Below are 142,023 nucleotides of genomic sequence, written 5' to 3'. Positions count from 1 at the left end.
CAAGCTACAATGTGGAGTCAGGCAGGAGGCCCCTCACCAGGACAAAAGCCTTGGGATGAGGGAACATACGGAAATCCAGCATCTGCTGAACACAGCAGCGGACATTATGGCCAGGTGAGCGCAACCAGCTCGACCACGTGGACGGAAGTCAAGGGTCACAGGTCTAGAGAGAGGAGGTTTGATCAGCAGCTCAAAGGGAGCCCTAGTCACTGCTCCTCCCTAACTCGCGCCAGATATTTCTGCATCCCCATCCACCTCCCCGCCAATCCCATTCCTCCACAGACCTGCCCACCTTCCCTGACTCTGATACCCCATATATGTGAGACGGTTTGGGGGGATGGGCTGTACCTCCAGAGGTGTGAGCCCCTCTTCATACCTCTCTCTCTCTCCTTGGACTCTGAGTTGTCTTTCCTCCGTCCCGTGCCTCTCCTGGCCCTGCTGCCTGCAAGGTGACAGACACAAAGGGGCCCCCTCCGGCTCCCCTCCATCTCCACCCCATATCTCCAGCTGCCCTGTGGAAGGAGGACTTCGGTCTGGGACCACCCTGGTCCTCACCTTGCTGTAGAATTCTTTCGCGCCCTAAACGCTGCCCTTACAGAAAGCAAAACCCCAACAATTCAGAAGCCGGCTGTGTCTGTCCTCCCAGAGCAGAGGCTCAAGGAGCAGGGCCACCCCAAAGCCCGAAGTCAGTTTTTCTAGAAGACATTCGAGGGCCAGCCCTGGTGGCACAAAGAGTTACGACACAACAACACAACCTGTGAGGCTATCTTCAGCCACTCCAGCGCCAGTTTGATCCCCAGCCAGGGAACTTCCCACGTGAGCAGCAGACCTCTCCTGACTCGCGCCGCTTGCCCCTCAGCAGTGTATTTTGCTCAGTCTGCCTGTTCTGTTCCCCACTTTGTCTCTGGTGAATCCTCTCAGCTCCCAAACCTCCGGCCTGTACCCCCGTTCTTGTATGCATAAATAAATAAATATTAAAAAAAAAATTTGAGGGCCAAAGCAGGCAACGTTCCACCAGCCTGAGCTGTCCATGAGAGGTATATGGTTTCAGCGGGGTCCCTGGGATTCCTCCCAGCACATGTTTTGGGGAACCTGGCTGAGCCAGGGCTTCTTCACCCTGCAATAGGCCCAGTCAGTCCCTCACCAGAAGAGCTTTTGTCTCCACACCACGTGAGGCCATCAGCAATGCCACCCACAAGCATGTCCTCCAGGGTGAGCAGCTCTCCCTGGTGACTATGTGCCAGTTCTTTTGTTTTGCTCTGAGAAAAAGGACCTAAGAAAGAAAGAATAAACACACCGCCCATTTAGAAACATGAGTAAATATTTAAAATATACATTATTAATTATTTTATCTTATTTATATATTTTTACATCACTGTTCTTTTTTGTACAATGTCTGCTTCTCCTCTCAGGTGGAGTCCCTGGAAAAATCCCACCACCAAGTCACCCGTGCATCCTCACATAGTCCCTTGTGCTCCTCCCTCCTGAAAAATACCTGTTTTTTAAATGAAAGAAAAGCATAGAAGTTTTCAGAGTAAATCCTACACGGCACACATGTGTGTGTTCTGGGTCACCATGTGAAATGATTTCATTATTCTGCTCATACTCAGAAAATCTTGTAACAAATCTGAGATGGGAACCATCTGGAGGAGGCATCAGGAGATTCAGAGTTCCTGAAGGATCTGCAAGCCCTTTTGTCTACAGGCTTATTCTGGGAGATGAGCTCCTTGATGCTTAGAGGTCCAGCCTCTCTGTTTCTTTCCCCAGTCTGCCCTCTTCACACACACAAGAAATGAACAAATGCAGCGAGTTTTCCTCAAGGTCCCTGCAAACCCACGGAAAGTCCAATTTCAGAGCAGTCGTCTACTCCAGGGACCTGTGGGTTCAGAAGTGCAGGCAGGGGAGGGGGGCTGGGAAGCCCAGGCCGGAGTCCCACGGCCTTAGGAAGCGTCCCCCACTCACCATCTGCCTGGCCTTGGACACCCAGAGTATCTCTAACCTCACCTTCCCCAAATGGAAATGGGCAACAATGATCAGAACCCCTGGGAGGCCGGGGTTCACAGGGACAATGCAAAGAAATCACAGCCTGGACAGTCACCAAACCCCTCCCCACCAACCCACCCCACAAGCTGTCTTGTGCCTGGGGCACTCTGCAGTAGCTCAGCTTCTAAGGGGGATGGAGCTGAAGATTTGGGGCTCGCTGAATTGCCCCTTAAATGCTAACTTGTCATATGGGTTGATGTAGTGATGGTCCTGCCTGATGTAATAGACATGACATGTGCTGACACTGTAGAGGCCTGACCCATGCAAAGTTGAGAGAGCAACTTTAGGGATCCATGAAAAAGGAACCACTTTTCATGAAGACATTGATAGAGACATGCAAAAATCCAGGCTAGATGAAGTCCTAGCTGTGCAGAGAGGACCCTGCTCAGTCAAAATGACCAGTGGGTCCTGATAACATGTCTCAGAAAAATGGCATAAATATAGGCACTAAGCCTCAGGCAAGATGAGATGCTGTGGACTCCACACACAGGGGCATGAGTCTCCCCGAGGCACTGCTCAGAGACACAGAGACTCTTGCTCTGAGCGTGGCCTTCATCTCCCCATAGGAGGGGGATGCCAGGGGCTCTCTGGACCAGGGACCATCCACTCTGCATCACCTGTCTCCCATCCTCTGTCTGCCAAGAGGTTACTTACTTCCCCCTTTGGCTGCCCATTCAGTGGTACCCTCATCTCATTATAATGCACATTCCCCCAGCAGATTCATACTGCGGTTATGTGCTTTTGACTTGAGAAGAGGAAGCCTTGGCTTCTCCGTCTGGAAGTGAGCGCTCCAGAGACCCCAAACCTGATGAACATGACTTTAGGGGAGATGTGCTCTTTCCAAGTATGGTCAGTGCATGACAGCCTAGAGCTCTCTGGTGCCAGATTGAGCCATTCACATTTCAACTGGCCATTTTTGAGGCCCTCACTAGTCACTTAAACTCACCACATTTTCTCTGGGGTGAAAAGGGAATGTTGGCCTCTGACCTACATGCTCCACAGGGTGACTGTGAAGATCTAGCAGGACAAGGTGGAGAGTCCTTAGTGAAGTAACACAGGCCCCCACACATGCAAACAGACATTGTGGTTGTCATCACCATCACCCTCAGAGGTCAGGGAAGTGCTGTCCTTCCAGAATGTTGCGTATATTGATTTTATTTTCATGGGGTTGAGTTGGATTCCATGGTTGGTTTGTTTTGTCCAATTTCTGGCTTAGTCTCCTCTCTTCTCTCCACGTCCCTATTTCCCTCACTGTCCTCCAGATGTCCTAAGAGCCCCACAAGCCCCCATCCCGCCGAACACCCCTACATTCTTATCTCCAGATTTTTTCCTTTTTCCTCATCATAGTCAAAATGTGTCCTGTGACCTTGTGCTTCTGGCTTTTATCCTCGGTTTTGAAAAAAATGACCCAAGGGAAATTTTGTTGATTCACCAGCATCATTAGTGGTTGATAGTCTCGGTTGTAACGTCGGAAGGGTTCTTAGATGCAACTGATTTCGTGAAAGCCTCCGCTATCTTGTTGCAGTCTGTTTCTCCGCTGTGAGATAAAACACAGGCAAAAAAAAAAACATGAGTAATTAGATTTCAAACAGATTTTTTTAAATTTATTTTAAATGGAGGTGATCTTTGGATGCTCCCACCATAGTGTACCCACCACCAAATCACCCAGAGTCCATTGTGCCTCTTCCCTGTTTGTCTTCTCCTGTCTCTCCCTCTCTGGCTGCTTCAGTTGCAGGGTCAGATTTCAGGGTTAGTTTTAAGCTTGGCTCTTAGTTTAGTTTCTCTCTAGTCCACATACTAGTGACACCACTCAGTATTTATTTTTCTCTTTATGACTTGTTTCATTTAGCATCACCCCTCCTAGCTCTACCCATGCTGCTGCAGATGGCATGAGTTTGTGCTTTTGGATCACTGAGTCATATTCCATTGTGTGAATCTATCACATCTTCTTGATCCACTCCTCTCTTGGGGGCACTTAGCTTTTTTCTATAATTGAGCTGTAGTGAACAGGACCGCCTCAACATGGGAAAGCAAGTCTCCTTTTCAGTTAGTGTTTTTGTATTTTCTGGTAGATGCTGAGGAGAGGAATCACTGGGTTGTACTGCAGGTCCATACTTAGTCTTTGAGACATCTCCATACTGCTTTCCACAAGGGCTGGACTAGATTATGTTCCCACCAGCAGTTTAGGAGGGTTCCTGTTCTCCATATCCTCGCCAGCCAGCGCTTGTTGTCAAGCATATTTTTGGAGCATAGTTACCCGGAAGCATTGACTAGCACCCATGCTTCATATATTTCATCTTCTGTAATCTATGCAACACTTTGATGTGAGGAACATTTCTCTACTGACCCTATAAGGCCTTGTCCCTGTGGAGTTCACTCTCTGTATAAACAGACAGTAAACAAATGAACAAATAAGGGAACAAAATAAGTGCAGACTGTGGTAATAAGCAAGCAGGACATGAATGGAGGGGGAACAAGAGGAGAAGATGGATCAATGACCACTTTAGGGAGAGTGGTCAGGAAAGGTCTCCCAGAGAGGTCTTCCTCGCTGAGACGGTGATGAGGAGGGGGCGGCACACGGCAGGGGAGGCCGTGCAAAGGCCCTGGAACAGAAAAGAACTTGCCAGTTCTGAGAAAACCAAGAGGCAGAAGCTGTAGGAGCAGTTTGGGAAGACTTCACCTACTATATTAAAAGGAATGTTTCATGGAGAGCCGGAGTCTTAGTCCTCTATAGTTTCCCCTTTGTTTCAGTGACAGTTAGTCCAGACTGAGCGCAGATATTAGGGTTCAAGATCAGGCGCACGTCCTTTCTCTTTCTACTACTCTGCTCCTCCCCACAGACTCACCTATTCCCTAGTGAGTCATTCCTGCCTGTTCATTTCTCACCTCTTCTCTCCCCTCTGACCTGCCAGGTAGGTTGTCTCCAGGTGTCCAGAGATTTTGACTTCTCTGATTGCTCTGCTCCAAAGGAGGGAAAAGACAGGAGGTAAACTAGTAATCTTGGTAAGTGCCAGTGGTGATCTGGGCCAAGGTGGCATCATTGCTGAAGGTGAGAAGCGATGGAAGAGGAAGGGACTCTACCAAGGGCTCACTTGTCCTGTTTAAATCTCACACTAGTTTTTAGGGGATGGGGGTAGGGTGAGCGGTGGAACCTGCCATATCCCTGATCTGGAGCTACAGAAGCTCAGGGAGCAACTAGCCCCAAGCCAACATGTGAGTAGCAGAGCAGCCTCACACTGCTCACTGCTGAACAATGCTGCCCCCTGCAGGAGGTGTAGAATCATGGCTGGCTCCCCATAGTTTGACAGTCCCTACCAGCATGAGGTCCTGAGCCCTGCAGAGGGGCTGTCTCTGCCCTAGAAGGTGAAGACCAGATGTAAGGTGAGTGAATGAGTCCAGCTTTCACCCGCTGGCCTCTGTGGCTGTCACCTGAGGCTCTGAATGCAGGAGGCGCTTCAGAGCGTGGGCGTGGGCACGCGTGCCTGATGGTGGACACCTGGAGCACATGTGGGCAGGCGTAAGTGTGCACACCTGGGCATGGAGCCGAGGATATGAGTGGTGTCCTTCAGAGACAGGAGAACGGCTAAGGTAGGGCAGCTACAGCAGAGCAGCTACGAGAGGAAAGACCACGACAGACACCAGAGAAAGTCCACAGGCAAAGAATAAAGATTCCCTGCTCGTGTCCTGGCCCTCCAAACCCCCACCTCTCTGCCTTGCCAGCCTTCAGCCTTGCCCCCAACAATGGGCAAAGAAAGAGCATTAAAGCCTGAAAAGCCACTGAGGGCTCCAGGACCCTCCTTTATCCATGTGCCTAAATCCACAGCGACATGCCCGGGGACTTGCAGGTGCTACCCCCGCAGAGACACCCCTGTTTCCAGTGATGGGTAAGTGACTGGGCTAGAGAAGAGCGGAGAGAAAGGGTCAAAGTCTTGCACGAAGATAGACAAGTAGCCATATTTTGGTGGTTCAATCCCTTTGATACTTGTCAGGCTACTTCAGGCTTCATAAGTCTGTGCTGTCCCCACTCTCTAACCCACACTCGTCCCGCAAATAACACACACACCAGGTCCCCATCGTGCAGCAACATCACCCTCCTAATATGCTGGCCCTCTGCCCCTCCCCCCCAGGAAACTCTCACACTCTATGTCCACACCCCTAAAAGTACTTAGATATGGAGGGGTCACTCATACTTATTCATGAATTTTCTAGCTGTCCAGTCCTGCGGGCAGATTGTCTTGGCTCACAGAAAACACACAGGTTCCTTGAGCCCTTTTTCAAATGCTGCTGCTGGCCTGCACCAAAGGCAGGACTGCCACCTCCTGGAGAGATGCGCAGATGCGAGATTCCTGCAGGTTGCCTAGAAGTGTCTTAAAAGACTCTTCCAGACTCTCAGAGACCATGAATTTATTAATACAGCAAATATCTATTGAGCATCTAGCATAGGCTGGAGATATTCATGGGCATGTGAGATGTAGCAGGGAAGGAAACGAGGCTCTCTGTCCTCTGTGACTCTACATTCTACTGGAACTAGATTGACTACAGACAAGATGAATTAGTGGTTATAGAGAATCCTAAAAATGCACAAATCTGTAGGAAGCAGGAAAATAGAGCAGAATGGGGGAGGGGAGGGAGATCACAGCATTAAACGGGGGTGGAGAGTAGATGACATTTGAGCAACAAATTGAAGGGAACAGGGACTTGGTCATACAGACCTGCTAGGGAACAGCATCCTAAGCAGAGGGAACAGCATCACAAAGGATCTACCTGTGTTACATGTGATATGTGCAAAACCAACATGGAAGTCAGTGTGGGAACCGGGTGAGCAAGAGGAAGGGTAGGGAGTCCCTGGTGCTCAACGGGTTAGGCACAGCGTATTCCAAGAACAAACTGTGAGACAAAGCACTAACCCAAAAAGAAGCAGCATCTTCCTTTCCCCACCCCTCTGACCTCTGCCCTTTCTCCCTCAGCCATCTGATAGGCTCCCAGATCTCCCTCTTTCTAGAAGAGTCTATCCCAGATCTCCATTCTCCCATTCTGTCCTGGTAGCACCAGGATCCCCATGCTGGGTCTCTCTGCACAGATCCCCACTCCATCCTTCCCTCCCCCACAACCCAGTCCTGGGGTCTGACTTGCGATATTCAACCACAGCAGCACCCAGGTCCTCCGTCCTGAGCCCTGGCCAACTATCCCTTCGCCTTCCATGCTGGACCAGATAATTTGAAGCCTGTTTGGCCACCACGCACTGTCTTAGGACCCTAGAATGGTGGTGGAATTGAAGGAAGCCTCGTCCCCTTGGTAGGAAGATACAGGACCCAGCTGAGGCCGAGCGATGCACTAATGAAGATAAAAGTCTAACCCAGAATACAGACGTTGATGGGATTATTCCGTCTCCCCAAAGGGAAAACATGCCAGACCTATTTATATCAGGATTATTCCACCTAACCCTTGCAATTCCCCTAGAATGGGCCTGTCACCAACACTTGTGTTTTACAGTTGAGAATCCTGTGGGGAAAGTAACTTGCCAAAAATGACACTTTGACAGAGCCGAGATTCAAGGTCCAGCACACCAGCCACAGAGAAAGTGAACCTGATTCCGTGGAGGCCTTGGACTCAGCATAACTATTCAGAGCACCCCCTTGTGTGCAGGGATCTCCGACATGGTGGGTACATTGGATGCTGACCCATCTCAGAGCCTACAACAGAGGCTCAGCTGCTAACACTACACATGCAGCTGCGCATCCGCTGACCGCGTGGCAGGGACACAGGTGTTCCCTGTGTTAATTACTGTTTCATCCCAACAGGCATCGTGACACCATCACAGCGCCCCGCGGTTCCTGAGGCGCCCGCGCGCCCCGTGGGTGCTCCCCTCACAGCCCGTGCGAGCTGCCCCAGATGAACGGACAACACCCACTGTGAGCTGCTGACCTAAGGTGAGAGTGGAGGGGCCGCTCCTTGACACGGGGTCTGGTGCATGTGGCTCCATCCACAGCGGGGGCTCTCTCCTGAGAGGGAGGAATCCCTGGGGAGCTCAAGCTGGGGCTCCAGGCTGAGGAGGCCCAGAGGAGGGGAGGGGCTCGTGATGGCATTTTCTAGAAATGACTCCTGGAGAACTGGTCTTCGCAGCCTCTTGAGCATTTTGAACTAGAGGCATTTCTCTCCCGCACACGCTTTGCTCCCCCCACTCCCTTTACTTCACTGTTACATTGGGTGACACGGGATGTAATGGACACTCTGAAGATGACAGGAGGAACACCCCACCCTCCTTCCTCCCTCCATGGAGTCCTCAGTTACCTGCAAGTAAACACCTGTGAGGACTGGACACTCTGGAGGCCCACAGGGGCAGGTAAGACCTCTGGGGTCTGTTGCAACAGAGAAACCCCCCAGGAGCTTTCACTCCCTGCTTGTTCCCTGCCAGCACCACCTCAAAAAGGGGTTCTGGGGGGAGACAAGCCCTGGGAAGGGAAACCAGCCCAGCGGGAGGGTCTCTGGGGGCAGATGAGCAGCTCGCTGAGGGGTCATGAGGAACCCTCTGGAAGGTTTCCTGGAGCCACATGGTGCTGCTCCTTCCCAGGGTCTGTCCAGGTTCTGGGGCTGATGTCTCCAGTGTCCCTGTTTCCGGGTCACAGATTTCGGGGCGCCCACCGTGGGGTGGCTGGTTTGTGTTCCTGAGGAAACCCCCTCCGTGATCCAGCGCCCCTGGCCCCCCCCACCGCACCCCCCGCGCCCCGCCCCGGTCCCCTGCGCCCTCCCTGCGCTTTCAGGCGGGCCCGGGTGGCACCGGGGGCGCTTGCTCACCCCCCTGAGACGCGAGCCCCGCGGCCCCTCCCTGAGACGCGCCCGCAGCGGGGTCGGAGCCCGGGGGTGCGGGGGACCCGCGGGGGCTGCTCCCGGCCGGCCCCGAGGTGGGTCCCGCGGGGGCGGCGGCTGCGCGCGGGGCCGGCGCGGGGCTTCCCGGGGGCGGGGTCCTCAGCCCGGACTCCGCTCTGCCCGCCCGGCCCGGCCCGGCTTCTCCCCGGACACAAAATACTTCCTTTCGGGCCATTCACACCTTGTGCCCACGAGCCAGCCCAGCGCTGCCCAGCGGTGCCACCTACCTCAGCGGGGCATCCGGGGGAGGGGCGTAGCTGGAGCATCTGCACTGGACCTCCTCCGAGAAACTCCGTGGCCAAAAACAACTGGAACCAAAGTACCAAACTAACACGGCCACCACCACGACGACGATCACCCCTGCAGAGACACCCGCACAGACAAGCTTCATAGTGCTGGCCTTGGGGACCCGCGGGGGGGTGTGGGGGGCGCCCAAGCTGCAGGGAGGCGGCAGGAGCGGGGAGCAGACCAGAGAGGAGCCAGCAAGACAGCCCGGGGACTACACTGCCCTTCCAGCCCCTTCCCGGCCTTTTCTAGGTTCACTTCCCCTCTCCGCCCCACCTCCCAGCCCTCTGCTGCCTGACCAGGGACTTAATTGAGTTGACAACACCCGCTGCCTCCAGACTCCAGAGCAGAGGGACCCCGATGCCCCCCAGGGAGAAAGGACCCCCCTCACCTCAGATATTAGCCCCCACACGCCCCCTGCCCGGGTCCCCAGGGCCCTTGTGTTGCCCCCACAGGCTGCGGCTGGACTGCAAGGGCGGCCTCTGCCTCTGCCCCAGCAAAGTCTCCGCCTGCCCAGGAATGGGCTACAGCCCCTGTCAGGGGCCAGTGCCCCTCAGCACCCCAGAAAGACTCCCCCTAACCTTCCCCTCCCCTCAAGTGGCCTCAGACCTAAGACCAGGGTGCAAACCCAGCTGGACCTCCCACTGCCTGGGTGACTGGAGCTAGTTACTTGGCCTCTGGGCTTAGATGTGGAGCAGATGACAGCAGGGCCTCCTGCACCAGGTCACTACGAGGATGTACTGATGTCCTCTACACAGAGGTCTCAGCTCCAGGCCTGGTGCTGGAGAAGCCCCAGGAAGCTTCAGCTATCCTACCTGCTCCCTGATGCTGGGGGTGGGGTGGGATTTTATGACCCACGAGGTGTGCTGGGAACAATGTCAGGTGTGCAGGAAGCACAACAGCAGGGGATCAACAAGCAGTCAGGAGGCTTTGCCCAGACAGCCCCCCCTCTTCTCCCTCAAGGAGCCTGAGCCCAAGGACACATGACATGTCAACAGACACCTCAGGAGAATGACAGGTCAGGCCACAGGGCTTCCTGGGGCCAAAGTTTTGCAAACAGAGGGACTAGTACCCACTTTCTCCTTGTCCCAGAGACAGCAGGAGCCACCAGAGCAGGGAGGCAGGTGGAGGGAGGCAGAAGGGGAGAGAGATGCAGAGGCAGACACAGGGCAGGTCACCCCAGGACCTGCAGGGGGAGGGAGGGCTTGGGGCTGTGGCTGTTACTATTCACCCTTTCAAGGTCACTGCGGGACTCATCTGGCATCACATCTTCAAGGATGACTCTGGCCCCTGCGGTGGAATAAGTTGCAGGAGATGAAGGGAAGCTGGAGACAGGGATGAAGACGCTGACCAGGAACACAGTCACAAAGGAGGCCCCGAGAAAGGGAATGAGGTTCCGGACAGGTTGAAAGGAGAAGCCATGGGATTTGTGGGTGAGTTGGAGACAGGGATGGTGAGAAAGAGAAGAGACAAAACTGAATCGAGAATTTGTGTGGTTTTTTTTTTTTTTTTTGGCATGTGGAAGGTGATTTTAAAACTCTTCTGGAGGTTACCCAGTCCTTTCCATTCTGGAGTTCCCTGTGTTTCATGTCCTTTGAATTTTTGGCCTGAGTAACCGAGCAAAGGAAGCACAATGTTGTCATCAAAGCTGGAGGCCAACAGGGGTTCCAGGGAGAAGAGAAAGTGCTAACAGCCCTCAATGGCAGGACAGGAAGATAGTCTAGTGAGGATGAAGGAGCAGGGGGGCAGCGGAAGAGGAGGAATCTGGACCTGGGAGTCCTGGGGACACCAGAGTAGAGAGAGAACATGTCCACTGCAGAGACTGCCCGAAACTCACCTGGGATCCCCTGCTTCCCACCGGCTCCTCCCCAGGCTTTCAAATTTCAGTAAAAACCCGCATCCCCAGTTGTTCAATTGGAAGTTCAAGTCTTCTCGCCCTTTCCATCTCCTCATTGCACACGTCCATCAGGGTGTCAGTTCCTTCTGCCTGAAAATTTTTCATTAAACATTGACTGCATTCCCCTGCAGTTCCTCCAGCTTAGTCTGGAGAAAGGCCGCCCCTTTCTCCCCAAGGAACAACTTCCTGACCATTCTTGTCCATTCACACTCCCCACCGAACTATATCCATTCTCTGCACTAAGGGAGGAGAGTGCCTTTCCCTTACCATGGTAGACATAGCCTTGGACTACCTCACCCCTTAGACTTGATCTAGATGCAGCCCTCAAGCATGTGAACCCCTGACTGCTCCACCAGCATCTAGGGAACAGCTCTCCCTGACCTCCCAAAAGCCAGTCTTCCTGGCCTTCTCTCTGTCCCCACCAGCCCAGGCTCTGCCTTGTCACTGTATCTTCACAGATGTCATTCCCTTCCCTGCGAACTCCTGTTAAGAATTCTGCTCTCCTTAATATGACAAGCCGTTCCTGGCTCCATGCAGCTCCCAAACTGAATGAGATCTCCAAATTATGTACCCTCCTAGTTGAATCACACAAAGGTCAGTGGATGTCCTGATCTCAGGCAATCCGGATCTCACAGGCTCAGATCTGGACCCCCGGCCTTGGAGCACACCCTCTGAGTATTTCACCCTCAGGAATTGAAGTTTATTCTCTTAGTATCCTGGGACGCATTGATGACCATCAGTGTTTGTTGAATGAATACATGAATGACTCTAGTCCACCCTTTCCAGACTGGATTCACAGAGTTGTTCTCACAGCCCCAGATCTACATGAAATCATATGAAAATGGGATGAGGAATGTTGGTTTTCCCTGGGACCGCATTTCCCTGAACTCTCAGCTGCCACCCCCACTCCCTTGCCCGGAGTGTGAACTTTCTTTTATCTGAATATCATGCAAGGCCCCCAGTCACGTAGAGTGTAGTGAAACTTGCCAACTGATGCTGATTAGACTGAGCCACCTAATACTAGGACTTTGTAGCTTGTAAGGTAAAACAGCAAAGCCATGTCATAAAAGTAATCTCTTCTATAAAGGATATTTGCTTTTGATAATATAATAAAATGCATGAGTGAAAGTCTAACAGAACAAATCCACACTATGTTCAATATTTGTCTGTTGCTGCACTTTCACCACATCCATAAAAAGGCAGCATCCATACATATACCCAGCCACAGAGGGAAAAGCCTGCGCTGTGCCATCAAAAGCGTAATGTATTGTATTCTCCACTGCGCACCTGGCTTTCTTCTCCTGGCAAGACACCATGAGGACTCTGCCTATCACCTCTGATGGTTCCACCCCCTCTTTTAGATGATCCTACTATTCTACCATCCGGTATCTACTACAGGTTCACTAACTAGATCCCCTTCTTTGTTATTACATTAAATATTGGAATCAATGTCTTAGAGTCAGCATATGTGTCCTGTGTCCCAGCATCCACACCCCATGAAGTGGACTCCTTGGGTGCCAAGGAGGCAGGCTGCTCACACTGGCCTGGGGACAGGCTGTCCACAGGTGGCAGGAAAAGCAGCAGCCTTCACCCCAACATAGCGCCACGCCCTGCAGCCTCTCAGAGGCGCTGGAAACTGTGCACGGAGATCACACTTTAAAGCAAATCTTTTTTCTTTCATTCCATTATTCATCCATTTGTGCATCAAATATTTAGTAAGCGCCGACTGTGTTCCATGAGCTATTTTAGGTGCTGGGCCCACAGCAGCTAAAGGAATTCAGTCCTTTCAAATAACATTAGTAATGTAGGGAGCACATCCCTGCACTTCCAAATGGAAGAACTCTACTAAAAAAGACTCATCCTGCCCAGTAACTTTTCCACCAATCAGAAGCTCTGAAGCCCGTCCAAGGACAAGCTGCCACCTCCTTGGGCTCCTGCTCACTCTCCTCCTATGGACTTTCATCTAGAACAGCCCCCCCAGATTCCATCCTCTCCTCTAGAAAAGCTTCTTTCCTTTGCCTCTCTGGATTGGCCAATGTTCCACCATGGCCTGCGTTTCCCAAATACTTCTGCTCTTCCCAAATAAGACCATTTTGGGGGAAAATAAATAGCTGTTATTTTTTTTTATCAACAAAGGGTAAAATCTACAGTTTAACAATTCTGCCCTTGATTGCATTCCTCATTCAACAGAGCCCCATGAGCTGAAATAGGAAAATGTCTGTGAACATACAGAGAAAAGTCTACTACTTTGCATAGAGATAAGGACATTTATTCCTTCTCAATTTTTCTATAATGTTTAAATTTTTTTCAAGTGAGTAGCCACTATTACTTTTATATTTGTAAAAAGCCATTTCTTTAAAATAACACATTTTCTTTTCCATGGAACTGAAAACAGCAGCATCTGATTAAGGCACAGGACAGTGTGCTGTGAGGGACTCTGAGACCTGACTGGTCACCTGGCAACCCAGAGGCAACGGCCACTGTTTTCCCCAGGACTGGACGAAGAGAGGCCCTCAGTTGGGGCTTCTGGGGATTAGCCCAGGGAACCGCTGGCTAATGAGGACAAGCTATGAGTGGGAGTACGGTGGGGACTTTTCTCTTCTTTTCTGGTTCCTCAAGGTCACATACCTCTTGTCACCTCCCTCCCTGCTCCCCTCAACCACATAGTAATAATCACACATGTCAGGTTCTCACTCCAGGGAATCGAGTTAAGGGCAATGGCCTGGGAGCCAGAAATCCTGGGCTCCAGCCCTGAGGTTGTCTTACCCAGTGGGGCTGGCACATTAAGTTTGTGGGTTAGTCCTCAAAACAGAGAGCACATGTACTTTGGAGTCCCACAGACCCGAGTTCAAAATCATCCTCTTCCTTGAACTAAATTATGACATTAGGCCAGTGATAGAATCTCTCTGCACTTCCATTTTCTCATCTAACACATGGAAGATAATAACATCAACCTCACTGTGCAGTGCACCAGCACTGGGAAGCTCACACACGACTTTTCCCACATGACCATGATCGTGGCATTTATAGTCTGACTATCAATAGATCCTAAAGGGTTCAAAATGGACCCGGATACAAGGCTGTTCGTGTGGAATGTGACACTTTCTGGAAAGCTTGGGTGTTTGTCTTCCTTGACTTGACAGCACCAATATGCACCATACTGAAAAATGGGCTCATTTTTATAAAGGAGGCTGCCACAGATACCCAACGTAAACCCTTCATAGGAAAGTTAAAATGAAATAATTCAGGATAACATTTTCATTCTAATATTATACAATGATTTCTCGTGAATATTACGACATCAAAACAAAAGCTATGGTAAGACTGCAGAGAAAGGTCTTTTCCACTGTTGAAATGAGAGGGGCTCCCCTGAAATCCTCAGCTCCCCACCAGTGTGGCTCCCGAGTCAGGCAGGTTGATGGACAGCAAGAGTGCAACAATTAAACCGATCACGCCACTGTCCCGTAATACAGATTTGTACTGTGAAACCCCACGATTTTTCAGACATTCAAGAAATGTCTCCCTGTGACAAGAAAACAAAAATGGAGATCAAGAGGCAGCTCAGGAAAGAGTCTGGTTAATTTGCCAATGAAAAAACCCCTTCATTAGTAACTAAAGAACCCATGGGCCCCGCAGCACCCACCCCATCTCCTGACAACACAGAGAAGGGCCAAGTCAGGAGTGAGAAATAAAATGAGAAGTAAATACTGTAAAGGGAGTTTGATGACAGTGCGGGGGGGGGGGGGGATGACCTCCAGGCTCTCACAGGTCACAGCTCCTGGCTTGAACATCAACTGATGAGCAAGGACAGCAAAAGCAGCACCCTGAGACGAGGGAGCCCAAGTTATCTGTTGATGACCTGCTCTCTTCTCCTCAGGAGCTTCTTGAGAGAATGTGGAGCCAAAGCCTGAGAAGCGGCAGTGTTTCCAGACTCTGGAGAAGGCAGGAGCAGGAGGACCTCACCTCCTCTGCACAGAGCAGCCCCAGGGGGATCTAGCTGGTGAGTGACTCTCATTTCCATAAAAACAAGAAAACAAAGCACCAGGGCCCAGAGGGAGGGGCTGGCAAGTGGAGGAGGGGTAGAGGGGGAGCAAGGGGGTTCATCACAGGAGAGTCCAGGCTGATTGAGCTGAAGGCAGAGAAGGAGCCTTAGAACAGAGACCAGCACCCACGGGCTTCTGAACACTCGGGTCTGTCTCTAGCCCATTCCAAGGCCAATGGCACAGAGGCTTGAAGTGTGGATCCCCCATCCTCACCAGTGTGGTGGCCCGGGATCCCCCAGAGAATAGACTCAGGGAAAGAGGGGGGAAAAGCATCCACAGATCAGGGAGGGTCCAATTCCCTGCTCCCCAGAGAAGGCAGGAGCCCAACAAGGAGGAGCAGCTGGAGAGCCTGGGAGAGGGAGGAGCCATCAGGAGGGAGACCTGGAGGAGGCACTTGGAGCAGAGACCCAGGACAAGAAGCCGCCCTTACTTCTCAGCCTTGGAGCAGACCAGGGACTTGGGGGACATGGAAGGAGACACTTGAAGCGCCAAAGATGTGCAGGACAGACCCGTGGGGAGGCTGACCACGGCAGCCTTTATCTCGACTTGGCTTTGGATTTTGCTCCTTTTCTTCCAGACCTGCCAGCCCCTTCTGCCCCTTCCTATGGGCCCCACCAGGAGAGCTGTAGGCTGGGGGCCAGCTCTCAGGCCTCAGCGCCCCTCTTGGGGCAACCCTGTCTGGCTGGGCTTTTACCCTCAAGGGGACCGGTAACTGCAGGGGCTTCTTTGGAAACTTTATTCTCTCCCTCCTCTTTGTTGCCACTAATTGTTTCCAAGTTCCTTTCCATGACAGGTCTTCTGCATGTTCTGTCTTGATAGGGCAGATGGCAGAGCCTATTTAGAGCCGGCAGGTTGGGGGTTCTGGGTTCCCCGGCCCTGCCCGGAACAGGGGTGACAGGACAGATAGGGAAGAATGAGCAGGTGGACAAGGGTGGCTGGGAACCCTCCTGGGGTAGTTAGAAGGGTGGTGGGGGAGGGGAAGGAGATCAGGATAGTTCACCCCCATCACCACCAGGCCAAGAGGGACTCATGAGACCTCCTGACTCAGCACAGACAGACAGAAAATGCCTACAGATACCAAGATGCCATTCCTGCCTCAAGAAAAAAATAAATTACCTGTCCTTATCCTCACAAGTAAATGAAATGTTCTTTTGACTTAAAGTCAAATTCAGCTCATTTATGGAGGCGTCTGAGCACGAGTCCCTGGAAAGAAAGAGGCAAGTGTTAAAATGACAAGATCTCACGGACATTTCTTGAATCTCTTAGTTTCTTCTGAGGAGCAGGCAGGCCCTGGGCCAGGCTCTGGGCAAAGAGTGGAGCAGAGGAAGCTTCTAAGAGCTCCCAGCTGGGGGAGCTGAAGGTGGAAACTAGGTGGGTGTCTATTATGGAGACTAAGGTAAGAGAGAGTGGCTGGGCTGGGTTGAGGGTAGAGTGACTCCCCATCCATCCCTGCCCCAGTCTGTTCTCAGGACATTCTTGTGACTAGGGATTCTTTTATGGCTCAGTTCCTAATATCACCCTGAGAATATATGAGTCCAAAGCAGCAACAGATACCTGGGTTTGCGGTCATGGATCACACAGGCCTTTAGTTCTGTAATCTCTGAAGTCAAATTACTGACTCCCGCACTTGCAAAAACACTGAGATGAAAGAGACAAAAACCATCATTACCCCCAAACCCAAAACTGCACCAGGCATCCTAGTGCCTGTCAAAGCCAGCAGGCAGGAGGCCACTGGTTAGAAGCTACTCTCTGACACTGACCAGTAATTAGCATTAGAAACACCCAGTGTACTCATTCAGCTCAACCCTCTGAACAAAGTTCTCAAAACAAGAGCTCATATCTGCACATCGATAGTGATTCTTTGCATTTTCTTTCTTTTTTATTTTGAAGATTTATTCATTTATTTATCCAAGAACTGGGGTACAGGCCAGTTGGGGGAGGGTGAGAGGATTCACCAGAGACAGAGCAGGGAACAGAAGAGGCAGAGGGAAAGGACACTGCTGAGGGGAGCAGCGGGCCCTAGGGGAGCAGCAGGCCTGAGGAGAGGTCTGCTGTGCCATGCGGGACCCTCTCCAGCCGGCCAAGATGCAACTGGTGTGGCAGAGGCTATGGACAGCTTCACAGAGCAGCACTCAACTGCTGGAGCCACCAGGGGAGGCCCGATTCTTTACATTTTCTTATTCCAAAAGGTGGCCTTAGGCCACAACTGAGCTTTCCCTGCTCAGTCAGAACCAACTGCTGCAAAGCCCCTGCTGTGCACAGGCAAGCCTCCAGGGTACACAGAGGGAGCTTGAGAAGCACTGCTTTGAAAAACGCTGATGTCCTGCTCTAACCCCAGTCCCCAACTCTTCCCCATGAGTCTGACAATTGTCAATACTTTTGCAAATACTGGACCCCCAATACCAGATACAGAATTTGGGAATGTTAATGTTTTCACCCCCAAGTCCACAAAATTGGGGTCAGAAAAATACATAAATGCCAATGCTTCTTTAAGGAGTTAGATATTATGGAGAGAGGGGAAATAAATTTGGGGCACCAGAGTGCCCTGAAGATGGAGAACACAGACTGAAAAGGTCCCTGGGGTGGAAGCAGCTGTAAATGCAGGGGCAGTGGGAGACAGAGACCCGGACGTGGTGGATTCCGGGATGAATTCAACGAGAATAAGCGCTGATATTCCTCGGTCTTTTCCTCTGCTGTGGGCAAAGATGCTGGACATTGTTCGTGCATCACCTCAGATGATCTTCAAATCACCATCACACCCCGGCTGGTAGTCCGGGGGCTGCAGAGGTCAGGCACCTGCTGGGGTCACATGGCGACCAAAGTGACCTCTGGAGTCCACACCTGGACCCCTCACAACACACTGTGACAACACCTGGCCTGACCGATAAAAGCCCAGCAGCCGCCACCGCGCCTGACTTGCTCCACTGTCATTTCACAGCTGGGTGAGAGTCTCACGCTGTGCATGGAGCAGAGAGGAATCAGATCAGATCTGCAGGACAGAGAATTTAGAGAAGGTACAGTGGGGGGCAGGTGTTCTGGGGTAACAGTGTGAACAAAGATGGGGAATGGACAAGATGGAAGGTCATGAGAGACAATGAAATAAATCACAAAGGTCAGGAGGAGGAGGAGACACGCAGCAAGGACCACTTCAGGGCTGATGCAAATGAGAAGCTGAACAAAAGTACCAACAAGGAAGGCAAAGATCTCCATAGAGACTCAAGTTTTACACTTTCAGTCCAAATTTTCTGTTCTGACTTTAAACACAAAAATCATATCCTCTTAGAGACAAATTTTCCCATAGGCGGTTATGCTGACCACAGAAACAGAAATCATGTACCTGGATACATTGTAGGCGACAGACTCACTGCTGGACCCATTGAGTAACACATGAACCTTTTCACAGGCATTTTTTGCAAACTGAAAAATAAAACAGAACCTCACCATCCCTCAACCATGCAAACGTCAGCACCATCCCCAGCACTTCCACCAAAAGAGCTCCCAGCTCAGGTGGTGAAAGATGGAATATCCCGCGTGGGTCTAGCTCAGTGAAGTCAGGTCTGTGAGTGTCGTGCCCAGACACTGGAGGAATTTCGCGTCACATGGGGATTCTGGAAGGAGTGGCTCCAATTTGTGTCTGAACAATGAAGGTCAATGTCATTGTTCCCATGGGAGCTAAATTAGGGTCCAGAAGCCGGAAGTGTAGAGACTGAGGGGAACTCACTGGGGAAGGAAGAGAACACTTTCTGGGACCTGCAGTGTAGACACTGCGCATTTCATTAGTGGGGATGGGCAATTGGGGGAGCCAAGAGGAGGGAGGTAGGAGAGAAGGTGACACTGAGCCCTGGACAGGCCCAAAGAGAAATGCATGGTGACCATTATGAAGCCAGGAGTTGTAGTTCATCGTGCAGCGAACATTTAGCTGGCTAGGTCTGGGCGATTAAAAAAAGAACAAACGCAAGGCAATGACATGTTCCCCAGGAGGCTCAACAGGACCCTGGGACACCTCAGGTCCCTTCCCTAAGCAACAACAGCATCCCACCCTCCATGTGACCTAACAACATCATACTGTGGTGAGGAGCTTAACCACCAGCGCTGGGAGCCCTGGAGAGTCGGGACCACCCTGCTGGCCGTGACCGGGGCAGCACCTGGCAGAGGGGGCGCCCAGGAAACTCTGTCACAGGAGCAGAGGGAGGAAAAGGAAGGAACCAGGAGCCAGAAGTGCAGTTCCCTGTGAGGGAGATGAGGAAGGGCAGGAAGAGGTCATGGAGGGCAACAAAGACCAAGACCCGAAGGATGAACAGGATGTCGCCGAGTCACGGAGGCAGCTGCCAACAGAAAGGTCAGGGGGCTTGAGAGAATAGGGGCGATTTGGGGGACCCCTCAGTGGATGCTGAAGTGAAATAGATAAGTCAGTTCATGGAATTCAGGTTCATGAATGTTTAGTCACGGGCTTTGCCTTTATTCTGCAAGTGGTAAATCACCGTAGAGAGAAATTGAAACGGATTATGAAACCCCAGCGTGTCTCTTCCCTCCGGGTGTGGGGCGCAGAGGCCAGTGGCGCGGGGGTCACCAGTCACAGGGGTCACTCAATGGAGTGCTGTCAGGGTGCTGAGCAGGGACCCCGCAATATAGAAACAGCAAGAGCCCCACAGAGTAAGTACCGGGCAATTTTTCCCAAGGTCATGTCTCTTGGCAGCAAGGAAGGAAGACGGGGTGCAACCACCAAGCCACACTGTCTCTGTGTCAGAGACGGAAGGATGGAGTCTGATGAAAGAAGGTCATGGACACACATCCCTGAGATCTTGGCCAAGATAAAGGTGCAGTCCCGGGGGATCTCTCCATGGAGTGTCACTGGGGTAAGTCACTAGATGGATTTCAGGCCCTAGAACATTCTGTCTGTGTGTGTCTATAGAAACCTGCCTCTCCCTGAGGTTTACTTTTTAGACACAGCCGACCTAGAGGCTTATGGAATGACATGGAGCTGAGCGCCAGGCCAGCCGGAGAACACACGTGCAGATGCAGAGGAGGGGCTGCCCAGAGGCCAGGGGACCCCCACAGAAATGCATATTCAAGGTGTCTGAAGGAAAGTCCCTTGATCCATAAACTGCCTTGGAATTAGCCAGTTGTAAGGGAACTTCAGTCAAGTCCACATTTCTTTGCCTCTAAGGTGCTTTTCAGCCAATAAAAATTCGCTCCTTTGCCCTCAACCCCAGTCTCCAAAGCCTCTATAATTTCATCCCCTTTCTGAACTGGGGGGGCAGCTTTGAGCTGATCTCCTGTCTCCTTACCAATTCATCCTCCATAAAGATATTTCCTTTACTCAAAATCCTGGTGTAATAACCTGGTCTCCGCACATCAGGCATGTGGTGGTGTCATTCCCAGCAAGCAAGTTGGGCTGGAGATGGGTGGGGGCGCTGGGCTGGGGGGCTTGAATGAATAAATGAAGCAGAAGGGCTGACATAAAAACTGATCCCTTGGCCTCCCCGGTGGCGCAGTGGTTGAGCGCTGGGTTGTGAAGCTGCCCGCAGCCTCTGCAATGCCGGTTTGATCCCCAGCTGCTCCCTGGCCACCGGAGGCGGATCCCACATGGCGTGCAGACCTCTCCTGCGCCCGCTGCTCCCTCAGCAGTGTCCTTCGGTCCTTCTGCCTGCTCTGCTCCCCGCTCTGGCTCTGGTGAATTCTCTCACCCTCCCGCACTACTGACTGTACCCACTGCTTGTATAAATAAATAATTAAATCTTTAAATAAATAAAAATCAATATTATGTATTTAAAAAAAAAAAAAAAACTGATCCCTCGTGCATGATCCAGGTCATGAGTCAGGTCACACCCAAGGCAGCACCCTACCCAGTCACTGATGCCTGGAGTCTGAACAGCGCCCCGAGACCCTCCCTGCACAGCAGACCAAGGCTTCTGTCTCACCTGCTGATTCCCTTAACTCTTTGGTTCAATAAAGCTGCCTTTTCTATCCCCCACTCTTTCTCAGAATTTTTTCCCACTCTGTCCCCAGCCTACACAAAATTACCCCCAGAAATAGGGCGGGAAGCTGGTTGCTTTTAACAGTAGAGTGTCCTTGGTCACGATTACCGTGTTCCCTGCTCCAAGGCTATCATTTCACTTACCTGTACTTTTAGCAGATATTTTATTTACCTGCACCTCCAAGCTGTCACCTGTAAAACACACGTGATGTGCATGGAACCTACTTCGTGGGGTTCTTGTGAAAATGAAAGATTTGAATCCACGGAACAAGCAAGGAATGTGCCTGGCAGGGAAGTGGTCTGTAAACGTGGACTCTTAGGATTGTTCAGAATCCACATTGTCCAACACCTGGATCAGACGATTAAAATAGCCTGAGTGTCCTGGCAGCCAAAGTCAAAGAATGGACGGACAAGCCTGGGGATTCTCTTCAACTGGGGGCCTGGACCCTCCGTGAAACCCCAAAGCTATATGTGAAAATCTTCTGGCACAGGCTTATGAAAGTCTTTCTCAGGAAAGGTTGAATCCTACATAGTTTTTCCTAAAAGGTCCTGTGATCCAAAAAGAAAGAAATCCAACCATTGACCTTTAAGTTCTTTAATTCTAGAATTTCACTGCTGGTGCTTACCCATTTGGACGCCACTTCCCAGAATACACGTGTAGGACCATCATGGCAGATTCCCTTCATTTCTTGATAAGGGCCATACTTCACTTCTAAAAGACACAGTTTACCAAATGTAATTGAAATAGAAAAGAGTTTAATTTAGCCCCATTCTTCCCCAGGTATTCCAGCTGGTGGAGACATTTGCCCACTGCCAAGGAGGAGGAGAATGGACACATCTCCACCCAATTTCACTTAGTGCCCCCGAATCCCTTCCAGATCCTTACCTTGCCCTCCAAGCACCAAAGGGGAATGAGGTGACCAGTTCTGAGTCATCATGCTGGGACATGAAGGCCAGAGCTCACCTGGCAGAGCAGCCCCAGGCTCTTCCCACATCCAGGAAGACTTAGGTGTGACACTAGGCCCTCAGGCGGTCTCTGGCCACCTGCTGCTCTGTCTCCTGCCAACACTCTCTTGTTGACAGCTCTCCTCCCTCTCCCCACACCCTTAGGTTCCAGACCCCCTGAGTAAAATGTCTACACCCCTCCCTATCAAGAAGAGCGCTACCATTGGGGAGCTGCCACAGAGAACATGAAGACAGTTTCTGTGTTGCTTAGCCTAAGGATATTTGCATGAATGACATTTATTTTCTTTTTATCAATGTATAACAGACACATAAAGTCATAATCTATTTCGATTGTAAAACCTGATGATTTGATATCTGTATATATTGTGAGAAGATCCCCCATCAAGTTGACTAGCACATGCATCACCTAAAATGCATGTTTTTATTTTCATGAGAACATCTAAGACCTTCTCCCTTTGCCAATTTCAATCACATGACACAGTGTTATCAAGTGTCATCACCTCGCTGCACACAGACGCTCAGACCTTCTTTATCCTGTAACGCGGAGTTGGTTCCCTTACACCACCCTCTCCCTAGCCCCTCCACCTTCCAGCCCCTGCTGCGTTTTGACTCTGTTTTTACTAATTTCATGTTTCTGTTTTGTCAGACTTCACATGTGATGTCATGCAGTATTTATCTTTCTCTGTCTGTCTTGTTTCAATAGCATGATGCCCTCCAAGCTGATATAGGCTGTTCTAGAGGGCAGGATTTCCTTCCTTTACAGCTAAATAATGGAATGATATGTATTATTAGTAAAATATATACATTTCCATTTTCTCCGCTGCATTTGACTGCACAAACACTTATTGTGTTAGTCCTAAGATTGGAAGGATGAATAGAAGTTCTCACCTTCAGCCATCACATGATCTAGTAGTGAACCCTAGGGCAAGTCAGGGATCATGAGGCAGCCTCAGGACAGTGCAGGGACTTCAGGAGAGCTAAGGAAGGCTCCAAAGAAAAGGACAAATTCCAAAGGGGACTAATCAAACACCCCAGTACTAAGGTCAACAGGACATTCCAAATTGAGGACAATAAAGAGGAAAGAGAAGGTCTGGGACACAGAGACTTAGCTCTGGGCACAGAGACATTGAGGCCATGACGAGACCACCCAGAACTAACCACTCACAGAGACCCTGGTGGAGCTTTGGAATCATCAGGGAAAGAAGGTGCATATTCCCTGAGACAGGCCTCCACTGTGGCTTCCTTGCCCCTCCCTGGCCTGGTTTCATGGGCTGGGAGTCCCACTTTATTTCTGTTCCTTTTCTCCTCAATAAAAGATTTCTTTCCCTAAACAAACCTGCCCCCTCTCGCTGCTTGCCTGAGGGTCTGAGAAGTTCCTGCTGAGGCTTTGGGAGACACCAGCCCCTGGCGGTCTAGGGGCCGGGACTCAGCGCTGCCCTGCAGCTGGGATCTGTTCTGGCTGGGAGACTAGGCCCGAAAACCTACCATTCCAGTATCAGTATCCTCAAATAAACCAGAGAAACGGGTTGGGGTGGCCCGCAGCACACTAGGGGAGGCTGGTGTGGCCCTCAGTAAGGTTTCCTGAGGAGAAAACACCTTCTCATATTAAGGTGTTTTGGGTCTTTCTGGCAAGATACAGCGACTTCTAAAAATGGCAGAGACCTAAGGTTTCCCCAGCCCCTTGTCCTCGGGATGTAGTCTTGGTCCCAGAGTTCCTGCTGGTCAAGCTACAATGTGGAGTCAGGCAGGGGGCCCCTCACCAGGACAAAGCCTTGGGATGAGGAACATACGGGAAATCCAGCATCTGCTGAACACAGCAGCAGCCATTATGGCCAGGTGAGCACAACCAGCTCGACCACCTGGACGGGAAGTCAAGTGTCACAGGGTCTAGAGAGAGGGAGGTTTGATCAGCAGCTCAAATGGAGCCCTAGTCACTGCTCCTCCCTAGTCATGCCAGACATTTCTGCATCCCCAATCCACCTCCCCACCACCCCATTCCTCCACAGACCTGCCCACCTTCCTTGAATGTCATACCCAATAAAATGAGGTGGTTTGGGGGGCATGGGTTGCACCTCCAGAGGTGTGCACCCCTCTTCGTGTCTCTCTCTCCCCTTGGACTCTGAGTTGTCTTCCCTCTGTCCTGCACCTCTCCCAGCGCTGCTGCCCTGCAAGGTTGCAGACCAAAAGGGGCCCCTTCCGGGTCCCCTGCACCCACACCCCATATCTCCAGCTGCCCTGTGGAAGGAGGACTTTGTGGGTCCCGCCCTGGTCCTCACCCTGCTGTAGAATCTTTCGCCCTAAACGCTGCCCTTACAGAAAGCAAAACCCCAACAATTCAGAAGCCGGCTGTGTCTGTCCTCCCAGAGCAGAGGCTCAAGGAGCAGGGGCACCCAAAAGCCCAAAGTCAATTTTTCTAGAAAACATTCGAGGGCCATCCTTGGTGGCACAAGGAGTTACTACACAACCTGTGAGGCTGTCCGCAGCCACTTCAGTGCCAGTCTGATCCCCAGCCAGGGAATTTCCCTGTCCCAGCAGACCTCTCCTGACTCGCCCGCTGCTCCCCTCAGCAGTGTATTTTGGTCAGTCTCCCTGTTCTGCTCCCCATTCTGTCTCTGGTGAATCCTCTCAGCCCCCACACCTCTGGCCTGTACCCCAATTTATTTATTTATGATAAATAAATAAATCTTACAAAAAAAATGCGAGGGCAAAGCAGACAATGCTCCACCAGCCTGAGCTGTCCATGAGGGGCAACTGGTTTCGGCGGGGTCCCTGGGACTCCGCCCAGCACATGTTTTGGGGCCCTGGCTAAGCCAGGGCTTCTTCACCCTGCAATAGGTCCAGTCAGTCCCTCACCAGGCGATTTTTTGTCTCCACACCACATGAGGTCATCAGCAATGTGGCCCATGAGCATTTTATTCAGGGTGAGCAACTCCCCCTGGTAACTATGTGCCAGTTCTTTTGTTTTGCTCCAAAAAAGGACCTAAGAAAGAATAAACACACCACTCATTGAGAAACATGTAGTAAATTTTTAAAATATACATTACTTTTTTAAATTTTTTTTTAATAAGGGTTGAATATTTTTTTTAAAGGTTTATTTCTTATTTATACAAGCACTGGGTACAGTCAGAATTCACCAGAGCCAGAGTGGGGAGCAGAGCAGGCAGAAGGACCAAGTACACTGCTGAGGGGAGCAGCGGGCGCAGGAGAGGTCTGTCGCGCCATGTGGGACCCTCCTCCGGTGGCCTGGGAGCAGCCGGGGATCGAACGGCACTGCAGAGGCTGCGGGCAGCTTCGCAACCCAGCGATCAACCGCTGCGCCACCAGGGAGGACCTAAAATATACATTATTAATTATTTTATTTTTTTATATACTTTTTACATCATTATTCTGTTTTGTGCAATGTCTGCTTTCTCCTTTCAGGTGTAGTCCCTGGAAAATCCCACCACCAAGTCACCCGTGCATCCTCACCTTAGTCCCTTGTGCTCTACACTCCCCTGTTAAAAATACATGTTTTTTAAATGAAAGAAAAGCACTGAAGTGTTCAGAGTAAATCCTACACGGCACACACGTGTGTGTTCTGGGTCACCATGTGAAATGATTTCATTATTCTGCTCATACTCAGAAAATCTTGTAACAAATCTGAGATGGGAACCATCTGGAGGAGGCATCAGGAGATTCAGAGTTCCTGAAGGATCTGCAAGCCCTTTAGTCTACAGGCTATTTCTGGGAGATGAGCTCCTTGATGCTTAGAGGTCCAGCCTCTCTGTTTCTTTCCCCAGTCTGCCCTCTTCACACACACAAGAAATGAACAAATGCAGCGAGTTTTCATCAAGGCCCCTTGCAAACACACGGAAAGTCCAATTTCAGAGCAGTCGTCTACTCCAGGGACCTGTGGGTTCTGAAGAGCAGGCAGGGAGGGTGGGCTGGGAAGCCCATGCCGGGAGTCTCACGGCCTTAGGAAGCGTCACCACTCACCGTCTGCCTGGCCTTGGACACCAGAGCATCGCTAAGACTCACCTTCCCCAAATGGAAATGGGCAACAATGATCAGAACCCCTGGGAGGCCGGGGTCACAGGGACAATGCAAAGAAATCACAGCCTGGACCATCACCAAACCTCTCCCCCCCACCCTGCCCCACAAGCTGTCTTGTGCCTGGGGCACTCTGCAGTAGCTCTAGCTTCTAGAGTGGATGGGGCTGAAGATTTGGGGCTCGCTGAATTGCCCCCTTAAAATGTTAACTTGTCACATGGGTTGATGTAGTGATGATCCTGCCTGATGTAATAGACATGACATGTGCTGACACTGTAGAGGCCTGACGGATGGAAAGTTGAGAGAGCAACCTTAGGTATCCATGAAAAAGGAACCACTTTTCATGAAGACATTGATAAAGAGACATGCAAAAATGCAGGGTAGATAAAGCCCCAGATGTGCAGAGAGGCCCCTGCTCAGTCAAAATGACCAGTGGGTCCTGATAACAGGCCTCAGAAAAATGGAATAACTACAGCCACTAAGCCTGAGGCAAGGTGAGATGCTGTGGACTCGACACACACAGGGGCCTAAGTCTCCCCCAGGAACTGCTCAGAGACACAGAGACTCTTGCTCTGAGCGTGGCCTTCATCTCCCCATAGGAGGGGGATGCCAGGGGCTCTCTGGACCGGAGACCATCCACTCTGCATCACTGTCTCCCAAACCTTGCCAAGAGGTTAGTTACTTCCCCCTTTGGCTGCCCATTCAGTGGTACCCTCACCTCATTATAATGCACATCCCCCCAGCAGATTCATACTGGGGTTATGTGCCTTTGACTTGAGAAGAGGAAGCCTTGGCTTCTCAGTCTGGAAGTGAGCGCTCCAGAGACCCCAAACCTGATGAACCAGACTTTAGGGGAGATGTGCTCTGTCCCAGTATGGTCAGTGTATGACAGCCTAGAGCTCTCTGGTGCCAGATTGAGCCATTCCCATTTCAACTGGCCATTTTCAAGGCCATCACTAGTCACCTAAACTCAACTCAGTTTTCTCTGGGGTGAAAAGGGAATGTTGGCCTCTGACCTACATGCTCCACATAGTGACTGTGAAGCTCTCACAGGATAAGGGTGAAGAGTCCTTAGTGAAGTAACACAGGCCTCCACACATGCAAACAGACATTGTGGTTGTCATCACCGTCACCCTCAGAGGTCAGGGAAGTGCTGTCATTTCAGAATGTTGCGTTTATTTGATTTTATTTTCATTGGGTTGAGTTGGATTCCATGGTTGGTTTGTTTTGTCCAATTTCTGGCTTAGTCTCCTTTCTCCCCTCCACGTCCCTATTTCTCTCACTGTCCTCCAGAGTCCTAAAGAGCCCCACAAGCCCCCATCCCGGCCGAACACCCCTACATTCTTATCTCCAGATTTTTTCTTTTTCATCATCAGAGTAAAAATGTGTCCTGTGACCTTGTGCTTCTGGCTTTTATCCTTGGTTTTGAAAAAATGACCCTGATTACCTTGTCGCAAGGGAAATTTTGTTCATTCACCAGCTTCATTAGTTGTTGATAGTCTCCGGCTCCAATGCGCTTAGGGTCCTTAAAAGCAACTGCTTTCCTGAAAGCCTCCGCTATCTTGTTGCAGTCTTTTCCACTGTGGAATAAAACACAGGCAATAAAACAAGAGTAATTACATTTCAAACTTATACTTTTAATTTATTTTGAATGGAGGTCATCTTTGGATGCCCCCACCATAGTGTACCCACCACCAAATCACCCAGAGTCCATCGTGCCCCCTTCCCTGTTTGTTTTCACCTCCCATTTCTCCCTCTCTGGCTGCTTCCGTTGTAGGGTCAGCTTTCAGGGTTAGTTTTTAAGCTTGACTCTTAGTTTAGTTTCTCTCTGTTCCTCATACTAGTGACACCACCCAGTATTTGTCTTTCTCCTTATGACTTGCTTCCTTTAGCATCACCCCTCCTAGCTCTACCCATGCTGCTGCAGATGGCATGAGTTTATGCTTTTGGACCACTGAGTCATATTCCATTGTGTGTATCTATCACATCTTCTTGATCCCCTCATCTCTTTGGGGGCACTTAGCTTTTTTCTATAATTGAGCTGTAGTGAACAACACCGCCTCAACATGGGAAAGCAAGTCTCCTTTTCAGTTAGCGTTTTTGAATTTTCTGGTAGATGCTGAGGAGTAGAATGACGGGTTGTACGGCAGGTCCACACTTAATCTATGGACATCTCCATACTGCTTTCCACAAGGGATGGACTAGATTACGTTCCCACCCGCTGTGTAGGAGAGTTCCTGTTCTCCATATCCTCGCCAGCCAGCGCTTGGTGTCAAGCATATTTTCTGGAGCATAGTTACCCGGAAGCATTGACTAGCACCTATTACTTGATATATTTCATCTTCTGTAATCTATGCAACACTTTGATGAGACGAACATTTCTCTACTGACCCTGTAAGCTATACTGACCCTATAAGCTCCTTGTGGAGCTCACTCTCTGTATAACCAGATAGTAAACAATTGAACAAATACGGGAACAAAATAAGTGCAGCTTATGGCAATAAGCAAGCAGGACATGAATGGAGGGGGAGCAAGAGGAGAAGACTGGATCAATGACCACTTTAGGGAGAGTGGTCAGGAAAGGTCTCCCAGAGAGGTCTTCCTCGCTGAGACGGTGATGAGGAGGGGGCACCACACAGCAGGGGAGGCCGTGCAAAGGCCCTAAACAGAAAAGAACTTGCCATTTCTGAGAAACCAAGAGGCAGAAGCTGCAGGAGCAGTTTGGAGAAGACCTGACCTATTATATTAATAGGAATGTTTCATGGAGAGCTGGAGTCTTAGTCTAGCACTTTCCCCTTTGTCTCAGTTAGTGACAATAATTCCAGACTGATCACAGATATTAGCGTTCTAGATCAGGGGCACATCCTTTCTCTTTCTACCACTCTGCTCCTCCCCACAGACTCACCTGTTCTATGGTGAGTCATTCCTCCTGTTCATTTCTCACCTCTTCTCTCCCCCTCTGACCTACCAGGTAGGTTGTCTCCAGGTGTCCAGAGATTTTGACTTTTCTGATTGCTCTGCTCGAAAGGAGGGAAAAGACGGGAGGTAGACCAGTCATCTCAGAAGTGCCAGTGGTGGTCTGGGCCAAGGTGGCATCGTTGCCAAAGGTAAGAAACAATGGAAGAGGAAGGGACTCTACCAAGGGCTTCACTTGTCCTGTTCAAATCTCACACTAGCTTTTGGGGGTTCGGGGAGTGGCTACCTGCCCTATCCCTAATTTGGAGCTACAGAAGCTCAGAGATCAACTTGCCCAAAGCCAAACTATGTGAATAGCAGAGCAGCCTCACACTGCTCACTGCTGAACAATGCTGCCCCCTGCAGGAGGTGTAGAATCATGGCTGGCTCCCCAGATGGAGGTAGCCCCTCCCAGCATGAGGTCCTGAGCCCTGCAGAGGGGCTGTCTCTGCCCCAGAAAGGTGAAGACCAGATGTAAGGTGAGTGAATGAGTCCGGCTTTCACCCACTGGCCTCTATGGCTGTCACCTGTGGCCTTGACTGCAGGAGGTGCTCGGGAGCGGGGGCGTGGGCACGCGTGCCGGATGGTGGGCAACTGGGCATGGTGCAGGCACGCGTAATTGTGCACACCTGGGCCTGGAGGCCAAGGATGTAAGGATGCGACCCTCAGAGACAGGAGAAGGGCTAAGGAGGGGCGGCTACAACGGAGCAGCTATGAGAGGAAGAGACCACAGAGAAGCCAGAGAGAGTCCACAGAGAAAGAGCAAAGATTCACTGGGGGCTGGAAGCCCTGCCAGCCTTGTGGCCCCCACCCCCTCCCGCATTCCTGCATTGCCAGCCTTCAGCCTTGCCCCCAACAATGGGGAAAGAAAGATCATTAAAGCCTGAAAAGCCACTGAGGGCTCCAGGACCCTCCTTATCCAAGTGCCTAAATCCACAGAGACCAGCCCGGGGCCTTGCAGGTGCTACCCCCGAAGAGGACACCCCTGTTCCCAGTGATGGGTAAGTGACTGGGGTGGAGGGGAGCTGAGAAATATTACATGAAGCTGGACAAGTAGCCATATTTTGGTGGTTCAATCCCTTTTATACTTGTCAGGCTACTTCAGGCTTCATAAGTCTGTGCTGTCCCCACTCTCTAACCCACACTCGTCTCGCAAATAACACACACATCAGGTCCCCATCGGGCAGCACCATCACCCTCCTAATATGCTGGCCCTGGTCCCTTCCCCCCAGGAAACTCTCACACTCTCTGTCCACACCCCTAAAAGTACTTAGATATTGAGGGGTCACTCATACTTTTTCCATGAATTTTTTTGCTGTCAAGTCCTGGGGGCAGATTGTTTGGGCTCACAGAAAACATGAGGTTCCTTGAACCCTTTATTCAAATGCAGCTGCTGAACCTGCACTGCAGGCAGGACTGCCACCTCCTGGAGAGATGCACAGCCATGAGATTCCATGTGGGTTGCCAAGGAGGGTCTTAAAAGACTCTTCCAGACTCCCAGAGACCATGAATTTCTTAATCCAGCAAATATCTAGTGTAGGCTGGAGATATTCATGGGCATGTAAGATGGAGCAGTGAACGAAACTAGGTTCTCTGTCCTCTGTGAATCTACATTCTACCGGAACTAGATTGACTACAGACATAATGAATTAGTGGTTATAGAGAATCCTAAAAATGTACAAATCTGTAGGAAGCAGGAAAATAGAGCAGAATGGGGCAGGAGGAGGGAGATCACAGCATTAACCGGGGTGGAGAGTAGATGACATTTGAGCAACAAATTGAAGGGAACAGGGACTTGGTCATACAGACCTGCTAGGGAACAGCATCCTAAGCAGAGGGAACAGCATCACAAAGGATCTACCTATGTTACATGTGATATGTGCAAAACCAACGAGGAAGTCAGTGTGGGTGACCTGGGTGAGCAAGAGGAAGGGTAGGGAGTCCCTGGTGGCTCAAGGGGTTAGGCACAGCATATTCCAAGAACAAACTGTGAGACAAAGCACTAACCCAAAAAGAAGCAGCATCCTCCTTTTCCCACCCCTCTGACCTCAGGCCTCTCTCCCTCAGCCATCTGATGTGCTCCCAGAGCTCCCTCTTTCTAGAAGAGTCTATCCCAGATCTTTACTCTCCCATTCTTTCCCAGTAGCACCAGGATCCCATGCTGGTCTCTCTGCACCGCTCTCCATTCCATCCTTCCCTCCCTGACAACCCAGCCCCGGGGTCTGACTTTCCATATTCAACCACAGCTGCACCCAGGTCCCGTGACTGGAGCCCTGGCCAACTATCCCTTCGCCTTCCACTCTGGACCAGGGGCTTTGAAGTCTCTCTGGCCTCTGGGCTCTGTCTTAAGACCCAGAATGGTGGTGGAATTAAAGGAAGCTTCATCATCATGGTAGGAAGATGAAGGACCAAGTTGACATCAAGCAATGCACTAATGAAGATCAAGGGCTAACCCAGAAGACAGAGAGCTCCCCTTTGTAGAAGGTTTTATCCCCGATAGATTTTGGGCCATCCATGGGCTGATTTCCCTCAGCAGCAGAGTCGTCTCCCTAACCTGGGCTTCATTCCAGGATAACACACTCTTCAGAACACCCTGGTGCTGACAATCTGCCTAAAGGAAAATCCTCAAAGGCCCTTCTGTCATGAAGTCCTCCTGGTCCTGCCCCAGCAGGTGGCGCTTTCCTCCTCTGAGACCCTCAGCCCAGCCCCGCACAGGCACAGTCAGTGTTTACTCAGCATTGGTATGTGGTTGCTGTTTCATACACTGGAAACACAGGTTTTACTGATAGGAGTTAATAAAATATCTGACATTAAAATGAGCTGATCCATAAGAAAGCTTGCTACACAAGCTTTTTGAAGAGAGAACAAAAGAAGTTGTGAAATGACAATAAAAATCTCTGTTATTGTTGAAAGATGTCTGTGACAGCATTAAAAATAATCAGACATTTCCCATACTTACTATATATCTCAGGATTATTCCCCTTAATCCTTGCAATTCCCCTTGGAGTGGGGCTGTCACCAACACTTGTGTTTTACAGTTGAGAATCCTGTGGGGAAAGTAACTTGCCGAAAGTGACACTTTGACAGAGCCAAGATTCAAGGCCCAGCACACCAGCCACAGAGAAAGGGAACCTGATTGCCGGGAGGCCTTGGACTCCGCATAACTATTCAGAGCACCCCCTTGTGCGCAAGGATCTCCGACATGGTGGGTACATTGGGTGCTGACCCATCTCAGAGCCCACAACAGAGGCTCAGCTGCTAACACTACACATGCAGCTGCGCATCCGCTGACCGCGTGGCAGGGACACAGGTGTTCCCTGTGTTCATTACTGTTTCCTCCAAACAGGCATCGTGACACCATCACAGCGCCCCGCGGTTCCTGAGGCGCCCACGCGCCCCGTGGGTGCTCCCCTCACAGCCCGTGCGAGCTGCCCAGGATGAACGGACACACACACTGTGAGCTGCTGACCTAAGGTGAGAGTGGAGGGGCCGCTCCTTGACACGGGATCCGGGTGCATGTGGCTCCATCCACAGCGGGGGGCTCTCTCCTGAGAGGGAGGAATCCCTGGGGAGCTCAAGCTGTGGCTCCAGGCTGAGGAGGCCCAGAGGAGGGGAGGGGCTGGTGATGGCAGTTTCTAGAAATGACTCCTGGAGAACTGGTCTTCGCAGCCTCTTGACCATTTTGAACTGGAGGCATTTCTCTCCCGCACACGCTTTGCTCCCCCGACTCCCTTTACTTCACTGTTACATTGGGTGACACGGGATGTAATGGACACTCTGAAGATGACAGGAGGAACACCCCACCCTGCTTCCTCCCTCCACGGAGTCCTCAGTTACCTGCAAGTAAACACCTGTGAGGACTGGACAATCTGGAGGCCCACAAGGGGCAGGTAAGACCTCTGGGGTCTGTTGCAACAGAGAAACCCCCAGGAGCTTTCACTCCTTGCTTGTTCCCTGCCAGCACCACCTCGAAAAAGGAGATCTGGGGGGAGACAAGCCCTGGGAAGGGAAACCAGCCCAGCGGGAGGGTCTCTGGGGCAGATGAGCAGCTTGCTGAGAGGGTCATGAGAACCCTCTGGAAGGTTTCCTGGAGCCACATGGTGCTGCTCCTTCCCAGGGTCTGTCCAGGTTCTGGGGCTGATGTGTCAGTGTCCCTGTTTCCGGGTCACAGATTTCGGGGCGCCCACCCGTGGGGTTGCTGGTTTGTGCTCCTGAGGAAACCCCCTCCGCGATCCAGCGCCCCGGCCCCCCACCGCACCCCCCTCCCGCGCCCCGCCCCGGGTCCCCTGCGCCCTCCCTGCGCTTTCAGGCGGCCCGGCGGGCCCCGGGGGGCGCTTGCTCACCCCCCTGAGACGCGCGCCGCAGCGGGGTCGGGCCGGGGGGCGGGGGACCCGCGGGGGCTGCTCCCGGCCGGCCCCGAGGCGGGTCCGCGGGGGCGGCGGCTGCGCGCGGGCCGGCGCGGGGGCTTCCCGGGGCGCGGGGTCCTCAGCCCGGACCCCGCTCTGCCCGCCCGGCCCGGCCCGGCTTCTCCCTGGACCCCGGACACAAAGTACTTAGTTTCGGGCCATTCACACCTTGTGCCCGCGCGAGAGCCCAGCGCTGCTGGAAGTGCCAGTGGTGCCGCCTACCTCAGGAGAGAATCCCGTGGAGGGGAGTAGCGCGCGCATCGGCAGTGGATCTTCTCGGAGAAACTCCGCGTCCAACGGCAACTAAAACCAAAGTACCAAACTAACACGGCCACACCGACGATGATCACCCCTGCAGAGACTCTAGCACAGACATGCTTCATAGCGCTGGCCTTGGGACCCCGCGGGGCGGCCCAGCTGCAGGAGAGGGGCGGGAGGGGAGCAGACCGGAGAGCAGGGAGAGAGAAGGCTGGGGAGCGACTGCACTGCGCTTCCGAGCTGCTCCCCGGCCTTTTCTATCTTCTTTTTCCATCCCTGCCCCCACCCTCCCAGCCCCGGCTGGGGACCAGCACGGGTGTCAGGGACTTGACAGAGTTGACAACACCCGCTGCCTCCAGACTCCCGAGCAGAGGGACCCCGATGCCCCCCAGGGAGAAAGGACCCCCTCACCTCAGATATCAGCCCCCACACGCCCCCTGCCCGGGTCCCCAGGGCCCTTGTGCTGCCCCCACAGCCTGGGCTGGACTGCAAGGGCGGCCTCTGCGCCTCTGCCCCAGCACAGGCTCCGCCTGCCCAGGAATGGGCTACAGCCCCTGTCAGGGGCCAGTGCCTCTCAGCACCCCAGAAAGACTCCCCCTAACCTTCCCTCCTCTCAAGTGGCCTCAGACCTAAGACCAGGGTGCAAACCCACCTAGACCTCCCACTGCCTGGGTGACTGGAGCTAGTTACTTGGCCTCTGGGCTTAGATGTGGAGCAGATGACAGCAGGGCCTCCTGCATCAGGTCACTACGAGGATGTGCTGATTCCTCTACACAGAGTACTCAGCTCCACGCCTGGCGCAGGAGAAGCCCCGGGAAGCTTCAGCTATCCTACCTGCTCCCTGATGCTGGGGGTGGGGTGGGATTTTATGACCCACCAGGTGTGCTGGGAACAATGTCTGGCGTGCAGGAAGCACAACAGCAGGGGATCAACAAGCTGTCAGGAGGCTTTGCCCAGACAGCCCCCCCTCTTCTCCCTCAAGGAGCCTGAGCACAAGGACAAGTGACATGTCAACAGACACCTCAGAGAATGACAGGTCAGGACACAGGAATTCCTGGGCCAAAGTTTTGCAAACAGAGGGACTAGTACCCACTTTCTCCTAGTCCCAGAGACAGCAGGAGCCACCAGAGCAGGGAGGCAGGTGGAGGGAGGCAGAAGGGGAGAGAGATGCAGAGGCAGACACAGGGCAGGTCACCCCAGGACCTGCAGGGGGAGGGAGGGCTTGGGGCTGTGGCTGTTACTATTCACCCTTTCAAGGTCCCCGCGGGACTCAGCTGGCATCACATCTTCAAGGATGACTCTGGCCCCTGCGGTGGAATAAGTTGCAGGAGATGAAGGGAAGCTGGAGACAGGGATGAAGACGCTGACCAGGAACACAGTCACAAAGGAGGCCCCGAGAAAGGGAATGAGGTTCCGGACAGGTTGAAAGGAGAAGCCATGGGATTTGTGGGTGAGTTGGAGACAGGGATGGTGAGAAAGAGAAGAGACAAAAATGAATCGAGAATTTGTGTAATTTACTTTTTGGCATGTGCAAGGGGATTTTAAAACTGTTCTGGAGGCTTCCCAGTCCTTTCCATTCTGGAGTTCCTGTATTTCGTCCCTCTAGAATTTTCGGCCTGAGTAACTGAGCAAAGGAAGGACAACGCTGTCATCACAGCCCTGGGCTGACGGGGTGGAGAGAGACGGTGGGGGGGAAAGGCAGGGGAGAGCATGTCATCTGGGCTGTGTTCCCTGTGAGATCTCCATGAGACGCCAAGAGGAGACTTGAGACACCCAAAGGGTATAAACATCTGGAATTCGGGACATCGCGGGTGCTGGCCCTCTCACAAGAACGGCAGGTCTGGCAGGGGGTGGTGTGTGCAGCCGGGAGGAGAACTAGAGCTGGAAGAGCGTGTGCAGAAACAACAGAGCCTTCAGACTCAGCCCGGGCTGGGCCTTTATTCCAGGTCCAATGAGCAGAGGAGGAGTCCCCTTCCCAGCCAGGACCCCGGGGAGAGAGGCCCCTGGAGAGTCCCTGAGGCCCTTAGCACGAGCTGGTGGAGAGGCGAGCTGAGGACAAGGCCCAGGAGAGCCGGGCCAACGGGGGCTCTGGGGAGAAGAGAGAATCCTAGCAGCCCTCAGAGGGCGCCAGGAGAAGACCCGCCAGCGAGGGCGCAGGAGCACGGGGGCAGGGGAAGAGGAGGAATCTGGGCCTGGGAGTCCCAGGGAGCAGCAGGGAGTCAGGAGAGGTCTGCTGTGCCATGTGGGTAGCTCCCTGGCTGTGGATCGAACTCAGGCCATGGTAGCTGGTGATAGCTTGATAGTGCTGAGACTCTAACCCCTGCACCACCAGCAAGGACCACCTTGGGCATTTTTCTTTCACCAGGATGTTGAAATGGGGCCACAGACACATCTCTACTCAACTCAAGAAAGTAGCTGGTGTCACTTCCTGTCTGCGGCTTGTACTGCAAAATACAAGTGCAGTATGGTTCTACAAAGGCAGCTAACCCTTCGCCTGCCTTGTGAGACAGACTTGAAGCTACAAACCACAATGACGTAAATCAAAATATTGGGGATGAGAAAGAAAACCTGTTGGCCAGCTGGGTGACTGCGGGCTTGGCCGTCCTCGTCCTGGGGCCTTTCACAAGTGTGGGTTACATCCGTCTCTTCACAATCCTTTAAAAGAACAGATCTTCTAGTGTCTCTCCCTTAAGTCCCTCACCCCTTGTATATTAGCTAAAACATTGGGAATTCATGGCTGTTTGGTGGTTCTTTTGTTCATTTTTTAAATTTATGTGTGCCTAAAAGTACTGGGCTACAGGCCAGAAGTGTGGGCTGAGAGGATTTACCAGAGACAGAGTGGGGAACAGAACAGACGGATCTACTGGGATACACTGCTGAGGGGAGCAGCGGGAGAGTCAGGCGAGGTCTGCTACGCCATGTGGGTTGCTCCCTGGCCAGGGATCCACTGGTGCTGCAGAGGCTGCAGACAGCTTCATAGGTTGTGTCTTAACCCCTTGCGCCACCAGGGAGGCCCTGTTTGGTGGTTCTTGTAAATAGAATATTTTATTTCAAAACCCATTCTCAAACTAAAGATCAAGTTCCACAATGGAATATTAGTGTAACTTTTGTTTACTCATTTTATAAACAAAATTAGTGTAATTTATTTTGGGTTTTTTGTTTTTCTTTGGTTTTTAAAATTTGTATTTTTCATATCATTGCTCATTTTTAAACAATATTTGCGGGCCTCCCCGGTGGCGCAGCGGCTTCGCGCTGGGTTGTGAAGCTGCCCGCGGCCTCTGCGGCGCTGGTTCAATCCCCGGCTGCTCCCGGCCACCGGAGGAGGGTCCCACATGGCGCGCAGACCTCTCCTGCCGCCCGCTGCTCCCTCAGCAGTGTACTTCAGTCCTTCTGCTGCTCTGCTCCCCGCTCTGGCTCTGGTGATTCTCTCACCCTCCCGCGCTTCTGACTGTACCCAGTGCATGTATAAACAAAACAAAAAAACAAACAAATAAATAAATAAAAACAAAACATGCCTCTTTAAAAAAAAAAAAACTGCACACATTTAAAAAAAAAAAATAAAAAAATAAACAATATTTGCTTCCCCCACCCCCTCAGATGTAGTCCCATAGAGTTTCCTTCCCAAGGCACCCGAGCACCATCACCTCAGTCCCTGTGAGCCTCCTCCTCCTTCTCATTCTCCTGCCTCTTCCCCTGCAGGAGCCTCTGATTTATGTCTGGTTTGCTTTGTTGAGTTTCGTGCTGTTATTATTTTTGTACACTGATGTCTTACTTGTTTCCCCTATATTCCTGCTATAAGTGGAACCATCTGATAATTTTCTTTCTCCTTCTGGCTTATTTCATAATTCCTTCTAGCTCCATCCACGTTGCTGCGAATGGCATGAATTTATCTTTTTTGATGGCTGACTAATATTCCATTGTGTATCTATGCCACCTCTTCTTGATCCAGTCATCTCTTTTTGGGCATTTGGGTGGTTTCCAGGTTTTGCCTATTGTAAATAGTGCTGCAATAACCATAGGGGTGCAGGTGCTCTTTTCAATCGATGTGTTTGTGTCCTTTGGGTAGATGCCTGGGGTGGAATTGCTGGGTCATGTGGTAGCTCCATGTTTAGTAGGCTGAGGCACCTCCACACAGCTCTCCCTAGTGGCTGGGCCAGTTTGCACTCCCACCAGCAATGCAGGAGAGTTCCTTTCTCACCACATCCTCCCCAGCATTTGTTGTTGCTTCTTTTTTCTGATATGTGCCATTCCTACCGGTGTAAGGTGGTGTCTCAATGTGGTTTTGATTTGCATTTCCCTGATGATAAGGGATGTTGAACATTTTTTCATATGCCTGTTGGCCATTTACATTTCCTCTTTGGAGAAATGTCTTTTTAAGTTCCTCTGCCCATGTCTTGACTGGATTGTTTACTTCGTTTTTGTTGAGGCGTGTGAATTCTTTGTAGATCTTTGTGATCAGTCCCTTATCAGTTGCATGGAGTGCAAACATTTTTTCCTAATCAGTGGGGTGTCTCTTTGTTTTGGTTAATCTCTCTTTTGCTGTACAGAGCTTTTCAGTTTCATATAATCCCGGGCGTTTATCTTTTCCTTGACTTTCTTTGCTTTGGGTGACGAGTCTTTAAAGATGTTACTGACCCAGTTCTTTTACCCATTTTGAGTTGATTTTTGTGCACTCACCATGTAATTTTGAAGCATATACTTCCTTTGCAATGAATGAAGGCATTTCCAGACACTGCCTTTGGAGTCCTAGAGCATCTATCAAGTAGCAGGGAACTTGGCCCAGTTAAGGAATTCAGAAGCCTTTGGGCTGCTGCAATGAAAAGCTGGAGTCTTGGGAAAAATGAAGAAAATAATTCCTTCAGATGTGAGGTGGGGTGTTTATCTGCAGTAATAACCAGATGACTAGAATTTTCTCAAACTGGATTCTCACAGCACTGTAGAGCCTACACCCAGCTCACATGACACTTAGAGACGCTGATCCTTGGGGGACCTGCACTCTCCATTGATGGAAGTTTCTGTCTGGATGCTTCTGCATGTATTTTCCGTTTGGAACTTTTCACCTGGAGATAATAGGCTGTTGTTCATGGTTAGACGCAGAGATCTAGCCAGGACTCAATATATCAACACATCAGCATCACAACTGTATAAACTCTTTCAGTCATTACTAGGAATTTGTCCTACAAACATCCTTGCTCACATAAGGGATGGGCCACCTTACTCTTTGCAATGTTGTTTATAAGAGAATGTGATTGCAAACCAGCCAAATGATCTTCCCAAAGGGGGATGGGTTAAATAGTGAGAACACATCATTCTGGTACAAAAAAATGCAGCTGTGAAAAGGGAAGGATGTATATGTTGATACAAGTGTGGGGTGGGCAGGCAGGCTACAAAGTGCAGTGTACTGAATGATTGGGAGTAATACCACCTGCTGACATGTGCTTGCATTTTCTCAGAGAAAGTGGCTCTCAGAGTGCAGGGTAGGAAATAGAACAGGTGAGCCATGTGGGTGGATTGTCCTGTCAGGATTGACATACACGTCACCAAATCGAATCTTAAACAGAAATGTGTCCTTAGAACCTACTATAAACAGGAACCTGAGGGCGGCAGGTGTTACTTCTCACTCATCACCCTTCAGAGGAGAACTCGGTAAATTTCATTGCGTGCTGCTACAGCCTGTGTTGTTTCCTCAAAACCACACTGAGTTGAGGGCTTCCTTCCTCTAGGCGCGGACCCCTCAGCAGCAACCACGAGGGCCTGAGAACAGAGTCCAGTGACAGGAAGTGCAGACATTCACCCGGCCTCGGGGAGCGCTGCCGGCTTGATGCCTGCCTGAGGGACAGTGTTTGGGAAGTCCGGTGTATTCCCAAGACACACACCATCCCCAGGGTCCACGGAAGCCACAGCTCACAATGGAGTCTTCAAATTCCCCAAAACCTCCATTTCAGAGGCTCTTGAAGCTTCTACTTGTTTTGCAGAACCCTCCTCCCAAGAACCTCGGCCTCCTTGCTTCCGTGGGTCCCCCCAGGGGTGTCCCATCTGTGCACACAAAGGCTGCCCGGAGCCTGTGCTCCCTCAGGATATCCCTTTCCTGCTCAATGCCCACCGGTGACGTGTACGGAAGAGGTTGCGGGCTAGATAGCGCCCACTTGCCCTTCAGATGCTCCATCCTGCCCCACTGGTCTCTGCCCCAAGGTGCCCCCGTAGGCTCCCCTGCAGGGAGGAAACTGAGTGCAATGGGTTATTTCCTCTTTCAGTCCATCCAAGGTTGCGCAAACAAACGCCAGACAGGATCGCTTATAAAGAACAGGGATTTCTTTCTTCAACCCTGGAAACTGGGAACTCCAAGATCAAGGTTTCTTGGTGTCAAGGCCTCTCTGCTAGGGCTCTGCCCGATGGCTTGTGCCTGTCTGCAAGGCAGGGACCCTGAGGGCCTTTGGTGACCCCTCACCAGCACTCCCTGCTGTGCCAGGGCCCGGTCTCTCTGACAGCTGGATCCTCTCACTATGCGTCCCTGCTCCGTGTCCGGGTCCTCTCTTCCCGAACACACGGGGATGCTCTTAATGTGTTCACAGGGACAAATGATCCCCACTGGAACTGGCATGAACCAACCAGGATGTGCGATCTCTACACACGTGTGCACGCGACTCAGACACGACTCTTCTCCACCATGGAAATGATGATAACCTTTGTGATCTTCCCAGTTTCCAGAAACCTCACCCACCAATGGGCTTCCCCAGCTCATCTCCTAGTTGTACCTGAGCCCAGAGACGGTCACACTTAGACAACAGCAGGCTCATGTGTGTCGCAGTGTCTTAGAGGAGTGGGGTGTGCACTGAATACAACATTACACAAAGACGTGACAGCACGGACAGTGGCCCGGGGCCACGCAACACTCTGACAGGGTCTCCCTCCACCTTCCTGGTGACTTGTCTTGACTTACAGCCTCAGCCGGAGTCTGGGGTGTCAGTGTGCTGTGGGGAGCAGGCTCTGCCCGAGGGCTGTCCTCTCGATCAGGGGATTCTGTGCACTGACCCGCAAGACCCAGCCTCGCCTCGCCTCTTCCCTTCCCTCCCACTGATCCCTGCTCCTTGCTCTTCCCCACATGTGGCCTCCCCAGGGCCTTTGCTTCTGCTACTCCTTCTGCCCGAAAAATACTTTTCACAGATCCTGGCAGGAATGGATCCCTCCACTCCTTCACCTCTTGGCTCAAACGTTACCTCTGTGTCCCCTCGCAGGACAGCCCCACTGAAACCACAACCCCAGCCCAAGACCTTCCAGCTGTTTTCCAGCTGCTTTTCTCTCCAACAGCTGTCGCCATCTAAATGCCATCCCCTTCTTGAAGCTTTTTATTCCTCATCTTCTGCGCCTGCTGGGGTGCAGCCCCATGAGGCCTGGGCTTCTGTCTCCTGGAGTGGTCCTGGCACACGCTCCAGCACGGGAACCCACAGGATCACAGCTCTATGTATTGAATGAGTGCGTGGTTGACGCACAAACATGGTCACGCATTGCCCCTGTCAAATTTCCTCATCATCAAGATTCCCCACACCCAGGAGGACACTGAAACCCTCAGCATAGTTTTAAAATGGGCAACGGTGCATCTGGTCCTGGACAGTCACCTCCCCCACGCCTTTGTGAAGAGAGGGAACTGTTGTGATGTGTGAAAACAAGACGTGCTGCTGTCGTGGACCTTGAGGAGCAGAGATGGGCACATGAGCAGCAGGGGGGCAGCTGAGCAGCAGGACAGGCACCACTCAGCCAGCCCTGGTCCCTACCCACAGGGCAGAGGCGAGGGGGGACCTGCACGGTGGTGACAGCGCAAGTTCCAGCCACTTCTCAGAGCTTGAGTCCAGGCTCCAGGTTTTCCTCCATGTGCATCTGCACGGGTCCTTCCTGCTCTAGCCCACGGAGCCTTCCCGCCTGAAAATGAGGACGGGGCGCCATGAACTCATCAATTGCAAAGTGTGGCTGAAGGAGTCATGACAGGGAAGCTCTGAGAACCTCCAGGCCCACAGCAAAGCTTCCTCATGTGTATCGAGCCCTGGAGAGTCACCAGAGCTTTCACCACAGGCCTTGGGGTGTGTGAGGGCATCAGAGCAGCCGCCACCCTCACCTGGAGCAGTTGCTGTTTCATTTTGTTTTTTGTTGTTTTCTTTGTTTTTGGCTTGTTTGTCTTTTTGTCATTTTCAGTTTTTCAAAACAAGCACAGAGACCAGGAACGAACCCCCATCACACCCCGACCCGTGCTCCCCAGACACGAGACTGATGGCGCTGAAAATCACTGCAGTCTCTTCACTGTGAGCAGAGCCAGTGACAGACTCCAGGAACCGCAGCTAAAGTCAGAGCGGAGAGGCCTGTAGCATGAGCTCTGTCACGTTAGCACAGCCACCTTGTAGAGACGCGCTTCACTGCACACCACAGCAGGAGCACATCCCCAGCCTTCCAAATGGAAGGACAAAGACAGACTCATCCTGCCCAGTCACTATCCCACCAACAGAAGCTCCGAAGCCCGTCCAGGGACAAGCTGCCACCCCCTGGACTCTTGCTCTCCTCCCAGGGACTTTCATCTGGAACAGCCCCAAGTTCCATCCTCTCCTCTGGAAAAGCTTCTTTCCTTTGCCTCTCTGGATGGCCAATGTTCCACCATGGCCTGCATTTCCCAGATACTTCTGCTCTTCCCAAATACTCCATTTTGTGGGTAAAATAACCAGCTGCTCCTTTTTTATCAACAAAAGGTAGAATCTATTCTGCCCTTGATTGTTCCTCCTTCAAACAGAGCCCAAGCTGAAATATGAAAATGTCTATGAACATACAGAGAAAAGTCTACTACTTTGCATAGAGATAAGGACATTTATTGCCTTCTGAATCTTTCTGTATTGGTTAAATTTTCCAAGTGAGTAGCCACTATTACTTTAGTATTTTTAAAAAGCAATTTTTTTTTTTAAAATAACACACATTCTTCTCCATGGAACTGAAAACAGCAGCATCTGATTGAGTCAAGGACCAGTGTGCTGTGAGGGACTCTGAGACCTGACTGGTCACCCGGCAACCTGGAGGCCGACACTGTGTTCCCCAGGACAGGAGGAAGAGAGGCCCTGGGCCAGGGCTTCTGGGGATTAGCCCAGGGAATGCCTGGCTGAGGACAAACTGTGAGTGAAAGCTGGGTGGGGCCTTTTCTCTTCCGTTCTAATTTCTCAAAAGTCCATGCCTCTTGTCACCTCCTCCTTCCCTCTAGCACACAGTAATAATCACACGTGTCAGGTTCTCACTCCAGGGACGAGTTAAGGGCAGTGGCCTGGGAGCCAGAAATCCTGGGCTCCAGCCCTGAGATTGTCTTACCCAGTGGGGCTGGATGTCTGGGCAGACATTGACCTGGCTGTGCTTCCTGTTGCTAATCTGTGATGCAAATGGCTGATGCCTGTGGCCTCCCTTCAGCTTTTAAGGTCTACACTTCTGAAAGCTCGAGATGGTGTGAGGCTCTGTGGGTCTGGAAAGAGAGGGATGAGGACCACCCCTTATCCTGCTCTGAGATTTGGGCAGAGAGCTCACTTCATTGAGTCTCAGCTTCTCATTTCACCTGATTTGTGGAACCCAAAACATGTGTGAAAAACAACTCTATTTAGGACACTGTGATAGCCAAAGCGAAAGCGTCAAAGGAGAGGCCTCCCTCAGGAGAAGTAAGACAGGTCAGGATCAACCTGTAGAGTGGATTCAAATAGTCAAGTGTCAGGCCTCCCTGGTGGCGTAAGGGTTAAGATGCAACCTATGACGCTGTCTGCAGCCACTCAGCACAAGTTAAATTCCCATAGACCAGGGAGCAACCCAGCTGGTGCAGCAGACCTTTCCTGACTCACCTGCTGCTCCCCTCAGCAGTGTGCTTCTTCGGTCTGTCTGCCTGTTCTCTTCCCCACTCTGTCTCTGGTGAATCCTTTCACCTCCTGCACCTCTGGCCTGTACCCCAGCTCTTGTGTGCATAAATAAATAAATCTGTAAAAAAAATTGCCAAGTGTCCCTGTCCCCTGAGAAGTTGAACCAGTGTGGCAGGTAGATTTCTGCTCCTTCCCAAACTGTTAAATTGGCAAAGTTCACCCAGTCTTGTCTGAGAAGACCACTAAGGACACGAATGTATTTCATGAGACAGTGTCATGGCTGATTGATACCGTTTGCAATGGACAGATAGTGTTGGAGAGAGGGAGTTGTGGCTGTTTGCATTCCCAGGGTTAAAGGGGAAAATCTGTCAGAATTACTTATCAGTTCTCCTTCATTCCTTTTTCTCTCACTATCCCTTCTCCCCGTCAAGACCCTGCCCTGCCCTCGATAGCCCGGGGTACTCTGCAGGGCTTCAACAGCAGGAGAAGATGAGTTGGTAAAAAAAAATTGTGGCAAAGGTTGACTTTGCCTTGGAGGCAAATCAATGGCTGACAAACCAACATGGCTGACCCACTGGTTTCTGGGGTAGAGCATCTGTAGAGAGGACCATCATGTCCCCTTCCCAAAAGAAGATGGAGCCAATTCCCAAGCCTGATCAGTACTGGTCTGTGGCTTGGGTTGAACGACAGACACAGTCAGGGTGACAGTCGGGTCTCTGGGCCAGGAGATAAGACACCCTTTAGATTCTGTTTCTATTTAGAGGGAATCAGACAACCATGGAAAGTCCAGGCCATCAGTGTAGACAGAAGAGGCAAATCTATGGGGAAAACTTAGGTTCCCTGCCTATGAGTGAACCAGCCAACATCACAAGAAGGAGACCCAGTCACCCCAGCCTTTCCCCAGATGCTTGAGCCATTCTGTTAAAGCACCAGATACGTGTGAGGCCATCATGAATCCTCCAGCCCCAGGTGAGTAGCCCCACCTGAAACCACAGGGGGGCAGAGAGGAGCCATTCCACAGGAGCCTGCTCAGATTCCCTGTCCACAGAGCAAATGGTGCAGAGCAAAAGGATTACTGTGCTAATCAGCAAAGTCTTGAGAACAATAACACCACTGTTGGTCCTCTCCTGTCCCAATCTGTCTTCTTGAACTCTTTTATTATGGGCAAAATAAATCCCTGCATTAAACTCCTCTGTTGGAAATATTCAGAGCTAGAACGCCGTAACAGACATGGCATGTGCAATAAAAGGGTAAACTTGACCTTTCAATGGAGATGTGCTGATGAAATAGATCTCAGACTCCAAAGGCAGTTGTGAGTCCGATGCCATAGTCTTGAGAATTTGCAAAAAGCAGGAGACAACGAACTTGAGGACGGCTCCTCATACCTGTCTTCTCTAGGCTCCTGTGCCCTCTGGCACCTGGTGGGGTTGGGCCAATAGGAGACACTGGTAAGAAGAGGGGTGGAGTAGGAAGAAAGAGTCGGGACTTGGGCAGGTCCTGAAACTATCATGGCAGTAGCAGGGGTTCCAGACTTAGCCAGAATCAGGTGCTGGGTCACCCCTGACCCTCTCTTCCAGGCTCAGATGTGAGCAGTGACTGTTTCCTCCCCCACAGCCACTCTTGGCAGGTGGCCCCTCTCCAGACACCCCAGCCATCCCAGACCCCAGTAACACAGGCTGCAGTGGGAACAGTGCCCCCTGCTGCTCCCCGCTGGGTGCTGCAGCCCTGACTGTCCCGTGAACCCTGCCCAGGTCTTTGGAAATGGCCCCCTTTAAAGTCTCTTTCATGGATCTCTTCAGGGCCCCGTGTGCTTTCTGCTGACAAGCTGATTAGCACAGGGCACGGAAGGATCTGGAGCCGGAGATTGTAGAGAGGATCCATGAAGAGGATGTCTGTAGGGTCAGGAAGACCACAGTGCAGGTTTTCTAGATCCCATGCAGACCGGGAAAAGGAGAATCAGAGTCCTCAGTGGTTTTTTGAAGTCTTTTATTGGGGTTCACCAGGCATATGGCAGGCAGGGACGCTGGGGGGCCGGTAGGCTGGCAGGCCTCTCAGGCCCAAGCAGGTCTTCACTCTGGGCTCTCCGGCCTTCTCCCAGCTTCTGCTTCTCTTGCTTCTCTCTCGGCTTCTGCTGGCATCTCTGTGACACCGCCCTTAAAAACCCAGTGGAATCCCATCTACTTGTGCCCACACCCTACTCCAGGTGCCCGCCATCAGTCATGCATTCAGGACCGCAGGGCTCTGTCATCTATCCTGATGGCGGGAGGGCAGAAAAGCCTGACACTTTTTACCTTACACTACAATGTCCCTCAAGGCGGCTGACGGGGGTGGACGCCAAGGATGACCAGGGAAGATAATGAATCAGGATGGAAGCAGCAACGGGAGTTCTGAGCACAGTGTTCGGGAGGGGGGTGCTTGCTGGAAGTGGGTTCCATGCTAGGGAGATCTGGAGGGGCTGCTTCATGAGGAATGCCGAAGACGTTGGGCTGCTGCAGTTCGCTGGAGGAGACCATCTCTGCTGGCCAAGCTGCACTTCGGGTTCATGGAGGGTGAGAGGAAGCAGGTGAGCGTGGTTCTCACATGCAGGGTGGGAGCTTGTGGAATCCTTCCTTCTGGTTCACATTCTGCGCTGTTCCCTCCTGTGACCCTCGTCACCGGTCCAGTGAGCCTCTCCATTGTGTCCTCTCAAGAAAAGCTGACCCCCATGGCGCGGCAGCCCTCGCCTGTCCCCTCAGCAGTGTATTTCAGTACATCCCCCTGCTCTGCTCCCCGCTCTGTCTCTGGTGAGTCCTCTCACACCCACACCTTGGCCTGTGTGGGGGTTCTTGTTCTTGGATGCATAAATAAATAAATCTTCAAAAAAAAAAGAAAGAAAGAAACACCCCAAAGGTGGGTGAACTGGGGAAGTCTGAATCTTAATTGCACCTGGCCCAAGCACCTGTCCTCATGCCCAGACAAGATGAAAGTCCACAGCAGTGCTCAGGAGAGAAGAGCACAGTGGGGGAGAGGAAAGGCTCCTGCAGGGAGAGGGATGGCCAGTCAGGGCCAGGGGAAAAGGAGCCGAAATTGACTGACTGTGCTAGACTGTTCACTGCTGCGTCTTTGTCGTCCCCACCACACTGACATAGGATTATTATAGTTCTCACTTGGGTGGCAGGGAAGCTCGAGCTCAGGGGCAGCAGGAAACCCTCTCCTGGTCATAGAGTGACCCCAAAATAGGAACGCAGAAGTGCCTGACTCCACAAATGTGCAATTCTTAATAATCCAAGTGGTATCCAAGGGAGTACCAATTTATTTGTCAAATCTTCATTCAACACATCTGTTTGTTAAAACCAAGAAAATCTCCAATTTGGAAAATTAAGCAACACGTTTTTCAATAACGAAATTAGATAATATTTTTTACTAAATGATAATGAAAAGACATATTAAAACTTAGGCACTGGAGCACTCAGAGAAAACTTTATTGAAGCAAGTGTGTGTTAGAAAAGAAAAAAAACTGACCAAAATCCATGGTTTAAGCTTCCATTGCAGCCAGTTGAATAAAGAAACCCCAAGGAACTAGGATGAATTTCTATACCTCTACTGATACAGAGAAGATTAAAATCCAATGTAAAAATCTGAAGATGGGTTTCTTTGAATGAGTGGAAAATGCTGACAGTCCCCAAACTAGACTGATCAAGAAAAAAGGGAGAAGCTTCACCTGCAGGGTCAGGCACGCACGCGCACTGCCAAGCAGACCATGCGCCCTGCGGAATGGAGGAGGAAACGTACGTTTTCAAGTCATTCAGAAAAATCACATTCCAGATTTTATTGTATTAAACCTCACAGGCACTTACTGGTGGAAAACAAAAGGCACGTTAAGTTTGTGGTTTAGTCCTCAAGATAGAGAGCACATGTGCTTTGGAGTCCCACAGACCAGAGTTCAAAGTCATCCTCTTCCTTGAATAAATTATGACATTAGGCCAGAGATAGAATCTCTCTGCACTTCCATTTTCTCATCTAACACATGGAGGATAATAATATCAACCTCACTGTGCAGCGCACCAAGCACTGGGAAGCTCTCACAAGACTTTTCCCACATGACCATGATCATGGCATTTATAGTCTGACTATCAATAGATCCTAAAGGGTTCAAAATGGACCCTGACACAAGGCCGTTCATGTGGAATGTGACACTTTCTGGAAAGCTTGGGTGTTTGTCTTCCTGGACTTGACAGTACCAATATGCACCATACTGAAAAATGTGCTCATTTTCATAAAGGAGGCTGCCCACAGATACCCAGCGTAAACCCTTCATAGGAAAGTTAAAATGAAATAATTCAGGATAACATTTTCATTCTAATATTATACAATGATTTCTCTTGAATAATACGACATCAAAACAAAAGCTATGTTAAGACTGGAGAGAAAGGTCTTGTCCGGTGTTGAAATGACAGGGGCTCCCCTCAAATCCTCAGCTCCCCACCAGTGTGGCTCCCGAGTCAGGCAGGTTGATGGACAGCAAGAGTGCAACGATTAATCCGATCACACCACTGCCCCATAATACAGATTTGCATTGTGAAACCCCACGATTCAGACATGCAGGAAATGACTTCCTGTGACAAGAAAACAAAAATGGAGATCAAGTGGCAGCTCAGGAAAGGGTCTGGTTAATTTGAAATGAAAAAACCCCTTCATTAGTAACAAAAGAACCCATGGGCCCCCCAGCACCCACCCCATCTCCTGACAACACAGAGAAGGGCCAAGTCAGGAGTGAGAAATAAAATGAGAAGTAAATACTTTGAAGGGAGTTTGATGACAAACTCCCTTTGTGCAAGGATAGAAATGACCTCCTGGCTCTCACACTTAACAGCTGCCAACATGAACATCAACTGATGAGCAAGGACAGCAAAAGCAGCACCCTGAGACAAGGGTCCCCAAATTATCTGTTGATGACCTGCTCTCTTCTCCTCAGGAGCTTCTTGAGAGAATGTTGAGCCAAAGCCTGAGAAGGGGCAGTGTTTCTAGACTCTGGAGAAGGCAGGAGCAGGAGGACCTCACCTCCTCTGCACAGAGCAGCCCCAGGGGGATCTAGCTGGTGAGTGACTCTCATTTCCATACAAACAAGAAAACAAAGCACCAGGGCCCAGAGGGAGGGGCTGGCAAGTGGAGGAGGGGTAGAGGGGGAGCAAGGTTCTTCATCACAGGAGAGTCCAGGCTGATTGAGCTGAAGGCAGAGAAGGAGCCTTAGAACAGCGACCAGCACCCACGGGCTTCTGAACACTCGGGTCTGTCTCTAGCCCATTCCAAGGCCAATGGCACAGAGGCTTGAAGTGTGGATCCCCCATCCTCACCAGTGTGGTGGCCCGGGATCCCCCAGAGAATAGACTCAGGGAAAGAGGGGGGAAAAGCATCCACAGAACAGGGAGGGCCCAGTTCCCTGCTCCCCCAGAGAAGGGCGGAGCCCAGCAAGGAGGAGCAGCTGGAGAACCTGGGAGAGGGAGGAGCCATCAGGAGGGAGACCTGGAGGAGGCACCTGGAGCAGAGACCCAGGCCAAGAAGCCGCCCTTATGTCTCAGCCTTGGACCGGACCAGGGACTTGGGGGACAGGCAAGGAGACACTTGAAGCGCCAAAGACGTGCGGGACAGACCCGTGGGGAGGCTACAACGGCAGCCTTTATCTTGTCTTGGCTTTGGATTTTGCTCCTTTTCTTGCAGACCTGCCAGCCCCTTCTGCCCCTTCCTATGGGCCCCACCAGGAGAACCCTAGGCTGGGGGCCGGCTCTCAGGCCTCAGCGTCCCGCTTGGGCCAACACTGTCTGGCTGGGCTTTTACCCTCAAGGGGATGGGTAACTGTGGGGGCTTCTTTGGAAACTCTATTCTCTCCCTCCTCTTTGTTGCCCACTAATTGTTTCCAAGTTCCTTTCCATGACAGGTCTTCTGCATGTTTTGTCTTGATAGGGCAGATGGCAGAGCCTATTTAGAGCTGGCAGGTTTGGGGGTTCTGGGTTCCCCGACCCTGCCCGGAACAGGGGTGACAGGACAGGTAAGGAAGAATGAGCAGGTGGCCCAGGGTGGCTGGGAACCCTCCTGGGTAGTTAGAAGGGGGGCGGGGGAGGGGAAGGAGATCAGGATAGTTCATCCCCATCACCACCAGGGCCAAGAGGGACTCATGAGACCTCCTGACTCAGAGGAGGCAGAAAGAAAATGCCTACAAATACCAAGATGCCATTCCTGCCTTAAGAAAAAAACCAATGGGGGCCTCCCTGGTGGCGCAGCGGTTGAGCGCTGGGTTGAGAAGCTGCCTGCAGCCTCCACGGCGCCGGTTCGATACCTGGATGCTCCCCGGCCACCGGAGGAGGGTCCCACATGGCGCGCAGACCTCTCCTGCCGCCCGCTGCTCCCCTCAGCAGTGTACTTTGGTCCTTCTGCCTGTTCTGCTCCCCGCTCTGGCTCTGGTGAATTCTCTCACCCTCCCGCGCTTCTGACTGTACCCAGTGCTTGTATGAATAAATAAATAAATAAATATTTAAAAAAAAAAAAAAAAAAAAGAAAAAAACCAATGACCTGTCCGTATGCTCGCAAGTAAATGTAATGTCTCGTCTTAAATCTGATTTCAGTCGTTGTATGGAGCCTGAGCATGAGTCCCTGGAAAGAAAGAGGCAAGTGTTAAAATGACAAGATCTCACAGACATTTCTTGAATCTCTTAGTTTCTTCTGAGGAGCAGGCAGGCCCTGGGCCAGGCTCTGGGCAAAGAGTGGAGCAGAGGAAGCTTCTAAGAGCTCCCAGCTGGAGGGGAGCTGAAGGTGGGAACTAGGTGGGTGTCTATTATGGAGACTAAGGTAAGAGAGAGTGGCTGGGCTGGGTTGAGGGGAGAGTGATTCCCCATCCATCCCTGCCCCAGTCTGTTCCCAGGACATTCTTGTGACTAGGGATTCTTTCATGGCTCAGTTCCTGAAATCACCCTGAGAATACAGGAGTACAAAGGAGCAACAGATACCTGGTTTCGCTGTCATGGATCACGCAGGCATGTAGTGCGGTAACAGCTAAAGACAAATTAGGGACTTCCACACTTGCAAAAACACTGAGATGAAAGAGACAAAAACCATTAGCCCCAAACCACAAACTGAACCAGGTTCCTAGTGCCTGTCAAAGCCAGCAGGCAGGAGGCCACTGGTTAGAAGCTACTCTCTGACACTGACCCATAATTTGCATTGGAAACACCCAGTGTACTCCTTCAGTTCAACCCTCTGAACAAAGTTCTCAAAACAAGAGCTAATATCTGCACATCAATAGGGATTTTTTGCATTTTGTTTGTTTGGTTTTTTTTTTTTTTTTGAAGATTTATTCATTTCTTTATCCAAGAACCAGGGTACAGGCCAGATTGGGGAGGGTGAGAGGATTCACCAGAGACAGAGTGGGGACCAGAACAGGCACACTGATGAAATATACTGCTGAGAGGAGCCATGGGCCCAAAGGAGAGCTCTGCTGGGCCATGTGGGACTCTTGCCAGCCAGCCTGGATGCAACCCCTGTGGCAGAGGCTGCCTGCAGACAGCTTCACAGCGCTGCACTCAACTGCTTGCGCCACCAGGGGAGGCCCGTTTCTTTGCATTTTCTTATTCCAAAAGGTGGTCTTAGGCCACATTTGAGCTTTCCCTGCTGAGTCAGAACCTACTGCTGCAAAGCCCCTGGGGAGCACAGGCAAGACCCCGGGGTGCACAATTGGAGCTTGAGAAGCACTGCTTTGAAAAACGCTGATGTCCTGCTCTAACCCCAGTCCCCAACTCTTCCCCATGAGTCTGACAATTGTCATTCCTTGTGCAAATACTGGACCCCCAATACCAGATATAGAATTGGGGAATGTTAATGTTTTTACCCCCAAGTCCACAAAGTTGGGGTCAGAAAAATATATAAATGCCAATGCTCCTTTGTGGAGTTAGACGTAACAGAAAAGAAGGAAAATAAATTTGGGCCACCAGAGTGCCCTGAAGATGGAGAACACAGACTGAAAAGGTCCCTGAGGTGGAAGCAGATGTAAATACAGGGGCAGTGGGAGACAGAGACCCGGATGGGGTAGATTCCGGGATGAATTCAAGGAGAATTAGCGCTGATATTCCTCGGTCTTTTCCTCTGCTGTGGGCAAAGATGCTGGACATTGTTCGTGCATCAGCTCAGATGATCTTCAAATCACCATCACACCCCGGCTCCTAGTCCAGGGGCTGCAGAGGTCAGGTGCCCTGCTGGGGTCACATGGCAACGACGATGACCTCTGGAGTCCACCCCTGGAACCCTCACAACACACTGTGACAACACCAGCCCTGAGCGATAAAGGCCCTGCAGCTGCCACCACGCCTGACGTGCTCCACTGTCATTTCACAGCTGGGTGAGAGTCTCACGCTGTGCATGAAGCAGAGAGGAGTCAGATCAGATCTACAGGACGGAGAATTTAGAGAAGGTGCAGTGTGGGGAAAGGTGTTCTGGGGTAAAAGTGTAAACAAAGATGGGGAATGGACAAGATGGAAGGTCATGAGAGACATTGAAAAGATCACAAGGGTCAAGAGGAGGAGGAGACACGCAGCAAGGACCACTTCAGGGCTGATGCAAAGGAGCAACTGGACAGAAGTACCAACAAGGAAGGCAAAGGTCTCCATAGAGACACAACTTTTACCCTTTGAGTCCAAATTTTCCATCCTCACTTTAAACACAAAAATCATATCCTCTTAGAGACAAATTTTCCCATAGGCGGTTATGCTGACCACAGAAACAGAAATCACGTACCTGGATCCATTGTAGGCGACAGACTCTTTGTTGGACCCATTGAGTAACACAGGGACCTTTTTACAGGCATTTTTTGCAAACTGAAAAACAAAAGAGAACCTCACTATCCCTCCGCATGCAAACGTCAGCACCATCCCCAGCGCTTCCACCAAAACAGCTCCCAGCTCAGGTGGTGAAAGACGAAAAATCCCGCGTGGGTCTAGCTCAGTGAAGTCAGGTCTGTGAGTGTCGTGCCCAGACACTGCAGGAATTTCGCGTCACATGGGGATTCTGGAAGGAGTGGCTCCAGTTTGTGTCTGAACAATGAAGGTCAATGTCATTGTTCCCATGGGAGATAAATTAGGGTCCAGAAGCCGGAAGTGTAGAGACTGAGGGGAACTTCACTGGGGAAGGAAGCAGAGAACACTTTCTGGGACCTGCAGTGTAGACACTGAGCATTTCACCTTGGGAGTTAAGCAGTGGAAGAAATGGGTGAGCCAAGAGGAGGGAGGTAGGAGAGAAGGTGACACTGAGCCCTGGACAGGCCCAAAGAGAAATGCATGGTGACATTATGAAGCCAGGAGTTGTAGCTCACCGTGCAGCAAACATTTAGCTGGCGTCTGGGCTAGGCCTGGGGGATTCAAAAGGAACAAAACAAAGGCAATGACATGTTCCCCAGGAGGCTCACCAGGACTCCAGGACAGCTCCAGTCCCTTCCCTGAACAACAGCAGTATCCCACATCCTCCATGTGACCTAACAATATGGTACTGTGGTGAGGAGCTTAACCACCAGCAATGGGAAAGCTTGAGAGTTGTGACCCCCTGCTGGCTGTGACCAGGGTGGGGGGGAGGGGATTGGGTGGGCAACCCATGGCAGAGGGGGCGCCCAGGAAACCCTGTCACAGGAGCAGAGGGAGGAAAAGGAAGGAACCAGGAGCCAGAAGTGCAGTTCCCTGTGAGGGAGATGAGGAAGGGCAGGAAGAGGTCATGGAGGGCAACAAAGACCAAGACCCGAAGGATGAACAGGATGTTGCCGAGTCACGGAGGCAGCTGCCAACAGAAAGCTCAGGGGGCTTGAGAGAATAGGGGCGATTTGGGGGACCCCTCAGTGGATGCTGAAGTGAAATAGAAGAGTCAGTTCATGGAATTCAGGTTCATGGATGTTTAGTCACGGGCTTTGCCTTTATCTGCAAGTGGTAAATCACCGTAGAGAGAAATTGAAACGGATTATGAAACCCAGCGTGTCTCTTCCCTCCGGGTGTGAGGCGCAGAGGCCAGTGGCGGGGGTCACCAGTCACAGGGGTAACTCAGTGGAGTGCTGTCAGTGAGCTGAGCAGGGACCCCGCAAAATAGAATTAGCAAGAGCCCCACAGAGTAAGTATTGGGGCAATTTTCCCCAAGGTCATGTCTCTTGACAGGAGGAAGGAAGACGGGGTGCAACCACCAAGCCACGCTGTCTCTGTGTCAGAGACGGAAGGATGGAGTCTGATGAAAGAAGGTCATGGACACACATCCCTGAGATCTTGGCCAAGATAAAGGTGCAGTCCCAGGGGATCTCTCCATGGAGTGTCACTGGGCTTAAGTCACTAGATGGATTTCAGGCCCTAGAACATTCTGTCTGTGTGTGTCTATAGAAACCTGCCTCTCCCTGAGGTTTACTTTTTAGACACAGCAGAGCCTAGAGGCTTATGGAATGACATGGAGCTGAGCGCCAGGCCAGTCGGAGAACACACCTGCAGATGCAGAGGAGGGGCTGCCCAGAGGCCAGGGGCCCCCCACAGAAATCTTATTCCAGTGTCTGAAGGAAAGTCCCTTGATGCATGAACTGCCTTGAATTAGCCAGTTGTAAGGGAACTTCAGTCAAGTCCACATTTCTTTGCCTCTAAGGTTCTTTTCAGCCAATAAAACTTCGCTCCTTTGCCCTCAACCCCAGTCTCCAAAGCCTCTATAATTTAATCTGCTCTCCTAACTGGGGCGGGGGCGGGGGGAGGGCAGCTTTAAGCTGATCTCCTGTCTCCTTAACAATGGATACTCCATAAAGATTTTTCCTTTACTCAAAATCCTGGTGTCGTAATAACCTGGTCCCCGCACATCAGGCATGTGGTGGTATGATTCCCAGCAAGCAAGTTGGGCTGGAGGTGGGTCGGGGCGCTGGGCTGGGGGGTTTGAATGAATGAAGGGAGCAGACGGGCTGCCCTAAAAACTGATCCCTAGTGCATGATCCAGGTCATGAGTCAGGTCACACCCAAGCCAGCACCCTGCCAGTCAGTGATGCCTGGAGTCTGAACAGGGCCCGGAGACCCTCCCTGCACAGCGGACCAAGGCTTCTGTCTCACCTGCTGCTTCCGTGAACCCTTTGGTTCAATAAAGCTGCCTTTTCTATTCCCTGCTCTGTCTCAGAATTTTGTCACCACTGTGTCCTCAGCCTACACCCCAATTCCCCCCAGAAATAGGGCGGGAAGCTGGTTGCTTGGTAACAGTAGAGTGTCCTTGGTCACCTTTACAGTGTTCCCTGCTCCAAGGAGAACATTTCACTTACCTGTACTTTTAGCAGATATTTTATTTACCTGCACCTCCAAGCTGTCACCTGTAAAACACACGTGATGTGCATGGAACCTACTTCGTGGGGTTCTTGTGAGAATGAAACATTTGAATCCATGGAACAGCCAAGGAATGTGCCTGGCAGGGAAGTGGTCTGTAAACGTGGACTCTTAGGATTGTTCAGAATCCACATTGGCCAACACCTGGATCAGATGATTAAAATATTCTGAGTGTCCTGGCAGCCAAAGTCAAAGAATGGATGGACGAGCCCGGGGATTCTCTTCAACTGGGGGCCCGGACCCTCCATGAAAACCCAAACTATATGTGAAAATCTTCTGGCACGTGCTTAGGAAAGTCTTTCTCAGGAAAGGTTGAATCCTACATAGTTTTTCCTAAAAGGCCCTGTGATCCCAAAAGAAAGAAAACCAACCATTGACCTTTAAGTTCTTGGGTCTCCAGAATTCTAGAATTTCACTGCTGGTGCTTACCCATTTGGCTGCCACTTCCCAGAATACACGTGTAGGACCCATAGGGCAGATTCCATTCTTTTCTTGATAAGGGCCATAATTCACTTCTAAAAGACACAGTTTACAGAAAGTAATTGAAATGGAAAAGAGTTTAATTTAGCCCCATTCTTCCCCAGGGCTTCCAGCTGGTGGAGACATTTGCCCACTGCCAAGGAGGAGGAGAATGGACACATCTCCACCCAGTTTCACTTAGTGCCCCCAAATCCCTTCCAGATCCTTACCTTGCCCTCCAAGCACCAAAGGGGAATGAGGTGACCAGTTCTGAGTCATCATGCTGGGACATGAAGGCCAGAGCTCACCTGGCAGAGCAGCCCCAGGCTCTTCCCACATCCAGGAAGACTTAGGTGTGAAACTAGGCCCTCAGGGGACCTCTGGCCACCTGCTGCTCTGTCTCCTGCCAACACTCTCTTGTTGACAGCTCTCCTCCCTCTCCCACACCCTTAGGTTCCAGACCCCTGAGTAAACTGTCTACACCCCTCCCCATCAAGAAGAGTGCCACCATTGGGGAGCTGCCACAGAGAACCTGAAGACAGTTTCTGTGTTGCTTAGCCTAAGGATATTTGCATGAATGACATTTATTTTCTTTTTATCGATGTATAACAGACAAATAAAGTCATTATCTCTTTAGATTGTAAAACCTGATGACTTGATATCTGTATATATTGTGAAAAGATCCCCCCATCAAGTTGACTAGCACATGCATCACCTAAAATGAATGTTTCTGTTTTCATGAGAACATCTAAGACCTTCTCCCTTTGCCAATTTCAATCACATAACACAGTGTTATCAAGTGTCATCACCTCGCTGCACACAGACGCTCAGACCTTCTTTATCCTGTAACGTAGAGTTGGTTCACTTTCACCACCCCCTCCTTAGCCCCTCCACCTTCCAGCCCCTGCTGCGTTTTGACTCTGTTTCTACTAACTTCATGTTTGAGTTTTGTCAGACTTCACATGTGATGTCATGCAGTATTTATCTTTCTCTGCCTGTCTTGTTTCAATAGCATGATGCCCTCCAAGCTGAAATAGGCTGTTCTAGAGGGCAGGATTTCCTTCCTTTACCTCCAAATAATGGAATGATATGTATTATTAGTAAAATATATACATTTCCATTTTCTCGGCTGCATTTGACTGCACAAACACTTATTGTGTTAGTCCTAAGATTGGAAGGATGAATAGAAGTTCTCACCTTCAGCCATCACATGATCTAGTAGTGAACCCTAGGGCAAGTTAGGGATCATGAGGCAGCCTCAGGACAGTGCAGGGACTTCAGGAGAGATAAGGAAGGCTCCAAAGAAAAGGACAAATTCCAAACAAATTCCAAAGGGGACAAATCAAGCACCCCAGACTAAGGTCAACAGGACATTCCAAATTGAGGACAATAAAGAGGAAAGAGAAGGTCTGGGACACAGAGACTTAGCTCTGGGCACAGAGACATTGAGACAGTGATGAGACCACCCAGAACTAACCCCTCACAGAGACCCTGGTGGAGCTTTGGAATCATCAGAGAAAGAAGGTGCATATTCCCTGAGACAGGCCTCCACTGTGGCTTCCTTGCCCCTCCCTGGCCTGGTTTCATGGGCTGGGAGTCCCACTTTATTTCTGTTCTTTTTCTCCTCAATAAAAGATTTCTTTCCCTAAATAAACCTGCCCCCTCTAAATGCTTGCCTGAACGTCTGCAAAGTTCCTGCTGAGGCTTTGGGAGACACCAGCCCCTGGTGGTCTAGGGGCCGGGACTCAGTGCTGCCCCTGCAGCTGGGATCTGTTCCTGGCTGGGAGACTAGGCCTGAAAACCTACAGTTCCAGTATCAGTATCCTCAAATAAACCAGAGAAACGGTTGGGGTGGCCCGCAGCACACGAGGGGAGGCTGTGTGGGACTCAGTAAGGTTTCCTGAGGAGAAAACACCTTCTCATATTAAGGCGTTTTGGGTCTTTCTGGGCAAGATACAGCGACTTCTGAAAAATGCCTGAGACCTAAGGTTTCCCCAGCCCCCTTGTTCTCGGGATGTAGTCTTGGTCCCAGAGTTCCTGCTGGTCAAGCTACAATGTGGAGTCAGGCAGGAGGCCCCTCACCAGGACAAAAGCCTTGGGATGAGGAACATACGGGAAATCCAGCATCTGTTGAACACAGCAGCGGACATTATGGCCAGGTGAGCGCAACCAGCTCGACCACCTGGACGGGAAGTCAAGGGTCACAGGGTCTAGAGAGAGGGAGGTTTGATCAGCAGCTCAAATGGAGCCCTAGTCACTGCTCCTCCCTAGTCGTGCCAGACATTTCTGCATCCCCAATCCACCTCCCCACCACCCCATTCCTCCACGGACCTGCCCACCTTCCCCGAATGTCATCCCCAATAAATATGAGGTGGTTTGGGGGGCTTGGGCTGCACCTCCAGAGGTGTGAGCCCCTCTTCGTGTCTCTCTCTCTCTCCTTGGACTCTGAGTTGTCTTTCCTCCCTCCCGCGCCTCTCCCAGCGCTGCTGTCCTGCAAGGTGACAGACCCAAAGGGGCCCCCTCGGGCTCCCCTGCACCCACACCCCATATCTCCAGCTGCCCTGTGGAAGGTGGACGTCGTCTGGGTCCCGCCCTGGTCCTCACCCTGCTGTAGAATCTTGCGCCCTAAACGCTGCCCTTACAGAAAGCAAAACCCCAACAATTCAGAAGCCAGCTGTGTCTGTCCTCCCAGAGCAGAGGCTCAAGGAGCAGGGACACCCCAAAGGCCAAAGTCAATTTTTCTAGAAAACCTTCGAGGGCCATCCTTGGTGGCACAAGGAGTTACTACACAACCTGTGAGGCTGTCCGCAGCCACGCCAGTGCCAGTCTGATCCCCAGCCAGGGAACTTCCCTGTCCCAGCAGACCTCTCCTGACTCACCCGCTGCTCCCCTCAGCAGTGTATTTTGGTCAGTCTCCCTGTTCTGTTCCCCACTCTGTCTCTGGTGAATCCTCTCAGCCCCCACACCTCTGGCCTGTACCCCAATTTATTTATTTATGATAAATAAATAAATCTAAAAAAAAATGCGAGGGCCAAGCAGGCAATGCTCCACCAGCCTGAGCTGTCCGTGAGGGGTAAGTGGTTTCAGCGGGGTCCCTGGGACTCCTCCCAGCACATGTTTTGGGGCGCCTGGCTGAGCCAGGGCTTCTTCACCCTGCAATATGCCCAGTCAGTCCCTCACCAGAAGAGCTTTCGTCTCGACACCACATGAGGCCATCAGCAATGTGGCCCACGAGCATTTTATTCAGGGTGTACAGCTCCCCCTTGTAACTCAGTGCCAGGTCATGTGTTTTGCTCCAAAAAAAGACCTAAGAAAGAATAAACACACCGCTCATTGAGATCCATGCAGTAAATTTTTAAAATATACATTATTAATTATTTTATTTTATTTATATACTTTTTACATCATTATTCTTTATTGTACAATGTCTGCTTTCTCCTCTCAGGTGGAGTCCCCAGAAAATCCCACCACCAAGTCACCCGTGCACCCTCACCTTAGTCCCTCGTGCTCCTCCCTCCCTGTTAAAAATACATGTTTTTTAAATGAAAGAAAAGCACTGAAGTGTTGAGAGTAAATCCTGTACGGCACACACGTGTGTGTTCTGGGTCACCATGTGAAATGATTTCATTATTCTGCTCATACTCAGAAAATCTTGTAACAAATCTGAGATGGGAACCATCTGGAGGAGGCATCAGGAGATTCAGAGTTCCTGAAGGATCTGCAAGCCCTTTTGTCTACAGGCTATTTCTGGGAGATGAGCTCCTTGATGCTTAGAGGTCCAGCCTCTCTGTTTCTTTCCCCAGTCTGCCCTCTTCACACACACAAGAAATGAACAAATGCAGCGAGTTTTCGTCAAGGCCCCTTGCAAACCCACGGAAAGTCCAATTTCAGAGCAGTTGTCTACTCCAGGGACCTGTGGGTTCTGAAGAGCAGGCAGGGGAGGGTGGGCTGGGAAGCCCAGGCCGGGAGTCCCACGGCCTTAGGAAGCCTCACCACTCACCGTCTGCCTGGCCTTGGACACCCAGAGTATCCCTAACCTCACCTTCCCCAAATGGAAATGGGCCACAATGATCAGAACCCCTGGGAGGCCGGGGTCACAGGGACAATGCAAAGACATCACAGCCTGGACAGTCTCGAAACCCCTCCCCCACCACCCCGCCCCACAAGCTGTCTTGTGCCTGGGGCACTCTGCAGTAGCTCAGCTTCTAAACTGGATGGGGCTGAAGATTTGGGGCTTGATGAATTGCCCCCTTAAAATGTTAACTTGTCACATGGGTTGATGTAGTGATGATCCTCCTGATGTAATAGACATGACATGTGCTGACACTGTAGAGGCCTGAGCTATGGAAAGTTGAGGGAGCAACTTTAGGTATCCGTGAAAAAGGAACCACTGTTCATGAAGACATTGATAAACAGACATGCAAAAATGCAGGGTAGATAAAGCCCCAGATGTGCAGAGAGGCCCCTGCTCAGTCAAAATGACCAGTGGGTCCTGATAACAGGCCTCAGAAACATGGCATAACTATAGGCACTAGGCCTGAGGCAAGGTGAGATGCTGTGGACTCCACACACACAGGCCTAAGTCTCCCCCAGGCACTGCTCAGAGACACAGAGACTCTTGCGCTGAGTGTGGCCTTCATCTCCCCATAGGAGGGGGATGCCAGGGGCTCCCTGGACCAGGGACCATCCATTCTGCATCACCTGTCTCCCATCTTTGCCAAGAGGTTAGTTACTTCCCCCTTTGGCTGCCCATTCAGTGGTACCCTCATCTCATTATAATGCACATTCCCCCAGCAGATTCATACTGCGGTTATGTGCCTTTGACTTGAGAAGTGAGCGCTCCAGAGACCCCAAACCTGATGAACATGACTTTAGGGGAGATGTGCTCTTTCCCAGTATGGTCAGTGTATGACAGCCTAGAGCTCTCTGGTGCCAGATTTTGAGCCATTCACATTTCAACTGGCCATTTTTGAGGCCCTCACTAGTCACCTAAACTCACTTCAGTTTTCTCTGGGGTGAAAAGGGAATGTTGGCCTCTGACCTACATGCTCCACAGGGTGAGTGTGAAGCTCTCACAGGATAAGGGTGAAGAGTCCTTAGTGAAGTAACACAGGCCTCCACACATGCAAACAGACATTGTGGTTGTCATCACCGTCACCCTCAGAGGTCAGGGAAGTGCTGTCCTTCCAGAATGTTGCTTTTATTTGATTTTATTTTCATTGGGTTGAGTTGGATTCCATGGTTGGTTTGTTTTGTCCAATTTCTGGCTTAGTCTCCTTTCTCCCCTCCACGTCCCTATTTCCCTCACTTTCCTCCAGATGTCCTAAAGAGCCCCACAAGCCCCCATCCCGGCCGAACACCCCTACATTATTGTCTCCAGATTTTTTCCTTTTTCCTCATCATAGTCAAAATGTGTCCTGTGACCTTGTGCTTCTGGCTTTTATCCTCGGTTTTGAAAAAATGACCCTGATTACCTTGTCGCAAGGGAAATTTTGTTGATTCACCAGCATCATTAGTGGTTGATAGTCTCCGGCTCCAATGTGCTCAGGGTCCTTAGAAGCAACTGCTTTCGTGAAAGCCTCCGCTATCTTGTTGCAGTCTTTTCCACTGTGAGATAAAACACAGGCAATAAAACAAGAGTAATTACATTCCAATCTTATTTTTTAAATTTATTTTTAATGGAGCTGATCGTTGGATATCCCCACCATAGTGTACCCACCACCAAATCACCCAGAGTCCATCGTGCCCCCTTCCCTGTTTGTTTTCATCTCCCGTCTCTCCCTCTCTGGCTGCTTCAGTGGTAGGGTCAGCTTTCAGGGTTAGTTTTTAAGGTTGACTCTCAGTTTAGTTTCTCTCTGTTCCACATACTAGTGACACCACCCAGTATTTGTCTTTCTCCTTATGACTTGCTTCCGTTAGCATCACCCCTCCCAGCTCTACCCATGCTGCTGCAGATGGCATGAGTTTACGCTTTTGGGTCAATGAGTCAAATTCCATTGTGTGTATCTATCACATCTTCTTGATCCACTCCTCTCTTTGGGGGCACTTAACTTTTTTCTATAATTGAGCTGTAGTGAACAGCACCGCCTCAACATGGGAAAGCAAGTCTCCTTTTCAGTTAGCGTTTTTGAATTTTCTGGTAGATGCTGAGAGTGGAATTATGGCAGGTCCATAATTAATCTTTGAGACATCTCCATACTGCTTTCCACAAGGGCTAGACTAGATTACGTTCCCACCCGCTGTGTAGGAGGGTTCCTGCTCTCCATGTCCTCGCCAGCCAGCGCTTGGTGTCAACCATATTTTTTGGAGCATAATTACCCGGAAGCATTGACTAGCACTGATTGCTTCATATAGTTCATCTTCTGTAATCTATGCAACACTTTGATGAGAAGAACATTTCTCTACTGACCCTATAAGCTATACTGACCCTATAAGCTATACTGACCCTATAAGCTCCTTGTGGAGCTCACTCTCTGTATAACCAGATAGTAAACAATTGAACAAATAAGGGAACAAAATAAGTGCAGCTTATGGTAAAAAGCAAGCAGGAAATGAATGGAGGGGGAGCAAGAGGAGAAGACTGGATCAATGACCGCTTTAGGGAGAGTGGTCAGGAAAGGTCTCCCAGAGAGGTCTTCCTCGCTGAGACGGTGATGAGGAGGGGGCACCACACAGCAGGGGAGGCCGTGCAAAGGCCCTGGAACAGAAAAGAACTTGCCAGTTTTGAGAAACCAAGAGGCAGAAGCTGTAGGAGCAGTTTGGGGAAGACCTGACCTATTATATTAATAGGAATGTTTCATGGAGAGCTGGAGTCTTAGTCTAGCACTTTCCCCTTTGTCTCAGTTAGTGACAATAATTCCAGACTGAGCGCAGATATTAGGGTTCTAGATCAGGGGCATGTCCTTTCTCTTTCTACCACTCTGCTCCTGCCCACAGACTCACCTGTTCTCCAGTGAGTCATTCCCTTCTGTTCATTTCTCACCTCTTCTCTCCCCCTCTGACCTACCAGGTAGGCTATATCCAGGTGTTCAGAGATTTTGACTTTTCTGATTGTTCTGCTCCAAAGGAGGGAAAAAAAGACAGGAGGTAGACCAGTCATCTCGGTAGTGCCAGTGGTGGTCTGGGCCAAGGTGGCATCATTGCCGAAGGTAAGAAGCAATGGAAGAGGGAAGGACTCTACCAAGGGCTTCACTTGTCCTGTTTAAATCTCACACTAGCTTTTGGGGGCTGGGGGGCGGGGCAACCTGCCATATCCCTAATTTGGAGCTACAGAAGCTAAGAGAGTAACTTGCCCAAAGCCAACTATGTGAGCAGCAGAGCAGCCTCACCTGCTCACTGCTGAACAATGCTGCCTCCTGCAGGAGGTGTAGAATCATGGCTGGCTCCCAAGAGGGAGGCAGTCCCTCCCAGCATGAGGTCCTGAGCCCTGCTCAGGGGCTGTCTCTGCCCCAGAAAGGTGAAGACCAGATGTAAGGTGAGTGAATGAGTCCTGCTTTCACCAGCTGGCCTTTGTGGCTGTCACCTGCGGCCTTGAATGCAGGAGGCGCTTGGGAGCGTGGGCGTGGGCATGCGTGCCTGATGGTGGACACCTGGGCATGGTGGAGGCAGGTGTAAGTGTGCACACCTGGGCCTGCAGGCTGAGGATGTAAGGATGGCGACCCTCAGAGACAGGAGAAGGGCTAAGGAGGGGCGGCTACAACAGAGCAGCTACGATAGGAAGAGACCACAGAGAAGCCAGAGAGTGTCCACAGAAAAAGAGTAAAGATTCACTGGGTGCTAGAAGCCCTGAAAGCCTCGTGGCCCCACCCCTCATCCCCCAGGCTTCCCTCCTTGCCAGCCTTCAGCCTTGCCAACAATGGGCAAAGAAAGAGCATTAAAGCCTGAAAAGCCACTGAGGGCTCCAGGACCCTCCCTATCCACGTGCCTAAATCCATGGTGACCCACCCAGTGCCTTTTGGGCACTACCCCCGAAAAGGACACCCCTGTTCCTAGTGATGGGTAAGTGACTGAGGTGGAGGGGAGCCGAGCGAAATGTCAAAATCTTACACGAAGCTGGACAAGTAGCCATATTTTGGTGGTTCAATCCCTTTCATACTTGTCAGGCTACTTCAGGCTTCATAAGTCTGTGCTGTCCCCACTCTCTAACCCACACTCGTCCCGCAAATAACACACACATCAGGTCCCCATCGTGCAGCACCATCACCCTCCTAATATGCTGGCCCTCTGGCCCTCCCAGCCCAGGAAACTCTCACACTCTCTGTCCACACCCCTAAAAGTACTTAGATATCGAGGGGTCACTCGTCCTTTTTCCGTGAATGTTTTTGCGGTCAAGTCCTGCGGGCAGATTGTCTTGGCTCACAGAAAACACGCAGGTTCCTTGAGCCATTTATTCAAATGCAGCTGCAGAACCTGCACTGCAGGCAGGACTGCCACCTCCTGGAGAGATGCTCAGCCATGAGATTCCATGCGGGTTGCCAAGGAGGGTGTTAAAAGACTCTTCCAGACTCTCAGAGACCATGAATTTCTTAATCCAGCAAATATCTATTGAGCATCTAGTGTAGGCTGGAGATATTCATGGGCATGTAAGATGGAGCAGTGAACGAAACTAGGTTCTCTGTCCTCTGTGAATCTACATTCTACCGGAACTAGATTGACTACAGACATAATGAATTAGTGGTTATAGAGAATCCTTAAAATGTACAAATCTGTAGGAAGCAGGAAAATAGAGCAGAATGGGGCAGGAGGAGGGAGATCACAGCATTAAACGGGGTGGAGAGTAGATGACATTTGAGTAACAAATTGAAGGGAACAGGGACTTGGTCATACAGACCTGCTAGGGAACAGCATCCTAAGCAGAGGGAACAGCATCACAAAGGATCTACCTGTGTTACATGTGATACGTTCAAAACTACAAGGAAGTCAGTGTGGTGAACCTGGTGAGCAAGAGGAAGGGTAGGGAGTCCCTGGTGGCTCAAGGGGTTAGGCACAGCATTTTCCAAGAACAAACTGTGAGACAAAGCACTAACCCAAAAAGAAGCAGCATCCTCCTTTTTCCCACCCCTCTGACCTCAGCCCTCTCTCCCTCAGCCATCTGATGTGCTCCCAGAGCTCCCTCTTTCTAGAAGAGTCTATCCCAGATCTTTATTCTCCCATTCTGTCCTGGTAGCACCAGGATCCCCATGCTGGGTCTCTCTGCACAGACCCCACTCCATCCTTCCCTCCCTGACAACCCAACCCTGGGGTCTGATTTTCCATATTCAACCACAGCAGCACCCAGGTCCCGTGACTGGAGCCCTGGCCAACTATCCCTTCGCCTTCCACTCTGGACCAGGGGCTTTGAAGTCTCTCTGGCCTCTGGGCTCTGTCTTAAGACCCAGAATGGTGGTGGAATTAAAGGAAGCTTCATCATCATGGTAGGAAGATGAAGGACCAAGGTGACGTCAAGCAATGCACTGATGAAGATCAAGGGCTAACCCAGAAGACAGAGAGGTCCCTCTTTGTAGAAGGTTCTATCCCCGGGTACGTTTTGGTCCATCCGTGGGCTGATCTTCCCTCAGCAGCAGGGTCGTCTCCACCCCTGGGCTTCATTCCAAGATAACATGCTCTTCAGAACACCCTGGTGCTGATGATCTATCCTAAAGGGAAATCCTCAAAGGGCCCTTCTGTCATGAAGTCCTCCTGGTCCTGCCCCAGCAGGTGGCGCTTTCCTCCTCTGTAACACTCAGCCCAGCCCCACACAGCACAGTCCTTGTTACTCAGCATTGGTGTGAGGTTGCTGTTTCCTACACTGGAAACACAGGTTTTACTGAGAGGAGTTAATAAAATATCTGTCATTGAAATGGAGAGGCCTGGGGAAGTGCAAATGAGCTGACCCATGAGAAAGCTTGCTACACATTTTGAAGAGAGAGAACAAAAGAAGTTGTGAAATGACAATAAAAATCTCTGTTATTGTTTAAAGATATCTGTGACAGCATTAAAAATAATCAGACATTTCCCATACTTACTATATATCTCAGGATTATTCCTCTTAATCCTTACAATTCCCCTAGAGTGGGGCTGTCACCAACACTTGTGTTTTACAGTTGAGAACCCTGTGGGGAAAGTAACTTGCCAAAAGCTGCACTTTGACAGAGCCAAGATTCAAGGCCCAGCACACCAGCCACAGAGAAAGCGAACCTGATTCCCGGGAGGCCTTGGACTCAGCATAACTATTCAGAGCACCCCCTTGTGCGCAAGGATCTCCGACATGGTGGGTACATTGGGTGCTGACCCATCTCAGAGCCTACAACAGAGGCTCAGCTGCTAACACTACACATGCAGCTGCGCACCCGCTGACCGCGTGGCAGGGACACAGGTGTTCCCTGTGTTCATTACTGTTTCCTCCGGACAGGCATCGTGACACCATCACAGCGCCCCGCAGTTCCTGAGGCGCAGCTCGCCCCGTGGGTGCTCCCCTCACAGCCCGTGCGAGCTGCCCAGGATGAACGGACAACACACACTGTGAGCTGCTGACCTCAGGTGAGAGTGGAGGGGCCGCTCCTTGACACGGGGTCTGGGTGCCTGTGGCTCCATCCACAGCGGGGGGCTCTCTCCTGAGAGGGAGGGAATCCCTGGGGAGCTCAAGCTGGGGCTCCAGGCTGAGGAGGCCCAGAGGAGGGGAGGGGCTGGTGATGGCAGTTTCTAGAAATGACTCCTGGAGAACTGGTCTTCGCAGCCTCTTGAGCATTTTGAACTAGAGGCATTTCTCTCCCGCACACGCTTTGCTCCCCCCACTCCCTTTACTTCACTGTTACATTGGGTGACACGGGATGTAATGGACACTCTGAAGATGACAGGAGGAACGCCCCACCCTGCTTCCTCCCTCCACGGAGTCCTCAGTTACCTGCAAGTAAACACCTGTGAGGACTGGACAATCTGGAGGCCCACAAGGGGCAGGTAAGACCTCTGGGGTCTGTTGCAACAGAGAAACCCCCAGGAGCTTTCACTCCCTGCTTGTTCCCTGCCAGCACCACCTCGAAAAGGGGTTCTGGGGGGAGACAAGCCCTGGGAAGGGAAACCAGCCCAGCGGGAGGGTCTCTGGGGCAGATGAGCAGCTCGCTGAGGGGGTCATGAGGAACCCTCTGGAGGTTTCCTGGAGCCACATGGTGCTGCTCCTTCCCAGGGTCTGTCCAGGTTCTGGGGCTGATGTCTCCAGTGTCCCTGTTTCCCGGTCACAGATTTCGGGGCGCCCAACCGTGGGGTGGCTGGTTTGTGTTCCTGAGGAAACCCCCTCCGCGATCCAGCGCCCCTGGCCCCCCCACCGCGCACCCCGCGCCCCGCCCCGGGTCCCCTGCGCCCTCCCAGCGCTTCCAGGCAGGCCCGGCGGGCACCGGGGGGCGCTTGCTCACCCCCCTGAGACCCGAGCCCCGCGGCCCCTCCCCGAGACGCGCCCGCAGCGGGGTCGGAGCCCGGGGGTGCGGGGGACCCGCGGGGGCTGCTCCCGGCCCGGCCCCGAGGCGGGTCCCGCGGGGGCGGCGGCTGCGCGCGGGGCCGGCGCGGGGGCTTCCCGGCGCGGGGTCCTCAGCCCGGACCCCGCTCTGCCCGGCCGGCCCGGCCCGGCTTCTCCCCGGACCCCGGACGCAAAATACTTCGTTTCGGGCCATTCACACCTTGTGCCCGCGCGAGCCCAGCGCTGCCCGAGGTGCCACCTACCTCAGCGGGGCATCCGGGGGAGGGGAGTAGCGGGAGCATCTGCACTGGACCTTCTCGGAGAAACTCAGCGTCCAACGACAAGTAAAAGCAAAGTACCAGACTAACACCGGCACCACCACGATGATGATCACCCCTGCAGTGACACCCGCAATGATAGCAATGACACGCTTCATAGCGCTGGCCTTGGGGACCCCGCAGGGGTGGCCAAGCTGCAGGAGAGGCGGCGGGAGGGGGGAGCTGAGAGAGAGCAGGGAGAGAGATGGCCCGGGGGCGACTGCACTGCACTTCGGCTGCTCCCAGGCCTTTTCTAGGGTCACTTCCCACCCCCGCCCCCACCCTCCCAGCCGGGGCTGCCAAACCAACAAGGATGTCAGGGACTTGATAGAGCTGACAACACCTGCTGCCTCCAGACTCCCGAGCAGGGGGACCCCGATGCCCCCCAGGGAGAAAGGACCCCCTCACCCCAGATATCAGCCCCCACACGCCCCCTGGCCGGGTCCTCCAGCTTAGTCTGGAGAAAGGCCGCCCCTTTCTCCCAGAGAAAGAACTTCCTGACCCTCTTGCCCATTCACACTCCCCACTGAACTCTATCCATTCTCTGCACTGAGGGAGGAGAGTGCCTTTCCCTTACCATGGTAGACATAGCCCTGGACGGTCTCACCCCTTAGACTTGCTCTAGACGCGGCCCTCAAGCATGTGAACCCCTGACTCCTCCACCAGCCTCCGGGGAACAGTGGTCCCGGACCCCCAAAAGCCAGTCCTCCTGGCCTCTCACCCTACCAGCCCAGGCTCTGCCTTGACACTGGATCTCACAGATGTCATTCCCTTCCCTGCGAACTCCTGCTTATTATTCTGCTCTCCTTCATGTGACAGGCCTTTCCTGGCTCCATGCAGCTCCCAAACTGAATGAGATCTCCAAATCAGGTCCTTTCCTGGCTGAATCACACAAAGGTCAGTGGATGTCCTGCTCTCAGGCAATCCAGATCTCACAGGCTCAGATCTGGACCCCCCGGCTTGGAGCACAGCCTCTGAGTATTTCACCCTCAGGAATTGAAGTTTATTCTCTTAGTATCCTGGGACGCATGGACGACCATCAGTGTTTGTTGAATGAATACACGAATGACACTAGTCCACCCTTTCCAAACTGGATTCACAGAGTTGTTCTCACAACCCCAGATCCACATGAAATCATATGAAAATGGGATGAGAATGTTGATTTTCCCTGGGACTGCATTTCCCTGCACTCTCAGCTGCCACCCCCACTCCCTTGCCTGGAGTGTGAACTTTCTTTTATTTGAGTATCATGTGCGGCCCCCAGTCACATAGAGTGAAATGAAACTTGCCACCTGCTCCTGTTTGCACTGAACCACACATATTAGGACTTGCTAGCTTGTAAAATGAAACAGCATCAAATAAAGGATATTTGTTTTGACAATATAATCAATAACATGAGTGAAAGTCTAACAGAACAAGTCAACACTATGTTCAATATTTTTCTGTTGCTGCACTTTCAACACATCAATAAAAAGGCAGCATCCATACATATACCTAACCACAGAGGGAAAAGCCTGCGTTCTTTCATCAACCGTCCAGTATCTACTCAAGGTTCATTAACTAGATCCCCTCCTTTGTTATTACATTGAATATTGGAATCAATGTCCTAGAGTCAGCATATGTGTCCTATGTCCCAGCATCTACACCCCTTAAAATGACTCCTTGGGGGCCAGGGGGCAGGCTGCTCACACTGGCCTCGGATCAGGCTGTCTGCAGGCAAAGTAGCAGCCTTCACCCCAACAAAGCACTGTGCCCTGCAGCCTCTGGGCGCCTCCGGGATGTGCTCTCAGAGGCACTGGAAACTGTGCATGGAGATCATGCTTCATCACAAATCTTTTTTCTTTCTTTCCATTATTCATCCATTTGTGCATCAAATATTTAGTAAGCGCCGACTGTGTTCCATGAGCTATTTTAGGTGCTGGGCCCACAGCAGCTAAAGGAATTCAGTCCTTTCAAATAATAATAACAATGAATTCAAATAAAGAATTTAAGGGTTACTTTTACTATTACTTCAACATTCCCAGGTCATACTTGTATTTCCAGATGCTATGAAAAAAAACCTGCTAGTCCCACAAAGTTTGGGAGGGCCCAGGTAGAGCGTGGTGGGTAGGTCTCTAGGACTTAGTCCCTTGCAGTGTTGCCTGTTACGGTGCGTGTGAGCGCTGCACATGTGGTCACGGGCCCCTGAGGTGTCCCAGGGGGGAAGTGGCTCTTCTGCATGTAGCTGGCAGGTGGCAACTCCAGATGTCTCACTAGTGACACCAGGAGTGACTGGCACGTCCCGAGGACTCACCCAGCTAACTTCAGGCTTCAAGGCTGCTGGGAGAAGCAGGTAAAAAGTGGATTACATCAAAGTTGGGACAGTCTGCATTATTTTTCAGAAATTCAACATTTAATCTTAACCTCAGCCATAAAGAAATGTGTGTGTTCTTCCCAAACAGCACGACACGCTGTTAACAAGACGGATGCTGCCGCACGCGCTCACCGTGGGGAGTGCTGAGCCGGATGCTGTGGCCTGTCCTGGGGCTGCTGTCAGTTGGCTCATCTCATCACTGTGATCAGCTGATCCCGACACTGTCTTCCCCAGGACACGGGCCCCAACAAGCACCATTCAGATGGTCGCTTTTTTTTTAAATGTCAGAAAGTGTTTGAGTCTTGTGTGCCTCCGCCCTGGCCTTTGAGCTCCAGGAGAGCAGAAACTGAGTTTGTTTTGTTCCTCCGGATCACGGATCACGCTGGCCCACCCTAGGATTCTGCCGCACAGCAGACATCCCAGGAGTCTGAATGAAGACCAAGAACAGAAGAAGGAGCAGGAGGAGGAAGGGAGGAAGTCACCTTGAATGACGACCTTATTCCACCCTCTTCTCACTAACAATCTTTCATTTTGTACAACTCCTTGCAGGACCTTTCTGCTCTCTCCATGGGACGCTACCTGCTCACACACTGCGGGATAAAGCCAACCACATCCTAAAATAATTCAGATGAATTTTATTTCTTTTAACAACAGAAAAATCAGGCGCAGAGTTCGCGTAGGGCTCCTCCCCGACACACACAACCTCCCAGACCATTCACTTGTCACAAACATTCACGAGAGAGGATCAGTGCGGTGGGGCTGGGGCTGAGCAGGCGCCGAGCATCCTTGAGCATCTGCATGTGCTCACTACGTGTCCTGTGACCTGCTTGCCCTCAGGTAACTTTCCAGTCCAAGACATCAGGCGAGGATGCCATTTCGGTTAGAGACTGAACCATCCCAGAAGGAGCCGAGGGCTCTAAATCCAGATGCCAGCAGATGGGGAGCTGCCAGGAAGACGGGGCGCCATAAAATTCCCAGAAGTTGTTAGCTGCCTGGGCGGGGCGCCGTAAAATTCCCAGAAGTTGTTAGCTGCCTGGGGTAAAGGCTGTTCACATATAATTAACTGTCTTTGTTTGACTCACTATACAGTAGTCTGTCAGCGATGAGGGGTGAGTAAAGATATTTTTTTAAGATTTATTCCTTTAAGCATACAAGAGCTGGGGTACAGGCCAGAGGCGCGGGGGTTTGGAGCATTCACCAGAGACAGAGTGGGGAGTAGAACAGGCAGATCGAATGAAATCCACTGCTGAGGGGAGCAGCAGGCGAAACAGGAGAGGTCTGCAGCACCATGTGGGTAGCTCTCTGGCCATGGATCAAACTCGCACTGCAGAGGCTGTGGACGGGCCCACAGGTTGCGTCTTAACCCTTTGCCCACCTGGGAGGCCTCAGATGAGGGGTTAGAACAGTTGTCCTTGGAGCATGATGCTCGCCCATCTGAGATTAGCTTGCTGATCTAATTAAAGCGTGTATTAAAGATTCAATCCCTGTCCTTTGCCTTTTGGTTTCTTCCTGTCTTTTGGCAGGAAGCTAGAATCCAGTATTTTTTTGCAACAAAGAAACCTCCATTGACACTTCAATATCACCCAAAAAGCCCATAGTTTACATGAGGGTTCACCCCAATGTACCTTGTATAGGTTTTGGCAAATATACAATGAGATGCGTCCATCATTACAGCTTCACACTGGGTGATTTCACTGCCCTATAAGTCTTCTGCAGGGGCCCCTGGTGGTCTAGGGGTTGAGTCTCAGCACGAGTTTGATCCCTGGCCAGGGATCTGAGCCACATGGCGCAGGAGACCTCTCCTGTCTCTCCGCTGCTCACATCAATAGTGTGTTTCAGTCAGTCTGCCTGATCTGCTCCCCACTCTGTCTCTGGTGAGTCCTCTCACCCCCCACAACACTGGTCTGCACCCCAGTTCTTGTATGCATGAATAAATGAATCTTTAATAAAATGAAATAGTCCTGGATGCGTTACATGTGCTCCCCACTACCCTGTTACCCAAGGCACTGTTTGTAGACCCACCTTTAGTCTCTGCCCAGGAGCGGTTAGGGTGACTCAGGACATGGGGTGGGGGGCTGGTATTGTCCAAATCCATACCCAGTCCACAACCGGTTCCTGGCCCATCGTGGTCGGGGCTGGCAGGAAAATATTTCCCTGCCTTCCAGACCCAGGCTTGAGCAAAATGTCCGTATCTGTGCTTGCAGCTGGCTGGGGCGCCTGCACAGTGCAGCAATGTCTGCACACATGTGGACTGCCCCAGGTAGTGGCCAACGGGGCCCGGGAGCCCCAGCTCACAGTGCTTGTTTTGACAAGTCATTGCAGCGTCCTGTGGTGCCCGCTGTCATGGGACAGAGGCTCAGACCCTCCGCTCGTGTCCGTGTCCCCGGCCCACTGCAGCACCTGGGAACTGGGTTCCTTGGGTGCTTGATCTTTTTACAATTTATTTTATTTATTTATTTTTGCATACAGAACTGGGGTGTAGGCCAGAGGTGTGGGGGTTGAGAGGACTCAGCAGAGACAGAGTGGGGAACAGAACAGGCAGACTGACTGAGACATACTGCTGAGGGGAGCAGCGGGGAGACAAGAGAGGTCTGCTGCGCCATGTGGGTAGCTCCCTGTCTGGCCGGAGATTGAACTTGTGCTGCAGAGACTGCAGACAGCTTCACAGGTTGTGTCTTCACTCATGCACCACCAGGGAGGCCCTGTTTGGTTGTTCTTGTAAATAGAATATTTTATTTCAAAACCCATTTTCAAACTAAAGATTAACTTTACTGTGTAATTTTGTTTTGGGTTTTTGCTTTTCTTTTGATTTTTTAAATTTTAAATTTTTTACATCATTGTTCATTTTTAAACAATATTTGCTTCCCCCACCCCCTCAGGTGTAGTCCCCATAGAGTTTCCTTCCCCAAAACACCCAGGCACCATCACCTCAGTCCCCTGTGCTCCTCCCTCCCTCTGATCCCTCTCCCTCCCCTTCTGCTGCAGGATGTCTCTGATTTATAATTGCCTGGTTTTGTTGTGTTTTGTACTGTTATTATTTTTTACACTGATGTTTTATTGGGTTCCCCTATATTCCTGCTTTAAGTGAAACCATCTGGTATTTTTCTTTTTCCTTCTGACTTATTTCACTGAACACAATTCCTTCTAGCTCCATCCATGTTGCTGTGAATGGCATTTTGATTGCTGACCTATATTCCACTGTGTATATGTACCACATATCTTTTTTTTTTAATAAATTTTATTTTTATATTCCCATACAATTGCAAAACCCTTATGTACCACATTTTCTTGATCCAGTCATCTATTTTTTGGCATTTGCATTGTTTCCAGATTTTACCTATTGTAAATAGTGCTGCAATAAACTAGGGGTACAGGTGGTCTTTTGAATCAATGTTTTTGTGTCCTTTGGGTAGATTCCTAGGGGTGGAATTGCCTGGCATGTGGTAGTTCCATTTTTAGTAGGCTGAGGAATCTCCAGACAGCTTTCCATAGTGCTTGGACCAGTTTGCACTCCCACCAGCAATGTGGGGAGAAGGTTCTGCCCAAGGGCTGTCCATCTCCTTCAGGGGATTCTGTGCACTGACCTGCAAGACTCAGCTTCGCCTCGCCTCTTCCCTTCCCTCCCACTGATCCCTGCTCCTTGCTCTTCCCCACATGTGGCCTCCCCAGGGCCTTTGCTTCTGCTACTCCTTCTGTACGAAATGTACTTTTCACAGATCCTGGCAGGAATGGATCCCTCCACTCCTTCACCTCTTTGCTCAAATGTTACCTCTGTGTCCCCTCGCCGGACAGCCCCACTGAAACCACAACCCGCAGCCCAACACCTTCCAGCTGCTTTTCAGCTGCTTTTCGCTCCAACAGCTGTCACCCTCTAAAAAGCCATCCCCTTCTCGTGGAAGCCTTTTATTCCTCATCTTCCGCACCTGCTGGAATGCAGCCCCACGAGGCCTGGGCTTCTGTCTGCTCTCGGGAGTGGTCCTGGCACACGCTCCAGTGCTGGGGACCCACAGGAACACAGCTCTATGTGTTGAATGAGTGCGTGGTTGAGGCACAAACATGGTCACGCATTGCCCCTGTCAAATTTCCTCATCATCAAGATTCCCCACGCCCCAGGAGGACACTGAAACCCCTCAGCATAGTTATAAACGGGCAACGGTGCATCTGGTCCTGGACAGTCACCTCCCCCACGCCTTTGTGAAGAGAGGGGAACTGCTGCGATGTGTGAAAACAAGACGTGCTGCTGTCGTGGGCCCTGATGAGCAGAGACGGGCACATGAGCAGCCAGGGGGGCAGCTGAGCAGCGGGACAGGCACCACTCAGCCGGCCCAGGTCCCTCCCCGCAGGGCAGAGGCGAGGGGGGACCTGCATGGTGGTGAGAGCACAAGTTCCAGCCACTTCTCAGAGCTTGAGTCCCGGCTCCAGGTTTTCCTCCATGTGCATCTGCGCGGGTCCTTCCCTGCTCTAGCCCACGGAGCCTTCCCGCCTGAAAATGAGGACGGGGCGCCATGAACTTGTCAGTTGCAAAGTGTGGCTGAAGGAGTCATGACAGGGAAGCTCTGAGAACCTCCAGGCCCACAGCAAAGCTTCCTCATGGTTAGCGAGCCCTGGTGAGTCACCAGAGCTTTCACCGCAGGCCTTGGGGTGTGTGAGGGCATCAGAGCAGGCGCCACCTCACCTGGAGCAGTTGCTGGTTCGTTTTGTTTTTGTGGTTTTGTTTGTTTGTTTGGCTCGTTTGCGTTTTTGTCATTTTCAGTTTTTCAAACACAAGCACAGAGACCAGGAACGAACCCCCATGACACCCCGACCCGTGCCCCCCAGACACGAGACTGATGGCGCTGAAAATCACTGCAGTCTCTTCACTGTGAGCAGAGCCAGTGACAGACTCAAGGATCCTCAGCTAAAGTCAGAGCGGGGAGGCCTGTAGCATGTGCTCTGTCACGTTAGCACAGCCACCTTGTAGAGACGCGCTTCACTGCACACCCAACAGCAGGAGCACGTCCCCACCCTTCCAAATGGAAGGACAAAGACAGACTCATCCTGCCCAGTCACTATCCCACCAACCAGAAGCTCCGAAGCCCGTCCAGGGACAAGCTGCCACCCCCTGGACTCTCGCTCTCCTCCCAGGGACTTTCATCTGGAACAGCCCCCAAGTTCCATCCTCTCCTCTAGAAAAGCTTCTTTCCTTTGCCTCTCTGGATTGGCCAATGTTCCACCATGGCCTGCGTTTCCCAGATACTTCTGCTCTTCCCAAATAAATCCATTTTGTGGGTATAATAACCAGCTGCTCCTTTTTTATCAACAAATTGTAGAATCTATTCTGCCCTTGATTGTTCCTCCTTCAAACAGAGCCCCAAGAGCTGAAATATGAAAATGTCTATGAACATGGAGAGAAAAGTCTACCACTATGCATAGAGATAAGGACATTTATTGCCTTCTGAATCTTTCTGCATTGTTTCAATTTTCCTAGTAGCCACTATTACTTTTACATTTTTAAAAAGCAATTTTTTTTTAAAAATAACACATTTTCTTTTCCGTGGAACTGAAAACAGCAGCATCTGATTGAGTCAAGGACCAGTGTGCTCTGAGGGACTCTGAGACCTGACTGGTCACCCGGCAACCCAGAGGCAGCGGACACTGTGTTCCCCGGAACGGGACGAAGAGAGGCCCTGGGCCGGGGCTTCTGGGGGATTAGCCCAAGGAACCCCTGGCTGAGGACAAGCTGTGAGTGAAAGCTGGGTGGGGACTTTTCTCTTCCATTCTAGTTCCTCAAAAGTCACATGTCTCTTGTCATCTCTCTCCCTGCTCCCCTCTAGCACACAGTAATAACCACACGTGTCAGGTTCTCACCTCAGGGAATGGAGTTAAGGGCAATGGCCTGGGAACCAGAAATCCTGGGCTCCAGCCCTGAGGTTGTCTCACCCAGTGGGGCTGGATGACTGGGCAGACCTTGACCTGGCTGCACTTCTGGTTGCTAATCTGTGACGCAGAGGGCTTGTGCCGGTGGCCTCCCTTCAGCTTTCAAGGTCTACACTTCTGAAACCTAGAGATGGTGTGAGGCTCTGTGGAGTCTGGAAAGAGAGAGATGAGGATCACCCCTATCCTGCTCTGGGATGTGGGCAGAGAGCTCAGCTTCATTGAGTCTCAGCATCCTCATTTCACCTGAATGGTGGGAACCCAAAACATGTGTGGAAAACCACACTACTTAGGATACTGTGGTAGCCAAAGCGAAGGCGTCAAAGCAGAGGCCTCCCTCAGGGGAAGCAGGACAGGTCAGGATCAACCTGTAGAGTGGATTCAAATAGTCAAGTGTCGGGCCTCCCTGGTGGCGCAAGGGTTAAGATGCAACCTATGAAGCTGTCTGCAGCCACTCAGCACAAGTTTAATTCCCATTGGCCAGGGAGCAACCCACCTGGTGCAGCAGACATTTCCTGACTCACCTGCTGCTCCCCTCAGCAGTGTGCTTCTTCGTCAGTCTGCCTGTTCTCGTCCCCACTCTGTCTCTGGTGAATCCTTTCACCTCCCGCATCTCCGGCCTGAACCCCAGCTCTTGTGTGCATAAATAAATAAATCTTTAAAAAAAAAAAACTGTCAAGTGTCCCTGACCCCTCAGAAGTTGAACCAGTGTGGCAGATAGCTTTCTGCTCTTTCCCAAACTGTTAAATTGCCAAAGGTCGCCCAGTCTTGTCTCAGAAGAGCACTAAGGACTCGAATGGATTTCATCAGGCAATGTCATGGCTGATTGATACTGTTTGCAGCGGACAGATAGTGCTGGAGAGAGGGAGTTGTGACTGTTTGCATTCCCAGGATTAACAGGGCAAATCTGTCAGAATTACTTATCAGTTCTACTTCATTCCTTTTTCTCTCACTATCCCTTCTCCCCTTCAAGACCCTGCCCTGCCCTAGATAGCCCGGGGTACTCTGCAGGGCTTCAACAGCAGGAGAAGATGAGGCTGACCCACTGGATTTTGGGGTAGAGCATCTGTAGAGAGGACCATCATGTCCCCCTTCCCAAAATAAGATGGAGCCAATTCCTCAAGCCTGATCAGCACTGGGCTGTGGCTTGGGTTGAATGACAGACACAGTCAGGGTGATAGTCGGGTCTCTGGGCTGGGACCTTAGACCCTCAATAGATTCTGTTTCTGCTTAGAGGGGATCAGACAACCATGGAAAGTCCAGGCCATAGGTGTGGACAGAAGAGGCAAATCTAGGGGGAAAACTTGGGTTCCCTGCCTATGAGTGATCCCAGCCAACATCACGAGAAGAAAGAGACCATCACCCCAGCCATTCCCCAGATGCTTGAGCCATTCTGTTAGGGCACCAGACACATGAGTGAGGCCATCTTGAATCCTCCAGCCCCAGGTGAGTAGCCCCACCTGAGACCACAGGGGGGCAGAGAGGGGCCATTCCACAGGAGCCTGCTCAGATTCCCTGTCCACAGAGCAAAGGGTGCAGAGCAAAAGGATTACTGTGCTAATCAGCAAAGTCTTGAGAACAAGCTCCCACTGTTGGTCCTCTCCTGTCCCAGTCTAGCTTCTGGACTGCTTTTGTTATGAGCACAATAAATCCCTGCATTAAACTCCTCTGTTGGAAATACTTAGAGCTAGAAAGCTGCCTCAGACACGTGCAATAAAAGGCGTGTGCAATAAAAGGGTAAACTGGCCCTTTCAACGGAGATGTGCCAATAAAATAGATCTCAGGTTCCAAAGGGAGTTGTGAGTCCGATGCAAAAGTCCTGACAATTTTCAAAGAGCAGGAGACTAAGAAGTTGAGGACGGCTCCCCATAGTCTGCTGTAGGCTCCCCACCCTCTGGCACCTGGTGGGTTTAGCCAATAGGAGACACTGGAAGGAAGTGGGGTGGAAAGTGGGGGCTTGGGCAGGTCCTGAAACTATCACGGCAGCAGGGGGGTGTCCAGTGTTAGCCAGAATCAGGTGCTGGGTCACCCCTGACCCTCTCTTCCAGGCTCAGATGTGAGCAGTGACTGTTTCCTCGCCCACAGCCACTCTTGGCAGGTGGCCCCTCTCCAGAGACCCCAGCCATCCCAGACCCCAGTAACACAGGCCTGCAGTGGGAACAGCGCCCCCTGCTGCTCCCCGCTGGACGCTGCAGCCCTGACTGTCCCATGAACCCTGCCCAGGTCTTTGGAAATGGCCCCCTTTAAAGTCTCTTTCATGGATCTCTTCAGAGCCCCGTGTGCTTTCTGCTGACAAGCTGATTAGCACAGGGCAGGGAAGGACCTGGAGCTGGAGACTGTAGAGAGGATCCGTGAAGAGGATGTCCCTCCAGGGGGCTGACGGGGGTGGACGCCAAGGATGACCAGGGAAGATGATGAATCAGGATGGAAGCAGCAACGGGAGTTCTGAGCACAGTGTTCGGGAGGGGGGTGCTTGCTGGAAGTGGGTTCCATGCTAGGGAGATCTGGAGGGGCTGCTTCATGAGGAATGCCGAAGACTTTGGGCTGCTGCAGTTCCCTGGAGGAGATCATCTCTGCTGGCCAAGCTGCACTTCGGGTTCATGGAGGGTGAGAGGAAGCAGGTGAGCGTGGTTCTCACATGCAGGGTGTGAGCTTGTGGAATCCTTCCTTCTGGTTCACATCCTGCGCTGTTCCCTCCTGTGACCCTCGTCACCAGTCCAGTGAGCCTCTCCTTTGTGTCCTCTGAAGAAAAGCTGACCCCCATGGCGCGGCAGCCCTCGCCTGTCCCCTCAGCAGTGTATTTCATCAGTCTGCCTGTTCTGCTCCCCACTCTGTGTCTGGTGAGTCCCTCACCCCCACACCTTTGGCCTGTGTGGGGGTTCTTGTTCTTGGATGCAGAAATAAACAAATCTTAAAAAAAAAAAAAAAAAAAAAAAAACATCTGAAAGGTGGGTGAACTGTGGAAGTGTGAGTCTTAATTGGACCTGGCCCAAGCACCTGTCCTCACACCCAGACAAGATGAAAGTCCACAGCAGTGCTCGGGAGAGAAGAGCACAGTGGGGGAGAGGAAAGGCTCCTGCAGGGAGAGCCATGGCCAGTCAGGGCCAGGGGAAAAGGAGCCGAACTGGACTGACTGTGCTAGACTGTTCACTGCTGCCATCTTTGTCGTCCCCACCACACTGCCATGGGATTATTATGGTTCTCACTTGGGTGGCAGGGAAGCTCGAGCTCAGGGGCAGCAGGTAACCCTCTCCCGGTCATAGAGTGACCCCAAAATAGGAACGCAGAAGTGCCTGATCCAAAAGTGTGCAATTCTTACTAATGCAAGCGGTATCCAAGGGAGTACCAATTTATTTGTCAAATCTTCATTCAACACATCTGTTTGTTAAAACCAAGAAAATCTCCAATTTTGAAAAGGAAGCAACATGTTTTTAAATAATGAAATTAGAAAATATTTTTAACTGAATGATAATGAAAAGACATATTAAAACTTAGGCACTGGAGCACTCAGAGAAAACTTTATTGAAGCAAATATATGTGTTAGAAAAGAAAAAAAACTGACAAAAAATCCATGGTTTAAGCTTCCATTGCAGCCAGTTGAATAAAGAAACCCCAAGGAACTAGGATGAATTTCTATACCTCTACTGATACAGAGAAGATTAAAATCCAATGTAAAAATCTGAAGATGGGTTTCTTTGAATGAGTGGAAAATGCTGACAGTCCCCAAACTAGACTGATCAAGAAAAAAGGGAGAAGCTTCACCTGCAGGGACAGGCACGCACGCGCACTGCCAAGCAGAACATGCGCCCTGCGGAATGGAGGAGGAAACGTACGTTTTCAAGTCATTCAGAAAAATCACATTCCAGATTTTATTGTATTTAACCTCACAGGCACTTACTGGTGGAAAACAAAAGGCACGTTAAGTGTTGTGGTTTAGTCCTCAAGATAGAGAGCACATGTGCTTTGGAGTCCCACAGACCCGAGTTCAAAGTCATCCTCTTCCTTGAACTAAATTATGACATTAGGCCAGTGACAGAATCTCTCTGCACTTCCATTTTCTCAACTAACACATGGAGGATAATAACATCAACCTCACTGCGCAGCGCACCAAGCACTGGGAAGCTCACACACGACTTTTCCCACATGACCATGATCATGGCATTTATAGTCTGACTATCAATAGATCCTAAAGGGTTCAAAATGGACCCTGATGCAAGGCCGTTCATGTGGAATGTGACACTTTCTGGAAAGCTTGGGTGTTTGTCTTCCTGGACTTGACAGCACCAATATGCACCATACTGAAAAATGTGCTCATTTTTATAAAGGAGGCTGCCCACAGATACCCAACGTAAACCCTTCATAGGAGAGTTATAATGAAATAATTCAGGATAACATTTTCATTCTAATGTTAGACAATGATTTCTCTTGAATAATACGACATCAAAACAAAAGCTATGTTAAGACTGGAGAGAAAGGTCTTGTCCGGTGTTGAAATGACAGGGGCTCCCCTCAAATCCTCAGCTCCCCACCAGTGTGGCTCCCGAGTCAGGCAGGTTGATGGACAGCAAGAATGCAAGGATTAATCCGATCACGCCACTGCCCCATAATACAGATTTGCATTGTGAAACCCCACGATTCAGACATGCAGGAAATGACTTCCTGTGACAAGAAAACAAAAATGGAGATCAAGAGGCAGCTCAGGAAAGGGTCTGGTTAATTTGCCAATGAAAAAACCCCTTCGTTAGTAACTAAAGAACCCATGGGCCCCGCAGCACCCACCCCATCTCCTGAAAACACAGAGAAGGGCCAAGTCAGGAGTGAGAAATAAAATGAGAAGTAAACACTTTGAAGGGAGTTTGACGACAAACTCCCTTTGTGCGAGGATAAAAATGACTTCCAGGCTCTCACACATCACAGCTGCCTACTTGAATATCAACTGATGAGCAAGGACAGCAAAAGCAGCACCCTGAGATGAGGGAGCCCAGGTTATCTGTTGATGACCGGCTCTCTTCTCCTCAGGAGCTTCTTGAGAGAATGTTGAGCCAAAGCCTGAGATGGGGCAGTGTTTCCAGACTCTGGAGAAGGCAGGAGCAGGAGGACCTCACCTCCTCTGCACAGAGCAGCCCCAGGGGGATCTAGCTGGTGAGTGACTCTCATTTCCATACAAACAAGAAAACAAAGCACCAGGGCCCAGAGGGAGGGGCTGGCAAGTGGAGGAGGGGGTAGAGGGGGAGCAAGGGGGTTCATCACAGGAGAGTCCAGGCTGATTGAGCTAAAGGCAGAGAAGGAGCCTTAGAACAGCGACCAGCACCCACGGGCTTCTGAACACTCAGGTCTGTCTCTAGCCCATTCCAAGGCCAATGGCACAGAGGCTTGAAGTGTGGATCCCCTGTCCTCAATAGTGTGGTGGCCCGGGATCCCCCAGAGAATAGACTCAGGGAAAGAGAGGGGAAAAGCATCCACAGATCATGGAGGGCCCAGTTCCCTGCTCCCCCAGAGAAGGGCGGAGCCCAGCAAGGAGGAGCAGCTGGAGAGCCTGGGAGAGGGAGGAGCCATCAGGAGGGAGACCTGGAGGAGGCACCTGGAGCAGAGACCCAGGCCAAGAAGCCGCCCTTACTTCTCAGCCTTGGACCGGACCAGGGACTTGGGGGACATGGAAGGAGACACTTGAAGCGCCAAAGATTTGTGGGACAGACCCATGGGGAGGCTGACAACGGCAGCCTTTATCTTGACTTGGCATTGGATTTTGCTCCTTTTCTTCCAGACCTGCCAGCCCCTTCTGCCCCTTCCTATGGGCCCCACCAGGAGAGCCGTAGGCTGGGGGCCGGCTCTCAGGCCTCAGCGCCCTGCTTGGGGCAACCCTGTCTGGCTGGGCTTTTACCCTGGGGGGCACGGGTATCTGCAGGGGCTGGTTTGGAAACTATTCTCTTCCTCCTCTTTGTTGCCACTAATTGTTTCCGAGTTCCTTTCCATGACAGGTCTTCTGCATGTTTTGTCTTGATAGGGCAGATGGCAGAGCCTATTTAGAGCAGGCAGGTTTGGGGGTTCTGGGTTCCCCGACCCTCCCCGGAACAGGGGTGACGGGACAGATAGGGAAGAATGAGCAGGTGGTCGAGGGTAGACACAGGGTGGCTGGGAATCCTCCTGGGGTAGTTAGAAGGACAGCGGGGGAAGGGAAGGAGATCAGGATAGTTCATCCTCATCACCACCAGGCCAAGAGGGACTCATGAGACCTCCTGACGCAGAGGAGGCAGAGAGAAAATGCCTACAAATACCAAGATGCCATTCCTGCCTCAAGACAAAAATCAATTACCTGTCCGTATGCTCGCAAGTAAATGTAATGTCTTGTCTTACATATCGTCTTAAATCCGATTCCAGTTGTTTTATGGAGGCGCCTGAGCACGAGTCCCTGGAAAGAAAGAGGCAAGGGTTAAAATGACAAGATCTCACGGACATTTCTTGAATCTCTTAGTTTCTTCTGAGGAGCAGGCAGGCCCTGGGCCAGGCTCTGGGCAAAGAGTGGAGCAGAGGAAGCTTCTAAGAGCTCCCAGCTGGAGGGGAGCAGAAGGTGGGAACTAGGTGGGTGTCTATTATGGAGATGAAAGGAAGAGAGAGTGGTTGGGCTGGGTTGAGGGGAGAGTGATTCCCCATCCATCCCTGCCCCAGTCTGTTCCCAGGACATTCTTGTGACTAGGGATTCTTTCATGGCTCAGTTCCTGAAATATACTCCTGAGAATACAGGAGTAAAAAGGAGCAACAGGTACCTGGCTTCGCTGTCACGGATCACGCAGGCATGTAGTGCTGTAACCGCTGAAGGCAAATTACGGACTTCCACACTTGCAAAAACACTGAGATGAAAGAGACAAAAACCATTAGCCCCAAACCACAAACTGAACCAGGTTCCTAGTGCCTGTCAAAGCCAGCAGGCAGGAGGCCACTGGTTAGAAGCTACTCTCTGACACTGACCCATAATTTGCATTGGAAACACCCAGTGTACTCATTCAGTTCAACCCTCTGAACAAAGTTCTCAAAACAAGAACTAATATCTGCACATCAATAGGGATTTTTTGCATTTTGTTTGTTTGTTTTTTTTTTTTTTTTTGAAGATTTATTCATTTCTTTATCCAAGAACCAGGGTACAGGCCAGATTGGGGATGGTGAGAGGATTCACCAGAGACTGAGCGGGGAACAGAACAGGCACACTGACGAAATATACTGCTGAGGGGAGCCATGGGCCCGAAGGAGAGCTCTGCTGGGCCATGTGAGACTCTTGCCAGCCAGCCTGGATGCAACCCCTGTGGCAGAGGCTGCCTGCAGACACCTTCACAGCACTGCACTCAACTGCTTGCACCACCAGGGGAGGCCCGTTTCTTTGCATTTTCTTATTCCAAAAGGTGTCCTTAGGCCACATTTGAGCTTTCCCTGCTGAGTCAGAACCTACTGCTGCAAAGCCTCTGGGGTGCACAGGCAAGACCCCGGGGTGCACAATTGGAGCTTGAGAAGCACTGCTTTGAAAAACGCTGATGTCCTGCTCTAACCCCAGTCCACAACTCTTCCCCATGAGTCTGACAATTGTCATTCCTATTGCAAATACTGGACCCCCAATACCAGATATAGAATTGGGGAATGTTAATGTTTTTACCCCCAAGTCCACAAAGTTGGGGTCAGAAAAATATATAAATGCCAATGCTCCTTTGTAGAGTTAGACGTAACAGAAAAGAAGGAAAATAAATTTGGGCCACCAGAGTGCACCGAAGATGGAGAACACAGACTGAAAAGGCCCCTGAGGTGGAAGCAGCTGTAAATACAGGGGCAGTGGGAGACAGAGACCCGGATGGGGTAGATTCCGGGATGAATTCAAGGAGAATTAGCGCTGATATTCCTCGGTCTTTTCCTCTGCTGTGGGCAGAGATGCTGGACATTGTTCGCGCATCACCTCAGATGATCTTCAAATCACCATCACACCCCGGCTCCTAGTCCAGGGGCTGCAGAGGTCAGGCGCCCTGCTGGGGTCACATGGCGATGACGATGACCTCTGGAGTCCATACCTGGACCCCTCACAACACACTGTGACAACACCAGCCCTGAGCGATAAAGGCCCTGCAGCTGCCACCACGCCTGAAGTGCTCCTCTGTCGTTTCACAGCTGGGTGAGAGTCTCACGCTGTGCATGGAGCAGAGAGGAGTCAGATCAGATCTACAGGACAGAGAATTTAGAGAAGGTGCAGTGTGGGGAAAGGTGTTCTGGGGTAAAAGTGTGAACAAAGATGGGGAATGGACAAGATGGAAGGTCATGAGAGACATTGAAAAGATCACAAGGGTCAAGAGGAGGAGGAGACACGCAGCAAGGACCACTTCAGGGCTGATGCAAAAGAGAAGCTGAAAAAAGTACCAACAAGGAAGGCAAAGGTCTCCATAGAGACACAACTTTTATCCTTTGAGTCCAAATTTTCCATCCTCACTTTAAACACAAAAATCATATCCTCTTAGAGACAAATTTTCCCATAGGCGGTGATGCTGACCACAGAAACAGAAATCATGTACCTGGATCCATTGTAGGCGACAGACTCTTTGTTGGACCCATTGAGTAACACACGGACCTTTTTACAGGCATTTTTTGCAAACTGAAAAACAAAAGAGAACCTCACTACCTCTCCGCATGCAAACGTCAGCACCATCCCCAGCGCTTCCACCAAAACAGCTCCCAGCTCAGGTGGTGAAAGATGAAATATCCCGCGTGGGTCTAGCTCAGTGAAGTCAGGTCTGTGAGTGTCGTGCCCAGACATTGCAGGAATTTCGCGTCACATGGGGATTCTGGAAGGAGTGGCTCCAGTTTGTGTCTGAACAATGAAGGTCAATGTCATTGTTCCCATGGGAGCTAAATTAGGGTCCAGAAGCCGGAAGTGTAGAGACTGAGGGGAACTCACTGGGGAAGGAAGAGAACACTTTCTGGGACCTGCAGTGTAGACACTGCGCATTTCATTAGTGGGAGTTCAGCTGTGGGGAATTGGGGGAGCCAAGAGGAGGGAGGTAGGAGAGAAGGTGACACTGAGCCCTGGACAGGCCCAAAGAGAAATGCATGGTGACCATTATGAAGCCAGGAGTTGTAGTTCACCGTGCAGCAAACATTTAGCTGGCTGCTGTGCTAGGCCTGGGGGATTCAAAAGGAACAAAACAAAGGAAATGACATGTTCCCCAGGAGGCTCACCAGGACCCCGGGACAGCTCAGGTCCCTTCCCTGAACGACAGCAGCATCCCACACCCTCCACGTGACCTAACAGTATGGTACTGAGGTGAGGAGCTTAACCACCAGCAATGGGAAAGCTTGAGAGTTGTGACCCCCTGCTGGCTGTGACCAGGGTGGGGGGGAGGGGATTGGGTGGGCAACCCATGGCAGAGGGTGCGCCCAGGAAACTGTCACAGGAGCAGAGGGAGGAAAAGGAAGGAACCAGGAGCCAGAAGGGCAGTTCCCTGTGAGGGAGATGAGGAAGGGCAGGAAGAGGCTATGGAGGGCAGCAAAGACCAAGACCCGAAGGATGAACAGGATGTCGCCGAGTCACGGAGGCAACTGCCAACAGAAAGGTCAGGGGGCTTGAGAGAATAGGGGCGATTTGGGGGACCCCTCAGTGGATGCTGAAGTGAAGTAGAAGAGTCAGTTCATGGAATTCAGGTTCATGGATGTTTAGTCACGGGCTTCGCCTTTATCCTGCAAGTGTAAATCACCGTAGATAGAAATTGAAACGGATTATGAAACCCCAGCGTGTCTCTTCCCTCCGGGTGTGAGGCACAGAGGCCAGCGGCGCGGGGGTCACCAGTCACAGGGGTCACTCAGTGGAGTGCTGTCAGGGAGCTGAGCAGGGACCCCGCAAAATAGAATTAGCAAGAGCCCCACAGAGTAAGTATTGGGGCAATTTTCCCCAAGGTCATGTCTCTTGGAAGCGAGGAAGGAAGACAGGGTGCAACCACCAAGCCACACTGTCTCTGTGTCAGAGACGGAAGGATGGAGTCTGATGAAAGAAGGTCATGGACACACATCCCTGAGATCTTGGCCAAGATAAAGGTGCAGTCCCGGGGGATCTCTCCATGGCAGAGTCACTGAGCTTAAGTCACTAGATGGATTTCAGGCCCTAGAACATTCTGTCTGTGTCTGTCTATAAAAACCTGCCTCTCCCTGAGGTTTACTTTTTAGACACAGCAGAGCCTAGAGGCTTATGGAATGACATGGAGCTGAGCGCCAGGCCAGCCGGAGAACACACGTGCAGATGCAGAGGAGGGGCTGCCCAGAGGCCAGGGGCCCCCCACAGAAATGCATATTCCAGTGTCTGAAGGAAAGTCCCTTGATGCATGAACTGCCTTGGAATTAGCCAGTTGTAAGGGAACTTCAGTCAAGTCCACATTTCTTTGCCTCTAAGATGCGTGTCAGCCAATAAAACTTCGCTCCTTTGCCCTGAACCCAGTCTCCAAAGCCTCTGTAATTTCATCCCCTTTCTGAACTGAGGGTGGCAGCTTTAAGCTGATCTCCTGTCTCCTTACCAATTCATCCTCCATAAAGATATTTCCTTTACTCAATCCTGGTGTCGTAATAACCTGGTCCCCGCACATCAGGCATGTGGTGGTGTCATTCCCAGCAAGCAAGTTGGGCTGGAGGTGGGTGGGGGCGCTGGGCTGGGGGCTTGAGTGAATAAAGGAAGCAGACGGGCTGCCCTAAAAACTGATCCCTCGTGCCTGATCCAGGTCATGAGTCAGGTCACACCCAAGCCAGCACCCTACCAGTCAGTGATACCTAGAGTCTGAACAGGGCCCGGAGACCCTCCCTGCACAGCGGACCAAGGCTTCTGTCTCACCTGCTGCTTCCCTTAACTCTTTGGTTCAATAAAGCTGCCTTTTCTATCCCCTGCTCTGTCTCAGAATTTTTTCACCACTGTGTCCCCAGCCTACACCCCAATTCCCCCCAGAAATAGGGCGGGAAGCTGGTTGCTTGGTAACAGTAGAGTGTCCTTGGTCACCTTACCGTGTTCCCTGCTCCAAGGCTAACATTTCACTTACCTGTACTTTTAGCAGATATTTTATTTACCTGCACCTCCAAGCTGTCACCTGTAAAACACACGTGATGTGCATGGAACCTACTTCGTGGGGTTCTTGTGAGAATGAAAGATTTGAATCCACGGAACAGCCAAGGAATGTGCCTAGCAGGGAAGTGGTCTGTAAACGTGGACTCTTAGGATTGTTCAGAATCCACATTGGCCAACACCTGGATCAGACCATTAAAAGAGCCTGAGTGTCCTGGCAGCCAAAGTCAAAGAATGGAAGGATAAGCCCGGGGATTCTCTTCAACTGGGGGCCTGGACTCTCCATGAAACCCCAAAGCTCTATGTGAAAATCTTCTGGCACGGGCTTACGAAAGTCCTTCTCAGGAAAGATTGAATCCTACATAGTTTTTCCTAAAAGGTCCTGTGATCCAAAAACAAAGAAAACCAACCATTGACCTTTAAGTTCTTGGGTCTCCAGAATTCTAGCATTTCACTGCTGGTGCTTACCCATTTGGATGCCACTTTCCAGAATATTTGTGTAGGACCCATAGGGCAGATTCCATTCTTTTCTCGATAAGGGCCATACTTCACTTCTAAAAGACACAGTTTACAGAAAGTAATTGAAATGGAAAAGAGTTTAATTTAGCCCCATTCTTCCCCAGGGCTTTCAGCTGGTGGAGACATTTTCCCACTGCCAAGGAGGAGGAGAATGGACACATCTCCACCCAATTTCACTTAGTGCCCCCGAATCCCTTCCAGATCCTTACCTTGCCCTCCAAGCACCAAAGGGGAATGAGGTGACCAGTTCTGAGTCATCATGCTGGGACATGACAGCCAGAGCTCACCTGGCAGAGCAGCCCCTGGCTCTTCCCACATCCAGGAAGACTTAGGTGTGAAACTAGGCCCTCAGGGGGCCTCTGGCCACCTGCTGCTCTGTCTCCTGCCAACACTCTCTTGACAGCTCTCCTCCCTCTCCCCACACCCTTAGGTTCCAGACCCCCTGAGTAAAATGTCTACACCCCTCCCCATCAAGAAGATGCCACCATTGGGGAGCTGCACAGAGAACCTGAAGACAGTTTCTGTGTTGCTTAGCCTAAGGATATTTGCATGAATGACATTTATTTTCTTTTTATCGATGTATAACAGACAAATAAAGTCATTATCTATTTTGATTGTAAAACCTGATGACTTGGTATTTGTATATATTGTGAAAAGATCCCCCCATCAAGTTGACTAGCACATGCATCACCTAAAATGTATTTTTTTTTTTCATGAGAACATCTAAGACCTTCTCCCTTTACCAATTTCAGTCACATAACACAGTGTTATCAAGTGTCATCACCTCGCTGCACACAGACGCTCAGACCTTCTTTATCCTGTAAGGCAGAGTTGGTTCCCTTTCACCACCCTCTCCCTAGCCCCTCCACCTTCTAGCCCCTGCTGTGTTTTGACTCTGTTTCTACTAACTTCATGTTTTTGTTTTGTCAGACTTCACATGTGATGTCATGCAGTATTTATCTTTCTCTGTCTGTCTTGTTTCAATAGCATGATGCCCTCCAAGCTGAAATAGGCTGTTCTAGAGGGCAGGATTTCCTTCCTTTACCTCCAAATAATGGAATGATATGTATTATTAGTAAAATATATACATTTCCATTTTCTCGGCTGCATTTGACTGCACAAACACTTACTGTGTTAGTCCTAGGATTGGAAGGATGAATAGAAGTTCTCACCTTCAGCCATCACATGATCTAGTAGTGAACCCTAGGGCAAGTTAGGGATCATGAGGCAGCCTCAGGACAGTGCAGGGACTTCAGAAGAGATAAGGAAGGCTCCAAAGAAAAGGACAAATTCCAAACAAATTCCAAAGGGGACAAATCAAACACCCCGGACTAAGGTCAACAGGACAGTCCAAATTGAGGACAATAAAGAGGAAAGAGGTTTGGGACACAGAGACTTAGCTCTGGGCACAGAGACATTGAGGCCGTGATGAGACCACCCAGAACTAACCACTCACAGAGACCCTGGTGGAGCTTTGGAATCATGAGGGAAAGAAGGTGCATATTCCCTGAGACAGGCCTCCACTGTGGCTTCCTTGCCCCTCCCTGGCCTGGTTTCATGGGCTGGGAGTCCCACTTTATTTCTGTTCCTTTTCTCCTCAATAAAAGATTTCTTTCCCTAAACAAACCTGCCCCCTCTCGCTGCTTGCCTGAGCGTCTGCAAAGTTCCTGCTGAGGCTTTGGGAGACACCAGCCCCTGGCGGTCTAGGGGCTGGTACTCAGCGCTGGCCCTGCAGCTGGGATCCATTCCTGGCTGGGAGACTAGGCCCGAAAACCTACAGTTCCAGTATCAGTATCCTCAAATAAGCCAGAGAAACGGGTTGGGGTGGCCCTCAGCACACTAGGGGAGGCTGGTGTGGCCCTCAGCAAGGTTTCCTGAGGAGAAAACACCTTCTCATATTAAGGTGCTTTGGGTCTTTCTGGGCAAGATACAGCGACTTCTGAAAAATGGCAGAGACCTAAGTTTCCCCAGCACCCTTGTTCTCGGGACGTAGTCTTGGTCCCAGAGTTCCTGCTGGTCAAGCTACAATGTGGAGTCAGGCAGGAGGCCCCTCACCAGGACAAAAGCCTTGGGATGAGGAACATACGGGAAATCCAGCATCTGCTGAACACAGCAGCGGACATTATGGCCAGGTGAGCACAACCAGCTCGACCACCTGGACGGGAAGTCAAGTGTCACAGGGTCTAGAGAGAGGGAGGTTTGATCAGCAGCTCAAATGGAGCCCTAGTCACTGCTCCTCCCTAGTCGTGCCAGACATTTCTGCATCCCCAATCCACCTCCCCACCACCCCATTCCTCCACAGACCTGCCCACCTTCCTTGAATGTCATACCCAATAAATATGTTTTGGGGGGCATGGGCTGCACCTCCAGAGGTTTGAGCCCTTCTTCATGTCTCTCTCTCTCTCCTGGGTCTCTGAGTTGTCTTTCCTCCATCCCGCGCCTCTCCCAGCGCTGCTGCCCTGCAAGGTGACAGAACCAAAGGGGCCCCCTCCAGCTCCCCTGCACCCACACCCCATATCTCCAGCTGCCCTGTGGAAGGAGGACTTTGTGGGTCCCGCCCTGGTCCTCACCCTGCTGTAGAATTCTTTTGCCCTAAACGCTGCCCTTACAGAAAGCAAAACCCCAACAATTCAGAAGCCGGCTGTGTCTGTCCTCCCAGAGCAGAGGCTCAAGGAGCAGGGGCACCCCAAAGCCCGAAGTCAATTTTTCTAGAAAACATTCCAGGGCCATCCTTGGTGGCACAAGGAGTCACAAAACAACCTGTGAGGCTGTCCCCAGCCACTCCAGCGCCAGTCTGATCCCCAGTCAGGGAACTTCCCTGTCCCAGCAGACCCCTCCTGACTCACCCGCTGCTCCCCTCAGCAGTGTATTTTGGTCACTCTCCCTGTTCTGTTCCCCACTCTGTCTCTGGTGAATCCTCTCAGCCCCCACACCTCTGGCCTGTACCCCAATTTATTTATTTATGAGAAATAAATAAATCTTAAAAAAAAAAAAATGCGAGGGCCAAGCAGGCAATGCTCCACCAGCCTGAGCTGTCCGTGAGGGGAGAGTGGTTTCAGCGGGGTCCCTGGGACTCCTCCCAGCACATGTTTTTGGGCGCCTGGCTGAGCCAGGGCTTCTTCACCCTTCAATACGCCCAGTCAGTCCCTCACCAGAAGAGCTTTCGTCTGGACACCACATGAGGCCATCAGCAATGTGGCCCACGAACATTTTATTCAGGGTGTGCAGCTCCCCCTGGTAACTCAGTGCCAGCTCATGTGTTTTGCTCCAAAAAAAGACCTAAGAAAGAATAAACACACCGCTCATTGAGATCCATGCAGTAAATTTTTAAAATATACATTATTAATTATGTTATTTTATTTATATACTTTTTACATCATTGTTCTTTTTTGTACAATGTCTGCTTTCTCCTCTCAGGTGGAGTCCCCAGAAAATCCCACCAACAGGTCACCCGGGCACCCTCACATAGTCCCTTGTGCTCTTCCCTCCCCTGCTAAAAATACATGTTTTTTAAATGAAAGAAAAGCACTGAAGTGTTGAGAGTAAATCCTACACGGCACACACGTGTGTGTTCTGGGTCACCATGTGAAATGATTTCATTATTCTGCTCATACTCAGAAACTCTTGTAACAAATCTGAGATGGGAACCATCTGGAGGAGGCATCAGGAGATTCAGAGTTCCTGAAGGATCTGCAAGCCCTTTTGTCTACAGGCTATTTCTGGGAGATGAGCTCCTTGATGCTTAGAGGTCCAGCCTCTCTGTTTCTTTCCCCAGTCTGCCCTCTTCACACACACAAGAAATGAACAAATGCAGCGAGTTTTCATCAAGGCCCCTTGCAAACACCCGGGAAGTCCAATTTCAGAGCAGTCATCTCCTCCAGGGACCTGTGGGTTCTGAAGAGCAGGCAGGGGAGGGTGGGCTGGGAAGCCCAGGCCGGGAGTCCCACGGCCTTAGGAAGCGTCCCCACTCACCATCTGCCTGGCCTTGGACACCAGAGCATCGCTAACCTCACCTTCCCCAAATGGAAATGGGCAACAATGATCAGAACCCCTGGGAAAGAGCACATCTCCCCTAAAGTCATGTTCATCAGGTTTGAGGCCGGGGTTCACAGGGACAAGGCAAAGAAATCACAGCCTGGACAGTCACCAAACCCCTCCCCCCCACCCCGCCCCACAAGCTGTCTTGTGCCTACTAGAGCTACTCTGCAGTAGCTCTAGCTTCTAAAGTGGATGGGGCTGAAGATTTGGGGCTCGCTGAATTGCCCCCTTAAAATGCTAACTTGTCACATGGGTTGATGTAGTGATGATCCTCCTGATGTAATAGACATGACATGTGCTGACACTGTAGAGGCCTGAGCTATGGAAAGTTGAGAGAGCAACTTTAGGTATCCGTGAAAATGGAACCACTTTTCATGAAGACATTGATAAACAGACACGCAAAAATCCAGGGTAGAGGGCCTCCCTGGTGGCACAGCGGTTGAGCGCTGGGTTGCGAAGCTGCCCTTGGCCTCTGCGGCGCTGGTTCGATCCCCGGCTGCTCCCCAGCCACCGAAGGAGGGTCCCCCATGGGGCGCAGAACTCTCCTGTCGCCCGCTGCTCCCCTCAGCAGTGTCCTTCGGTCCTTCGGCCTGCTCTGCTCCCCGCTCTGGCTCTGGTGAATTCTGTCACCCTCCCGCGCTTCTGACTGTACCCAGTGCTTGTATAAACAAAACAAACAAACAAATAAATAAATAAACAAAACATACCTCTATTAAAAAAAAAATGCAGGGTAGATAAAGCCCCAGATGTGCAGAGAGGCCCACGCTCAGTCAAAATTAACAGTGGGTCCTGATAACAGGCCTCAGAAAAAATGGCATAACTATAGGCACTAGGCCTGAGGCAAGGTGAGATGCTGTGGACTCCAAACACAGGGGCCTTAGTCTCCCCCAGGCACTGCTCAGAGACACAGAGACTCTTGCTCTGAGCGTGGCCTTCATCTCCCCATAGGAGGGGGATGCCAGGGGCTCTCTGGACCAGGGACCATCCATTCTGCATCACCTGTCTCCCATTCTCTGTCTGCCAAGAGGTTAGTTACTTCCCCCTTTGGCTGCCCATTCAGTGGTACCCTCATCTCATTATAATGCGGATTTCCCCAGCAGATTCATACTGGGGTTATGTGCCTTTGGCTTGAGAAGAGGAAGCCTTGGCTTCTTGGTCTGGAAGTGAGCGCTCCAGAGACCCCAAACCTGATGAACATGACTTTAGGGGATATGTGCTCTTTCCCAGTATGGTCAGTGCATGACAGCCTAGAGCTCTCTGGTGCCAGATGGAGCCATTCACATTTCAACTGGCCATTTTCAAGGCCCTCACTAGTCACCTAAACTCACCTCAGTTTTCTCTGGGGTGAAAAGGGAATGTTGGCCTCTGACCTACATGCTCCACAGGGTGACTGTGAAGCTCTCACAGGATAAGGGTGAAGAGTCCTTAGTGAAGTAACACAGGCCTCCACACATGCAAACAGACATTGTGTTGTCATCACCATCACCCTCAGAGGTCAGGGAAGTGCTGTCCTTCCAGAATGTTGCATTTATTTGATTTTATTTTCATTGGGTTGAGTTGGATTCCATGGTTGGTTTGTTTTGTCCAATTTCTGGCTTAGTCTCCTCTCTTCTCTCCACGTCCCTATTTCCCTCACTGTCCTCCAGATGTCCTAAAGAGCCCCACAAGCCCCCATCCCGGCCGAACACCCCTACATTCTTATCTCCAGATTTTTCCTTATTCCTCGTCATAGTCAAAATGTGTCCTGTGACCTTGTGCTTCTGGCTTTTATCCTCGGTTTTGAAAAAATGACCCTGATTACCTTGTCACAAGGGAAATTTTGTTGATTCACCAGCTCCATTAGTGGTTGATAGTCTCCGGCTCCAATGTGCTCAGGGTCCTTAGAAGCAACTGCTTTCGTGAAAGCCTCCGCTATCTTGTTGCAGTCTGCATCTACCCTGTGAGATGAAACAAGAGGAATTAGATTTCAAACTTATTTTTTAATTTATTTTTAATGGAGGTCATCTTTGGATGCCCCCACCATAGTGTACCCACCACCAAATCACCCAGAGTCCATTGTGCCGCCTTCCCTGTTTGTTTTCATCTCCCGTCTCTCCCTCTCTGGCTGCTTCCGTTGTAGGGTCAGCTTTCAGGGTTAGTTTTAAGCTTGACTCTTAGTTTAGTTTCTCTCTGTTCCACATACTAGTGACACCACCCAGTATTTGTCTTTCTCCTTATGACTTGCTTCCTTTAGCATCACCCCTCCTAGCTCTACCCATGCTGCTGCAGATGGCATGAGTTTACGCTTTTGGATCACTGAGTCATATTCCATTGTGTGTATCTATCACATCTTCTTGATCCACTCCTCTCTTTGGGGGCACTTAGCTTTTTTCTATAATTGAGCTGTAGTGAACAGCACCGCCTCAACATGGGAAAGCAAGTCTCCTTTTCAGTTAGCGTTTTTGAATTTTCTGGTAGATGCTGAGGAGTGGAATGACGGGGTTGTACGGCAGGTCCACACTTAATCTATGGACATCTCCATACTGCTTTCCACAAGGGCTGGACTAGATTACGTTCCCACCCGCTGTGCAGGAGAGTTCCTGTTCTCCATATCCTCGCCAGCCAGCGCTTGGTGTCAACCATATTTTTTGGAGCATAGTTACCCGGAAGCATTGACTAGCACCCATGCTTCATATAGTTCATCTTCTGTAATCTATGCAACACTTTGATGAGACGAACATTTCTCTACTGACCCTACAAGCTATACTGACTCTATAAGCTCCTTATGGAGCTCACTCTCTCTATAACCAGATAGTAAACAACTGAACAAATAAGGGAACAAAATAAGTGCAGCTTATGGTAATAAGCAAGCAGGACATGAATGGAGGGGGAGCAAGAGGAGATGACTGGATCAATGACCACTTTAGGGAGAGTGGTCAGGAAAGGTCTCCCAGAGAGGTCTTCTACGCTGAGACGATGATGAGAAGGGGGCACCACACAGAAGGGGAGGCCGTGCAAAGGCCCTGGAACAGCAAAGAACTTGCCAGTTCTGAGAAACCAAGAGGCAGAAGCTGTAGGAGCAGCTTGGGGAAGACTTGACCTATTATATTAATAGGAACGTTTCATGGAGAGCTGGAGTCTTAGTCTAGCACTTTCCCCTTTGTCTCAGTTAGTGACAATAATTCCAGACTGAGATCAGATATTAGTGTTCTAGATCAGGGGCACATCCTTTTTCTTTCTACCACTCTGCTCCTGCACACCTACTCAGATGTTCTCCGGTGAGTCATTCCTCCTGTTCATTTCTCACCTCTTCTCTCCCGCTCTGAACTACCAGGTAGGTTGTCTCCAGGTGTCCAGAGATTTTGACTTTTCTGACTGTTCTGCTCCAAAGGAGGGAAAAGATAGGAGGTCGACCAGTCATCTCGGTAGTGCCAGTGGTGGTCTGGGCCAAGGTGGCATCGTTGACGAAGGTAAGAAGCAATGGAAGAGGAAGGGACTCTACCAAGGGCTTCACTTGTCCTGTTTAAATCTCACACTAGCTTTTGGGGGTTCGGGGAGGGGCAACCTGCCATATCCCTAATTTGGAGCTACAGAAGCTCAGAGATCAACTTACCCAAAACCAAACTATGTGCATAGCAGAGCAGCCTCACACTGCTCACTGCTGAACAATGCTGCCCCCTGCAGGAGGTGTAGAATCATGGCGCGCTCCCCAGAGGGAGGCAGTCCCTCCCAGCATGAGGTCCTGAGCCCTGCAGAGGGGCTGTCTCTGCCCCAGAAAGGTGAAGACCAGATGTAAGGTGAGTGAATGAGTCCGGCTTTCACCATCTGGCCTGTGTGACTGTCACCTGCGGCCTTGAATGCAGGAGGCGCTTGGGAGCATGGGCATGGGCACGCGTGCCTGATGGTGGGCACCTGGGCATGGTGCAGGCAGGCGTAAGTTTGCACACCTGGGCCTGGATGCCAAGGATATAAGGATGGCGACCCTCAGAGACAGGAGAAGGGCTAAGGAGGGGCGGCTACAGCGGAGCAGCTACGAGAGGAAGAGACCACAGAGAAGCCAGAGAGAGTCCACAGAGAAAGAGCAAAGATTCACTGGGGGCTGGAAGCCCTGCCAGCCTCGTGGCCCCACCCCCACCCCCAGCCTTCCTGCCTTGCCAGCCTTCAGCCTTGCCCCCAACAATGGGCAAAGAAAGAGCATTAAAGCCTGAAAAGCCACTGAGGGCTCCAGGACCCTCCCTATCCACGTGCCTAAATCCACGGAGACCCCGCCTGGGGCCTTGCGGGCGCTACCCCCGCAGAGGACACCCCTGTTCCCAGTGATGGGTAAGTGACTGGGGTGGAGGGGAGCTGAGAGAAAGCTCAAAATCTTACACAAAGCTGAACAAGTAGCCATATTTTGGTGGTTCAATCCCTTTGATACTTGTCAGGCTACTTCAGGCTTCATAAGTCTGTGCTGTCCCCACTCTCTAACCCACACTCGTCCCGCAAATAACTCACACATCAGGTCCCCATCGGGCAGCACCATCACCCTCCTAATATGCTGGTCCTCTGGCCCTCCCACCCCAGGAAACTCTCACATCTATGTCCACACCCCTAAAAGTACTTAGATATCGAGGGGTCACTCATACTTTTTCCATGAATGTTTTTGCGGTCAAGTCCTGGGGGCAGATTGTCTGGGCTCACAGAAAACACGCAGGTTCCTTGAGCCCTTTATTCCAATGCAGCTGCTGAACCTGCACTGCAGGCAGGACTGCCACCTCCTGGAGAGATGCACAGCCATGAGATTCCATGTGGGTTGCCAAGGAGGGTCTTAAAAGACTCTTCCAGACTCTCAGAGACCATGAATTTCTTAATCCAGCAAATATCTATTGAGCATCTAGTATAGGCTGGAGATATTTATGGGCATGTAAGATGGAGCAGGGAACGAAACTAGGTTCTCTGTCCTCTGTGAATCTACATTCTACCGGAACTAGATTGACTACAGACATAATGAATTAGTGGTTACAGAGAATCCTAGAGATGTACAAATCTGTAGGAAGCAGGAAAATAGAGCAGAATGGGGCAGGAGGAGGGAGATCACAGCATTAAACGGGGTGGAGAGTAGATGACATTTGAGCAACAAATTGAAGGGAACAGGGACTTGGTCATACAGACCTGCTAGGGAACAGCATCCTAAGCAGAGGGTAGAGCATCACAAAGGATCTTCATATGTTACATGTGATATGTTCAACACCAACGAGGAAGTCAGTGTGGGGAACAGGGTGAGCAAAAGGAAGGGTAGGGAGTCCCTGGTGGCTCAAGGGGTTAGGCACAGCACCTTGCCAAGAACAAAGTGTGAGACAAAGCACTAAACCAAAAGGAAGCAGCATCCTCCTTTTTCCCACCCCTCTGACCTCTGCCCTTTCTCCCTCAGCCATCTGATGTGCTCCCAGAGCTCCCTCTTTCTAGAAGAGTCTATCCCAGATCTTTATTCTCCCATTCTGTCCTGGTAGCACCAGGATCCCAATGCTGTGTCTCTCTGCACCAATTTCCATTCCATCCTTCCCTCCCCGACAACCCAGCCCTGGGGTCTGACTTTCCATATTCAACCACAGCAGCACCCAGGTCCCGTGACTGGAGCCCTGGCCAACTATCCCTTCACCTTCCTTCTGCACCAGGGGCTTTGAAGTCTCTCTGGCCTGTGGGCTCTGTCTTAAGACCCAGAATGGTGGTGGAATTAAAGGAAGCTTCATCATCATGGTAGGAAGATGAAGGACCAAGGTGACGTCAAGGAATGCACTAATGAAGATCAAGGGTTAACCCAGAAGACAGAGAGCTCTCTCTTTGTAGAAGGTTCTATCCCCACATAGGTTTTGGGCCATCCAGGGGCTGATCTTCCCTCAGCAGCAGAGTCGTCTCCATCCCCGGGGCTTCATTCCAGGATAACACACTCTTCAGAACACCCTGGTGCTGACAATCTGCCCTAAAGGAAAATCCTCAAAGGCCCCTTCTGTCATGAAGTCCTCCTGGTCCTGCCCCAGCAGGTGGCGCTTTCCTCCTCTGAGACCCTCAGTCCAGCCCTGCACAAGCACAGTCAGTGTTTACTCAGCATTGGTGTGGGGTTGCAGTTTCCTACACTGGAAACACAGGTTTTACTGAGAGGAGTTAATAAAATACCCGTCATTAAAATGGAGAGGCCTGGAGAACAGCAAATGAAGAGCTGATCCATGAGAAAGCTTGCTACACAAGCTTTTTGAAGAGAGAACAAAAGAAGTTGTGAAATGACAACAAAAATCTCTATTATTGTTGAAAGATGTCAGTGACAGCATTAAAAATAATCAGACATTTCCCATACTTACTATATATCTCAGGATTATGCCCCTTGATCCTTGCAATTCCCCTAGAGTGGGGCTGTCACCAACACTTGTGTTTTACAGTTGATAACACTGTGGGGAAAAGTAACTTGCCAAAAGCTGCACTTTGACAGAGCCAAGATTCAAGGTCCAGCACACCAGCCACAGAGAAAGCGAACCTGATTCCCGAGAGGCCTTGGACTCAGCATCACTATTCAGAGCACCCCCTTGTGCGCAAGGATCTCCGACATGGTGGGTACATTGGGTGCTGACCCATCTCAGAGCCCACAACAGAGGCTCAGCTGCTAACACTACACATGCAGCTGCGCATCCGCTGACCGCGTGGCAGGGACACAGGTGTCTCCTGTGTTCATTACTGTTTCCTCCGGACAGACATCGTGACACCATCACAGCACCCCGGGGTTCCTGAGGCGCCCGCGCGCCCCATGGGTGCTCCCCTCACAGCCCGTGCGAGCTGAGCAGGATGAACGGACAACACACACTGTGAGCTGCTGACCTAAGGTGAGAGTGGAGGGGCCGCTCCTTGACACGGTGTCTGGTGCCTGTGGCTCCATCCACAGCGGGGGGCTCTCTCCTGAGAGGGAGGGAATCCCTGGGGAGCTCAAGCTGGGGCTCCAGGCTGAGGAGGCCCAGAGGAGGGGAGGGGCTGGTGATGGCAGTTTCTAGAAATGACTCCTGGAGAACTGGTCTTCGCAGCCTCTTGACCATTTTGAACTGGAGGAATTTCTCTCCAGCACACGCTTTGCTCTCCCCCCACTCCCTTTACTTCACTGTTACATTGGGTGACATTTGATTTAGGGATACTCTGAAGATGAAAGGAGGAAGCCCCACCCCCCTCCCATCCCTCCCCATGGAGTCCTCAGTTACCTGCAAGTAAACACCTGTGAGGACTGGACAATCTGGAGGCCCACAAGGGGCAGGTAAGACCTCTGGGGTCTGTTACAACAGAGAACCCCCCCAGGAGCTTTCACTCCCTGCTTGTTCCCTGCCAGCACCACCTCAAAAAGGGGTTCTGGGGGGAGACAAGCCCTGGGAAGGGAAACCAGCCCAGCGGGAGGGTCTCTGGGGCAGAGGAGCAGCTCGCTGAGAGGGTCATGAGGAACCCTCTGGAGGTTTCCTGGAGCCACATGGTGCTGCTCCTTCCCAGGGTCTGTCCAGGTTCTGGGGCTGATGTCTCAAGTGTCCCTGTTTCCCGGTCACAGATTTCGGGGCGCCCAACCGTGGGGTTGCTGGTTTGTGCTCCTGAGGAAACCCCCTCCGCGATCCAGCGCCCCTGCCCCCCCCCACCGCACCCCCGCGCCCCGCCCCGGGTCCCCTGCGCCCTCCCTGCGCTTTCAGGTGGGCCCGGCGGGGCACGGGCGGGGGGGGGGGCGCTTGCTCACCCCCCTGAGACCTGAGCCCCGCGGCCCCGCCCGGAGACGCGCCCGCAGCGGGGTTGGAGCCCAGGGGTGCGGGGGACCCGCGGGGGCTGCTCCTGGCCCGGCCCCGAGGCGGGTCCAGCGGGGGGCGGCGGCTGCGCGCGGGTCTGGCTCAGGGGCTTCCCGGGGCGCGGGGTCCTCAGCCCGGACCCCGCTCTGCTCGCCCGGCCCGGCCTTGCTTCTCCCAGGACCCCGGACACAAAGTACTTAGTTTCGGGCCATTCACACCTTGTGCCCGCGCGAGCCCTGCGCTGCCCAAGGTGCCCGAGGTGCCACCTACCTCAGCGGGGCATCCGGGGGAGGGGAGTAGCCGGAGCATCGGCAGTGGATCTTCGAGGAGAAACTCCGCGTCCAACGACAAGTAAAACCAAAGTACCAGACTAACACTGGCACCAACACGAGGACGATCACCCCTACAGAGACTCCCGCAATGACACGCTTCATAGCGCTGGCCTTGGGGACCCCTGGGGGGCGGCCAAGCTGCAGGAGAGGTGGCTGAAGGGGTGAGCTGACCTGAGAGCAGGGAGAGAGACAGCCCTGGGGCGACTGCACTGCACTTCTGCTGCTCCCCGGCCTTTTCTAGGGTCACTTCCCCTCTCCGCCCCCACCTCCCAGCCAGCGGCTGCCAAACCAACACGGATGTCAGGGACTTAACAGAACTGACAACACCCGCTGCCTCCAGACTCCCGAGCAGAGGGACCCCGATGCCCCCAGGGAGAAAGGACCCCCTCACCTCAGATATCAGCCCCCACACGCCCCCTGCCTGGGTCCCCAGGGCCCTTGTGCTGCCCCCACAGCCTGGGCTGGACTGCAAAGGTGGCCTCTGTGCCTCTGCCCCAGCAAAGGCTCTGCCTGCCCAGGAATGGGCTACAGCCCCTGTCAGTGGCCAGTGCCTCTCAGCACCCCAGAAAGACTCCCCCTAACCTTCCCCTCCTCTCAAGTGGCCTCAGACCTAAGACCAGGGTGCAAACCCACCTGGACCTCCCACTGCCTGGGTGACTGGAGCTAGTTTCTTGGCCTCTGGGCTTAGATGTGGAGCAGATGACAGCAGGGCCTCCTGCACCAGGTCACTAGGAGGATGTGCTGATTCCTCTACACAGAGTACTCAGCTCCACGCCTGGCGCGGGAGAAGCCCCAGGAAGCTTCAGCTATCCCACCTGCTCCCTGATGCTGGGGGTGGGGTGGGATTTTATACCCACTGGGTGTGCTGGGAACATTTCAGGTGTGCAGGAAGCACAACAGCAGGGGATCAACAGGCAGTCAGGAGGCTTTGGCCAGACAGCCCCCCCTTTCCCCCTCAAGGAGCCTGAGCCCAAGGACACGTGACATGTCAACAGACACCTCAGGAGAATGACAGGTCAGGCCACAGGGCTTCCTGGGGCCAAAGTTTTGCAAACAGAGGGACTAGTACCCACTTTCTCCTAGTCCCAGAGACAGCAGGAGCCACCAGAGCAGGGAGGCAGGTGGAGGGAGGCAGAAGGGGAGAGAGATGCAGAGGCAGACACAGGGCAGGTCACCCCAGGACCTGCAGGGGAGGGAGGGCTTGGGGCTGTGGCTGTTACTATTCACCCTTTCAAGGTCCCCGCGGGACTCATCTGGCATCACATCTTCAAGGATGACTCTGGCCCCTGCGGTGGAATAAGTTGCAGGAGATGAAGGGAAGCTGGAGACAGGGATGAAGACCCTGACCAGGAACATAGTCACAAAGGAGGCCCCGAGAAAGGGAATGAGGTTCCGGACAGGTTGAAAGGAGAAGCAATGGGATTTGTGGGTGAGTTGGAAACAGGGGTGGTGAGAAAGAGAAGAGACAAAAATGAATCTAGAATTTGTTTAATTTTTTTTTTGGCATGCACAATGGGATTTTAAAACTCTTCTGGAGGTTACACAGTCTTTCCATTCTAGAGTTTTCTGTATTTCATGTCCTCTAGAATTTTTGGCCTGAGTAACTGAGCAAAGGAAGGACAACGCTGTCATCACAGCCCTGGGCTGACGGGGCGGAGAGAGACGGTGGGGGGGGGGTGGAAAGGCGTGGGGAGAGCATGTCATCTGGGCTGTGTTCCGGGTGAGATCTCGATGAGACGCCAGGAGGAGACTTGAGACACCCAAAGGGCATAAACATCTGGAATTCAGGACATCGCCGATGCTGGCCCTCTCACAAGAACGGCAGGTCTGGCAGGGGTAGTGTGTGCAGCCAGGAGGAGAACTAGAGCGGGAAGAGCGTGTGCAGAAACAAAAGAGCCTTCAGACTCAGCCCGGGCTGGCCCTTTATTCCAGGTCCAATGAGCAGAGGAGGAGTCCCCTTCCCAGCCAGGACCCCGGGAGAGAGGCCCCTGGAGAGCCCCTGAGGCCCTTAGCATGAGCTCGTGGAGAGGCGAGCTGAGGACAAGGCCCGGGAGAGCTGGGCCAACAGGGGTTCTGGGGAGAAGAGAGAATCCTAGCAGCCCTCAGAGGGCACCAGGGGAAGACACGCCAGTGAGGGCGCAGGAGCACGGGGGCAGGGGAAGAGGAGGAATCTGGGCCTGGGAGACCCAGGGAGCAGCAGGGAGTCAGGAGAGGTCTGCTGCGCCATGTGGGTAGCTCCCTGGCCGTGGCTCTAACTCAGGCCATGGTAGCTGGTGATAGCTTGATAGTGCTAAGACTCTAACCCCTGCACCACCAGCAAGGACCACCTTGGGCATTTTTTTTTCACCAGGATGTTGAAATGGGGCCACAGACACATCTCCACTCAACTCAAGAAAGTAGCTGGTGTCACTTCCTCTCTGCAGCATGTACTGCAAAATACAAGTGCAGTTTGGTTTTACAAAGGCAGCTAACCCTTCGCCTGCCTTGTGAGACAGACTTGAAGCTACAAACCACAATGACGAAAATCAAAATATTGGAGATGAGAAAGAAAACCTGTTGGCCACTGGGTGTTTGTGGGCTTGGCCGTCCTTGTCCTGGGGCCTTTCACAAGGATGGGTTACATCCGACTCTTCACAACCCTTTAAAAGAACAGATCTTCTAGTGTCTCTCCCTTAAGTCCACCACCCCAAGTATACTAGCTAAAACATTGGGAATTCATGGCTCTTTGGTGGTTCTTTTTGTTCATTTTTCAAATTTATTTATTTGTGCCTAAAAGGAGTGGGGTACAGGCCAGAAGTGTGGGGCTGAGAGGATTCACCAGAGACAGAGTGGGGAACAGAATAGGTGGATCTACTGGGATACACTGCTGAGGGGAGCAGCGGGAGAGTCAGGAGAGGTCTGCTGTGCCATGTGGGTAGCTCCCTGGCCGGGGATCCACTCCTGCTGCAGAGGCTACTGACAGCTTCATAGGTTGCGTCTTAACCCCTTGCGCCAGCAGGGAGGCCTGTTTGGTGGTTCTTGTAAATAGAATATTTTATTTCAAAACCCATTCTCAAACTAAAGATCAAGTTACACAATGGAATATTAGTGTAACTTTTGTTTACTCATTTTATAAACAAATTAGTGTAATTTTGTTTGGGATTTTTGTTTTTCTTTGGTTTTTAAAATTTTGTATTTTTTATATCATTGTTCCTTTATAAACAATATTTGCTCCCTCCACCCCCTCAGGTGTAGTCCCCATAGAGTTTCCTTCCCCAAGGCACCTGAGCACCATCACCTCAGTCCTCTGTGCTCCTCCCTCCCTCCCTCTCATCCCTTGCCCACCTCCTCCCCTGCAGGATGCCTCTGATTTATAATTGTCTGGTTTTGCTTTGTTGAGTTTTGTGCTGTTATTATTTTTTTACACTGATGTCTTACTTGGTTCCCCTATATTCCTGCTATAAGTGGAACCATCTGATAATTTTCTTTCTCCTGGCTTATTTCATAATTCCTTCTAGCTCCATCCACGTTGCTGCGAATGGCATGAGATTATCTTTTTTGATTGCTGAGTAATACTCCATTGTGTATCTATGCCACCTCTTCCTGATCCAGTCATCTCTTTTTGGGCATTTGGGTTGTTTCCAGGATTTGCCTATTGTAAATAGTGCTGCCATAAACATAGGGGTGCAGGTGGTCTTTTGAATCAATGTGTTTGTGTCCTTTGGGTAGATGCCTAGGGGTGGAATTGCCGGTCATGTGGTAGCTCCATGTTTAGTAGACTGAGGCACCTCCACACAGCTCTCCCTAGTGGCTGGACCAGTTTGCACTCCCACCAGCAATGCAGGAGAGTTCCTTTCTCAGCACATCCTCCCCAGCATTTGTTGTTGCTTCTTTTTCTGATATGTGCCATTCCTACCGTGAAAGGTGGTGTCTCAATGAGGTTTTGATTTGCATTTCCCTGATGATAAGGGATGTTGAACATTTTTTTCATATGCCTGTTGGCCATTTAAATTTCCTCTTTGGAGAAATGTCTTTTTAAGTTCCTCTGCCCATGTCTTGACTGGATTGTTTACTTCGTTTTTGTTGAGCTGTGTGAGTTCGTTGTAGATCTTTGTGATCAGTCCCTTAACAGTTGCATGGAGTGCAAACATTTATTCCTAATCAGTGGGGTGTCTCCTTGTTTTGGTTAATGTCTCTTTTGCTGTACAGAGCTTTTCAGTTTAATATAATCCCAGGCGTTTATCTTTTCTTGATTTTCTTTGCTTTGGGTGATGAATCTTTAAAGATGTTACTGACCCAGCTCTTTTACCCATTTTGAGTTGATTTTTGTGCACTCACCGTGTAATTTTGAAGTGTATACTTCCTTTGCAATGAATGAGGGCATTTCCAAACACTGCCTTTGGAGTCCTAGAGCATCTATCATGTAGCAGGGAACTTGCCCCGGCTAAGGAATTCAGAAGCTTTGGGCTGCTGGCATGAAAAGCTGGAGTCTTGGGAAAAATGAAGAAAATAATTCCTTCAGATGTGAGGTGGGGTCTTTATCTGCAGTAATAACCAGATGACTAGAATTTTCTCAAACTGGATTCTCACAGCACTGTAGAGCCTACACCCAGCTCACATGACACTCTGAGATGCTGATCCTTGGGGGACCTGCTTTCTCCATTGATGGAAGTGTCTGTCCGGATGCTTCTGCATCTATTTTCCCCTTTGGAACTTTTCACCTGGAGATAATAGGCTGTTGTTCATGGTTAGACGCAGAGATCTAGCCAGGACTCAATATATCAACACATCAGCCCCACAACTGTATACACTCTTTGAGTCATTACCAGGAATTTGTCCTACAAACATCCTTGCTCACACAAGGGATGGACCACATTACTCTTGCAATGTTGTTTATAAGAGAATGTGATTGTGGGCCTCCCCAGTGGCACAGCAGTTGAGCGCTGAGTTGCAAAGCTGCCCTCAGCCTCTGCAACGCCTGTTTGATCCCCGGCTGCTCCCTGGACCTGGAGGAGGGTCCCACATGGCGCGCAGACCTCTCCTGCCGCCCGCTGCTCCCCTCAGCAGTGTACTTCGGTCCTTCTGCCTGCTCTGGTCCCCCCTCTGGCTCTGGTGAATTCTCTCACCCTCCCCCGCTTCTGACTGTACCTAGTGCTTGTGTAAATAAATAAATAAATCTAAAAAAAAGAAAAGAGAATGCGATTGCAAACCAGCCAAATGATCTTCCCAAAGGGGGATGGGTTAAATAATGGTACAAAAAAATGCAGCTGTGAAAAGGGGAAGGCTGTATATGTTGATACAAAATGTGTGGGGTGAGGGCAGGCAGGGTACAAAGTGCAGTGCACTGAATGATCAGGAGTAATACCACCTGCTGACATGCGCTTGCATTTTCTCAAAGAAAGTGGCTCCAGAGTAAAGGGTAAGAAATAGAACAGGTGAGCCATGTGGGTGGATTGTCCTGTCAGGATTGACATGCACATCACCAAATCGAATCTTAAACAGAAATGTGTCCTTAGAACCTATTATAAACAGGAACCTGAGCGCAGCAGGTGTTACTTCTCACTCATCACCCTTCAGAGGAGAACTTGGTAAATTTCATCGCGTGCAGCTACAGCCTGTGTTGCATCTTCAAAACCACGCTGAGTTGACGGTTTCCTTCCTCTAGGCGCTGACCCCTCAGCAGCAACCACGAGGGCCTGAGAACAGAGTCCAGTGACAGGAAGTGCAGACATTCACCGGCCTCGGGGAGCAGCGCTGCCGGCTTGATGCCTGCCTGAGGGACAGTGTTTGGGAAGTCGGGTGTATTCCCAAGACACACACCATCCCCAGGGTCCACGTAAGCCACAGCTCACAATGGAGTCTTCAAATCCCCAAAACCTCCATTTCAGAGGCTCTTGAAGCTTCTACGTGTTTTGCAGAACCCTCCTCCCAAGAACCTCGGCCTCCTTGCTTCCATGGGTCCCCCCAGGAGTGTCCAGTCTGTGCACACAAAGGCTGCCCGGAGCCCTGTGCTCCCTCAGGATCTCCCTTTCCTGCTCAATGCCCACCAGTGACGTGTACGGAAGAGGTTGCCGGCTAGACAGCGCCCACTTGCCCTTCAGATGCTCCATCCTTCCCCACTGGTGTCTGCCCCAAGGCGCCCCTGCAGGCTCCCCTGCAGGGAGGAAACTGAGTGCAATGGGTTATTTCCTCTTTCAGTCCATCCAAGGTTGCACAAACAATCCCCAGACAGGATCGCTTATAAAGAACAGGCATTTCTTTCTTCAACCCTGGAAACTGGGAACTCCAAGATCAAGGCTTCCCTGCTAGGGCTCTGCCCAATGATCTGTGCCTGTCTGCAAGGCAGGGACCCTGAGGGCCTTTGGTGACCCCTCACCAGCACTCCCCTGCTGTGCCAGGGCCGGGTCTCTCTGACAGCTGGGTCCTCTCACTCTGCGTCCCTGCTCCATGTCCGGGTCCTCTCTTCCCGAACAGACAGGGATGCTCTTAATGTGTTCACAGGGACAAATGATCCCCACTGGAACTGGCACGAACCAACCAGGATGTGCCATCTCTACACACGTGTGCACGCGACTCACACACGACTCATCTCCACGATGGAAATGATGATAACCTTTGTGATCTTCCCAGTTTCCAGAAACCTCACCCACCAATGGGCTTCCCCTGCTGATCTCCTAGGTGTACCTGAGCCCAGAGACAGTCACACTTAGACAACAGCAGGCTCATGAGTGCCGCAGTGTCTTAGAGGAGTGGGGTGTGCACTGAATACAACATTACATCAAAGACGTGACAGCACGGACAGTGGCCCGTGGCCACACAACACTCTGACAGGATCTCCCTTCACCTTCCTGGTGACTTGTCTTTGACTTACAGCCTCAGCCGGAGTCTGGGGTGTCAGTGTGCTGTGGGGAGCAGGCTCTGCCCGAGGGCTGTCCATCTCGATCAGGGGATTCTGTGCACTGACCTGCAAGACCCAGCCTCGCCTCGCCTCTTCCCTTCCCTCCCACGGATCCAGGCTCCTTGCTCTTCCCCACATGTGGCCTCCCCAGGGCCTTTGCTTCTGCTACTCCTTCTGCCCGAAAAATACTTTTCACAGATCCTGGCAGGAATGGATCCCTCCACTCCTTCACCTCTTGGCTCAAACGTTACCTCTGTGTCCCCTCGCAGGACAGCCCCACTGAAACCACAATCCCCAGCCCAAGAGCTTCCAGCTGCTTTTCTTTCCAACAGCTGTCACCTTCTAAAATACCATCCCCGGGCCTCCCCGGTGGCACAGCGGTTGAGGGCTGGGTTGCGAGGCTGCCCGAAGCCTCCGCACCGCCGGTTCGATCCCCGGCTGCTCCCCGGCCACCAGAGGAGGGTCCCACATGGCGCGCAGACCTCTCCTGCCGCCCGCTGCTCCCCTCAGCAGTGTACTTCGGTCCTTCTGCCTGCTCTGCTCCCTGCTCTAGCTCTGGTGAATTCTCTCACCCTCCCGCGCTTCTGACTGTACCCAGTGCTTGTATAAATAAATTAATTAATTAAAATAAATAAATAAAATAAAATACCATCCCCTTCTCGTCAAAGCCTTTTATTCCTCATCTTTCCTGCCTCTTGGAATGCAGCCCCACGAGGCCTGGGCTTCTGTCTCTCCCGGGAGTGGTCCTGGCACACACTCCAGTGCTGGGGACCCACAGGATCACAGCTCTATGTGTTGAATGAGTGCATGGTTGAGGCACAAACATGGTCACGCATCTCCCTTGTCAAGATGTCTTCATCATCAAGATTCCCCACACCCCAGGAGGACACCGAAACCCCTCAGCATAGTTATAAATGGGCAATGGTGCATCTGGTCCTGGACAGTCACCTCCCCCACGCCTTTGTGAAGAGAGGGGAACTGCAGCTGTTAGGGGGAACAGGATGTCCTAAAGCTAATTCCATGCAGGCTTTGTGGACTCCACCCCCACCCCAGGCCAAAGCCAAAGACACTGGGAACTCCACATCCCATCCCCACCAAAGGGAAGGTGGCTGGGACCTGAGGGTGGGGTTAAGCAGCCAGGTGATATAAAAGGCAGACACGTGGGCTTTGGGGATCCCCCATTTTGGCTCTCCGCCAGCTCGCAGCTTCCGGCCAGCTCTGAGAGTGACTTTGGGTTTCCAGGTCGGCGGGTCGGGTAGGACGCATTTAAGACTTTATTTCCCTATTTTCTCCCTGAGTTGTACATTTTCCTTATTTCCTTTTCCCTTGTAAATAAACCTTTTATTAACCTTTTGTGTGTGTCTGTAGTGGAGTATTCATAAGCCCCTTTTAAGCGCGCGGGTGAGGACCCACAGCCAGGAACCCGTTCATATCGGGGCTGCTCTATAACACTGTGATGTGTGAGAACAAGACGTGCTGCTGTCGTGGGCCGTGATGAGCAGAGACGGGCACATAAGCAGCAGGGGGGCAGCTGGGCAGTGGGACAGGCACCACTCAGGCGGCCCTGGTCCCTCCCCACAGGGCAGAGGGTGAGGGGGGAACTGCACGGTGGTGACAGCGCAAGTTCCAGCCACTTCTCAGAGCTTGAGTCCTGGCTCCAGGTTTTCCTATATGTGCATCTCGGCGGGTTTTTTCTGCTCTATCCCACGGAGTCTTCCCACCTGAAAATGAGGACGGGACACCATGAACTTGTAAATTGCAAAGTGTGGCTGAAGGAGTCATGACAGACCCACAGCTAGCTTCTTCACGGGTAGCAAGCCCTGGCGAGTCACCAGAGCTTTCACCGCAGGCCTTGGGGTGTGTGAGGGCATCAGAGCAGCCACCACCCTCACCTGGAGCGGTTGCTGGTTCGTTTTGTTTTTGTGGTTTTGTTTGTTTGTTTGGCTCATTTGCCTTTTTGTCATTTTCAGTTTTTCAAACACAAGCACAAAGACCGGGAACGAACCCCCATCACACCCCGACCCGTGCTCCCCAGACACGAGACTGATGGCGCTGAAAATCACTGCAGTCTCTTCACTGTGAGCAGAGCCAGTGACAGACTCAAGGAACCGCAGCTAAAGTCAGAGCGGGGAGGCCTGCAGCGTGAGCTCTGTCACGTTAGCACAGCCACCTTGTAGAGACGCGCTTCACTGCACACCCAACAGCAGGAGCACATCCCCTCCCTTCCAAATGGAAGGACACAGACAGACTCATCCTGCCCAGTCACTATCCCACCAACCAGAAGCTCCGAAGCCCGTCCAGGGACAAGCTGCCACCCCCTGGACTCTCGCTCTCCTCCCAGGGACTTTCACCTAGAACAGCCGCCAAGTTCCATCCTCTGCTCTAGAAAAGCTTCTTTCCTTTGCCTCTCTGGATTTGCCAATGTTCCACCATGGCCTGTGTTTCCCAGATACTTCTGCTCTTCCCAAATAAATCCATTTTGTGGGTAAAATAACCAGCTGCTACTTTTTTTTATCAACAAAAGATAGAATCTATTCTGCCCTTGTTTGCATTCCTCCTTCAGACAGAGCCCCATGAGCTGCAGTATGAAAATGTCTATGAACATACAGAGAAAAGTCTACTACTTTGCATAGAGATAAGGACATTTATTGCCTTCTGGATCTTTCTGCATTGATTAAATTTTCCAAGTGAGTAGCCACTATTACTTTTACATTTTTAAAAAGGATTTTTTTTTTAAATGACACATTTTCTTTTCCGTAGAACTGAAAACAGCAGCATCTAATTGCGTCAAGGACCAGTGTGCTGTGAGGTGAAAAGGGAATGTTGGCCTCTGACCTACATGCTCCACAGGTGACTGTGAAGATCTAACAGGATAAGGGTAAAGAGTCCTTAGTAAAGTAACACAGGCCTCCACACATGCAAACAGACATTGTGCTGTCATCACCATCACCATCAGAGGTCAGGGGTTGATTTTTGTGCACTCACCATGTAATTTTGAAGCTTATATTCCTTTGCAGTGAAAGAGGGCATTTCCAGACACTGCCTTTGGAGTCCTAGAGCCTCTACCAAGTAGCGGGGCACTTGGCCCGGCTAAGGAATTCAGAAGCCTTTGGGCTGCTGGAATGAAAAGCTGGAGTCTTTGGGAAAAATGAAGAAAATAATTCCTTCAGATGTGAGGTGGGGTCTTTATCTTCAGTAATAACCAGATGACTAGAATTTTCTCAAACTGGATTCTCACAGCACTGTGGAGCCTGCACCCAGCTCACATGACACTCTGAGATGCTGATCCTTGGGGGACCTGCACTCTCCATTGATGGAAGTGTCTGTCTGGATGCTTCTGCATCTATTTTCCCCTTTAGAACTTTTCACCTGGAGATAATAGGCTGTTGTTCATGGTTAGACGCAGAGATCTAGCCAGGACTCAATATATCAACACATCAGCCCCACAACTGTATACACTCTTTGAGTCATTACCAGGAATTTGTCCTACAAACATCCTTGCTCACATAAGGGATGGGCCACCTTACTCTTTGCAATGTTGTTTATAAGAGAATGTGATTGCAAACCAGCCAAATGATCTTCCCAAAGGGGGATGGGTTAAATAAAAGACAACACATCATTCTGGTGCACTAAAATGCAGCTGTGAAAAGGGGAAGGATGTATATGTTGATACAAAATGTGTGGGGTGAGGGCAGGCAGGGTACAAAGTGCAGTGCACTGAATGATCGGGAGTCATACCACCTGCTGACATGTGCTTGCATTTTCTCAGAGAAAGTGGCTCTCAGAGTGCAGGGTAGGAAATAGAACAGGTGAGCCATGTGGGTGGATTGCCCTGTCAGGATTGACATGCACATCACCAAATCGAATCTTAAACAGAAATGTGTCCTCAGAACCTATTATAAACAGGAACCTGAGGGCAGCAGGTGTTACTTCTCACTCATCACCCTTCAGAGGAGAAATTGGTAAATTTCATCGCGTGCAGCTACAGCCTGTGTTGTTTCCTCAAAACCACACTGAGTTGATGGATTCCTTCCTCTAGGCGCGGACACCTCAGCAGCAACCACGAGGGCCTGAGAACAGAGTCCAGTGACAGGAAGTGCAGACATTCACCCGGCCTCAGGGAGGAGCGCTGCCGGCTTGATGCCTGCCTGAGGGACAGTGTTTGGGAAGTCGGGTGTATTCCCAAGACACACACCATCCCCAGGGTCCACGTAAGCCACAGCTCACAATGGAGTCTTCAAATCCCCAAAACCTCCATTTCAGAGGCTCTTGAAGCTTCTACGTGTTTTGCAGAACCCTCCTCCCAAGAACCTCGGCCTCCTTGCTTCCGTGGGTCCCCCCAGGACTGTCCAGTCTGTGCACACAAAGGCTGCCCGGAGCCCTGTGCTCCCTCAGGATCTCCCTTTCCTGCTCAATGCCCACCAGTGACGTGTACGGAAGAGGTTGCCGGCTAGACAGCGCCCACTTGCCCTTCAGATGCTCCATCCTTCCCCACTGGTGTCTGCCCCAAGGCGCCCCTGCAGGCTCCCCTGCAGGGAGGAAACTGAGTGCAATGGGTTATTTCCTCTTTCAGTCCATCCAAGGTTGCACAAACAATCCCCAGACAGGATCGCTTATAAAGAACAGGCATTTCTTTCTTCAACCCTGGAAACTGGGAACTCCAAGATCAAGGCTTCCCTGCTAGGGCTCTGCCCAATGATCTGTGCCTGTCTGCAAGGCAGGGACCCTGAGGGCCTTTGGTGACCCCTCACCAGCACTCCCCTGCTGTGCCAGGGCCGGGTCTCTCTGACAGCTGGGTCCTCTCACTCTGCGTCCCTGCTCCGTGTCCGGGTCCTCTCTTCCTGAACAGACAGGGATGCTCTTAATGTGTTCACAGGGACAAATGATCCCCACTGGAACTGGCATGACCCAACCAGGATGTGCGATCTCTACACACGTGTGCACGCGACTCACACACGACTCATCTCCACGATGGAAATGATGATAACCTTTGTGATCTTCCCAGTTTCCAAAAACCTCACCCACCAATGGGCTTCCCCTGCTGATCTCCTAGGTGTACCTGAGCCCAGAGACGGTCACACTTAGACAACAGCAGGCTCATGAGTGTCGCAGTGTCTTAGAGGAGTGGGGTGTGCATTGAATACAACATTACAGCAAAGACGTGATAGCACGGACAGTGGCCCGTGGCCACGCAACACTCTGACAGGGTCTCCCTTGACCTTCCTGGTGACTTGTCTTTGACTTACAGCCTCAGCCAGAGTCTGGGGCGTCAGTGCGCTGTGGGGAGCAGGCTCTGCCCGAGGGCTGTCCATCTCGTTCAGGGGATTCTGTGCACTGACCCGCAAGACCCAGCCTCGCCTCGCCTCTTCCCTCCCACGGATCCGGGCTCCTCACTCTTCCCCACATGTGGCCTCCCCAGGGCCTTTGCTTCTGCTGCTCCTTCTGCCTTGAATGTACTTTTCACAGATCCTGGCAGGAATGGATCCCTCCACTCCTTCACATCATTCCTCAAACGTTACCTCTGTGTCCCCTGGCCAGACAGCCCCAGTGAAACCACAACCCCCGGCCCAAGACCTTCCAGCTGTTTTCCAGCTGCTTTTCTCTCCAACAGCTGTCGCCGTCTAAAATACCATCCCCTTCTCGTCGAAGCTTTTTATTCCTCATCTTCCGCGCCTGCCGGGATGCAGCCCCACGAGGCCTGGGCTTCTGTCTGCTCCCGGGGGTGGTCCTGGCACACAGTCCAGTGAGGGACCCACAGGAACACAGCTCTATGTGTTGAATGAGTGCACAGTTGAGGCACAAACATGGTCACACATCTCCCTTGTCAAGATGTCTTCATCATCAAGATTCCCCACGCCCCAGGAGGACACCGAAACCCCTCAGCATAGTTATAAACGGGCAACGGTGCATCTGGTCCTGGACAGTCACCTCCCCCACGCCTTTGTGAAGAGAGGGGAACTGCTGCGATGTGTGAAAACAAGACGTGCTGCTGTCGTGGGCCCTGATGAGCAGAGACGGGCACATGAGCAGCCGGGGTGGGGGGCAGCTGAGCAGCGGGACAGGCACCCCTCAGCCGGCCCAGGTCCCTCCCTGCAGGGCAGAGGTTGAGGGGGGACCTGCACGGTGGTGAGAGCACAAGTTCCAGCTACTTCTCAGAGCTTCAGTCCAGCTCCAGGTTTTCCTCCATGTGCATCTGCGCGGGTCCTTTCCTGCTCTAGCCCACGGAGCCTTCTTGCCTGAAAATGAGGACGGGGTGCATGAACTTGTCAATTGCAAAGTGTGGCTGAAGGAGTCATGAAAGGGAAGCTCTGAGAACCACCAGGCCCACAGCAAAGCTCCCTCACAGTTAGCGGGCCCCAGTGAGTCACCAGAGCTTTCACCAAAGGCCTTGGGGTGTGTGAGGGCATCAGAGCAGCCGCCACCTCACCTGGAGCGGTTGCTGGTTCATTTTTTGTGTGTGATTTTGTTTGTTTGTTTGGCTCGTTTGCTTTTGGGTCATTTTCAGTTTTTCAAACACAAGCACAGAGACCAGGAACGAACCCCCATGACACCCCCCCCCCCCCAGACACGAGACTGATGGCGCTGAAAATCACTGCAGTCTCTTCACTGTGAGCAGAGCCAGTGACAGACTCAAGGATCCTCAGCTAAAGTCAGAGCGGGGAGGCCTGTAGTGTGAGCTCTGTCACGTTAGCACAGCCACCTTGTAGAGACGCGCTTCACTGCACACCCAACAGCAGGAGCACGTCCCCACCCTTCCAAATGGAAGGACAAAGACAGACTCATCCTGCCCAGTCACTATCCCACCAACCAGAAGCTCCGAAGCCCGTCCAGGGACAAGCTGCCACCCCCTGGACTCTCGCTCTCCTCCCAGGGACTTTCATCTAGAACAGCCCCCAAGTTCCATCCTCTCCTCTAGAAAAGCTTCTTTCCTTTGCCTCTCTGGATTGGCCAATGTTTCACCTTGGCCTGCGTTTTCCAAATACTTCTGCTCTTCCCAAATAAATCCATTTCGTGGGTAAAATAACCAGCTGTTATTTTTTTTATCAACAAAGTTTAACAATTCTGCCCTTGATTGCATTCCTCATTTAAATATAGCCCCATAAAAATATGAAAATGTCTATGAATATGCAGAGAAAAGTCTACTACTTTGCGTAGAGATAAGGACATTAATTGCCTTCTAGGGCCTCCCCTGGTGGCGCAGCGGTTGAGCACTGGGCTACTAAGCTGCCCGCAGCCTCTGCAGCACAGGTTCGATCCCGGGCCACCGACAAGGGTCCCACATGGCGCGCAGACCTCTCCTGCCGCCCGCTGCTCCCCTCAGCAGTGTATTTCGGTCCTTCTGCCTGCTCTGCTCCCCGCTCTGGCTCTGGTAAATTCTCTCACCCTCCCGCGCTTCTGACTGTACCCAGTGCTTATATAAATAAATAAATAAATAAATCTTTAAAAAAAAGTAATAATTGCCTTCTGAATTTTTCTGTATTGTTTAAGTTTTTCAAGTGAGTAGTCACTATTACGTTTGTATTTTAAAAAGCAATTTTTTAAGTAACACATCTTCTTTTCTGTGGAACTGAAAATAGCAGCATCTGATTAAGGCACAGGCCAGTGTGCTGTGAGGGACCCTGAGACCTGACTGGTCACCCGGCAACCCAGAGGCAGTGGACACTGTGTTCCCCAGGACAGGACGAAGAGACCCCCCGGGCTGGGGCTCCTGGGGGATTAGCCCAAGGAACCTCTTGCTGAGGACAAGATGTGAGTAGAAGTTGGGTGGGGCCTTTTCTCTTCCTTTCTGATTCCTCAGGGTGTCTCTTGTCACCTCCCTCCCTGCTCCCCTCAGCCACATAGTAATAACCACACATGTCAGGTTCTCACTCTAGGGAATCGAATTAAGGGCAATGGCCTGGGAGCCAGAAATCCTGGGCTCCAGCCCTGAGGTTGTCTTACGCAGAGGGGCTGGATGACTGGGTAGACATTGACCTGGCTGTGCTTCTGGTGGCTAATCTGTGACACAAAGGGCTTGGGCCTGCGGCCTCCCTTCAGCTTTCAAGGTCTACACTTCTGAAAGCTCGAGATGGTGTGAGGCTCTGTGGAGTCTGGAAGGAGAGGGATGAGGATCACCCTCATCCTGCTCTGAGATTTGGGCAGAGAGCTCAGCTCCACTGAGTCTCAGCTTCCTCATTTCACCTGAATTGTGAGAACCAAACACATGTGTGAAAAACCAGGCTACTAAAAGCACTGGGCTAGCCTGATGGAAAGAATCAAAGCAGAGGCCTCCATCAGGAAAGCTGGACTGGTCAGTATCAAACTGTAGAGTGGATTCAAATAGTCACTTGTCCTTGTACCCTCTTTAGTTGAACCAGTGTGGCAGATAGCTTTCTGCTCTTTCCCAAACCATTAAATTGGCAAAGGTTGCCCAGTCTTGTCTGACAAGAACACTAAGGACACGAATAGATTTCAGCAGACAATGTCATGGCTGATTAATGCTGTTTGCAGTGGACAGATAGTGCTGGAGAGAGGGAATCGTGGCTGTTTGCATTCCCAGGGTTAAAGGGGAAAATCTGTCAAAATTACTTTTCAGTTCTACTTCATTCCTTTTTCTCTCACTATCCCTTCTCCCCTTCAAGACACTGCCCTGCCCTAGATAGCCTGGGGTACTCTGCAGGGCTTCAACAGCAGGAGAAGACGAGTTGGTAAAAAAAAAAAAAAGTGTGGCAAAGGTTGACTTTGCCTTGGAGGCAAATCAATGGCTGACAAACCAGCATGGCTGACCCACTGGATTCTGGGGTAGAGCATCTGTAGAGAGGACCATCATGTCCCCCTTCCCAAAAGAAGATGGAGCCAATTTCCCATCCTGATCAGCACTGGCTTGTGGCTTGGGTTGAACGACAGACACAGTCAGGGTGACAGTCGGGTCTCTGGGCCTGGACTTATATACCCTCTATAGATTCTGTTCCACTAGAGGGAATCAGACAACCATGGAATGTCCAGGACATCGGTGTGGACAAAAGAGGAACCTCAGGGGAAAACTTGGGTTCCCTGCCTATGAGTGATCCCAGCCAACACCACAAGAAGGAGACCCAGTCACCCCAACCATTCCCCAGATGCTCAAACCATTCTGTTAAGGCACCAGACATGTGAGTGAGGCCATCTTGAATCCTCCAGCCCCAGGTGAGTAGCCCCACCTGAAACCACAGGAGGGCAGAGAAGGGCCATTCCACAGGAGCCTGCTCAGATTCCCTGTCCACAGAGCAAATGATGCAGAGCAAAAGGATTACTGTGCTAATCAGCAAAGTTGAGAACAATAGCTGCTCCCATTGTTGGTCCTCTTCTGTCCCAATCTGGCTTCTTGACCTCTTTTATTATGGGCACAATAAATCCCTGCATTAAACTCCTCTGTTGGAAACACCTAGCGCTGGAAAGCTGTAACAGCCACGGCATGTGCAATGAAAGGGTAAACTTACCTTTCACCTGGGATGTACAGATAAAATAGATCCCAGATTCCAAAGGCAGTTGTGAGTCATAGCCATGAGGACAAAGAGGGGAAACGTACGTTTTCAAGTCATTCAGAAAAATCACATTCTAGATTTTATTGTATTTAACCTAGCAGGCACTTATTGGTGGAAAACAAAAGGCACCTTAAGTTTTGTGGTTTAGTCCTCAAAACAGAGAGCACATGTGATTTGGAGTCCCACAGACCCGAGTTCAAAATCATCCTCTTTCTTGAACTAAAGTATGACATTAGGCAAATGATATTATCTCTCTGAACTTCCATTTTCTCATCTAGCAAGTGGGAGATAATGATATCAATCTCACTGTGTCACGCACCACGCACTGGGTAGCTCATACACGACGGAATACTTTTCCCAGCATAACCATAATCGTGGCATTTATAGTTTGACTATCAATAGATCCTAAACGGTTCACAAATGGACCCGGATACAAGGCCGTTCATGTGGAATGTAACATTTTCTGGAAAGCTTGGGTATTCATCTTCCTTGACTTGACAGTACCAATATGCACCATATTGAAAAATGGGTTCACTTTTACAAAGGATGCTGCCAACAGTTACACAACATAAACCCTTCATATGAAATTTAAAATGAAATAACTCAGCAAAACATTTTCATTATGCAATTATACAATGATTTTTTTCTTGAATATTAGGACATCAAAACAAAAACTATGTTAAGACTGGGAAGCAAGTCTTCCTTCGGTGTTGACACAACGACAGTAGCACCCCTCAAATCCTCAGCTCCCCCCCAGTGTGGCTCCTGAGTCAGGCATGTTGATGGACAGCAAGAGTGCAAAGAACCGAACCGATCACGGCACTGTCTCATACTACAGATTTGCATTGTGAGCCCTCAGGATTTTCCACACATTGAAGAAACGTCTCCCTGTGACAAGAAAACAAAAATGGAGATCAAGAGGCAGTTCAATAAAGGGTCTGGTTCAATTTGTCAATGAAAGAAGCCCCTTCATTAGTAACAGAAACTCATGGACCACGCAGCACCCTCCCCATCTCCTGAAAACACAGAGAACAATCGAGTCAGGAGTGACTGACTCAAGTATGTCCCAATTTTTTTTTTAATTGAGCTGTAAAGTGAAATATAAATACTGCGAATGGGGTGTTTGATGACAGTGCGGGGGATAAAAATGATTACCTGGCTCTCACACGTCACAGCTACCTGATGAGCAAGGACAGCAAAAGCAGCACCCTGAGACAAGGGACCCCAAGTTATCTGTTGATGACCTGCTCGCTTCTCCTCAGGAGCTTCTTGAGAGAATGTGGAGCCAAAGCCTGAGAAGCTGCAGTGTTTCCAGACTCTGGAGAAGGCTGGGAGCAAGAGGACCTCACCTCCTATGCACAGACCAAACCCCAGGCAGCATCTAGCTGGTGAGTGACTCTCATTTCCATGAAAACAAGAAAACAAAGCACCAGGGCCCAGAGGGAGGGGCTGGCAAGTGGAGGAGGGGTAGAGGGGGAGCAAGGGGGTTCATCACAGGAGAGTCCAGGCTGATTGAGCTGAAGGCAGAGAAGGAGCCTTAGAACAGCGACCAGCACCCACGGGCTTCTGAACACTCGGGTCTGTCTCTAGCCCATTCCAAGGCCAATGGCACAGAGGCTTGAAGTGTGGATCCCCCGTCCTCACCAGTGTGGTGGCCCGGGATCCCCCACTAGAATTTACTCAGGGATAGAGGGGGAGAAAGCATCCTATTCTTCAAGGAATCACTACTGTGGGAAAGGAATGCGTCTAAGATGATTCAGGATATTTGAAGCCACTTTTGCTTTATTCTAAATGAAAAGAATATAAATATGTTTCTTAATTAGTTTCTAATTTATTGGCAATTCAATTTTGTAAAGGCAGCAATCATGATGGTAAAATCATCTTTCTCATAAACATGTAGATATTCCTATCCAATGTACCAATAAAATCGATACACATTTTGGGCCTCCCCAGTGGCGCAGCAGTTGAGCACTGGATTGCAAAGCTTCCCGCAGCCTCTGCTGCGCCAGATCGATCCCCGGCTACCGGATGAGGGTCCCACATGGCGTGCAGACCTCTCCTGCGGCCCGCTGCTCCCCTCAGCAGTGTACTTCGTCAGTCTGTCTCTTCTGCTCTCTGCTCTGGCTCTGGTGAATTCTCTCACCCTCCCGCGCTTCTGACTGTACCCAGTGCTTGTATAAATAAATAAATCTTTAAAAAAATTGATACACATTTCTATGTATAGTAATGCACTACTAGATAGAGATGGAGTGTATTTTGAAGAAACAGAGTAGGAGCAATGTGCACTTGGGTTCCTTTCCATTACAGGCCTTATGTATGCTTTGTCTTGATATGGCAGAGGGCAGAACCTATTTAGAGTGGGCACGTTTGGGGGTTCTGGGATCCCGTCATCCTGCCCCAGAAAGGGGGGATGGGGCAGATAGGAAAGGATGAGGAGGTGGACAAAGGTGGCATGGGGTGGCTGGGAACCCTCCTGGGATAGTTAGACAGGTGGAAAGGGGTTGGGAGGGCGGTGGGAGGGGATGGAGATCAGGATAGTTCATCCCCCATCACCATCCAGGGCCAAGAGGGACTCATGCAGCCCTCCTGACTCACGGGGGCAGAGAGAAAATGCCTACAAATACCAAGATGCCATTCCTGCCTCAAGAAAATAATCAATTACCTGTCCATATCCTTGCAAGTAAATTCAATGTTTTCTCTTAAAACCAATTTCAGATCATTTATGGAAGAGCCTGAGCACAAGTCCCTGGAAAGAAAAAGGCAAGTGTTAAAATGACAAGATCTCGCGGACATTTCTTGAATCTCTTAATTTCTTCTAAGGAGCAGGCAGGACCTGGGCCAGGCTCTGGGTAAAGAGCTTGCAGGCTATAGGGGAGCAGAACGTGGGAACTAGGTGGGTGTCTATTATGGAGACGAAAGGAAGAGAGAGTGGTTGGGCTGGGTTGAGGGGAGAGTGACTCCCCATCCATCCCTGCCCCAGTCTGTTCCCAGGACATTCTTGTGACTAGGGATTCTTTCATGGCTCAGTTCCTAAAATCACCCTGAGAATGAATGAGTCCAAAGCAGCAACAGATACCTGGCAGGTGCTTCACGGATCACCCAGGCTTGTAGTTTGTAAACATTTGAAGACAAATTAGGGGCTTCCACACGTCCAAAAGTACTGAGATAAAAGGGACAAAAACCATCATTAGGGGCCTCCCCGGTGGCACAGCTGTTGAGCGCTGGGTTGTGAAGCTGTCCCCAGCCTCGGCGGCGCCGGTTCGATCCCCGGCTGCTCCCCGGCCACCAGAGGAGGGTCCCACATGGCGCGCAGACCTCTCCTGCCGCCCGCTGCTCCCCTCAGCAGTGTACTTCGGTCCTTCTGCCTGCTCTGCTCCCTGCTCTGGCTCTGGTGAATTCTCTCACCCTCCCGCGCTTCTGACTGTACCCAGTGCTTGTATAAATAAATAAATAAATAAATTTAAAAAAAAAACATCATTAGCCCCAAACCCAGACTACACCTGGCATCCTAGTGCCTGTCAAAGCACAGCAGGCAGGAGGCCACTGGTTAGAACCTACTCTCTGAACCTGACACATAATTTGCATTAGAAACACCCATTTTATTCATTCAGCTTGACCTCTGAATAAAGTTCTCAAAACAAGAAGCCAATTCTGCACATCAATAATGATTCACACACTATTCATGGAGCAGAGAGAAGTCAGATCACATCTTCAGGGACAGAGAAGTTAGAAAAGGTGAAGTGGGGGGCAACAGTGTGAACAAAGAGGGGGAATGGACAGATGGAAGGTCATGAGAGACATTGAAAAAAATCACAAAGGTCAGGAGGAGGAGGAGACACGCAGCAAGGACCACTTCAGGGCTGATGCAAATAAGCAACTGAACAAAAGTACCAACAAGGAAGGCAAAGGTCTCCATAGAAGACACAAGTTTTACTCTTTGAGCCCACATTTTCTGTTCTGACTTTAAACACAAAAATCATAATCTCTTAGAGATGAACTATCCAATAGGCGGCTATGCTGACCACAGAAACAGGATGACAAGAAATCGTGTACCTGTTCCTGCTGAAGGGATGACTGAGGGACCCATTGAGTATCACACGAACCTGTCCACAGGTGTTTTCTGCAAACTGAAAAACGAAACAGAACCTCACCATCCCTCAGCATGCAAACATCAGCACATCCCCACCATACTTCCATCCAAAACAGCTCTCAGCTTCAGCTGCTGAAAGATGAAATATCCCGCGTGGGTCTAGCTCAGTGAAGTCAGGTCTGTCAGTGTCCTGCCCAGACACTGGAGGAATTTCGCGTCACATGGGGATTCTGGAAGGAGTGGCTCCAGTTTGTGTCTGAACAATGAAGGTCAATGTCATTGTTCCCGTGGGAGCTAAATTAGGGTCCAGAAGCCGGAAGTGTAGAGACTGAGGGGAACTCACTGGGGAAGGAAGAGAACACTTTCTGGGACCTGCAGTGTAGACACTGCACATTTCATTAGTGGGAGTTCAGCGATGGGGAATTGGGGGAGCCAAGAGGAGGGAGGTAGGAGAGAAGGTGACACTGAGCCCTGGACAGGCCCAAAGAGAAATGCATGGTGACCATTATGAAGCCAGGAGTTGTAGTTCACCGTGCAGCAAACATTTAGCTGGCGGCTGTGCTAGGCCTGGGGGATTCAAAAGGAACAAAACAAAGCCATTGACATGCTTCCCAGGAGGCTCACCAGGACCCCGGGACAGCTCAGGTCCCTTCCCTGAACGACAGCAGCATCCCACACCCTCCATGTGACCTAACAACATCCTACTGTGGTGAGGAGCTTAACCACCAGCACCTGGAGCACTTGAGAGTCCGGACCCCCTGCTGGCCGTGACTGGGGCAGCACCTGGCAGAGGGGGCGCCCAGGAAACTCTGTCACAGGAGCAGAGGGAGGAAAAGGAAGGAACCAGGAGCCAGAAGTGCAGTTCCCTGTGAGGGAGATGAGGAAGGGCAGGAAGAGGTCATGGAGGGCAACAAAGACCAAGACCCGAAGGATGAACAGGATGTCGCCGAGTCACGGAGGCAGCTGCCAACAGAAAGGTCAGGGGGCTTGAGAGAATAGGGGCGATTTGGGGGACCCCTCAGTGGATGCTGAAGTCAAGTAGCTAAGTTAGTTCATGGAATTCAGGTTCCTGAACGTTTAGTCACGGGCTTCGCCTTTATCCTGTAAGTGGTAAATCACCGTAGAGAGAAATTGAAACGGATTATGAAACCCCAGCGTGTCTCTTCCCTCTGGGTGTGAGGCGCAGAGGCCAGCGGCGCGGGGATCACCAGTCACAGGGGTAACTCAGTGGAGTGCTGTCAGGGAGCTGAGCAGGGGCCCCGCAATATAGAAATAGCAAGAGTCCCACAGAGTAAGTACCAGGGCAATGTTCCCCAAGGTCATGTCTCTTGGGTTCAACCACCAAGCCACACTGTCTCTATGTCAGACACGGAAGGATGGAGTCTGATGAAAGAAGGTCATGGACACACATCCCTGAGATCTTGGCCAAGATAAAGGTGCAGTCCGGGGAGAGGGGGGGTGGATCTCTCCATGGCAGAGTCACTGAGGTTAAGTCACTAGATGGATTTCAGGCCCTAGAACATTCTGTCTGTGTGTATCTATAGAAACCTGCCTCTCCCTGAGGTTTACTTTTTAGACACAGCAGAGCCTAGAGGCTTATGGAATGACATGGAGCTGAGCGCCAGGCCAGCCGGAGAACACACGTGCAGATGCAGAGGAGGGGATGCCCAGAGGCCAGGGGCCCCCCACAGAAATCTTATTCCAGTGTCTGAAGGAAAGTCTCTTCACACATGAACTGCCTTGGAATTAGTCAGTTGTAAGGGAACTTCAGTCAAGTCCACCTTTCTTTGCCTCTAACGTGCTTTTCAGGCAATAAAACGGTATCTTTGCTCCAAATGTTAGGGGGAAAAGGCTGTCCCAAAGCAAATTCCATACAGGCTTTGTGGACTCCACCCCCACCCCAGGCCAAATCCAAAGACACTGGGAACTCCAAATCCCATCACCACCCAAGGGAAGGTGGCTGGGACCTGAGGGTGGGGTTAAGGAGCCAGGTGGATAAAAGGCAGACACGTGGGCTTTGGGGGTCCCCATTTTGGCTCTCCGCCAGCTCGCAGCGTCCGGCCAGCTCTGAGGGTGACTTTGGGTTTCCAGGTCGTCGGATCGGGTAGGACACATGAAAGACTTTATTTCCCTATTTTCTCCCTGAGTTGTACATTTTCCTTATTTCCTTTCCTCTTGTAAATAAACCTTTTATTAACCCTTTTGCGTGTGTCTGTAGTAGAGTATTCATAAGTCCCTTTAAAGCGCGCGGGTGAGGACCCACAGCCAGGAACCCGTTTAATATCGGGGTTGCTCTAACACAAACACCTCCAAAGCCTCTATAATTTCATCCCCTTCTGAAAGGGGGAGGCAGATTTGAGCTGATCTCCTGTCTCCTTACCAACTGATACTCCATAAAGACTTTTCCTTTACTCAAAATCCTGGTGTCGTAATAACCTGGTCTCCACACACCAGGCAGGTGTTGGTGTTACCGGAACCAGCTGCCTTAGTGGTGGAGCCGGCAGGACAGTCACACGTGTCCTTTCGGCCTGCTGCCCCCAAGTCAGTTGGGGCAGCTGCTCCTCAGAGCTCAGTCTCTGCCCTCTGTAACGGCCCAAGCGGGTGCGAGCTGTGAGCTGACTTGTGCTAAATGGTCCAGTCAGACTCCAACCAGGGCCCCCGAAGAACAAGGAGAGGCGACACCAGCCCCTGAAGAAAAGAAGATGGTTCCAGCTGCCAAAGAAAGAGGAAAAGCAGCTCCAGCAGCAGCCCTCCGAGGGGGAAGCGCCGAAGGGCTCTGTCACCCAGGGCCTCGGGCCTAACCCTGACACTGTCTGAGAGGAGCCCCAAGGCCTTGAGTCTGGCGCCTCCAAGACTGTTTGTTGTTGGTACCCAGGTGAGCAGCCGCCCTTGTGGGGCCAGCGACCTCTGTGCTCCCCTGTTTATAAACAACCCAGAGCTGGTTCCTGGAGTCTCAGGTCTCTTCTAGTTGTGCGCCGGTGAGACTGACAGACAGTGACTGTCCTCTTAGCGGGCACTGTCCTTTGTTACTCTACAACTCTTGGTTTGGCTTCTTTGACCTTTTGGGGCTTTTGGAAGCTCTCTAGAGGTCTCTGAGACGCTATGGTGTCTCTTGTGGCCCTCTCTGCTCCTGTTCCAGTGTCATTCCCAGCAAGCAGGTAGGGGGTGAGGGGGTAGGCTTGAGTGAATAAAGGGAGCAGACTGGCTGCCATGGAAACTGATCCCTTATGCATGATCCAGGTCATGAGTCAGGACACATCCTAGACAGCACCTGCCCAGCCAGTGATGCCTGGAGTGTGAAAAGCGCCCTGAGACCCTCCCTGTAGAGCAGACCAAGTCTTCTGCCTCACCTGCTGCTTCCCTTAACTCTTTGTTTCATCCCTTAACTCTTTCTGTTCCCTGCTTTGTCTCAGAATTCTTTCACCACTGTGTCCCCAACCTACACCCCAATTCTCCCCAGCAATAGGGCAAGAAGCTGGTTGCTTGGTAACAGTAGAGTGGCCTTGGTCACCTTTACCGTGTTCCCTGCTCCAAGACGAATATATGTCGCTTACCCTCTACTTTTAGCAGATAGTTAACTTATCTGCACCTCCAAGCTGTCACCTGTAGAACACGTGTGATATGCATGGAACCTACTTCATAGGGTTCTTGTGAGAATGAAAGGTTTGCATCCATGGGACAGCCAAGGACTGAGCCTGGCAGGTAAGTGGTCTGTAAATGTGGACTCTTAGGATTCTTCAGAATCCATAATTGGTCAACACCTGGGTCAGAAAATCAAACCAGCCTGAGTTTCAAAGAATAGATGGATGAGCCCAGGGATTCTCTTCAGCTGGGGGCCTGGACCCGCCATGAAACCCTAAAGCTATATGTGAAAATCTTCTGGCACAGGCTTATGAAAGTCTTTCTCAGGAAAGATTGAATCCTACATAGGTTTTCCTAAAAGGACCGTGATCCAAAAAGAAAGAAAACCAACCATTGACCTTTAAGTTCTTGGGTCTCCAGAATTCTAGAATTTCACTGCTGGTGCTTACCCATTTGGACGCCACGTCCCAGAATACCGATGTAGCAGGATGAGGGCAGGTTTCATTCCTTTTTGGACAAGAGTCACTCTTCACTTCTAAAAGACATAGTTTATAGAAATTAAATGAAATGAAAAAGAGTACAATTTAGCTCCATTCTTCCCCGGCTCTTCCACTGGCAGAGACATTTTCCCACTGCCAGGGAGGAGTTGGAAAATGGACACATCTCCACCCAGTTTCACTCAGTGCCCCCAAATCCCTTCCAGATCCTTACCTTGCCCTCCATGCACCACAGGTCAACACAGTGACCAGTTCTGAGTCATCATGCTGGGTAATTAAGCAAAAACACCTGACAGAGCAGCCGCCAGGCTCATCCACATCCAGGAAGAATTGGGTGTGAAACTAGGCCCTACGGGCCTCTGGCCACCTGCTGCTCTGTCTCCTGCCAACACTCTTGAGGGCTTTCCCACACACCGCCCCCCCCCCGCCCCCCACCATGGGGAGCTGCTGCAGAGAACACAGTTTCTGTGTTGCTTAGCCTGGGATATTTGCATGAATGACAAACACTTATTTTCTTTTTATTGATGTATAACAGACAAATAAAGTCATAATATATTTAGATTGTAAAACCTGATGACTTGATATCTGTATATATTGTGAGAAGATTCCCCATCAAGTTGACTAGCACATGCATCACCTAAAATGTGTGTTTTTTTTTTTCATGAGAACATGTAAGACCTTCTCCCTTTGCAAATTTCAATCACATAACACAGTGTTATCAAGTGTCATCACCTCGCTGCACACTAGACACTCAGACCTTCTTTATCCTGTAAGGCAGAGTTGGTTTCTTACACCATCCTCTCCCTAGCCCCTCCACCTTCCAGCCCCTGCTGTGTTTTGACTGTTTCTACTAATTTAACTTTTTTATTTTGTTGGACTTCACATATGATGTCATGCAGTATTTATCTTTCTCTGTCTGTCTTGTTTCACTAGCATGATGCCCTCCAAGCTGATACACGCTGTTACGAAGGACAGGATTTCCTTCCTTTACGACTAAATAATAGTCTAATATGTACTACTACTAATATATATACATTTGCATTTTCTCCACTGCATTTGACAGCACAAAAACTTACTGCATTAGTCCTAAGAACAGAGAGAGCAATAAATGTTCCCACCTTCAGCGATCATATGATCTGGTATAGTCAAATAAATCAGAGAAACTTGGGTTGGGGTGGCCCATAGCACACTAGGGGAGGCTGGTGTGGCCCTCAGTAAGGTTTCCTGAGTAGAAAACACCTTCTCATATCAAGGTGTTTGCGTCTTTCTGGGCAAGATATGAAGACTCTGAATAGTGGCTGAGACTTAAGGATTCCCCAGCCCCCTTGTTCTCGGGATGTAGTCTTGGTCCCAGAGTTCCTGCTGGTCAAGCGAAAATGTAGAGTCAGGCAGGAGGCCCCTCACCAGGACAAAAGCCTTGGGATGAGGAACATACGGGAAATCCAGCATCTGCTGAACACAGCAGCGGACATTATGGCCAGGTGAGCACAACCAGCTCGACCACCTGGACGGGAAGTCAAGGGTCACAGGGTCTAGAGAGAGGGAGGTTTGATCAGCAGCTCAAATGGAGCCCTAGTCACTCCTCCCTAGTCGTGCCAGACATTTCTGCATCCCCAATCCACCTCCCCACCACCCACATTCCTCCACGGACTTGCCCACCTTCCCTGACTCTGATACCCCATAAATGTGAGACGGTTTGGGGGGGTGGGCTGCACCTCCTGAGGTGTGAGCTTCTCTTCATGTCTCTCTCTGTCTCTCTCTGTCTCTGTCTCTCTGTCTCTCTCTCTCTCTCTCAATGGACTTTGAGTGTCTTTCTTCCATCCCGTGCCTCTCCCAATGCTAATGCCCAGCAAAGTGATGGAGATCCAAAGGGTCCACACCCCGAGGCTCGGCAGCTGCCCTGTGGAGGGAGGACTTCGGCCTGGGTCCTTCCCTGAGTCCACACCCTGCTGTGGAATCCTTTCGCCCTAAATGCTGCTCGTATAGAAAGCAAAACACCAACAATTCAGAAGCCAGCTGTGTCTATACTCCAAGAGGAGAGACTCAAGGAGCAGGGGCACCCCAAGGCCCGAAGTCAGTTTTTCTAGAAAACATTCGAGGGTCAAAGCAGGCAACGCTCCACCAGCCTGAGCTGTCATGAGGGGTGACTGGTATAAGGCGAAATCCCTGGGACTCCTTCCAGCACATTGATGGGGGCCCCTGGCTGAGCCAGGGCTTCTTCACGCTGCAAATGGCTCAGTCAGTCCCTCACCAGAAGTGTTGATGTCTCCACACCACGTGAGGCCATCAGCAATGTGGCCCAGGAGCATGTCCTCCAGGGTGAGCAGCTCCCCCTGGTGACTATGTGCCAGTTCTTTTATTTTGCTCCAAAAAAGGACCTAAGAAAGAAGAAACACACCGCTCATTGAGAAACATGTAGTAAATTTTTAATATCCACAATTTCAATTTTTTTATTCATGTATTTTATACATCATTCTTCATTTCTGTACAATGTATGCTTTTTCCTCTCAGGTGTAGTCCGGTAAACCTCCCGCCACGAAGTCACCCGTGCACCCTCACCATAGTCCCTTGTGCTCTTCCCTCCTCTGTTAAAAATCCTCATTTTTTAAGTGAAAGAAAAGCATAGAAATTTTCAGAGTAAATCCTATACAGTACGGGTAGGGTCATGTGTCTTACTTGGGTGTGGAAGGGTGGGAGAGAGCCCTTGTGCACAATGTGTACGTGTGTGCGTGTGCTCTAGGTCACAATGTGAAATGAATTCATTATTTTGCTCATCGTAGTCGAAATGTGTCCTGTGACCTTGTGCTTCTGGCTTTATCCTGGGTTTTGACATCAATGACCCTGATTACCTTGTCGCAAGGTACTTGTTGATTCACCAGCTCCATTAGGGGTTGATAGTCTTCTGCTCGAACGTGGCAAGGGTCCTTAGAAATAAATGCATTCGTGAAAGCCTCCGCTATCTTTTTGCAGTCTTTATCTACTCTGTGAGATAAAACAGACAAAAATACATGAGTAATTAGATTTCAAACTTATTCTTTTTTATTTTTAATGGAGGTCATCTTTGGATAATCCCACCATAGCATACCCACCACCAAATCACCCAGAGTCCATTGTGCCCAGTTCCCCATTATTCTCACCTCCCTGTCTCTCCCTGTCTGGCTGCTTCAGTTGTAAAGTCAGCTTTCAAGCTTTGTTTTTAAGCTTGTCTTTATCTAACACTTAGTTTAGTTTCTCTGTATTCCAAATTGTAGTGACACCTTCCAGTATTTATCTTTCTCCTTATGACTTGTTTCACTTACCATTACCCCTTGTAGCTCTACCCATGTTGCTGCAAATGTCAGGAGTGTATGCTTTTTGATCACTGAATAATATTCCATTGTGTGTATGCATCACATCTTCTTGATCCATTCATCTGTTTGAGGCACTTAACTTTTTTCTATAAGTTAGCTATAGTAAATAGCACTTCAGTCAACATGGGAGAGCAAGTTTCCTTTTGAATTAGTATTTTTGAATTTTCTGGGTACACGCTGAGGAGTGGAATGACCGGGTTGTACGGCAGGTCCATAATTAATCTTTGAGACATCTCCCAACTGTTTTCAACAAGGGCTGGACTAGTTTACATTCCCACCAGCAGTGTAGGAGAGTTCCTGTTCTCCAAATCCTCGCCAGCGCTTGTTGTCAAACAGATTTTTGGAGCATAATTACCCAGAAAATCACATTGAGGAAGCATTGACTAGCACTGATTACTTCATATATTTCATCTTCTCTAATCTACACAACACTGAGATGTGAGGAACATTTCTCTCCCGACCCTAGAAGGCTCCTGTCCTGGTGGAGCTCACTCTCTGTATAACCAGATAGTAAACAAATGAACAAATAAGGGAACAAAATAAGTGCAGATTGTGGTAATAAGCAAGCAGGAAATGAATGGAGGGGGAACAAGAGGAGAAGACTGGATCAATGACCACTTTAGGGAGAGTGGTCAGGAAAGGTCTCCCAGAGAGGTCTTCCTCGCTGAGACGGTGATGAGGAGGGGGCACCACACAGCAGGGGAGGCCGTGCAAAGGCCCTGAAACAGAAAAGAACTTGCCAGTTCTGAGAAACTGAGAGGCAGAAGCTGTAGGAGCAGTTTGGGGAAGACTTCACCTATTATATTAACAGGAATGTTTCATGGAGAGCTGGAGTCTTAGTCCTCTAGAGCTTCCCTTTGTCTCAGTTAGTGACAATGAGTCCAGACTGATCACAGATATTAGGGTTCTAGATCAGGGGCACGTCCTTTCTCTTTCTACCACTCTGCACCTCCCCACAGACTCACCTATTCTCCAGTGAGTCATTCCCTCCTGTTCATTTCTCGCCTCTTCTCTCTACCTCTGACCTACCAGTTAGGTTGTCTCCAGGTGTCCAGAGATTTTGACTTTTCTGACTGTTCTGCTGAGCCTAGTCCAAAGGAGGGAAAAGACAGAGGAGGTAGACCAGTAATCCCGGTGAGTGCCAATGGTGGTCTGGACCAGGGTGGCATCAGCGCCAAAGTTGAGAAGTGATGGAAGAGGAAAGGACTGTACCAAGGGCTTCACTTGTCCTGTTCAAATCTCACACTAGCTTTTGGGGGCGGGAGGAGGGGGATCCCGCCATATCCCTGATTTGGAGCTACAGAAGCTCAGAGAGCAACTGAAAACCAAAGCCAACTATGTGAGCAGCAGAGCAGCCTCACACTGCTCACTGCTGAACAATGCTGCCCCCTGCAGGAGGTGTAGGATCATGGCTGGCTCCCCAGAGGGAGGCAGTCCCTCCCAGCATAAGATCCTGAGCCCTGCAGAGGGGCTGTCTCTGCCCCAGAAAGGTGAAGACCAGATGCAAGGTGAGTGAATGAGTCCGGCTTTCACGCTACTGGCCCTTGCAGCTGTCACCTAAGGCCTTGAATGCAGGAGGCGCTTGGGAGCGTGGGCGTGGGCATGTGTGGCTGATGGTGGACACCTGGAGCATGGTGTAGGCAGGCGTAAGTGTGCACACCTGGGCCTGGAGGCCGAGGATATAAGGGCAGCGTCCTTCAGAGACAGGAGAAGGGCTAAGGAGGGGCGGCTACAGCAGAGCAGCTACGAGAGGAAGAGACCCCGAGAGACGCTAGAGAGAGTCCACAGAGAAAGAGCAAAGATTTACTGGGGGCTAGAAGCCCTGCCGGCCTCTTGGCCCCATCCCCCCAGCCTCTTGCCTTGCCAGCCTTCAGCCTTGCCCCCAACAACGGGCAAAGAAAGAGCATTAAAGCCTGAAAAGACACTGAGGGCTCCAGGACCCTCCTTATTCAAGTGCCTAAATCCACGGAGACCCCGCCTGGGGCCTTGAGGGCGCTACCCCCGAAGAGGACACCCCTGTTCCCAGTGATGGGTAAGTGACTGGGCTAGAGGGGGGAGGGGAAGAAGGACAAGGTCTTGCACAAAGGTGGACAAGTAGCCATCTTTTGGTGGTTCAATCCCTTTTATACTGTCAGGCTACTTCATGCTTCATAACTCTGCTGTCCCCACTCTCTAACCCACACTCGTCCCCCAAATAACACATCAGGTCCCCATCGTGCAGCACCGTCACCCTCCTAATATGCTGGCCCTTGTCTCCCCCACCCTCAGGAAACCCTCACACTCTATGTCCACACCCCTAAAAGTACTTATACATTGATGGGTCACTCATACTTATTCCATGAATTTTCTCACTGTCAAGTCCTGCGGGCAGATTGTCTTGGCTCACAGAAAACAGGCAGGTTCCTTGAGCAGTTTATTCAAATGTGGCTGCCTGGCCTGGCTGGGCTAAAGGCAAGGACTGCCACCTCGTGGAGAGATGTGCAGCCGCAAGACTCCTGCAGGTTGCCAAGGAGGGTCTTAAAAGACTTCCAGACTCTCATGGACCATGAATTTATTAATCTGGCAAATATCTATTGAACATCTAGTGTACGCTGGAGATATTTGTGGGCAGATAAGATATAGCAGTGAATGAAACTAGGTTGTCTGTCCTCTGTGAATCTACATTCTACCGGAACTAGATTAACTACAGACAGTGAATTAGTGGTTATAGAGAACCCTAGAATCGTATAAGATCTAAAGGAAGAAGGAAAATAGAGCAGAATGGGGCAGGAGGAGGGAGATCACAGCATTAAACGGGGTGAAGGGTAGATGACCTTTGAGCAACAAATTGAAGGGAACAGGGACTTGGTCATACAGACCTGCTAGGGAACAGCATCCTAAGAAGAAGGAACATCATTGCAAAGAATCTACCTATGTTATGTATGGTATGTGCAAAACCAACAAGGCAGTCAGTGTGGGGAACCAGGTGAGCAAAAGGAAGAGTGGAAAGCAGGAAATCAGATACTGTTAGACAAGCAGAGCTTTGTAAGACAGCAGAAGGAATTTGGCTTCTAGTCATGGTAAACAAGAAATCAATACAGGAAACTGGCAGGTCACAGAATCCATATACAAGAATTGGTTTTATTCCAACATGCAAACTATGTACTAGAAGAGAAAGAAATTTTAAAATCAATCCCATACTATTGCATCAAAAAGAATTAAACATTTAGTAATAAGCTTGACACAGGAGGTGATGGGGGTGTACAATAAAAATTGTAAGACACTGTTAAAAGAACTAGAAGACAAAAAAACTAAAAGAGATTCCATACTCGTGTACTGGGAGAATTAACAGTTATAATGGACATTCTTACCCAAAGCAGTGTATAGTTTCAATTCAATCCCAAGATCTAAAAAGAACACATACAAATGAACCAAAAGAAAACAAATAATCTAATATTAAATGAGCAAAAGAGATAAATACATCTCCAAGGAAGACATACAAGTGGCCAACAGGCATGTGAAAAAAATGCTCATCGTCACTCATGAGGGACGTGTAAGTCAAAACCACAGTGAATGACCACCTCACACCTGTGAGAATGGCCCCTCTCAAAAAGACTAGAAGTAAAAGTGCTGGGAAGGGTGTGAAGGAAAGAAACCTTCTTTTCCCTTTGTTATTGGGAGTGTAGACTTGTTCACACCATGGAAAAAATACGGGGTTTCTCAAAATAGTAAAAATAGATTGACCACATGATCCAGCAGTCACGCTCCTAGGTATCTGCCCCAAGAGTGCAAACACACTAATTTGAAAGGAAAACATGCGCTCCTGTGTTCATTGCAACACCACTAACAACAGCTGTGTTATAGAAACAACCTACGGGCCCAAAGACAGGTGAGTGGATTAGGAAGATGTCACATAGATACACAATGGAATACTACTCAGCTACTAGAAAAAAAGATTAAATCTTGCCATTTGTGACAACAGGGATAGAACTGGAAAGGATTGTGCTAAGCTATACAAATCAGAAGGAGAAATACAAACACCACATGATTTCATTCATGTGTGGAAAGAACAAAAACAAAACCAAGAAACAGGAATACCTAAACCAAAACGAACACTAGAAATCTGACCTCAGAACTAGGCCACCATCATGAGAGGGTGGGGAGAGCAGTAAAAGAAAGTGGGTCTGGGGCCTCCCCGGTGGTGCAGCGGTTGAGCGCTGGGTTGTGAAGCTGCCCTCGGCCTCTGTTGCGCCAGTTCCGATCCCCGGCTGCTCCCCGGCCACCAGAGGAGGGTCCCGCATGGCGCGCAGACCTCTCCTGCCACCTGCTGCTCCCCTCAGCAGTGTACTTCGGTCCTTCTGCCTGCTCTGCTCCCCGCTCTGGCTCTGGTGAATTCTCTCACCCTCCAGCGCTTCTGACTGTACCCAGTGCTTGTGTAAATAAATAAATAAATCTTTAAAAAAAAAAAAAAGTGGGTCTGAAGGTGGGGTAGAGAAGGTGGGGTATCCTGGCAGTGGTGCAGTATGGGAACACATCTGAAGAGGTGTGACCGTGCCTCTAAAGCATATATGGGATACATGCCAGTGTTACCTCGATAAAAAAAATACAATTGAAAAATAAAAAAAGAAAGAAGGGGTACACTGTATTGGTGGGTTGGGATCTCAATATTAAGATGGTAGATTTCACTATGTGTACCCATAGATTTCATAGATCATGAATCAAAATCCAGCATCTCTGTTACTTTAATCTCTTATTTTAGTAAATTATAATGTGTGATTGTTTTTATTGTACTTCTGAAATAAAAAATTTGGTCATATTAAAATCTTTAGATAGAAGAATGGATAGAAAGATAGACAGACAGAAAGGGACTGGAAACCTAAAACACAAGTTATATAAGAAAAAATGAACAAATCAGACCTTATCAATATTTATTTTTTCCTTTTTTAAAAAAGATTTATTTATTCATGCACACAAGATCAGGGTACAGTCCAGATGTGCAGGAGGATGAGAGGATCCACCAGAGACAGAGTGGGGAACAGAACAGGCAGATTGACCAAAGTACACTGGGGAGGGGAGCAGAGGGTGAGTCAGGAGAGGTCTGCCGCGCCATGTGGGTATCTCGAGGGCCAGGATTGAACCCGCGCTGCAGAGGCTGCAGACAGCTTCACAGCACTGCACTCAACCACCTGTGCCACCAGGGGAGGCCCCTGATCAATATTTCTTTTAAAAACTTTCTTCACAGGGCCTCCCCTGCTGGTACAGGCGGTTGAGCGCCACGCTGTGAAGCTGTCCGCTGCCTCTGCAGTGCGGGTTCGATCCCGGCCAATGAGGGTCACACATGGTGTAGCAGACCTCTCCTGTCGGGCCCGCTGCTCCCCTCAGCAGTGTATTTTGTCAGTCTGCCTGTTCTGTTCCCCACTCTGTCTCTGGTGAATCCTCTCACCCTCCTGCACATCTGGCCTATACCCTGGTTCTTGTACAAAATAAATAAATAAATCTTTTTTAAAAATAAGTAAAATCTTTCTTTACTGAAAGACTCCATTAAAGAAAATGAAAAGGTAAGTCACAAAATAAAGGAATATATTTATGGTTCACTTCTGACAAGGACTTAAATTCAGAATACATGAACCTCCTAAAACTTGATAATAAGCACAAAAACATAATTTTTTAATATTGGCAAAAGCTTTGAATACTTACATCTAAAAGTCCATGAGATGATGCTCAACATCTCAGTTGAGAGGGAAATGCTAATTAGAACTGCCATGAAAAAAACACTTTAAAGTGTGGGCAGGACTCAGCAGGGAAAGCTCTGACCTCTCCAAGAACAAACTGTGAGACAAAGCACTAACCCAGAAAGAAGCAGCATCCTCCTTTTCCCCAACCCTCTGACCTCTGCCCTCTCTCCCTCAGCCATCTGAGGTGCACCCACTACATTGAGCAACATGTGAAAGTCTAACAATATCAAGCATTAGCCCAGCTCTGTGAAGGCCAGATTAGTCACACATTGATGGTGGGTGAAGCAGACAATACACTTTCCTTATAGACAGTTCAGTGGTTTCTTTAATAACTGAACCACATGCCGCAGCTAATTCACTTCTGGGTATTTCCCCAAGGGACACATTCCAGGCAACAGATGTTCCTAGTAGCTTTATCCTCCCTCTGAGCCAAGCTGTGGCACTCCTGAGGGTCTACTCTCTCCCTGCAAGAGTCCCCGTGGCCTCTGATGTTCATTGCACCACTATTCACAGTGGCTAAGTTGTGGGAATGAATTAAGTCCCAATGACAGATGAGTAAGTTAAAAAGAAGTGGCACATATATACACAATGGAATACTACTCGGCTGTAAAAAAGATGAACTCTTGCACTTGTCGCAAGGCGGATAGAACTGGAGAGGATTTTGCTGAGTGAAATAAATCAGAAGGACAAAGACAAATGCTGGATGCTTTCACTCATGCTTGGAGTGCAGAGAAACTGAGCAAAGGAACAGACAAAGTTAAGCCAAAATAAACTCTAGAAATCTGAACGTAGAATTGAAGCTACCAGGGGAAGGATGAGGTTTGTGCAGGGAGCCCGTGGACTGTGCAAGGTTACTGGGGCTTAGAGGGTGGACATGCTATGGCAACAAACATCTAGGGGAACTGGACATTAAGTACCAAGTAAAAACCACCTGGGCAGGGAAGAAAGACATCAGAAGAAAGGAACAACTTTCTTCAACTTTCTGAACAATAAACCCTGGGTTTCATCCCACACAGAGTCCCATGAGTGACCTAGCCAGACCTAGACCATCGCCAAATTATTTGACCTCTGACATATTTCACTTCCCGTCCACCACTGCGTCCTCTCCTGACAGGGGGCTGAAATGTGCAAAAAGAATCAACTTTTCAAATTCCTGCTACACTGTGGACCACCCGCACACTGAGCACCCCCTCCCCCAGCCTTTCCCCCTTTGGAAGCTCTTTCCAAGGGTCTTCCCTCCAAAGGGGAAATGAGGAAGCAGAGCAGCTATCATGGTCATTTGATAAAGAACAAAAGCTTTTTCTAGGCAAGCAGCAGCACTTCCGGGAATTGTTAGCAATGAGCCCAGAACAAGAGTGTGGGCAGGGCTCAGCAGCGGAAGCTCTGACCTCTCCAAGAACAAACTGTGAGACAAAGCACTAACCCAAAAAGAAGCCCTATCCTCCTTGTCCCCACCCCTCTGACCTCTGCCCTCTCCCTCAGACATTTGATGTGCTTCTAGAGCTCCCTCTTTCTACAAGATTCTGTCCCAGATTTCCATTCTCCCATTCTGTCCTGGTGGCACCAGGATCCCCACGCTCAGTGACTCTGCACAGATCCCCACTCCATCCTTCCCGCCCCTGACAACCCAGCCCTGGGGTCTGACTTGCGATATTCAACCACAGCAGCACCCAGGTCCCCCGTCCTGAGCCCTGGCCAACTATCCCTTCGCCTTCCACGCTGGACCAGGGGCTTTGGAGCCTCTATGGCCACCGGGCTCTGTCTTACGACCCCAGAATGGTGGTGGAATTGAAGGAAGCCTCATGACCATGGTGGGAAGATGCAGGACCCAGCTGAGGCCGGCAATGCACTAATGAAGATCAAAGGCTAACCCAGAATACAGACGTTGATGGGGTCATTCCTTCACCCCAAAAGGAAAACATGCCAGACCTCTGCCCTGTGCAGTCACAGTCACCCTCATGCTCTGTGTGCTGACAAAGTTCAGGGTGTGGGTGGGAGGACTTGAGGCTCAGACCCTCTCACCAGCTGGATGGTCCCCAAGACCCCATGATGCTTCTGACCTCTGTCCTCTCTCCCTCAGCCATCAGATGTGCTCCCAGAGCTCCCTCTTTCTAGAAGAGTCTATCCCCAGATAGGTTTTGGGCCATCCAGGGGCTGATCTTCCCTCAGCAGCAGGGTCGTCTCCATCCCCTGGGCTTCATTCCAGGATAACACACTCTTCAGAACACCCTGGTGCTGACAATCTATCCTAAAGGGAAATCCTCAAAGGGCCCTTCTGTCATGACGTCCTCCTGGTCCTGCCCCAGCAGGTGGCGCTTTCCTCCTCTGAGCCCCTCAGCCCAGCCCCGCACAAGCACCGTCCGTGTTACTCAGCATTGGTGTGGGGCTGCTGTTTCCTACACTGGAAAAAGGTTTTACTGAGAAGAGGGAATAAAATACCCATCATTAAAATGAGAGGCCCACGGAAGTGCAAATGAAGAGCTGATCCATGAGAAAGCTTGCCACATATTTGAAGAGAGAGAACAAAAGAAGTTGTGAAATGACAATAAAAATATGTGTATCCTGTTGAACGATGTCTGGGACACAGCGTTACCAAAAAAATGGACATTTCCCATACTTACTACATATCTCAGGATTATTCCCCTTCATCCTTACAATTCCCCTAGAGTGGGGCTGTCACCAACACTTGTGTTTTACAGTTGAGAATCCTGTGGGGAAAGTAACTTGCCGAAAGTGACACTTTGACAGAGCCAAGATTCCAGGTCCGGCACACCAGCCACAGAGAAAGTGAACCTGATTCCTGGAGGTCTTGGACTCCCCATAATATTCAGAGCACCCCCTTGTGCGCAAGGATCTCCGACATGGTGGGTACATTGGGTGCTGACCCATCTCAGAGCCCACAACAGAGGCTCAGCTGCTAACACTACACATGCAGCTGTGCATCCGCTGACCGCGTGGCAGGGACACAGGTGTCTCCTGTGTTCATTACTGTTTCCTCCCGACAGGCATCGTGACACCATCACAGCGCCCCGCGGTTCCTGAGGCGCCCGCGCGCCCCGTGGGTGCTCCCCTCACAGCCCGTGCGAGCTGACCAGGATGAACGGACAACACACACTGTGAGCTGCTGACCTCAGGTGAGAGTGGAGGGGCCGCTCCTTGACACGGGATCCGGGTGCATGTGGCTCCATCCACAGCGGGGGGCTCTCTCCTGAGAGGGAGGGAATCCCTGGGGAGCTCAAGCTGGGGCTCCAGGCTGAGGAGGCGCAGAAGAGGGGAGGGGCTCATGATGGCAGTTTCTAGAAATGAGTCCTGGAGAACTGGTCTTCGCAGCCTCTTGACCGTTTTGAACTAGAGGCATTTCTCTCCCGCACACGCTTTGCTCCCCCCACTCCCTTTACTTCACTGTTACATTGGGTGACACGGGATGTAATGGACACTCTGAAGATGACAGGAGGAACACCCCACCCTGCTTCCTCCCTCCATGGAGTCCTCAGTTACCTGCAAGTCAACACCTGTGAGGACTGGACAATCTGGAGGCCCACAAGGGGCAGGTAAGACCTCTGGGGTCTGTTGCAACAGAGAAACCCCCAGGAGCTTCCACTCCCTGCTTGTTCCCTGCCAGCACCACCTCAAAAAGGGGTTCTGGGGGGAGACAAGCCCTGGGAAGGGAAACCAGCCCAGCGGGAGGGTCTCTGGGGGCAGATGAGCAGCTCGCTGAGAGGGTCATGAGGAACCCTCTGGAAGGTTTCCTGGAGCCACATGGTGCTGCTCCTTCCCAGGGTCTGTCCAGGTTCTGGGGCTGATGTCTCCAGTGTCCCTGTTTCCCGGTCACAGATTTCGGGGCGCCCAACCGTGGGGTTGCTGGTTTGTGTTCCTGAGGAAACCCCCCCCTCCGCGATCCAGCGCCCCTGGCCCCCCCCACCGCACCCCCGCGCCCCGCCCCGGGTCCCCTGCGCCCTCCCTGCGCTTCCAGGCGGGCCCGGCAGGCACCGGGGGGCGCTTGCTCACCCCCCTGAGACGTGAGCCCGCGCCCCCGCCCCGAGACGCGCCCGCAGCGGGGTCGGAGCCCGGGGGTGCGGGGGACCCGCGGGGGCTGCTCCCGGCCCGGCCCCGAGGCGGGTCCCGCGGGGGGCGGCGGCTGCGCGCGGGGCCGGCGCAGGGGCTTCCCGGGCGCGCGGGGTCCTCAGCCCGGACCCCGCTCTGCCCGCCCGGCCCGGCTTCTCCCCGGACCCCGGACACAAAATACTTCGTTTCGGGCCATTCACGTCTTGTGCCCGCGCGCGAACCCAGCTGCCCAGCGGTGCCCAGCGGTGCCCGAGGTGCCACCTACCTCAGGGTCGCATTCGGGGGAGGGGAGTAGCGGGCGCATCGCCACTGGACCTCCTCGGAGAAACTCAGCTGCCTGAAACAATAGTACCAGACCAACACCGCTGCCACCACCAGGACGATCACCCCTGCAGAGACTCCCGCACAGACACGCTTCATAGCGCTGGCCTTGGGGACCCCGCGGGGGGCAGCCAAGCTGCAGGGAGGTGGCGGAGGGAGGAGCTGACCGGAGAGGAGCCAGCGAGACAGCCCGGCTACTACACTGCCCTTCCCGCCCCTCCCCGGCCTTTTCTAGGTTCACTTCCCCTCTCCGCCCCCTCCCAGCCCGCGGCTGCCTGACCAGGGACTTAATTCAGTTGACAACACCCGCTGCCTGCAGACTCCCCAGCAGAGGGACACCGATGCCCCCCAGTGAGAAAGGACCCCCCCTCACCTCAGATATTAGCCCCCACACGCCCCCTGCCCGGGTCCCCGGCAGCCCTTGTGCTGCCCCCACAGCCTGGGCTGGACTGCAAGGGCGGCCTCTGCGCCTCTGCCCCAGCAAAGGCTCCGCCTGCCCAGGAATGGGCTACAGCCCCTGTCAGGGGCCAGTGCCTCTCAGCACCCCAGAAAGACTCCCCCTAACCTTCCCCTTCCCTCAAGTGGCCTCAGACCTAAGGCCAGGCTGCAAACCCAGCTGGACCTCCCACTGCCTGGGTGACTGGAGCTAGTTACTTGGCCTCTGGGCTTAGATGTGGAGCAGATGACAGCAGGGCCTCCTGCACCAGGTCACTACGAGGATGTGCTGATTCCTCTACACAGAGTACTCAGCTCCACGCCTGGCCTCCCTAAACATTAGCTATCACTACCTGCTCCCTGATGCTGTGGATGGGGTACGATTTTATAATCCACCGGGTGTGCTGGGAACAATGCCCGGCGTGCAGTAAGCACAATAAACAGTGGATCAATAAACAATCAGGTGGCTTTTCACAGACAGGCCTCCCTCTTCTCCCTCAAGGACTAAGGGAGAAGGGCTGAGCACAGGGACTCTGTAACATTTCTTTTTTTTTTTAAGATTTATTTATTTATGCATCTAAGAGATGGAGTACAGGCCAGAAATGCATTGGGAGGTGAAAGGAGTCACCAGAGACAGAGCAGGGAACAGAACAGGCAGACTGACGAAACACACTGCTGGCAAGCGGGTGAACCAAGAGAGATCTGCTGCGCCATGTGGGTATCTCCCTGGCCAAGGATCAAACTCGTGCTGCAGAGGCTGCAGATTGCTTCATAGTGTGGTGCCCAACCCCTTGTGTCACCAGGGAGGCCACAGTACTCTGACATTGCGACAGAGACCTCAGGAAAATGACAGATCAGGCCACAGGACTTCCTGGGGCCAAAGTTTTGCAAACAGAGGGACTAGTACCCACTTTCTCACGGTCCCAGAGACAGCAGGAGCCACCAGAGCAGGGAGGCAGGTGGAGGGAGGCAGAAGGGGAGAGAGATGCAGAGGCAGACAGAGGGCAGGTCACCCCAGGACCTGCAGGGGGAGGGAGGGCTTGGGGCTGTGGCTGTTACTATTCACCCTTTCAAGGTCCCCGCGGGACTCATCTGGCATCACATCTTCAAGGATGACTCTGGCCCCTGTGGTGGAATAAGTTGCAGGAGATGAAGGGAAGCTGGAGACAGGGATGAAGACGCTGACCAGGAACATAGTCCCAAAGGAGGCCCCGAGAAAGGGAATGAGGTTCCGGACAGGTTGAAAGGAGAAGCCATGGGATTTGTGGGTGAGTTGGAGACAGGGATGGTGAGAAAGAGAAGAGACAAAAATGAATCTAGAATTTGTTTAATTTTTTTTTTTTTGGCATGTGCAAGGGGATTTTAAAACTCTTCTGGAGGTTACACAGTCTTTCCATTCTGGAGTTTTCTGTATTTCGTGTCCTCTAGAATTTTTGGCCTGAGTAACTGAGCAAAGGAAGGACAACGCTGTCATCACAGCCCTGGCTGACTGACTGGGCAGAAGAGATGGTGGAGGAGGAAAGGCGTGGGGAGAGCATGTCATCTGGGCTGTGTTCTGGGTGAGATCTCGATGAGACTCCAGGAGGAAACTTGAGACACCAAATTGGGTATAAACATCTGGAATTCAGGACATTGCTGGTGCTGGCCCTCTCATGAAAATGGTAGGTTTGGCAGTGGGTAGTTTGTAAAGCCAGGAGGAGAACTAAGAGTGTTGTAGAAATAAATTCTAGCCTTTTGCCCAGGCAGGGGAAGAACAAATGATACTTCAGGAATGGTGAGGGCAGGAGAAGCTTTATTACTCATGCATAAGATCCCAGACCTGGGTAGCCCAGTAAAGTCTGAGCACCTGTTTAAAGACCAAGTGTTCCTTTTATACACAACTGTGTCCATATCTGTCACATGGGCAACATCGTTTTTCAGCAGGCACCACCATTTGTGGCAAAAGTCCCCAGACAAGGGGGCAAGGCAAGGGGGGAAAGATGCAGGCATTTGGGGATGGCCTTGGAGAGAGAGACCAGCTTGGTTGGCTGCTGACCTTGTAGATAAGAGTGCCCTGGCCAGGAATCTTGAAAGGGAAGGAGCTGTAAGGAAGCAAACTTGTGAATGATGCCTGCATTGGAATGTTCATTGCACCTGGGCTGGAAGTTCTGCTGGAGTCTTTATTATATTCATTTGCTCAGTAATCTGTTTTCTCATCAAGAGCGTGAAGAGCGTGTGCAGAAACAAAAGAGCCTTCAGGATGAGGAGATAGAAGGGGCGAGAAGACTTGAAATTCTGGCACTCACTCCAGTGCTGGGAACCCACAGGAACACAACTGTATGTATTGAATGAGTGCATGGTTGAGGCACAAACATGATCACACATCTCCCTTGTCACGATGTCTTCATCATCAAGAGTCCCCATGCCCCAGGATGACACTGAAACCCCTTAGCATATTTATAAACTGGCCCTTCTTCAGACTCAGCCCGGGCTGGGCCTTTATTCCAGGTCCAATGAACAGAGGAAGAGACCCCTCCCCAGCCAGGACCCTCGGGGGAGAGGCCCCTGGAGAGTCCCTGAGGCCCTTAGCACGAGCTCGTGGAGAGGCGAGCTGAGGACAAGGTTCAACAAAAGTGGGGCCCACAGGGGTTCCAGGGGAAGAGAAAGTGCTAACAGCACTCAGATGGCAAGAACCAGAAGACACTGCAGCGAGGGCGAAGGAGCACGGGGGCAGGGGAAGAGGAAGAATCTGGGCCTGGTAGTCCTGGTGGCGCCAGAGTAGAGAGAGAACATGTCCACTGCAGAGACTGCCCGGAACTGACCTGTTGATCGCCCTGCTTCACACCAGCTCCTCTCCAGTCTTTCCAATTTCAGTAAAAACCCGCATTCCCAGTTGTTCAAGCCAGAATTTCAAGTCTTCTCGCCCCTTCTATCTCCTCATCATGCACATCCATCTCCTCCTCACGCACATCCATGTCAGTTCCTTCTGCCTGATAATTATTCATTAAACATCCACTGCATTCCTCTCCAGTTCCTCCAGCTTAGTCAGAGAAGGGCCAGTTTATAAATATGCTAAGGGGTTTCAGTATCATCCTGGGGCATGGGGACTCTTGATGAAGACATCGTGACAAGGGAGATGTGTGACCATGTTTGTGCCTCAACCATGCACTCATTCAATACATACAGTTGTGTTCCTGTGGGTTCCCAGCACTGGAGTGCGTGCCAGGACCACTCCTGGGAACACACAGAAGCCCAGGCCTCATGGGGGTGCATTCCAGTAGGCACGGAAGATGAGGAACAAAAAGCTTTGCCAGAAGGGAATGGTATTTGAGATGGCGACAGCTGTTGGAGAGAAAAGCAGCTGGAAGGTCTTAGGCCAGGGGTTCTGGTTTAAGTGGGGCTTTCTGGTGAGGGGACACAGAGGTAACGTTTGGGCAAAGATTTGAAGGAGTGGAGGGATCCATTCCTGCCAGGATCTGTGAAAAGTACATTCAAGGCAGAAGGAGTAGCAGAAGCAAAGGGCCTGGGGAGGCCACATGTGGGGAAGAGCAAGGAGCCCGGATCCATGGGAGGGAAGGGAAGATTCGAGGCGAGGCTGGGTCTTGCAGGTCAGTGCACAGAATCCCCTGAACGAGATGGACAGCCCTCGGGCAGAGCCTGCTCCCCACAGCGCACTGACACCCCAGACTCTGGCTGAGGCTGTAAGTCAAAGACAAGTCACCAGGAAGATGAAGGAGACCTTGTCAAAGCGTTTGTGTGGCCACGGGCCACTGTCCGTGCTATCAGGTCTTTGATGTAACATTATATTCAACGCACACCCCACTCTTCTAAGACACTGGGATACACACGCGCCTGCTTCTATCTAATGTGTGACTGTCTCTGGACTCAGGTAAGTCCTGGGGATGAGCTGGGGAAGCCATTGGTGGGTGAGCTTTCTGGAAACTGGGGAAGAACGCAAAGGTTATCATCATTTCGTCATGGAGATGAGTTGTGTGTGTGCGCATTCTTGTGTGCCGGCGTGCACACAGGTGTAAAGGTCACACAACCTGGTTGGTTCATGCCAGTATCAATGGGGATCATTTGTCCCTTTAAACATTTGTCCCTCTCCTATCTGTTCAGGAAGAGAGGACCCTGACACGGAGCAGGGGGCACATAGTGAGAAGACTCAGCTATCAGAGAGACCAGGTCCTCCCACAGCAGGGGAGTGCTGGTGAGGGGTCACCAAAAGCCATCCGGGTCCCTGCCTTGCAGACAGGGACAGCCCATCGGTCTGAGCCCTAGCAGGGAATCCTTGATCTTGGAGTTACCAGTTTCCAGGTTTGAAGAAATAAATCCCTGTTCTTTATAAGCGATCCTGTCTGGCATTTTGCTTGAGCAGCACTGTTTGGACTACAACGGAAATAACACATTGCACTCAGTTTCCTCCCTGCAGGGGAGCCTGCGGGGGCTGTGTTTGTATCAGGGCAGAGAGCCAGTGGGGAAGGATGGAGCA

At 51.1% G+C, this 142,023-nt stretch overlaps 2 protein-coding genes and 2 long non-coding RNA genes across 5 annotated transcripts; all 4 read right to left on the bottom strand.

Moving 5' to 3' along the window:
• Positions 1 to 16,313: 16,313 nt before the first annotated feature.
• On the bottom strand, positions 16,314 to 21,816 carry LOC119260821 (uncharacterized). Its single transcript, XR_005128823.2, has 3 exons — positions 21,739 to 21,816; positions 16,690 to 16,773; positions 16,314 to 16,338 (listed from the first exon to the last, which is right to left on the bottom strand). It is a non-coding gene; the product is annotated as an uncharacterized LOC119260821 (long non-coding RNA).
• A 26,139-nt stretch (positions 21,817 to 47,955) lies between these two features.
• LOC119260722 (uncharacterized) lies at positions 47,956 to 53,049 on the bottom strand. Of its 2 annotated transcripts, none has more exons than XR_005128788.2 (5): positions 53,020 to 53,049; positions 52,353 to 52,432; positions 50,573 to 50,656; positions 50,139 to 50,219; positions 47,956 to 48,187 (listed from the first exon to the last, which is right to left on the bottom strand). It is a non-coding gene; the product is annotated as an uncharacterized LOC119260722 (long non-coding RNA). The 2 variants fall into 2 exon arrangements; XR_005128787.2 differs by having other exon boundaries at positions 52,927 to 53,041.
• A 26,012-nt stretch (positions 53,050 to 79,061) lies between these two features.
• Positions 79,062 to 99,299, bottom strand: LOC119260627 (ADP-ribosyl cyclase/cyclic ADP-ribose hydrolase 1-like). Its single transcript, XM_037529612.2, has 8 exons — positions 99,057 to 99,299; positions 92,828 to 92,963; positions 90,141 to 90,267; positions 86,938 to 87,023; positions 83,945 to 84,024; positions 82,166 to 82,249; positions 81,715 to 81,810; positions 79,062 to 80,060 (listed from the first exon to the last, which is right to left on the bottom strand). The coding sequence occupies exons 1-8, from the start codon at positions 99,218 to 99,220 to the stop codon at positions 79,919 to 79,921; spliced, it is 915 nt and encodes a 304-aa protein (XP_037385509.1). The 5' UTR covers positions 99,221 to 99,299; the 3' UTR covers positions 79,062 to 79,918.
• A 16,257-nt stretch (positions 99,300 to 115,556) lies between these two features.
• LOC119260630 (ADP-ribosyl cyclase/cyclic ADP-ribose hydrolase 1-like) lies at positions 115,557 to 137,298 on the bottom strand. Its single transcript, XM_037529614.2, has 8 exons — positions 137,062 to 137,298; positions 126,517 to 126,649; positions 125,919 to 126,045; positions 123,620 to 123,705; positions 119,552 to 119,625; positions 118,575 to 118,658; positions 118,161 to 118,244; positions 115,557 to 116,386 (listed from the first exon to the last, which is right to left on the bottom strand). Exons 1-8 carry the CDS (start codon positions 137,214 to 137,216, stop codon positions 116,326 to 116,328), a joined length of 804 nt encoding a protein of 267 aa, XP_037385511.1. The 5' UTR covers positions 137,217 to 137,298; the 3' UTR covers positions 115,557 to 116,325.
• Positions 137,299 to 142,023: the final 4,725 nt, after the last annotated feature.

Source organism: Talpa occidentalis, unplaced genomic scaffold, assembly GCF_014898055.3.
Source record: "Talpa occidentalis isolate TD23 unplaced genomic scaffold, MPIMG_talOcc4v2.1 talOcc4.6, whole genome shotgun sequence".
Taxonomy (NCBI): Eukaryota; Metazoa; Chordata; class Mammalia; order Eulipotyphla; family Talpidae; genus Talpa; species Talpa occidentalis.
The sequence above is the reverse complement of the archived record's forward strand: the minus strand, read 5'-3'. Positions and strand labels throughout refer to the sequence as shown.

Bases quoted from the DNA above. Each gene is read 5' to 3' on its own strand.
- LOC119260627 (XM_037529612.2), bottom strand. From the start codon at position 99,220: ATGAAGCGTGTCATTGCGGGAGTCTCTGTAGGGGTGATCGTCCTCGTG. The intron at 87,024-90,140 runs GTGAGGGACTGA...TGTGTCTTTTAG, and splicing joins TCCAGACGAAAGCTCTTCTG to AAGTGAAGTATGGCCCTTAT. The intron at 80,061-81,714 runs GTAATTGATTTT...TTCTTGTCACAG, and splicing joins ACTTGCGAGCATACGGACAG to GAAGTCATTTCCTGCATGTC.
- LOC119260630 (XM_037529614.2), bottom strand. From the start codon at position 137,216: ATGAAGCGTGTCTGTGCGGGAGTCTCTGCAGGGGTGATCGTCCTGGTG. The intron at 123,706-125,918 runs GTGAGGGACTGA...TATGTCTTTTAG, and splicing joins TGGAGACATCAACACTTCTG to AAGTGAAGAGTGACTCTTGT. The intron at 118,659-119,551 runs GTACACGATTTC...CTTTTATCTCAG, and splicing joins CATCCCTTCAGCAGGAACAG to TACTTTTGGACGTGTGGAAG.